The sequence below is a fragment of the Ceratosolen solmsi genome, unplaced genomic scaffold (assembly GCF_000503995.2).
Source record: "Ceratosolen solmsi marchali unplaced genomic scaffold, CerSol_1.0 scaffold10, whole genome shotgun sequence".
In the NCBI taxonomy this organism is placed as follows: domain Eukaryota; kingdom Metazoa; phylum Arthropoda; class Insecta; order Hymenoptera; family Agaonidae; genus Ceratosolen; species Ceratosolen solmsi.
In genome coordinates, this window is record NW_011948412.1 from 19697297 (window position 1) to 19829947 (window position 132651).

The following is a 132651-nucleotide window of genomic DNA, read 5'->3' on the forward strand; positions in this document are numbered from 1 at the left end:
GGATGATAATTAAATTTTTATTATATTTTTAAAAATTTTAATTTAATTTTCAGAACCATTATTATATGTGAAAATCTGTATCATTATACTTAAGTTTTACTTATAAATATTTATTAAATAAATATCAATAATTATACGCTATATAACTTATTTAAGTAAAAAAATTTCATTTTTATTTTTTTTAAATATCTAAATAGGTATTCTATTATTTTAAACAAAGTAAAAAGTTTAAAAATTCAATTATAATTTTTAATCAAATAAAAACGCTTACACTAATAATATTTTTCAAGTAATGATTTGATCATAAGGATAAATACTTTATATATGTTTTGTGTATTTGTCGTATTTAAGTATAAACTCTCTTTATATATTCTTTGACTGCAGAATGAGCAAAACCGAGAAATATTAGAAGAGAAATTTATATATTTAGTTTCTTGTGACTTAATTGCAAGGTATTTTTAATTAGGATTTAATTTATCGTGTTTTGGTAAATTGTGTAGTACTACTAAATTAAAAGAATAATTATTTTCTTGTGCAAACTCAATGGCAACAAATGAATTGATTCAGTCAAAATTGTGAAATAAATTTTATACATTATTTCTTAAAAATAAATTGTATTTTATGCAAATAAAATTATTCATTTGAAAAAAAAAATGTATTTTTAATTATTATCCTAATTGATATTTGTACAAGAATAATGCTTTTATTTTCAATAAAATAATTTATATTTACTTTTGTCATTTAAAATATAACTGGAAGAAAATTGTATAGCTGATTTGGGTTTCAGATTAGGAAATATCACTGCATCTACGGTGATCCAACTATTGTCTTTACAGGAAACACAAAGAGTCTTATTGTTTTTATTAAACATTATGATTCCTAGAAAATTAAAATTTAAAAGATATAAATTCTGTGCACTTTTTTATGCATTTATAATATGAAAAAGTTATAATTCTTCACCTGGCACTTTTTCTTTTATGTATTTTGTATAATTTATAGATATGCTCTCAGGAACTGTTTTAACATTTAAAAGTTTGACAACTGTATTATTAAAATAAGTTCTTAGTGGTTCAATTCCATTAAGCCCTCGTTGCAAATCATATACATTTTTAGCAGTCATTGTATTCCATTTTATAAATGATATATCTTTGGTTACTTTCGGTGCTAAGTAAAATAAATGATTTATTAATTATTAATGCATAAATTAATTAAAATCTTTTTACCATACGTTACTCCTTCTTCTGTTTGAGATTTTGCTGTAGTTAATATATCAGGTAATTGAGTAATTGTTTTAATTAATAGATCTGCACCTATACGAGCTAATTTTTTCTCCAATTCAATACGAGTTTCCTCTGGATGAATTTCAATTTTCTCTTGAATAATTATTGCGCCAACATCGAATCTTAATAAATACGAAATCCTTTACCAATTAGTTTATCAAAATTTATAAAATATTATCAATAATTACTTCTTTGGTAATATTTTTAAAATAGAAATCCCAGTTTCTGTGTCTCCATTTATTAAAGCATATGTTACTGGAGCAGCACCTCGCCATTTGGGTAATATGCTTCCATGTACATTGATTATGCCTCTACAATGTTAAACAAATAGATATATTTAAATTTTGCTTTGTTGTAGCAAAATTAAAAATTATTTTTTGTTTATTACTGATGAATGCTGTATTATTAGATTGTTAATTGCGATGAAATAGATAATTTTAATACTATTATTAATAGTTCTATTGACAACTGTAATTTTACAATTTTATATTAAATAAAATTAATTTAATTCATTGACAGATCTATAATCCTCGCTTAAAAGATGGGTATATACAGATATTACAAATATTCATAGATAAGTTCATCGAGCAACACAATTAAAAATTTTGTTGTTTAAAATTTAGCACATAATTTTATTAGATTTTTTCTAATTTTGATTTTATCTAATTAATCTAATTTTTCTAATTCTAATATAGATTAACTAAAAAAAATTATTTTGTAATATACTTTATTATAACAACATAATAATTATTAAATCAAATATCATTAAATACCAAGAAATTGATAAATCTTACAATGGAAATAATTTGATGATTCTTGATGGAATTAAATAACCAAATGAAGCAACAACACCAATATCAAAAACTTTTTCTTTTATATCCGATGGCCATGAATGTAACTTAATATTGTATTTTTTAGCATATTTTGCTACAGGAGTTTCTTTGTTTGAGCTAACAACTTCCAAACATTGAAGTAACCCTCTTTCTCTACTATATAATAAGGAAAATTAATAGATATTTATTGCCATTATATCATGTTAAAGAAAGTAAAACTTATTTATGTACAAATATTAGTATCGCTATTACTACTATTAACTATCTCATGTTTTAAACAAAAGTAGATGCAAATATAATGAAACAAAAATATTCACTTTAAAAATGCTCTTTTGAACATTTGGAGAAGCAATAAGTATTCAAATTTAATATTATTTATTTATTATTATTTACTCACTAGGCAATATTCAATGCATTGATATTTTCTAATGAAAATGCATCATTACCAAAAAATAAAACCTTCCATGGTCCATTGTTGGAAGTCGAGTATTTCAAATGTTTTCTTTTAGGGGAAGTAATTTGATTGTTCTCTAAATATCCAAATAATATTTTGTGTCGTGTTACACTTGAAGATACACATTTTAAGTTGCTGTAGCTTATCAATTTGCATTTCAACATATCACGGGTATTCTTTAGTTGTGTTAACCTATGCGATATAAGTTTTATACGAAAATGAAAGGAGGAAGTCGACTATTTATAATAAAATATATTATTTATAGTAATGTATATATACACAGAGGCAAGGCTCTGTCAATGTTTACAAAATTCTGAGTTTAATATATTTCCATGTAGCAAAATATGAAATACAAATTGTAAATTCCAAGGTTTTTGGATTCCTAATTTCATTTCCAAATTTCCAATTCTCATAGTGGTTCAGCTTAATTCTGAATTTCATTTTCATACGTATTACTTCGTAGTAATCAATAACTAGGATGAGAAACTTTAAGAAAATTTAAGATGAATTATTTACTTTAGTGACTTGTTTTTTCAATAAATAAAAACAATTCAAATTGTACTAGTTTTATGAATAATAATCATTTAAAAATATTTTTTAACGGAGTTCATTAGATTTTAAGTCCGCCATTAAATAATATATTTAACATGATTTTATTTAATAATTTTAAAATGAAAATAAATTTTACATTGATACAAGGAACGTTTTTTGAATTATGAGAGTTTATTCAATAATCATAGAGAACAGGGATAAAGCTTGTTCGTCCGATTAAAATTTTAAATTCTTCATAAATGACTTTTAATTAATTGTTAACTTTATATTGCATACGATTGATCGATGGACTGATTTTAATGATAATTTGTTTTTTAATGAAAATGCATTATATTGTATATGATTATTTATGACTACATCTATTGTATTGAACTCCAGTAACATAAGAAATATTATTTTTAATTTTTATGAAAAAGGAAAAACTTATTTTTTCAATAGCTATTTTTAATATTATTTGCATTATTCATATTTAAAGAGAAATATCTAATTTTAAATATATCTACACATTTTCATAGAATAAGAAATAATAATAAATAAAAGGTAGATTGGGTTAATTAATAAATGAACAATTGTTACTTTTTTTATTAATAGGAAATAATGTTTATTATACAGTGTACATATTTATTAACTTCATTTATTTTATTTCTGTTATAAATTTTATATTAATAATTATATTATGCCTTGCCGAGCGACGAATGCCTTGATCAGTGTGCGCTTAGACTATAACAATCTCCGTAAAAAGTATAGAAACTTCAGATTTATCTTTATTAATTTTTTTCATTTTAGATTTTTTAATCCTTCTTAATCGGATCGACCTCGTTGCGAGCCCGTCACCAAAGTATCGCCAAAATATGTCGCGCTGAAAACGGCATATGATCGTTCGGCATACAAATAATAGTACTGTTAAAGTTAAAGTAATTGGCGGTTTATTCATTATCTGTTTTTCTTTTGTATATCCTGTTCTCTCTGTGTCTCTCTTTCATCTCTCTCTCATCTCTCCCATCTGTTTCACATGTACTCTTTCACTCTGTTTCACTCTTCTGTACTTCTCTTTTGTTTTTATCTTTCTCGTAATCTTTCCGATCATTCCATTTTAATTTCTCTTTCTCTTACACGAAATCCGTTTCTCAAAAAATACATTACCCAAGAGTTAGTATTGATGATCATTATTTATATAATATGCTATATAATACAAATAATGTCGTTTATCGTAATATAATTATGATTATTTTTGCTTGCTTGAATTTTTTTTCATTAGTGATAAATTATTCAAACATTTTTACTTTAAAGGATCTTGTTCGCAAATAAGATTAAAATGTATGCATGTGAATTGCTTGCATTAATTGTATAGTTTATATACGAGTTCGAAGTAGCACAAGCTGTATGTGAGGAGGATTTATCTTTTATTCTTATAAATTTTATTCATCAAGAAACCAGAAGAATAGTTGCTGGTTACAAAAAACTTGACCTATTTATCCGGTTTAATGATATAATATGAAGAATTAGTTTATTTCTGTTTTACTTTTTACAAGCGCATGCATTAAAGTTTCGTCCGATCGTTCTCAAGTTGAACAGATACTTTTCTTTTCTAATTATCGCCATTTTGGATGTTTCATTTTAAAGGAACCTACGTTACGATGTATGAAATGAACTACCGTAAAATGATCAAAACATAAAGTTTCAGTTTGTCATCATACTGCCATTCTTTATTTTTTCAAATCTTGAAACTTTTGTTTTTGTCCATTCCATGCATATTTTGAAAATTACAGATTTCATAATTTGTTACGCTTTCTCTCTTTTACACTTACTTTCCTTCATTGTTTCATATGCTTCTTTAATTCATATCTCTTTCTCTCTCTATCTATCTCTCTTTTCTCACTTTTCCCGTCATAGGTCATAGCGACATTTAGTCAATTTGCACCTTTCATCCACAGGACTATTAAATTGCATCGATACAATAATTTAATTTCGTTTAATTCTTGGTTGAATGTATAATAATCTAGTCTGCTAACGTAAGTTATCTCAGAGTAGATTTCCTCGTTTTCATTTATCATTCTTTTTATTTTTCTTATAATGTTTACCTTTGTGTAATATGTAGAATATGAAACGTCATTGCTGCCCCTCGTTTAGCTTAGTCGATAATAACCGTAAATATAAATAGTATTTTTTATTTTTTCTTATTTATTATTAATTCATTATAATCATCATAATAAAAATCATGTTTAATAATTATTAGCAATGATAAGAATAATTGCAATAATAATAATACATAATTATTAATAATAATAATGAAGATGATTATGACGACGACGCCGACAACGACGACGACGACGATGATGAAAATGATGATGGTAATTGTCGTTTCAATAACTTTTATGTGTATATATGGTTGCCATAACTTCTTTTTTGTTTTTATACTATAATAGTATGCTCATCGTTGAAAAAAGGTCTCGTTGATAACATTTTTTCTTTTTAATGTTTCACATTATTTGGAAATTTGATTCTTCTCCCAGTGAATCAAAGTTTTTTTCTTCAGACGTTATTTCTTAATTTGTTTTTATCGTAGAATTGATTATTTATGTAAAACAATCACTCTCACACGAGACCATTTTTCTAACGATTTATATCAGCATCAATTGTCTAAGTATCTTTTTATGAAAAATAATGATAAATATAATGGCATGGTTTACGCTCGCTTTCTAATCTATTCGTTTTTTTTTCATTATTTTCTTTAATAATTTCGCTCTCATTAAGTTTTTTTCACAACTTTTTCTTGGCGACACGGCGAATCGCTCACATAAAATTTATTATTATATTTATTAATGAAACAAGCAAACTGTTTAGAATTTATAAGATCACTGCCATCGTAAGAGGAATTTTATCGATATTAAATAAAGTTCGTCGACTGAAAAATAAATAATAGAAGTTTTTTACATTAAAATCGCATAATCAAATATTTATTAACAAAATAAATCAATTACATAACATATTTTTTATTTCTCACAAGATGCGGAGAAAAAAAGTAGTTTTTATTGAATCGGCAATTTCTTTTATTTGTAGACTCGAAGCACATATTAAGGGCATCGATAAAATCATTGTCAATTTAACAAAAATTTTAGTAAACGTAAAAGTAAATGATTTCGCGTGTTAATCTAACAATAATGATTCAACAATTGTTATGTATATTTCTTTCGTTGGCGTTGACAAATAAGTCACTTTTATCATTAAAAATTAAATTTTGTTCTTTTGAACTAACAAATTTTTTTGAACATACGACTTTTCGATATAATTCAGTAGTCTTTTGATAAAATACAAAATGCCAATTTTAAACATTATAAAAATCAAAAGAAAAGAAATGATGAAACGTAGATAGCTTTATACTGCTTAGAATAAATGAAAGTTCTGAAACAACGCAATCGAAGGCTTTCGACACTCTTGCACTACTTAAATACATTTGCAGTGTAATGTATACTAATAATAATAGTAATAGAAAAAAAACGCCTCGCATGTGACTCGCTTTTCTGTGTGCGCCATTCCTATGTATTATATCGCCACACACTGATATGCTAAGATCTCAACCTCATTTTTCCTCCGTCAACTTTTTCTTTCTAATTTTGCACATCGAAGGATGAACTGTTTCTAACTCAATCGAAGCTAAACTAAATTAGATATTTAGGTTTGGATTAGATTTTTGACTAGAATGTCTTAGGTTTTATAATACATCATAGTACACGCAATTTTTATTGGAACCTGAATAATAATTGTTCAAAATGATATTTTCATTCTTAGTAAAGCCATTATTTAAATATAGAATAAAAATACATTTCATTAATATTCTTATAATTGTTTGCATGGTAACGTTGTTTCTCGTATTGTCAATATGAGTAAAATTATCAAAAAATAAACAGTTAACCTCATCCATCGATGGCTGAAAATGCAACGTTCACTTTCAATGCACGAGATTTTCATTATCACTTGGCGAAACAGTCTACCCTAAAAACGCATTTCAATATTCGCTTCCTAAGTATCTCACGCCTTACTTTTTTAGCCTAATGTTATTCATATAATTTTTTTATTTCTGGTATGCATAATATAATATATATTTTTATATTACCTCATAGTAAGATATAATTTTAAATAATTAATCAATGAATTTCCTTACGCCCATCGCTTACCATCTTTATCGTTATTAAAGATTAATACTGTTGTACTTATAATAAATAAGTGTATATATAATATATAATTTTTTTCTGTTCAAATGAGTTTACTTTTATTAATTTATATTTTGTTTCAATTCACAATCATCGCCTTTGCCCGGTATTTTTCGTATCATTGTTATCTAACGATTTCTTTATACCTGACAATTTTATTTTCTTTTTACTATCTTTGATTTTTTTATACCTCCATAACCATCACTTAAAATCGCTTTATATACGAATTATAATAATCCGAATTTTTATCACGATTATTACTTTTCCTTTTTGCCATTACATATTCATTTTTCTACTATGTTCAGTGAATGCTTCTTTTTGAGTGCACTCGATTTGACAGTTGCCCAAACACAAGCTTAACCATTTGAAAAACGAATACGCAATTATTCTTTTTTATATTCCACTATTTGTTACTGTAGTTATATTCGAAATAAACAATCTATAATCTAAAACTTTACGTGTAAGATTATTTAATGAATGCTTATAAAATTACAAGTAGGGTACTTAAAAAATAAGCTAATCGCATAAAGAATTAATAATTTATCCGGCAATGGAATTATTATTATGAGTGACTACTTGCAGTTACTTAAGTATGATTATTTTCATAAATAATAATTGATGAATGACAAATAAAAAAATAATTAGAAAGAATATTGCACAGTAAAAGTTGTCTTTAGAACTGATATAATAATAATAAAAATTAATAATAATTAATAATAATTAATAATGATAATAATAATAATAATAATAATAACAATAACAACAACAACAACAACAATAAGCAAAGATGTACACGAGTAATCGGCAAAACGTTGCTGATTAGTCGACGATGTTATTGATACATACAGTAATGTAGCGAAATAAATGAATAAAAAAACAGGCATTGCAACATCGTCCCACACACGGTGTGAGTGTTTCTTTACGATTAGTTTGTTTAATTGTTTTCTCTATTCTCACACTTAATATAATATTGTTTCCCTTAAATAAGACGTTTCTATTATGCTTGAGCCGACATATGCACATATTTCCTCGATTCCCGGATTGAAACTGAGGTTATTTAATTCTTTTATTTCATCACTCACTCGATTAGGTGGAAGAGGTCATATTAGAACAATAGTTTAGTGTGTTATCTTTAAAATTATCTTAAATGCTTGTTTATCAATTAAATATACTATGCTAATGATTGGCTATACAAGTATAGTAAATTATAAAATTTAACAGAAAATATAAAAAAAAAAAAAAAAAAAAAAAAAAAAAAAAAAATTATAATCGTCAATTCTCATAGCATTTTAAAAAACTATTATATTCAATGAAATTATTCCATTATTTGTTCACCTCATCTTTCCTCTCCGGAATCTGAATGTAAGTTTTCATTCAACTATCCTCTTGTACAAACCGGAAGTCGAAAATGAAACTGCGCCTCACATCAGTGTTTGATTATACTACGCAACATTTGTGACCCCGAGCGTTTCAATCAAATGAAATAGAAAGAAGAGTAAAAGACGCCCAAGGCCGTGAGTTTAAAAATTTATTGTATGTCACGTCCGAAATCAACAATAAATCTGATTTCATCATCATGATTAAAATCTATTTTTCGCTCTCTTTCAATCTCTTTTTCTCTCTACCTTTCTTGCTCATTTCCTTCCTCTTTCTTACAAAGGCTCTAGAGGATCATCATTTCTTTCATTTTTCAACTTCCCACATTTTACTCGCGCCTACTAAAATGCGCCTTTTTAAAAGTTATTATATATATATATATATATATATATATATATATATATATTATTTATATGTATATATTTATATATATGTAAAAATATACAGGTTAGATTATAGTCGTACGGTCAGTTTTTCCCTTCTTAAATTTGCGCAGTCCCATAACGGATGATTCTCACACGAGCCGATTACATTTCATCATTAGAATGATAATAATAGTACTTCTTTTTTCTGTTTTATTTGAACAAATTCACTAGATACGCATGTCACGAACGACTTCTGCGCGCGCGAAATTGAGTGTCAAAAACATATCGACGTTAAATATTGAAATATTTAAAATTATTATGAGACGCAAATACTCGCAGCTTAACCTTTTCATCAGTCGTACAAATTTTTATATTTTTCATTGTTACTTCTAAAAGTCACCTTGAAATTATTATTTGAAACTGAATGTCGAATCGAGTTTAAAGAGTTGAATTCAATTGGTAAAGCGATTTGACAAGAAAATTTACTTGCATAGTGAAATATCGTTAATAAGTTATGCAGTTTTGCATAATTCATTAGCTGAGCGATTGATATTTCAGTTTAAATTATAATAGCTAAAATATATTAGTTGTGCAAATATATATTTGTAATTATATCGATTTTATTTAGATAAATAATTGTTTAGTATGTAAAATGACATATCATATGTATGATTAATATCCATTATTAAAATTGTCACAATTGCACGTAAGATAAAATAATTTCCAAACTGTTTAATAATATGAAAAAGATAAAAATTATTTAACAAGCATTGAAAAAGTTTCATTCTTACATCTGTCAATTCGTTCTATTAAGAATCGAGTGTTTTTTCCATTAGTAGTTTAGTAATTGACGATAAGACTTTTACAAAATCATTAGTTTCCTTTCGCAGTCAAAAAATGATCGCTTAATGCATACAAAAGTAATCGATAACTTGCTTTATTCTATAATCTATTTGTTTGTCAAAAAAAAAAAAAAAAAAAAAAATACCTCTATTTGTGGATGTGCTTGCTTACATAGAAAAAATATTTAAAAATATTGATTTAATTGTCATCTCGCTTTCTTTTGTCCCCGTTGAATTTTGTCTAATGTATCGTTGAAGAAACTTTGTCCTCCGATCATCAACGTAAGTTAATGCAGTCCTTCTTATACAGTGAACGTTGACAAAACAGATAAACGAATTAGAGCGTATAAAAAACAGTCGTAAATGTTGAAATGCCACTCGACAGCATCTTTAGATTTAATTTTAAGTACATCGCACATGTAATGAAACCGTTTATCGTTTCTTTTTAAATTCGTTTACTCGTAGAATGCATATAGTGTCTCGGAAATTTTCACAAAGCGACTAAGCCAGCATTAAAAGTCAACATTAATTAACAATAATCATAATTATGTAATTTTCAATGAATCGCGATCGTAATAAGCATTTAATCTCTTGAAAATTTAATAATTAACTTTCAAACGATGATCTTTTCTGAAATCTCGGTGCACAGGTGTTGCGGACGCATCGTTGCATGTAATCCGGAAGAGCCACTTGTTAACCAACTGTTGCGCTCGGCCGCAAACCCGCTTATAAACTATACCATCTGTCCCTCTCGAAAAAGAAGTATTCGTTGACTGCCTCGGCTTAATTACATTTGAGAACTCAATTTAGACCTTTTGCTTTTATGTGAATCTATCAAGAGATTAATCATTTTGGCTTAAGCTCACGATTAGATGGCCTATGATTGAAATTAATGACGAATTTGTTGACTAACGAAAGGCTTTTATTGAATTCAGACTTTGTGGAAACTGCTTGGCTCGTGAAAGGTAAGCTTGATGAGCTTTTGATAATCATAATTCAGCGAGCCTCTGAATGCTCATCACGATTATGATTTATATTTATCCATACATAATTCTACACTTACATTTTTTGTTTCCTTAATTTTTCTTAATTATCTCGGCCAAGCCACCATCGTATCCTTATTTAAATTTATAATTAATTTTAGAGTTCACTTTCAATTCATTATTTTATTATAATCATCGATCTTACGTACTAATTTTTCAATTAAGTTTATAAATTTCTTTGGCGAATAATTATTTAAAATATGTTTTGTTTATTATATTTTTTCTCGTTTTAGCAGTCCAGCCTAATCGATATATCGTATGTGTTTATTTATATATTTATATTATTTATAATACATAATTATCGTTAATTGTTTATCATTATCTTTAGCATTATTTAATATTGTTAATATTACATTACTAATATTTTATTCTATCCACATTCATTATTATAATCGTTATGAATTTTAATGTATATGCACGATATTTCCTCTCATTTTACGAATACACGGACATCTTCAATCGGTCGATCGTTATGTATTAATAACCGTAATTGCCTTTTGTTTATTCCGTTTATCGTTCGAACATACATCATGTACATTAGCCTGCGAGCATTTTATGTACATGTGCATGTGTGCATATGTAAGCTTCGCGCACACAGGGTCTTTTACTTTTTTCGATACAATGTAACTATTTTTACATTTTATCGAATCTCGTACAACCATATTGAAGTCGTTCGAGTCGTGTAATTCCTTGTAGCATCGCTTGTCTATAATTCCCAAATTAGCTCTTGCCAGTTTCTGTTAGAATTGTTGTAATTACGCTCTTACAGGTGGCTCGCTATACAAAACTATGCTATGTGAAATTTACTCTTTTTGTAATATATGCTTGAAATTTTAGTTTTTTTTTTAAAATTTTTTTTATTTATTTTACTTTGTTACAGTTTCGACTCAATTTTCACTTTTATAGCATTATAAAAGTGAATTTTTTCGCCGCTTTGCTATGTATTTTATCCATTGGAAATGATGAATTTCGCGGTATCTCGAATGTGTATCTTTTAATGGAGGCTGTCAAAGTAACAAGACATTGTAGTTATAACAAAGTTATTCACGAATTATATACAGATCTTTCATCGATAATTTTCATTAGAATTTTGTAATTTACTTTGTAAATAAATACATTATTGATATAATTTTTCTTCTTCTTTACAATCATGTATATTTGCTTAGTCAATAGACATGAAAAATTCTTCCGAAATACGAGACTCAAGGACGAAAAGAATCTGCTTCAGCTTTATTTTACGCAAATTTTTAATATTCTCGAATACCGAATGCCAACTATAATACGGCGATTGCAACTGTTTACTCACTCAATTTTTATATATTTTATATATTAGCTACGCGATTTAGATTGACACTTTAAAAGAGCGTAAATTCATGACGCCTGCAGAGTATTAAATTTTATTTTCCTTGAGGTGGCCCCCCTACGATTATAGAAACGCGTCGTTTAAGAATGTGAGTCACCTGATTTTCACGGTCCATTTTTTTCAGTTTAGGTAATTCGGGTAAAGTATCTAGATAGTTCAGATTTTTTTTCTTACTACCTTGTACATTTGGTTTCTTGTTTTTCTGCTCTATTAAAAGGTCTAGTTGGTCGTTTTTATACAATTAATATCGGAATATAATTGTTAAAATTTCACTTTTAAACTCCAGTTTAAACTGTGTACGTTATTTTGTTCCTTTAATCTTTCACCAATCTCGGATCTTTTATTTCATCTTTCTTATTTGACATTCTAGCGCCATTTAGATTATAACACTTTTTTTAATACACCGTATTTAAATGTGTCATAATTGAGTTTTGATTTCCTTGGTTAAAGGAATGTGCTCGGAAGACTTTCATAAAAAGTCTTCGAGGAAGGAAGTTGTTTCGGAGGTATAGAATCGCTACCGTACTTAGTTGATTCTATGATTAAACCAGACTCTTAGATGTAAATAGATTTCATGAATAATGTCTTTGAGTTGATCTCTCACTTCAACATTAAAGTTCATCTTGAAATAAGATTTTAAATCGCAGAGTGAAAGTTTTATAAAATATGTTAACTTTATAAAATCTTTGACTTTGAGATTAAATTTATAAGCCCATCTTTAATGGTAAAGTTGATTTTATGTTCTCTTATAAATATCTTCAAGCATCCTGCGTCATCTACATAATTCGAGTATATTAAATTGCAGTCCTTCCTCCTTGTAAGAGAAAACTATATACGTGATTAGTGTGATGAAAAAACGAGTATCAGAAAAGTTGTAGAAATAAGATAATTCAGCAGCGTAAATACAGAGGCAATAGCAAAGCGTCATCGAGAAAGTCAAAATTGGTCCCGGATATTGATCGCATGAATGGCCGGGTAAGTGAAAAAGAATAAGCATTAAGTTCGGAATGAAGTCACTTTAAGCCAATAAATACCGAACTGTAGTTTTCAAAGCTCAAGAGATATGTAATTTCCTTTATCGTTAGTGAGTTAGAGGAATCGCTTCTATGCGTGCCATTTAAATATTCAGTCGGATAATTTTAGATTAATCGAAGATCAGCCACGAGAGAGTAATTAAAGATTTTCGATAATACTTTATGAGTGATATAGGATTTTATCATATTAGCATATGAGAAGAACAGTTTTCGTTTAAGATTTTAATTATATATTGGTTACATTTATGTGTATATTCGCGCATTATAGCATTAGTCATTGAATTTCCTTGGCTTTTGTTCGGCTTTCTAATTTAGTCAATTACTTGCGATTTTTCCTTTTGCAATGAAAAGTATATGTAAGATCAATAGCTTATATGAAGTTTCTGACGTTGTATTAAGCGATATTATTAAGGTATTTTACTTTATTGTATATATACATTTTTTAATACCTTATACAATTATGTTCTGAAAATACTTTTCGCTTTTTCAATTTAAAATATCTTATAAATAAAACTTTACTAGTTAAAGTATTTAGTTTTCTTCTTTTTTTTTTCAAATACATAGTTAATTATTCTTATCGGCTGTATTCGAAGGATGAAGTTGCTATTACAAATAATAGAATATTAATTAATATGCAAACTTAACTTGCGTTTAGTAATGTAAAGCGAAGAAAATTTTCAGCACAGGTCGAAATTCTAGTGAGAAATGAGAATTCGAGATCGATCGAAAGCTGTGTAACATTGATATTTGGCATATTTAATGATCCTTCGATTTAATTTTATGCAATTCTTTATAGATAAGAAGGTACCATGGTTTATTTCTTACGCTATTTCTTTGGTACACAATGACTTCTAAGAGCAATACATGTTTATTTTTTTCTGATTCTAGACAAATAAAACGGCTTCATTTTATTCCTAACAATTCCCTAATTACATAGCACGAATTAGTTTTGAAAGCATCGACAAAAATATTTCAGAGAATTTCATTCAGACGAAATTCGCTTTTTAACTCTTCCTTAAAGTAAGTGCATCGGCAGCTTAATCGATGATCAGTAAAATGATGCAGACGTTCTTTAACATTCTTTTATAGAATAAAGCCTTTTATAGAAAAAGAAGAAGACGATAGTTTTTCTTCCGTTCCTCGTTTTCTCATTTTTCGTCATTATTCTTTCACCTCTTTAATCACTCCCTTTCTCTATTTGTTTTATATTATGTAGTATGCAAATAATTGCAAAAAAAACATACCCTGTTTCCTAGAATTATCGAAGCTCATCGATACGTGATGATGTGCCGTGAGTTTTTTGATTTATTTTAAAATTCATTTTTTCTTCAATACTTTTCCGATGCTACTAGTTGTTTTTTTATCCAGTTTGCTAAAATGCTATCATATTACAATTATCTTATGAATTTGTATATTTTAGTACAAATTTGCAAACTGGTGCGGTGTATCCTTTGAACTTTTATGAAGAAATTTGAATAATTAGTCTAGCAGATTTGTCTGTTTTTTCTTTCGCGATTTTATTAAGTATATATGCGAATTGCATGTATTTATGTAAATTCAATGGCATTATTCACGCATTTATTTTTATTTTCAATTTTATCCACCGTAGACTGTTTCCACCTAATCACTTGTTCTAAGAAAAGCACATATTATCGTTAGTGGGATATAATTTTAGCGAAGTATATTATTTGATTAATACAGTCAAGTATAGGAATTAGGATTTCATTACATCATTTTCTATTGTCATTAGTTTTAATGTTACATTTTGAGCAAATTCTCTATTTGCAGTTTAAGTTATTATTGAATCTAAACTACATTCAAAACTAAATCCACTTATCAATTAATACTTGACTTTTATTGTTTTTTCTTTAAAGTATTCTTCGACAACTAATTGTACTTTTCCGTTTTATGCACCATGTACAGTATTATTCAAATTTCGATAATTATTCGGATCTAATGCTGTTGACACTAAATGGAAACATACAATATTCACGCATGTATTTAAGTATTTTCAAATTATGCACACGTATTCAAGTAAAATAGAAAATTTTAAATACAGTACTCTAAACAGCAATTAAAAGAATGATAAATAACATTTATCACGCGTAATGTCTCCTTTGTCCACTTTCGGTTGAGTCGTATTATTTTAAAGTAGTTGTCTTGTAGAAAGTAAAATGTGTCGATACGTTTATGACAATTTTGAGTTGAATTTCTATTGATAGATGTAAAGTACATTATAACGAAGTCCTTTTCATCTATTTTCACATTTCTGGTTATTTTTATTTCTTCGTTTGACTTGGGATTATTTTTATTTTTTGCGAACATCCAAAATGAGACTGTACAGTATTTTTTTATATATCTTATTATTGGATTTATGGAAAAATGTATGTATGCGACTGTGCAACGATTATGGTATTTAAAAAAAAATGTATGTATTTATTTGTTTTTATAAAAGCTTAATCGATCACACACACATACTTCATTTTCTACTTGTTGTAGTTACAGAAAAATACTGTAAACTTAAAAGTCTCACTTTCGATATTAATTTTCTTTTGTATTTACAATGTTTTTCTATAAATAATTGTGATCTTGAATATAATTATTATATTTGTGAATGTCGAACCTAAGTTTTATAAAAACAAATATATATTTGGAATTATTTTTCAGTTTGGTAAAAATAGTCTAGTGTGGATATCATATGAGAATACGTGTCATGTACAAGCATAATTATGCGATAATGTAATTATGTTTATAATTTTACGATGTTCTTAAGATTAGAGCTTACGATACCAGAATACAGAACACAGATGTACATTTACGGCATCAACTTCATGCGTGTCATCGTGTCATGTAAAAATAAATTTAAAGCTGATTCTCGACAAATATTTCTTTTTTGTTTTGTTTCGTTAAATTAGTTTTTGCCTTTTCTCTCTCTTGATCATTATTTTTATTTATCGCCTTAAAGCGCTTACATTACTTTTTTATTCCCTTAAGTCGATTTACTTGTATTTACGTTTGTCTCTTCTTATCCCTTTCACTCTTTCTCAGTCGCTCTTCTTCACTCTCGCGTAACTACATTATCGTTTCACCAAGGATGCACGCTAATCGATTGTAGCAAAAACTTTTTTGAATAAAATAGTCTTTTTGTTTACGTTAATCTTTTCTCTCTTTATTAATCCATTCTACTCACACTGTCGGCTACTTTGTATAATGTATTATAATATTTACTTTTTTTTTTATTATTATATTTAAGTGTGGTTTGTGGTATGCATTTTCTTTTTCTACTTCATCATCTTCTTGGATTAAACACTAATTAGGTATTATGTATATTACGTATATACATATGTATTTAAAATGTAAGTTATTCATTAATTTTTCTTTCATTTTATGTATTTATTTTAAAAAGCTTAATCTGTAATGATATTATTGATCAGTGCTCGAGATACTTTTCTCGAACATCATCAGTGTGATGTGTTGTGATGTATCTGTCGCATTAGCCTTACCGTGGGGAAATTGAATGTCAAATTTAAATTTGATTTTTGGAATATTCAACATCTTCAATATCGAAAAACCAATCAATACCAATTATTATCTGCAGATTAATTAATATTGATTCGATTTTTAATAATTGCTGCATTAAATCTCATATATTTCCATTATTTCCACACGGCACAGTCAAGTCCATTAACAATTGATTTTCATTTCCAGAATTATGTTTTTTTTTCTATATATCTTATACTATTTTACTTTTGCAGGAGCGCGTGGACGTGTCTAGTTTAATTCCTGCCCTGGATTTTTGAAAAGCGACGGAGAAATCACTAACGCGAGTTTTAGAAAGATTATCTAAATGAATAATTATTTTTAAGATTTCATCGATTATCTCTGCCTTAAACGAGTTTGTTTCTGTGATTGGTAGCTGAACTAAATAAGAATATACACCGAGTGACCACTAATCTATTAAATTGCGCTTACAAATAATGAAATATCTTTTTACCTCATTATTTAATCACTGATAAAGTACTTTTAATAAAAGATAATATCTGATTTTTAATATTCGATATTTTTAATTACTATTTAAAATTTTAATTTTCAACTGTCATAAAATAAAATATTCTATTCATAGGTTTGTTACATTTTGGCTATTGCAAAGCCACTTATTCCTATCATTGATACAATTATCAAAGCATTAAGCTCCACTAAATTGCATTTTCAATAAAAGCAAAATTTAATTTCGCATTATAATTCAATTTTTGTAAAAGAGGTAAAAAAATCACTGATTTTGTCAAAGCAATTCAATATTAAGTTTTTTGACTGGTTCGCTTTATTTGAAATTTTTTTCTAATTATAAGTTTTCAGCATATATTGCACTTAAATTTGTCTTTAAACATGTCTCAATAAGTATTATAAATAATTTCAAAAATTCTTTATAAATTTCATACAAGTTATTTGGAAATTTAGTAGATACATTGATTAAATTTAAATAAAACGTCGGCATCTGATTTGTTGGTGAATTTTTCATATATTGCACTGGAGTCGTAGGACCACAATTTTAATTCTTGATTAACTATTCATCGTGGAAATAACATTTTTAGATCTTTTAAATATAACTATAATATCTTTTAGGAAAATACTACTGATTTGTAAAAAATGTTTACAAAATGTAAAAGTTTGAATATCATTCATATTTAATTTTATTTAACCGATCAAAATTTTGTTGGGCGAAACTAAATTTTGCCATAACGTGTAACGAAGTATGTTGTTCTTTATTCCAAATTTCATTTATAGTCTTTTATATAATTTTTCTGTACTGAACAAAAGTCATATTTATTTTGATATTATCTATATGTATAAATTAATTTAATCGTATATTAATAAATAAATAAATAAATAAATAAATAAATTAATTAATATATATACATATATATTTATATTTATTAATTATAAATATAGTATATAATTAGCATAATTATTTTTTATGTTATAAGAAATAAACTCTCGGTCAAAAAACCTTGTTAGATTAATAATAAAATAATACCAAACTTAGTATATCAGTTTGGTTTATTTATTAATTTAGTTTTTCCCAGTTAAAAACTTTGTTAATGGATAATATTTAATTATACATTCTCTTATCAGTAGTATTTTTCTTTAAGAATAAAAATTACCCCCATAATGACTTTCATTGTCCTCATTCATAATTTTTCTAATTATATGATTTTAACATGTTGCTTTCTAAGAAGTTCATCGCTTAGCGTGTTTTAATTATCTAAAAATCATAAGATTACATGCAATTTATATATTAACTATATAATGCAATACCATATTGTATTTATGTATTAAATTTCTTTAAAATTTTTGTTCGAATTCTTTTATTTTTACAACTTATGTTCTTATATTTTTATCGAATTGTTATTTCGTCATATTCGTTTAATTTGTGTTTATGACTATAAAGCCGTAAGTGCAGATCAATATTAACATAAGTTTGAATTATTTAATCGTAAATTTCTTGAATTAAATTAAGCTACTTGTTTTCTTTAATAGTTTTTTAAATCTATTCTTTCTTCATTCCATGCCAGAAGATTTAAAATTAAATGAAAAATCAAATTTTGTTTTGAGTTATAGTAGTAATCAATGATTTATTCTATTCATTTTCAACTTTTACCATTAAATAGATATTTCTTAATAGAATAAGATATATTTAAGCGTCATAAGTTATTTAAAATTAATTTGAATTTAATTAAATTTGTGATCATTGGCACGTATTTTTGAAGGATCGAAATTTATTATTAAAAATATAAAATTTAATTCAATTGAAAATTCCTGGAAATAAGATTCCATAATGAAAACGATTAGTCACTCTTAATGCTGCTAGAAGGAAGGAAAATGCTTGGCGTACTAGAATTTATTTAAATTTACCTAAAGCCATGGAGAGAAAATTTCATTTCAAAATCTTAAGTATACAATTAACATAGGTTTGCTAAACTTCTGCATCTGTCATCAGTACAATGATTACCAAAAGAAAATATGATTTTTCCACTTACTTTCATTGCTTATTTTTTCAAGCATTGTTCTGTTTTCCATACATTCAAATTATTATCGATTCCCTGTCGTCATTCGCACAACGTTCGATTGAAACGTCCTATTAAAAAAATTAATATCGCGCGTCGCGTTCGCGCTCTCCTACTATATATAGTGTACAATATGTATATGGATAACGTAATCTGTATTATTTATGATTTATTACCTTTTAAACATTATACCTTTGAATCGCAATTCACGGTAGTCGTTCGTGAAATTCGGGTTCGCTCGATAATTATGTTTGCACGTTCGAATCAACGTTTTCTATTTTATTAGCTATTTTTCTTTTGAATAATTACTGTGAAAAAAAAATATCGTTTCGATTCGACAAGTTGTATTAATAATATAGATACTGTATCTATCGAGAACTATTTCTTTTTTTTTGTTTTTTTTGTGAAAATAAATATTATCGATAAATTTTAGAGTAATTGTAGACACTGACTAGAAAAATAAGTTTTTTTACAATATCTTTTTAAATTACAATTTTTCATCACTGCATATAATTTATGCCTGCTGTAAGATTATTTCGTTTATTTCAATTAAAAAAAAAAAAAAAAAAAAAAAAACAATTATGAAATTTATTTAGATTCTTGGAATGGTCTTTTTAAATTTCTCTAAAAAAGATATCAGCTTAAAAGTATAAAAGTATATAAAATGGTCAAATTTATTTGTTTTATTCATTTCTCGTTAAATAGGCGAATCTAAACGATATTATTCATCACAAATTGAATATAAATAATATTGCACAAAAAAACGTGCTTGGGATTCTCAATTTTGTACTCTAAATAATTGCGATCAAAACAATTTAACAAGCAAAATATCACCTCTTTAGCCATTGTACCTGATTCCGTATCATCATTCATGCTCTATTTTTTGCTTTCCACTTTCACCAAGTATTAAATTTAGTAATGTGAATTGAGCTAAAACTATAATAATTTACTAAGTCGCTAGTTATCTTCAGAATCAATGTATTATTATTATTTTTATATATTCATAATAAATATATATATATATATTTATAATATATGTCTTTCAATAATAATAATAATAATAATAATAATAATAATAATAATAATAATACTAATGATAATGATAATAATGATAATGATAATAATAATAATAATAATAATAATAATAATAATAGTAATATTAGTAATTGGTACTTTGGTTGATTCTTCGCATTTATACCATTCTCTATTATTCTTGTGTAACTTTTTAGCTAAAATTTACGATTATATAATGTGTTTTTCTTCGTGACTATTTTTATTTGTATTCTCGAAGAAACATGAAGTGCGTATGATCTTTACTCGCACACTTTGAACCACTTCGCTTCCTACCGTAAATCTAACATTGTTTTGTCTTTTTCGTCATCGAGCGGTACGTGTCACAGCATTCGTATGTCAAAAATGATTTTTCTCTATTTATCTATAATTTTTTTCCCGTTTGATGCGTATTTACCGATTGCATCTGTCTGTACGTGCATTATCGCCTCTTACGTGTTTCACAGATTATAATAAACTAATGTACTTAGAAGCTTGAGTCAGCCGTTCTTTTTATAAATTGAAATTAATTTTTTTTTTATTTTCATTTCTAGTCTCGAATCCAAGTAAGATTTATGGAGGTAATGAGCTAAGTATTTCTAGTTGATGTTAGTGCGCTCACATTTTGTACCAGAATTTTTTTTTATATAAAATTTTAATATTGATTTGATACTTTGAGCTGCTGACTCAATCAATTTATATATTCATATAATGTATGGAAATACAACTTGGAGACCCAAAAACAGCTTTACTTTCTATTGTTGCAATTATAATATTAAAAAATCTCATTCATATCACATATAATCAAGTGGTTTTAGAATATCCATAACCTTATATTTAGCGCAGGCAAGTGCCACAGATAGTAATTCCGCGAATAACAGTGCCCATTTATAGAAAAATTCTCGATTATAGTACAAAACTCTAGTAAAGGGCTAAATTTTATTCGCAGGTGCCAGGGAGCTTGATCAATTAGATTATAATATATTTGACAGTATGGCACCCGCTGTGACGATAAGGTTATGTTTACACTGATAACCTCTCTGTTATATACCTCTAATATTGAAGTACTGTTTCTTTGTTATAATTTTACATAATTTTTTTCTTTAAATCACAGCCTATTTGGCATTCCGAAGATCAGCATACAGTTTAAAGGAAAAATTCAGAACGAGCGTTGTTTGAATTCTTTCTTCGCCGATTCGCCGATCATGGTGAATAGTTGAGTAATCACGCACATTCACGACAGACAGATGTGATTCGTTTATAAATTAAACGGAAATACACGACACGGATTCACTGATGACATATCGAATGTTTTACGTACTCGCTCGGTGCGATAAATCGTACTGTTTTAAATAAACACATCACCTTTATTTAACTATGTATACTATATAGTGTATTCTCAGCTAATCGATAGTGAGAAAATTTAGTTGTCACGAGTGATCTTTACAAGGACTAGAATCTTAATGAACGCCAGATTTTCCACGAAAGAAGATTCCATAGCGGTTCTTCCTTCAATTCATCGTGGCATTATAAATCATATAGTATTTCCATTTTTTATCGTGGCTTTCCGCAATGTACGTATATTATCTAGAAGTGTGGATCGGATCGAAATAATTACCCCACAACATTAATTAATCATCACATGGGAGCTCTACGATTTTCTCTATTTTCTTTATAATTCCGTCTTGATTTATACCTAACCGATTAATGTGACTAGAATTAGCATAAGTGTTTTATCGGTATATACTCGTTTTTTATTTTCCCGTTTATTCAATGCTATTTGTTACTATGTATATGCTTAGTAATAATGTCACTGTTCCATGCATTTAGTGACTAGATAATAAGACGATGCAACTCAAAATCAATTATCAATGAATCAAATGAACATTGTCCCACATACAAATGTGCTTACGAGTATTACGTAGATTTAGATCTTCCATAATAGTCAGACGCAAATGTTTAGATTTTATTTTGTGTTGTATTATTACTCGTAATCGGACTTGACGTGGATTCTACAATTCGTCCCGTTGCCGCTAGATATCGTAGAGATTGTTCACTTAATTCATAGTCGCGTGACTCATTAAAGACAAAACGTTCGTGTAATGCAATCGTCACCGATTATTACATCGATTTCGGTCCAGTCTCGTTCTATATAACCTGTTCTCTTCATAGGACTTATACCTTAATAAGAACTTCCGAACGGGGCATTTCTTTTATTTTTTTGTCTTGTTTATATATTTATATATTCCGCCGTGTGTACATTTATGTATGTGCATGCAACGGCATACTTTCCTTAAAATATATCCGTACTGCTAAGCGAGAATCTCATTAACAGTTCAGACGGGAGACATAAGTTCTTCCTTCTTTTTTGCACATTATTTATTTATTATTATTAAGTATTTTGACTAGAGGTACTTCGAACGTAAAGAGCAGTATGTATTTTTTTTTAGTTCTGCAAACCTTTCGATCCTTCTTGTATCTCTTACTTAATTTTCATTATATAGTCGTTTAGTTTTATACTTGCTATTTGTTTTTTTCTTGCTCAATTTTAAAGAAATTCTTTGCTCTTTCATCATTGATGCAGTAGTTATGAGGTGTCCTATCACAGTTGTCCTCATTCTAGTAACAGTTCCTTCTTCTTGTTACTATGACCTCTATATTTTTAATCTTCTTTTAATCCTATAAAATTAACTAACTAGTATACTAGATATTTACGGTTGAAAGCGTTGTAGCAGTGGTTCAAACTCTTCATTCTTATGTCCGAGTATCCAGTGAACTCATATTTTCGTGCGATATCTGCAAAATTGCATATTTTTCATTTTATTAATATTGTTTTACTTGCGCTTTTATAATTTACATAATTATCCAATTTATATTTAAAGAAAATAATTTACTTATCACTCTAGATTTCTAGACTGCAATTTAATTTTTTCAATCTTTTAAATCAGACAAAATTCGTTTTCAATAAATGAAACAGCAGTTTAACGGTTATATTGGTAAATGGCAAGTTAAACATACTTTATAGGTTATAACATATGGCATGACCCGGCAAGCTTGTCTTGGCTCGGACGTGGGTTAGTACGGCCTGCTGGCATCCTTGGGCCTCTTTAGTTGAACTTTTAACCGTTTCATTCCTATTTGGAAGCCGTTCATCGCCTGGATAGCCGATTGTGCGCATGCCTGATTGTCGAAGGATACGAAACCTGAAACATAAGGTTTTCATCAGCATCGCCAAGTTATCAATCTGTCATTTGTCGTATTTTGGCTAATGTTAATCTTGCTAATAAGAAAGCTTTAAAGGCCTTCCATTATCTTTCCATTTGCTTTATTATGCACCTAATACTAAACTTACTTAGTAACGACAGAAGTTTTTAAAGCCATTGAAAGAATTAGACCTGAGTATAACGTAATTATAAAAGTAGTTGATCAATGAAGAAATTGTTCGCTCGAGACCTATATAACTAGTATCCTTATTACTTTCATGAAGAGTCGTTAGATATTTATCAAATTTCGTCACTTGATTATTTACCCAATATAGATATTTTCTCAAACATAAATCGGATATTTTTAGATGTGTACTTTTAAGAAAAACATCATTAAATTAATAAAGAAATTATATTATACTTTACTTTTTCACTTTTTTAGCCCTGTATACTGTCTATTATTCTGAATAATTTTCACTTTTCTATTACAACTCTAATACGGAATAGTTATTAAAAAATACGTATAATAAAATTAATAATTTATTTTTATTAATGGTATTAATATATTATATAAGAACACAATATTTGTTTTTTTATCATAAATTATAAATCATTTTATTTTATATCCCCGAATTTGTATATCTTCGAGTTTAAATACAAGAACTAAATTTCATTCACTTAGATATTTAATCAAGACTTCAAATTAATTTTTGATCCGTTATTAAACTTTAAGTGGATTGTGAATTTATTCCGATAGATAAATCATTGCTTAATTAATTATTTATTCTTCAGTTGATATATATAAAGAAGTAAATATTTAAAGCATGAATTTAAATAAAAAATCGATATCAACATAAACTATAAAACATATAGTTTCTCAAATGTAGTTTATCATGAAAATTGGAACCTATCAGATATTATACACGATTTCCTTACCTATTATCTACGCAGACGTTTTCATGCATCGAGTGACCAAAGAGGTTCAACCGTTGTTAACAACCTAAACGTGCAAAAAATAATGCTCCTAAATGAAAATCATCAGCGACTTACTGAGAATATTCGATCGCCTAGTAAAAAGTTTTAATAAACGTTTTTCATGAAAGTTCCGTCACGCGTAAGGTTTAGCGGTAACAAAGCACCTGATTGGCGGAAGTCGGAAAAAAGCCATCTCCGACCAAAGCCAATTTCCGCCGTTATTCTGAACTGGAATCCAATTTCAGTTCTGTTAACATGACGGCCGACTGCTAAAAGTCGCACAAAGATTATCGACTATCTTTCTTTATCTGCTCCTCCTTTAGCGGTCCTTTCGGCAATACAAGTTTGTTTCCCCTACCGACTTTTGCCAATTGCGGGCTATTTTCCCTACTTGAGTTTAAAAAATTATGAAAGAAAGGATTACCTGTACAGTTTTTCAGAGAAAAAGGATGATTATTATCGATGGGAATTTTAAAAGTGAACTTTGCTCGAAGCTTCCTTGAAAGATATTCTTCGGATTTAAAAGGGATAATTAAGATAGAATTTCAATAATCTTTTATCACATTTTCTATAACTTAAGAGATTCCTGAGAATAATACTTTATACGTTAAAAATACTGTAATTACTCGTTGGTAAATGGCTATATCGTACAAGTTTACTTTCAAGTATTTTACTTTCAATTGAGCTTATTGCGCTCATTGATCAATAATTTCCCATTCGGCCCAAAGATTTACTTCAACTTAAATATTTATTTATGATGTCTTTAAATGAAGTAATACAATTTATTTTATATAAATATTTATATTTAAGGAAACACTAATAACATATTGAAATAAAATTGTAAAATATTCTTTGACTGTGCAGGATTTAGTAAAAGTATTAAATTTAAATTAAATTTCTTCGACAGACTAAAAATTTATTAAAGTAGATTTTTAAATTATATACCTTTACATAATAAGTCAGAAGGATTAGTTATTCTAATTTTTATGAAAATTTATTTCTGCTTATTATTTTTCTTCTTCGGTATATAAAGTTTTATTAAAACTTTTTAATATTATTTTATGAATTCTCAATAATGAAATTAAAGAAAAAGAAATTGAAATTAATATTGAAGCGTCTTTGAAGTATAAAATAAAATATAATAGTGCTTGATTTGTATGTAATCTTAAACCGATAAATTGTTTTCTAATACTTGCGTAAATCAAACAATACCCAGACAGACAGACAGACAGACAGACAGACATACAGACAGACAGACACACACACACGGGTAGACAGACAGACACACAGGTTGACAGACAGACACACAGATACACAGGTTGACAGACAGACACACAGACAGACAGGCAGACAGACATACATACATACGGATAAATAGATAGATAGATAGATAGATAGAGAGAGAGAGAGAGAGAGAGAGAGAGAGAGAGAGAGAAAACAGAGGAGGTTTTAACAAGAGAGAGAGAGAAATCAGAGGTGGTTTTATCAACAAATTTAGATGTAACGAGCGAATGATTACAACGAGTTCTGAATAATTTACGACACCTAGGTAGCTTATAATTCTACATTGTTAAAAATGTGAAAAAATCTAAGGATATCAGCGCAGGCGCATTAACCATTTTTCTTTATATATCTTATAAAATACCTTACGATCCCTTGGCATTAGGGCTTCTAGCATGTGGCGTATTTTGAATCGTGTGATCACATAATGGGATTTTTGTAGTGGGATAGGCGATTTTTTCTTATTTTTCTCGCACGTACGTTAAAGAAGAAGGCCACATTTACCTCAGCTCTTAATCTTTGGACAATCGTGTGGGGAGATAAACTTCGGGGAGACCGAATTATGCATTTTCACCTCAGGGGCTGTTATCAAAAATACTTGCCGTAGGTTTTTCTGTATTCGGAGATAGAGCGATTTTCCTTCCAGTGAGCGAGTGTCAAACGTGTTATAGGCAAAAGTTGTTTTAAGTCAAAAATAATAAGCGCAAATAAAATTAGTTATAAGAGTGCGTAAATGGCTCCGAGTTCAAAACATTATTACATAGTCGACATCCTACTTTAAAGCAATTTTATTCTAATTTATTTTCCTAATACTTTACAACTTTAACAAATATTATAGTATATAATATAAGATTCACCTATATATAATATATTTATTGAATAGTTAAGGCATCGGAAATATTTGTTTAATGAACATTAATATATAATTACAAAATCAAAAAATTAATGACAATTCATAATATTATAGTGATATCTATATGAAAAAAAAACTGTCTATTCAACTTAAAAAATTGGAAATGATAAGTTTATAAGAACAACACTAGAATAGAAATGATTTTAGATCTAAAACTACACAAAAATAGAAATCATTTACTAGAAATTATTATTCATAATTAATAATTATTCATTTAAGCAAATTAAATTAACTTGGTTATTTTATTTCTTAAAGTATTTTATTCAAATAAATACATGGATTGAATTAGTCTACGTATAGTTTTTACCTTATTATTGATTTTTGATGTATAATCAATAAGCGAAACAACAAGACTAAAAAGCAAAATATTTTACCACCTTGAATTGTAAAACAGACAACACCAATGTACATTTAATACAAATTATATTTAACAATTAATAATCACGTTATATTGCGGCTGTAAAAATAGCAAGTAAGAGAAAAAATTATAAAAAGGCCGTGAAATTAAAACACAAATAAAATTCGTTTTTCATATCATGAATCTCATAGATAATTGCACAAACGATACTTTTTTCCCTTGGTGAAATACCACTTCGAACACATGCGAGAAAACAAATAAAAAAAAAGAAAGAGAGGAAGAAAAAAAGAAAAAAGCAAATACACGTACGATTTGATTTTTACGTACGGCGATTGATAAGCCGCATTAATATCGGCGGACTTGGATCTAATCCAGAAATGTCTGTTCTGTACACTAATAAATTTTCATTCAACTTGCAACTATTCTTTTTACGCGAGCCCCTTCCACGACGCCTACGTGCCTTTTGAGATTTATTTTACAATTGTGGATCAGTGCGAGGCAGAAAATGAAATCTTCTACTTGTAATTACCAACGGACACCACCGCAGATGATATTAATTAAAACGCGTTTTTTTTGTTTATATCTCGTCCCTTGCACTCTCTTCTTTTATTCGTTCGTATTCTTTCTTCGTTCGTGCACCTATGAGGGGCTTCTCCGAGTTATCCTTTTTCAGGCTTTGAGCTTTAGTAGAGTTTTCCTTTTTTATCTTTCGTTTGTCTTTGGCTTCATCTTTCGATTAATTGGAACGTGAAAGCTCGTAAGTTAAATTCTGAGAATGTATCTGGATTAGTGTTTTAAAAGAGGATTACATCTTTTTGAAAATGTCACTCGTAATATATGTTCCATTTCATAACTATTTTTCTGACGAAACAAAAAATTTAATGTGATATTAAAAGTTAACACCATATGATTTGAAATATTTGAATAAATATTTTTTTTATAATAAAATGTGATGCTTGCCACTACAACGGTCCTCCAATGAGGAGACTAAATAAAACATTTGTCTATTATAAATAAAAAATTTTTGCCTAAACATTCCTTATTACCAGTAGTCATTCACGACTTTAACATAATCACATTTATTTAATAATAAATTTCGCAACAGTAACACATCTATACGGTACTAACTATTATTGCTTTTACAATTATCAACTATTTAAAATTGCATCTACACAATAAATGAAAATATAAATAAATTAAGGAAATAAATTAGTTTGAAAAATAATGCCACGATTCTGATGACGGTATTGAAATTTTGTTAAATATTATAATAATTACTTAAGAATGCTTTTTATGTATTTCAAATTGATTAAAATATTGAAATTAAACTGCTGAATATTGCATTATCGTAATGTAATAACAAGTATATTACAATATAATCGCTAACGCTAAAATCGCTAATAATTCTATGGATGAAATTTAAAATTGTCATTAAATCCTTTATCATTATTATTATTTTTTGAACTTTGAAATTTGCATATAATCGTTATATTATTTTGATTTTAAAATATGAAAATTTTATAATTATTTAGAAAAAAAAATCAACACTATTTTTTTTTTCACATTGATTTCTTTGTTAATTTAACCATATTATGTAACGGAAATTAAAAAAAAAGTGATGCAATGCCATAATATAAGTTGATTAATATTGAAGAAGAGAACATTGATAGAGCTCGCATAGTAAGCTAATCATCGTGAAATATCGTAAGACTTTGTTTATATAATTCTCACCTCCAATGATTAGCTAGTTTTGAGATAAAGGTAATAAACATCCATCACTTTATAAACGCTGCACAACAAAAAAGCTTCACGAAATATTTCGGACGAATAGAACACCTTAGATATATCCTGCTACATGGGATAATCACAGCAAAGGCTCATGGAACGTAGTTCGATGGGATCGAGGTCCTGTCGGTCTTGTTTACGACAAGCACTTACGAGTACTTACCAAAGCACTTGCTCTGATTGGTGGCGCGGTCAATGAAGACCTTGGAGGAGATGACGTTCCCAAAGGGGATGAACATCTGCATGAGCTCGGAATCCCCGAACTCCTGGGGCAGGTGGTAGATAAAGAGGTTGCAGCCTTCGGGTCCTGATATAGAGCATCCTATCATATAAATCAGAGCACATCTAAACATCTAAACTTGAAGTATAATACTCAAGTTATAGAATGTTGTTTGCATTTCGTTCGTTGTGATTTTGATTTCGACTTTAAATCTTGCGATATGCCTTGCGTTCGCTAATTCTGAACGACTTGTTCCTGGCAACGCGACTTTTCATTTATTTATGCCGAGAGCCGAAAAGAGAATGATCAATGATATGAACAATGAATGTGAGAGTGAGCGAACCGCGTGATTCTCGTCGTTATTACTTTTGTTTTACCAATGACCTAAATGACTGATTGTTGAATAATGAGAGCATGAATATTTTAGGAAGCCGATCACATGTATGCATGCATTTTTCTTTCTTTTTTTTTATGAATTGGATTTTTATGAATTTTATGTAATGAATTTCACTCAAATATCATGTATTATGCTTTTAGTATTAATATCCGAAGAATTATTGTTTCAAAAAAACTATTGCATCATTTATTGGAAAACGTAACGAATAATAGATTTCAATTATATACAATATTCATAGGCATATTTACTTAATGAATTACACAGTTTTATGAAAAACCGATAAAGTGTAAAACTATATTAAAACGATATTTAAAAAAGTTTATTCTTTTTTAAAAGACAAATTTTTTCTAATTTATGTATTAATTTTTATTTATTTTACTTTCAAATAATTAAAGACATTATTTTATTAAATATTAATAAAAAATAAAAAGAATAAAAAAAAACTGTAATACATGAAAACACACATTTTAAGACTTTTAAATAGTAGCACACATTATATAATTTTTAAAGTATTAAAAAAAAAAAATCTATAAATTCTTTTAAATAAGAGTATTTTTGCAGAAATAAAAAAAATATTTTTTTTATAAAATTAGTATAAAATTCTCAAAAATCTTTATATGTTCATTTAATTTTTCTTTAACTATAGTACGATCATTCAGAGCGTCACGACGATTCGTTATAAACTCTCAATTCAAAAAAATTAACGTTGAGTATTTATACTTTCAATGTTTTACACACAATTGCTCGCACATGCGCACACACTAACACTCGCTCACATATCCTGGCATTCACACACACAACACCAGGTGTCACAAAATACGACAATGAGGGAATGGTTAGATAATGGATGAAGTATGATTGTATAATGGCAGTGAATAAATGATAAATGTTAAAATAGATGATTTTGTCGCATATAAATACAATATAAACATGTTATGAGGCATAATAGTGTAATAATAATTGAAAAATCATGAGTTACCCTCATATATAAATTATGGGTGTTAGATTAGATAATTATTTTTGATACTTTAAATTTCATTTTAATTATTTCATTTTCTTGAAACATTAATTAAAAAACTTTTCCGAATCTCCGTGTCTTTTGTAAATTATTTAAACAGCTTTTCAAATACTATAAGAAAATATTTAAACAAAGTAAACATGTATGTAAACATATATAACTTGATGTAATACATTTGATCGTATATGCTTTTACTCTACTTACACTAAAAACTAAATTAATACATTTAAGCTATGAAATAAAAAATTGTCGTATGAGAAAATTATAAACGTATATTTTTTTATTAAAATCATATATCATATATCATATAACATTTTATTTTCTAGTTTCAAGAAAAAGAAATTTATTTATAGCACGTAATACATTGCATATATAAAATGAATTTGAAGCTATTGAATGTAGATATTGAAATAAATTTAATGTACCTTCGATGTTGAAGATTAACTATTTTTTTTATCAGGCGAATAAATTTCTCGTTGAAAGAATGTAAATTCGTTTGATTATATAACTTACTAAATTCGCAATATATAAATTCCTTCAGATAATTAAGAAATTTTATTTTATGGATATACTTTCGTTAGTTTTGAATGTATGACATTAACTTGTAACATCAATTTTCATTTAATAAAATATATCAAGCTTTTTTCAATATTCTTGAAATAGTATTTGAAATAGTATTGAATTTCTTAGATTTTATTTAAAATCTTTATTATCCAGCTTATATAGCTTCAATCGATTATGTAACTCAAGTTCTGAAGAAAAGACTAGCTTCAAGTAAATTTCTAATATAAAAGAACGAGGAATAAAACATAATAAAAACAAATTTTTTCTTTTCTATATCAATGTTGTAAAAACGTGCCTATATATATATGGAGAAATACACACTAAATTAATATCACAGACGGAATACATATGAAGAAAACGAAGAGCATAAAAGTATGGTCTGAGTCAGTGACAGAATAGAGCGTGTTGCGATATTTTAAATTAAAGAGGGAAAATGAGAAAAAAGCAAGAAACATTCTTAATATTTAATTCCTGTTTCCTAATATTTTGTCAAAATACAACAATTAAAAGTATAATGTAAGCAATGCATTAGGTTTTCTTCGAAAATAATCAATCAAAGACCATTTTACTTATTTATATATACGACTTATTATATCGACAATATTTATCACTATATGTTCGTTGATATATAATTTTGAATATATATTGAATTGTCTGAATTTGGACAGAAATACTAAACAGCTACAACATCGAATGCAACGGTAATACTAAAACAATACTAAAATTACAACGATTCAATTGAATGTGAAATAATTTAATACATATAAATAGAAACATTGATGAATATTGAATATTAAACATGAAATTATTATTACAGTACAATTTTTTAAGAAAATTTAACAGAAAATTAAAATTCTAAGGCAATAATAGTCAACGTATAATATTAATATTTACTAAAGACATTAAGCAAACAAAATGAAATATTACCATGATATTTAATATATTGGACTACAATATTTAATAATTTTGTAGAGAATTATTAGTATTGTTATAATACGATATTATGCATGATTCATCTATTTCCAAAATCAGTAGAAATTACGTAGGCTTATGCATACACGAGATACACGTTATGGTGTTTTACATTGTCACTCGCATATTATAAACTTTTTTTCTGGTAAAACAGATAAAAATTGTAATGCTTATTTAATAACGGTTGAAGTTATAATTTAAATGGTTTCTTTTATCGATGATTTTAGAAGTTTTAATAAAATCTTATAAATACCGACAACTTTATGAATGATTAATATAGCATTTATAATTTACTATATGAAAATATTATGCAATTATAATAGTATCTATTGTTGGTTTATTTTATGGAAAAATTTTTAATACTCTCAATAATCAAATTATTTACACCCAATTTGATTTATTTATGCTAAACTATTAATTTTATATTTGCTGTATTTAAACATTATCAATAAAGAAATTTTTATGAAGATTTAAAAATTTTTATTACAAAAAAAAGGAATATTATATATTTCGATACTGCATTTTTATATGTAACCTATTTATACATATTATTCCCTTCAAGAATATTTTAATAATAAATAATATTTAAATCTTGATTATAATTTTTCGAAAAAATTCAATTTTGAAAGTAGCTTAATATTTTTATTTTGAATAATAGATATTTTTATAATAATTTCTATTATTTTATAGCTGTAAATGGGCTTTAATATAGAAATTGGATCGTGTGTATATCATATAAATAAATGATGGAAAAAGCACTTAATTTACTTAAATTAAAGAAATATAAAAATGCAATAAAGTAATTACATATTTTAAGAGTTCTTGAACTTTTGAATAATTTTCGTTTAAGATATATTTATTAAATATAAAGCCTATAATATTTTTTATGAAATGAAAGATATAATATAATAACAAATAATGTTAAAATTTAAACATCTATATACATACGTATATATATATATATATATATATATATATATAATATATGACCATTATTAAATTTTAATAATTATTAGTTTCAATATTTATTCGTTAAATTAAAGCATTCACCTACTATACATTTAGTATTATATACCAAATAATATTATACAACAAAAACAATATATTTTAAGTTAATAATAATGAGTTTATGTAAAAAATATAAATATTTAAATATTTCAATTTTGTTTAATTCTCATATCGAATAATCAAAATAGTTGAGTAGAAGTTAATGAATCTATGTAATAACAGTCGAAGAAATTATGTATTAATCAAAAAGGCAAATAAATGATAGAAAGAAGTCTTATTTAAATAAGGAATACAAAATATAGAATGATGATAAACACAGAGATGAGAATAAGATAAACGTTGTGCAATATTAATAGAAGATAAGTGAACAGTGGTTGATGAAAAAAAGAAAAGATCTTGTATAAAGAGGAAGAAAGTAAACTTTTCCTTTACCTTCTCGTGATGCCAGGGAACACAACATAAGGGTCGCTCGTAGTGGCAAAGTAATTAAAACTTTCGTTTTATTTGTTTTATTTCATTGTAAGGCATCGTATATTCTAATAATGGTGAGCTGTTAATTGCAATTAGGTGCGCTCGCACTCTTGCTTTCGCGGCCTTTTACTTTTTCAATTAGAAGCCCCAGTCTTTGAAATTGTGAAATCACCGCGTCTATTTGCGACCTTAAAGAGTCTCGACTTTTTTTTCTTCATCCTCATTCTTTATATCGAAGTCGTTGTGTATTTTTTTAATTGTAGCGTTTAATATAGATTAGTTCTGAACCTTTTTGTAATTTTTCTCAGCTTTGGCTGAACTGTTTCCGATTTTTTTTTTATTTAATTATTATATTAAATATCATAAGTGAAACGTGTAATTTATTGTTAAATAGTGACATTCTTTGGTATTTGAATCTACGTTTTATTTAAAATTATAATTGATGAAATTTTTCAAACGGTTAATTGTAACAGATATATGTCTTTAAATTTTACTATTATAAGAATAACAAATGAGGCTATTATAATGGATAATATTATGGAAAAGGAAATACAAAATTTCCTATTGTTGATTAAACGAGTGAGAATATATCAAATATATAATAATATATCAGATAATGTAAAGCTCGCGACAGATTAATTTTAACACTTGTTGAAAAGTCGTAATATTTTACAAGTTTAAAAAAGCATTTAAAAAGTAAAGAGAAACTTTGATTTTTATGAGTTAAGTTAGTCTTTAAACTATGTTTCAAGTTCATTCAAACAATCATTTTATCAAACAACTGTTTGAGGCAAATACTAAAAATTTCAAAGAAATGCTTAATTTATAAATTGTTACGTTAGTTCCAGAAGAGCAGAGTGGTTATCTCGTTATGCATAATGAAAGCAAAAATTAAATCAATTCATTCCAATATTAGGTTGAATTTTTTTTCTTCATAATTCAGGAGGCTATACTGAACAGTATCGAAAATGGAAAAATTTAATATATTAATTTAATTTGCTAACACAACATAGAGATAATTTATAATTTTGCAATATTTCTGTTGAATTGAAATGAATTGAATCAATATTTTATTAGTGCTGATTTTAATCACGGATACCAAATCTAAGTTTCATTAGTTGGAAAAAAAGATTCGTAAGTACTGTTGTAATAATCATGTCAAACAATTAAAATTTCGAAGTAGCAATAGAATCGTATTTTCATATAATTGTAGAGTAGAAATTTAGTGATTGTCATGCAGAAGTTGACAGCTAGAATTGTGAAGAGGAAATGAGCAGAGGAGATACATCATATTTACACTAAACTTAGGAATTTATTTTTTTTGTTCTTGTACAATGAAGAAAGTAAAAATCAAATGTAACTCTTTTTCGGATAAATTGCGATATATATTATATAAGCTAAGATTGCAAGATGTTTCTAGAAGTATGACATTCAAAGGAAGAATAGGTTTCGTAGAGAAATGTTTAAGTCACTTAAATACAGATATATATATATATATATATATATATATATAATCGTTTTATGAGTTTAATAGTAATGTATATTACATAGGAACTCATTCCTTATAAATTTGCATGAAAATGTATCGTCTATATACTGAGTTATCTATGAGCGTGAATAAGAGGATCGACATAAAAATCCTCACTTTTTCTTTTATAGTCTCTTAATTATGCAGCAACATCTATCTCTCTCAATCTTTTCCTTTCAGATTGATAAGTTCTTTAATTCACCGCTATTTGAGAGAATGATTGCATAAGAGTGGTACCAAAAATCCCTTCGTTATAACATTTAAACAATCTATTTATGAATAATTTATAATAGGAAAAATCAGTAAAGAATTAATAGATAAACGCTGACATCAGAGATAAATTTGACGAAATAATCTTCAAGGAATTTATTTAAAATTACATTCTTTAGTATTGTTAAGATCTTCTTTGGCCGAGTACTTTCTTTTAAAAGATTTTCGCTAGTTCTCATAGTCGATAATAATGTTCTTGAAAATGAGAACTAATAAGCTGCTCCCTTAATTTAAAAATAATATGCTTCTCTATCGATGATTTTGAGAAAGGAAGTGGAATACCATATCCCTAAGCTATTTTGCACTCAATATTAAAGAAGACCATTTAATGTTCACACCTCTAAATTTATATATTGTTGATCTTTTATCAATATAATTGTCATTCAATACATATTTCAATAGCTCAAATCATTTTTTTCTTAAAATATTTCACAGAATTTTACAAATTTTTATCAAATAGTAACTACTAAATATTACAAATTAGCATATAAATTATAATAATTTGTATATTTATTGAAAAATTTTTAAAACATATTTATGAAGTCTCAAGGATATTTTTCAATAAATATTATCGAATGTGCGTGAACAACGATACGCATAAAAAATATATCTCACTTATGTAGTTAGGTATACATTTAATATTTATTATGGATTATAGGATGAAAGTATCTTGATCATTTCATATTATTACTAAAGGAGAATATAATAAAACTAATTTTAATCCGACCCTTTCGATTAATTAATTTAATTTATAAACATTTTTCAAATAAAACTCAATATTGCATTAATATAAGATAACATTTATATTGTCATGAAAGTACCGAGATTTTAATCATAGAAACCCAAATTTATAGAAAATTAAAATGAATATTATATCCCTCCCCCGCCCGCGCGTACACCCGCACACACGCGCGCGCGTATATATATTTTAATACAAATAAAAAAAAACATTGTAATTTTATGTGACAATAAGCACATATAGTTCACTTCTAAAGCCAAATGGGACAGGATGACTGGATGTATATAATATGATTTATAATGATAAAAAAATTTTAAAAAATACCACATCAAGAACAACAATAAAAATACAAACGATATAAATGGAGATGTAGCTATATATAGAGATATGAGGTGCAGTGATCGATTTAACAAAGAACAATGAATATAGACACGTATAATATAATGATATATAACTAGTTAACAGTATTCGTATATACATTACATATGTACACATAGAGATATCCGGTTACATATGTATGAATATGCGATGGATTCAGATGTGTTCGTATGTACTTACCCTCCCTCTGTTGTGGTGCGACTGTTGTCATCGGCTGGGGAATGGCTTGAGGAAACTGGCCGTAGACGGCAGGATACGCTGTGGCAATAACAAGTTGACAAGATACATCATTGGTCTGTCCGTTACATTAAGTCCGGCGTCAATCAATGTCTTTCTTTTATTATTGTGCGTGCGCGATTAATAGATTGGAGTCTTACACAGGCCAAGGAGGCAAGGAGCATTTTCCAGTGTGATAGTATCAAACCGTTTTATTGTAATAATATTTATTGCTAAATTTAAACTAAATATTTAATGCTATGTATAAATTAAAAATTTATTGCTCACGAAACTATTAATACATTTTACAAACGTATTCCAACCTAAATCGCTTATTATATTCTATTTAAAAGAATTCTTTGATAGAATTTAATAGAATAATAGAATTGAATCAAATTCATCGAGAAGATCGTGGCTATTTTCTTCAGTATTGCTGGTATAAATGCATTCATGTACGTATAAATTCCATATATTAAAGAATTTATTTTTCATCAAATTTATATAATTTTTGCTTTTGTGTTAACTCGTATAAAGTTTCGATTAAGTAAGCGTTTCATATTTGTTATAGTCTATAAGCACAAGGTAGAAGTACAATGAATATATTCTCTTCAGCTTTTTCTATTTTAAAATATTACGAACCTCAATTGTTACTCTGCATTACATATGTTTAATTTAATTTGTATTATATCCAAGATAGATAACATAAATATATAAAACGTTTATCTGTGCTTTATTATCAATAGTCCATAAAATCTTACCAAACTTTACACTCAAGAACACTTAATTGCACTTCAGTAATAATATCTATGCAAATTTTGATTTTAGATAAAAGAGATGGACTATTAGCGATATTTAAAAGTACTTTTAATATTCTACTAGGAGATCTATACATTTGAAATTTTGCATTTAATGATAAATTTCTTGTACAGCTAACATCTAAGTTTAAGTGTTATTTTAATGGATTATGAAGTTTTGTATTATTGAATTTACTTTAGATAATTTTTTTTATTACATTAGTATTGTATTAATTTTGCTTATGATAAAAATGTTATTATTTAAAATAATGTAATTTACAAATAGCCGTAATTATTCAAAATTCATTCATTATAAATAATGATCAATGTTTCTAGTCTTTCAATTCAATTAAATATGAATTCAATTCAGTCCATAATTATCAAAAATTTACTATTTATACAAAATAATTAATGATTTGATTCTTTTAATTAAAGGTAAATTTGAAGGTAAATTGATTGTTAAACTGGTTATTTATATTTATCACGTATTAATTTTAGTACATTATCTAGTAGAAGTACTAATTGACGCTATAAATTTTCCATTTTGTAATAATCTGTTAGTATATATAACTAATTATTATGCTCATACATTTATTTTATTTATTGATAAAGGTATTAAATTAAAAAAATTTTTCTTGTCAGGTCTCACTCAATATTTGCTGATAAAGTGAAGTTTTATAGAAAAATAGAAAAATATAAATTGATATAAAATTTCGTTGTTTTTTTTTTTAAATTAAGTGTAATGAATTGCAGGGAAGCATTTTAATAAAGTTTTCAAGGGTTCATCAAGAAGTTAAACTACTATAGCAGTACTAATTCTCACTTCAAAATATTCACTAGAAAAGCATAATTGATTAAAATGTGTAAAATATTTAATTAAATTAAAAAAAGTAAACGTTTAAAAAAAATTTGTGTACTTTCAATTATTGTTATTTAATGTAGATATTATATTACTCATAGAACGTAGTTTTTTAGTTGTGTGTAAAATTATTAAAAATTAGCTTGTGGTTTGATTTTTTTCGAAATAACTTTTTCAATATTCTATAATAATAGATGAATTAATGTCACTTAATCATGGATTATAGAGTAACTAATTATTGATAAAATTATACAAAGAATTTGTATTATCCTAATTCATAATTATATTGAAAATGTTGATAATAGTTCTGTAATACAGTTACAATTCCTCGCTTAAACATTAAACTTAATAAAATATATATTTTAAACACCGTGTAAACCGTGTAAAATGGTATCGTGTAATATTAAAACTCAAAAAGCAATATGAAACTATTGGACAGAAATCCCGTTATTATAAACGGATCCATCGTTGTCGCATCTTTTTTCTCCCTTTATCGTATGTTGTTTATCGTTACACAAATTACATTTGCATATCAGAGTTGCCCTTTGATTTTTGCAGCCGGTCATATACGAACAGAGGATATCCAATATCAGTTCAGTCAAATGCGCGCCAGATACCATTAGAACAAGATACCAGTCATTATCGGTTTCGACACCGCGACTCGTGTGTCATACATAAACGCATGCAGAAAATTTACGAAACTAGACCCTCCATGCTTATTGATCAATATTTAACGAATACCTTTCCTTTACTTTTCTCATTAATTAATGATTTCGGTATTTGTTTTATCGAGATTTCCAACCAGTGATTTGGTTAATTACATTAACAAGGAGGCGTAAAAGATAATCATAATCACATAATATCTACGTTACTGATACGTAGTGTCTATATTACCGGTGAAAAAGCTTTTTGTAAAAGATAGATGTCATTGCGAATATGAGATAAGTACTTCTTTTTTCATTCTTAACGATTATTTATGATAAATATCTATATTTTTATCGAAAATACATATATTTTTTGTAAAACATTAGAAAATTAAAATTCATACGTATATGTATATATATATATATATATATATATTTTTTCTCATGTAAATGTATAGTTAAATGATAGTATCGTCTATGTAGATAAATTACATATATATATATATATATATCGATATTGCCTGCTGAATGCTGAAATGCTAAAATTTTTAAATAAAATATTTTAAAATAAAATGTATAATCACTAAAATAAAAGTTCATCTCTTTATACATATATAAATATTTAAAAATACTTTCTCTACAAAGTATTAAAATGAATAATTATTCTATAAAACCTTTTAGATTTTAAACACGTAATGATAAATCATCCTTAAAATAAAAGCGAAATTTTATTGCGTGTTGTAACTTTATATCATATTTATTCGGATTCATATTAAAATAGATAATATATTGTGAATAAATGTTTGCTAATTATAAGTACTGCGATAATTTTTATTCTTATTATGCAAACAGTCATTTTAGAATCAAGAGTTCGATAATACTTAATAATTGAATATACTTGATAATTGATAATACTTAATAAAATAATTGAAAAATATATGAAAATATTATTAATTATTGTATGCAAACAAGAGTATAATGTTCAAATAATCCGAAGATACTGTAAAAGTAGAATTTTTAAAGTTTTTGCACAATTTAATATTGTTTTTGTATTACATTTTTTTTCTTTAACTGAATAAAAATTATATATTTTTTAAACAATATGCAGATAATATACATTTACTAAAAGGTATAGCAGGAGGGATCGATTGATACGCATATCCGTTTGTATTCCATCGATTGAAGCACAATTTTGTCTCTCATATTTGCAATTTACAATCTCTATACATTTTTCCCAATTCGGTTTATCTAAAAATTAATTATTGTGAGGGTAAATAGCACTTTAATATATTTCAATCGACTTTGCACAAATATGTTTTTTTTTTTTTAATTTTTTGATGTTACGAAAATTCGATACACGAGTGAAAGAATATTTTTTAGGGTTCTTTCATCTAGATTATTATTTTAAAATTCAGCACAATTGAACCCTAAAACGTGTGTGCGTGCATTTGACCTCGTTCGTGTGTATTATATGTTGTTCTATGGTATAGTAATGAGTTTTTGATAACGAATACACGATATTTTCTGTAATAAAATGGTTGAAAAGAAATATTCTATATATATTTTATTTTCACTGATCATTGCAATAATAATTGATTGTATATTACTTTGTTTGTAAAACTTTAATATCAATAATTATATAAGTAACATAGTCTTTAACACACACACACACGTATATAAATATATATATTTAAAAATTGTATATATGTAGCAATAATAATTTATCTATTTATTTTATAATTTCAAATTAAATTTATTTTCACTTAAAAACATTTTCAGATTTTTCTATATTTATAATATTTTTTTTTATATACGTTATATATATATATATATGTATAGTATAGTCCAAAAAATAATGCCAAATATTTATCTCTAAACTCTTATGTTTAGCTTCATATAGATAATTATATATTTAAAGTTGGATAGTTAAATAAATAACATAGGATATAAAAAGAAAAAAAATCATAACCCAACATAATAAATGTAATATATCTGACTTGATTGAATTACATTGAAATAAAAAAAAAAATTACTAACAAATTCTCCAAAAGTAAAATATTTGAGAATTTTCTTTATAAAAACAACACATAATAATATAACTTATTTTTAGAGGTATAAGTTTTTTCATTAAAAATATTTGATTATTTATTACTATTTTATAAGTGTGTTGTGCGATAAATAGTGGAATAAAACTTTTATTCATTTTTAAACACATGTACATGACGATGAAATAGAAAAATTATATATTTTTCTCTCTTTTGTTAAAGTATTATATAGATATTAGAGAAAACAAACTAGGTAAATAAATGAAACGTGGTTAGCTTTTCCCGCAAAATCATATCAAGTTATACTCTGATACGTAAAAAGTACACAGACAGGCACACGCGCGTATAACTGCAAGTTTACTATATATGAGTATTATATGAAATAAGCCAGACGATCCGCTCGAAAAATTTATAATTTTTCCATGAAAAATATTTTTTCTTTTGATTATATTTTTTCATCCCTACGTTAGCCAAAGTAGTTTCTTTATAAAATTTGCGTTAAAAAGTGCGCTTCTATTTAATGAATTGTAATTGAATTAATTTGTTGTATTTAATTACATTATAATTCTAAACACAAACACACACATATATATATACACACAAATGTAGCTTTGCTTTCAGAGAAGAGAATTGGAATCTATCTATATAAAATTTATCGAATAGTATTATCTGCAGGCAAGTGAAATGAAAAAGCAATGATAAATATTGTCATTAAGAGGAAATATACGTTTATAAAGGGAGATATATTTCTTATTTGGAATTCATTAGTTTTTTTATACCAAGTAATACGAATAGTGATGGAATTTAAGATATTTACGTAACTATATTATTATCAGCAAATATGCAGAGTTACGTGATGTTACACAAGAGATTATGTAAGTAAATGGAAACAAAATATTTGAACACAATATAATCGAAATGACGCGATGATTTATTTCAAAGTTTAATCCTACAGAAAGTACTCCTAAAAGTAATTTTAAAATATAGTAAGAGTAGAAGTGAACGACTTTAAAGAATTAACGTTGTTCATAGTTTTGTACGTCCCCGAGCTAATAACGCACAAATTCAATAACAATGAAATATAAATATTCCAAATAATTCGATCAAATTAATCCGAACCCATAGAGTAGTACTATGGCTAATAATAATCGGCCAAGTAAATTTTCAAGAATTTCTAAGAATTTAAGATTCGCGTGAAGGTAGAGAAGATCCGTGGGTTCCGTCCTAACTGAATTCTAGCATTCTTTAGGCTGTTTTCGGAATAGAGAATCGCACAATAACAAAAAGATAAGACAGCGTCTAGTGCCGGATGCAACGTTTCCGCGTGCTCGAAGCTACTTTTCGTAGAAGAAAAGTCGTCTGGAAGACTTACCAACGCCGTGGTACGCCTGCATCCCCGGATACGCTGCGGCGTGCTGGAGTGCCGCCTCCCCGTTGGGCAGACCTTGCGCTGGAATAGATAGATGAAGGGCATCTACACTTCAATAAGTTCAGCTCTTATCGTCCGGACGCGACTTAACCTAGAGTCCTCGCCGCCGTGCGTGACTTTCCCTCTCTTTTTCACGCGGGCTCAGCGGTCAATAGCCGAATACTAGTAGACTATTAATTTCCCGATTTTAAACTCGAATCAATCTATAGAGATTTTATCGATTAGATCGTCAGCCCACGTTGAATGGTTAAGGGTCCATCGTGCCGGCGGCAAGGGGTTGGAGGTCTGGGGTCCATCATACTCACGTCCTGTGTAGGTCTGGGGTATGCCGTTGGTATAGACGCCAGGATCGGAGCCGGCCGGCTGTCCGTTCGGTGTCTGAGCGGCCATGTTGAAGTTAGGCATCGTCGGGGAGGGCAGCGAGGGTAGGGTCCCATTCACTGGTTGGCCTGTGCCGGTACCTACGACCAAGCCTGGTTAAAGTGGACACACCGGTTACCCAAGTTAATCATGGTTTCTTTTCGCTCGCGCTCCCTGTGTATTTCTCATCGGCGTTCGTGCGAAGTTTTCGTGAATTTGTTCAATCGGGAGTATCGAGAGTGGAAAAGCGCGGCTTTTCTATAGAATTTACGAAATTTCTGATCGCGCTTTACCGAAAATTTCAACTTTAGTAAAAGATCGATTACACGAGGGGAGCGCATTCGTTATTCGTTTTGCATCACAGTTATGCGGTTTCATGAAAACCGTAAGCGAACGTACGAGCTTACAAATATATTTAAATATTTAAACTCAACTTAACACTTTGTATATCACATACCTTTCGCTCCGCCAATGTAATTCTCAAAATAAACACGCAGTACAAGCAATCAATGTTTATTTAATATTCCAATGTTATGGCGCGTCGTCTTATTTAAGTAACATCAGTTTAAATTACCATTAAAATGCCTTTGCTAAAGCATTAATAGAGTAAAAGCGATTCGAAAAACATTATTCGTAAAATTCGTAAATTAACAACACACAACATGTAAGTATGTCGATATGAATTTATCATAATATATTGTATAAGTGGCACCTTCTATACATAGCGGACATTGCAATGAGAATTCCTCCGTATGTCTATTCTAACTTGCGTATTATTTAAGCATTAAGATCGATAAATTGTGATTCATGACGATCTATGCATATTTTAATGGACAACTCGCCGACAATGCTCGAGTTCTCGAATTTTCGTGTACCAACAAATCAATTTCAACCTTTGACAGTGATGGTTTATAACTTTCTACATCATTAGTACCGTCGCGAAAAGCGTTCGTTACGTTGTTCGGCTTCGTTTGTACGTATATTCGTTTTTTTTCGTTTTTTATTTTGTTGTTGTTTTTGCATTAATCAAGCACTTATGACCGAAATGAATTCGCTTATATACGATATCGCATAAACAATGCTACTGCTCCCATAATGTATTTTTTCTTTTTTCGTTATCCCTCTCTTTTGTTTTATCATCGAAGTAGATATTTATCATGGGTATCGTAAATTAATCGTGCCCCAGCCATTAAACACAGCGAGAGCCTCGTTTCTTCGGTAATTTCACAGGCGTGCCACTTGTGCAAACGCAACTGTATGAAGAAATGATGGAGTAAAGAGTCGGTGCTCATCGGATATGTACCAGAGGTGGGCGGCACGACGGTGTTAGGCATGCCGTTGAGGGCGTGGGGAAGTTGTCCAGCAGCGAGGGCCGCCATCGGACCGATGTACGTTCCCTGCGCCGTCGCGGCTGCCATCAGCGCTGCTTGCTGCTACAAGTTTAAAAAAAAATTACAAGCTCTTATTTGTTAAAGTCTTCCTCTTTATTCATGCCGGTCCACCCAAACACTGACTTTACCACTTCCTTGACGCACGCTATTGTTATTTGGTGGTTTGGTGACCGAGGGTCGAGGTACCTGGGTGAATTACCTTCGAGGAGCTTTTAAGTATTTCAAAACAACATTAACTTTTAAGAAAAGCTTTAATCGACAGAGCTTCTGCTCTCTACTGATTATTATCACTGAGCACAATGGTAATGGAGTAATAAATAAATGTTTGATGCGCGCCTTTCTGGTCAATTATTATTAAAAAGAAACTTTATGAGTGAAATTTCTTTTGTTGAATATAAAACGGTATGTTTAAGGATCCGTACGTTAGAAAGTAAATTATTATTCACATTATTATACGATACAACAAAAGGAGAGTAAATGAGAAGGCGATGAAGGAAAAATCTGGAAAGTTACGAGCTTATGGGTTAAAGTTGTCGTGGGTGGTGCGGCGGTAGGAGAAGGACGGCTGGCTACGTACCTGGGCATAAGCGCCGTAAGGACCGAATTGGTTGAAGACGAAAGGGTTAATAAGGCTCATGTTCCCGGCCATTTGCTGCATGCGTCTTAACTGTCTCTCTTTTTCAGTGTCCGCGAATTTTACTACTACGCTGGATGACGCACCCTGTAAAGAGAAAGCACACGTGATTGAACTCGTATGTTTTTAATGTGAGTGATGGTTGTGTCTGTGAGCTGTGACGGAATGAGAAAAATATTTTCAATAAATTCAATTGAATATGATCATTAATGTATGAAAGACGTTTGTGTGGTTGTACCAACATTTGATTATGTATTTGTTTTTATATTTCTTTAAATAAATATAACGATGTATACTCAACGACCCCGTGGAGAGGAAACTTTAATGCAATTTAAATGATGCTCGAATTGTCAATAATCAACAAAGAATGTAAGCATTATTTTCCGTTTATTCAATCGTACAACGCTAATGCACATGTACTGTGTGATATTTGATATTTGACCATAAAAAGTACTCAGCTTATATTGCATAAATGATTAAAAATTTTTAAATAAAAAACCAAAGAACTAATGTTATTGATTATATCATTAATAATAAGAATTATAATAGAAATTTGAAAACATGAGAGATTATCAATATTTCTGAAAATTAACTTAGGTTGGATAGTTTCTTGCACGTCGGATTACAGGCTTTTAATCGATCAGTAATCTGCATTCTTTATTATAAAATAAACAGTTTTTCAATGTAAAATGAAGGATTAGCAGGCAATTCGAGTCCGATCGATCCTTTTCTGCTTCGCTCGAGTCGACTCCATTTTTAAGACAAAATTTATGGTGAGCATCGTAATCGAGTACGCCTCTGGAGCAAATGGCTCAGTCCAATGGTTCTCCCTTTGGAACATAGCAGAATATTCAGGGCGTGAGCCTCTCACCGGTTTCTAAAATATAAATGACAGCCGCGCCTATGCACGTGGCAACAGGTGGTCAGTCTGCCCACGCGTCGTAAGCTCACCTTTTCGCGACAACGCGAGGTGATATATTACACTTGCGCCATCAATGCAAATGCCGAGCGTGCTTGAGTTCATAACGAGTCTAATGTTATGTTGCTCTGAAAAGCTACGGGAGAGAGAGAGAGAGAGAGAGAGAGAGAGAGAGAGAGAGAGAGAGAGATGGATTTTCAGCAAGGTGAATTTTTCGGCAACATTAAATATTTTTACCAATGCAAAAACATTTGTTCCATTGGAATGAATGAGATCTTTTAATACTACAATCATGCTTTCCGTTATTTATTTTATGTTAATTGTTCGATTAAGCGTATGGAGTATTTACCCCTATGAATAATCGCCACTTTAAAGTTAATAAATACCGTTTGTGAAAATAAAAGTATTCAATAATTTGTATTTGATAATTTTCATTTCATTATTGATATTTCATATTCAAGGACAATTGTTCATTTTCATTAATATTCAACTATTTGCCATGCTCAAATTGAAAAATCAATCACGATGAGCATACATTTTATGCTTTTTACAATTTCTTATAAGTAAATTATAGTATATATAAGTAAAAAGAGTATTCTAGAATTTTACAGGATTAATATTACGGAAAAGTTTTTTAACTTAGTACTTTTCCATTTCTACTTTTGCTTACTAACAAAGTAATATTAATCACCATATTATGGGCTTATATTGAATTATTAAAAATTAAATTTTTTGAAGAACTATGTAAGCTTTTAGTTTTATTAAAATTATTACATAGTCGTTGGCAGCTATATTGATAGGTTTTTTTTTTTTTTAATATGAAATTGCACGTATAAATACATAAAAATATATACTGGAATTCGAATGTATGATGTTTTGATTTACATAGGTAGCGAACCAATAAATGTCGTGAACTTAAGCATATCTCTGCGTAAACGTATACTTTACAATTAGGAAATTTGTTCTACAGTTGAATTTGGCGGCCTATGGAGCTTCAGCTCATCGGATTAAGTTCCACGAAGCTACAACTATGAACATCTATTGCTCTTTTTCGTCTTTTTGATCGGATGCTGGGTAACATACGTCATATGTACCATACGCCCAATTGGAATGATCCAATCGGAAATTCGAGCTTTTGATGCATCCGTGTCGGAGTGCGTGCGAGGGATATTGATTTCTGAGTCTCGCATTGAATTCGAGATGCTTGCCATTTTAACAGAGGGGCGAAAAGACTGTTTTAGTTGTCCTTTTTTACTTTTACTTTGAAATACATACTGTACGAGACGCGACATGAGAATTCTTTTTATATGTCCGCCTGATACATTGATTAAAGAATATGAATGCACAGATTTTTTTATAATCTATTGCTGTTTCATGTGGTTTTCAAATTAGATAGCTTTGGATGAAAAACTGTTGGCTGGATATGGTTGAAAAATTATTTATATCCTAATTAATATTTTGAAATAATCAGATTTTCATTATATTTAATTTTGCCCAATAACGTTACTAGCGAATCGTTTTTATTACATTTTCAATGTAATTCATAATTTATACGAGAATTAATCAATAGTTTTTCCATTGTATTCTAAGTATTTATTTTATTTATTTATTTATTTCAATAATATATATATTTTCCCCTGACTCGTGTTACTACAGTATTACGGTTATCAATGTTTTTACCAAATACTCATTAAATTCATCATAAATTGCTTGTAACTTTTTTTCATACACCGATAGATCATTATTTAAAAATTTAATATAACCATATCTGTATTTAGGTAACGAACGAGATAGAGATAGAGATAGAGATAGATAGAGATAGAGAGAGAGAGAGAGAGAGAAAGCGAGAGATAGTAGTAGTAGTAGTAGAGTGGGATAGCGCGAGTAGGATTGGGCGAACGTGCGAGCGTCAGGGAAAGAGTGTCAGTAGAAAGATAGATACAGAGAGAGCGAGAGAGAGAGAGAGAGAGGGAGAGAGAGAGAGAGAGAGAGTGGTAATGAAAAATATCGTTATACTGAAGGGAATATTGTTTGATTTACTTCATTTCTCAATCCTACATAGATATTTCTTCTACTCAAATTTCTAGTTAGATTTTTGCAATAAGTGGTATGATGCGTGAGCGTGCGGATAATGCATCAATTAAAGGAGATCGTTCTATGACGTACACGATGAGAGTCCCGCCAATTTACATTGAAATTTGTGAGATGACAGGCAATCGGAAGATAAAGAGAAGAGAGAAACGAAGGGAGTGTAGTTGCGTCATCACCAATGCTATTGCGCTGCTTTGGAAGCCTCATTCTTGTCGGATTACGGGTTATTAGTTTCTAACCCTAGTTCCGGCGTTTCGGTAAAGTACAATGTGCAAAGGGTTTCAAAGAGAAGGTACAACGTAACGCAAATCTTCCATTGTGTCGATCTATTTTTGTGAACAACCTTATTACGCTGCAGACAAGCACTGTATTCGCAAATTAATTAAGATCTACTTTAAGGTGCAATAGCTTCTCGAATTGGGATATTCGAGTTTAAGTGATTATGTGCAATTATCTTCACTATCGAGCCATACTCTCGATTAAGTGAGGTTGAATCTATAGTCCGTGAGGATTGCTCAACTATTATATTCATCAAGCATTTATTCTATTGCTGCTTATAATAATTTATGTCCAATTTTCTTCATTTTTTTATTCCAAAGTAAACGTATGACCAAATTTTAAATTTATCATTTATAATTGCATTTATATCGAATATTTACTTATTGAAGTGTATTTCATGAGTTACATTAATCATTCGGTAATAACATGAAATAATATGAGTTTAATCATTAATATAATTTACATTTACATTTACTTAATGAATTATCATTTGTATACTCTATCGTAAAGTTTAGAGATTTTTTTTAATACAACGATAAAAATATAATTCTTTGAATTTGAATTAGATTAAATAAATAAATAAATGGAAATAAATATAATTTATTTTGAATTGAATATGAATGAACGCAACTCAATTAAAATAAAATATAAGAACTATTTCATTTGTTATTTATTTATCATGAATTTGAAGAAATATTAAGAAATGCATAATGACATACGATGTAATTCGTAGTCCTGCAAGTAAAATGCTTATCTCAATTAAAAATGAAGTTCGATAGATTATAATAGATTAATATTAAGAGACTCAACAGGTCGTTTTTATAATGTTTATTTTAGTAAGAATTAAACGAAGTGCAGAATTAAAAGTAATTGTTCGAAGTAATTATTGATTTCATTACTACAAAAAATAATCTTCCGAATAAATTGGAAATCGATAGTAGACTATTATACTATTCTCCTATTCTATTTCACTCTTCCCAGATACAAAGAACTATGAAATACTGTAATGGTCAACGGTTACTGATTTATTTTCATAGGTATTATCTTATATCGAGACATCATTACTCGACCAGTGTAGTCCTCACTTTTTTTTATGGAGTTTTACGAGGTGGAAGTTAATATCGTTTATTTAGTTACCTTAAGCTACGTTCACATTACCCTTTGCTACTCAGCTTCCACCATGAAACGGCGACTCACGTCTACTTTATATTCCACTTCCAGGAAAATATATTTCATCCAGAGTTGCGTTACATAGTTGTCGAGGAGTAGCCTGAGAGTTGATGCGCATAAGAACATAGAAGAGGTGAATAAAAACAATAACCCGACACCTCGTTTTTTCTGCACGAGTACTTTAGTATTATGCAGGAACCCAAGCTGTACGATAATCACGCGGATGAATCTGAAATAAAGCTAGATAGCGGGATAATAAAAGTTTTAGATGTTTTTATAAAAGCCCATGGTGTCACCGCTATGCGGGATCATAAAAATATTCGTCGTTTACGCATTGCATTAAAAAATTCGATGTAGAGGTACGGAAAATGGTGTTTACAGAATTTTTTTTTTTTTTTTTTTTGTATCGTCGGTCACAAATAGGAAGAGTTTTTGTGATACAAGCTGTGAATGTTTGACCAAATGAAGTTTTTAACTAGTCTTTCGTGTAGAAAAAATATATAGATTTGATTTTATATCGATAATAGCTTTCATAGAATTATATTCTTTTATTTAAAATATGGAGAAATTTAAATATTATAATTTGTAAATTATTGGTAGTAGCAGTAATATGCTTTTATCCATACGAATATTTTATACAGATTTTTTGTAGATTAGATTTGTTAAAATTTCATTTTTATTATTTCAGAGCGATGTACATTAAATGTCAGAATTTAAATATAATTCGTAGAAAACTTTTATTATATTATTATATTATTGTAATAAAGCAATCATTCATTGATATTAGCTGGTAGGAAAGTAATTTCATAATTAATATTTTACAAAAACTTCATTAATAATATTATTTAAAAAAAATTGTTTAAATATTGAATTTAAGTTAAAAATACTCCATTTTAACAAATAACAATCAATCGACAAAAGTTTTTGATTATAAATTAATTTTAAGATGAAAAATTTAAATATCATAGTTAAACATAATAAACGGATAAATTATTTTTCTTATATTAAATTGTGAGGATAATTGTGATGTCGTTCATATAAATTATCTTTAAAAGCAAAGTAAATCACACATCAATCAGTTGATTCTTCATTACCAAATCATCACGTACATATGCCCGTTTAAATTAGATCCATTGATGCATAACATCAACTATAATAAGAGATGCAGAACCGCAAACGGAAATAAATTGTTATAGTTTCTGCTAGTAATTCCAATTCGTGTACTACAGAATTAGTTTAATTGCTTTAAATATTTATCTTAACTGTCATTAATGTAGCAAATGTTACGCAATATTCAAATTAAATGTACAAAATATATAATATTCTGCAATATCTAGTTATCTGTTATAATTTTATAATACTAATACTAATACTTATAATAATAATAATAATAATGATAATAATACTATTGTGATGATAATAATAAATGTTAATTTAATTGAAATAATACATAGTAATTTAATATTTGTAAAATTATAAAATTTTTCTATATAAAAATAAGTTTTGGCAAATAATGTTTCATTTATTAGGTATAAGGTGTTATTAAAAATAATGAAGTATTAAATACAAAAGTTTAAAAGAATTATGCGATGCACGATAAACAAATTCTTGACTTATATTAAGTCACCATAATATAAATAGAAGTTCATATTTCAGAATTTTACTATTTACTAATTCATGAGGATTATATGATTTGCTTCATCAAAATACATTTTGAATATTTCATTTTTTAATTATCATTGCTTTTACGTATTTCTGTTTTTAACTTCAGTAATCTTTGATTCGACTTTATGGTTTTTAAAATATTTATTTGATTGTAAATGGCATTCTTGTAAAGTTTGAAATATATAAAAAATATAAATATATTTATAAAAAATGTAAAATAATATAAATGCTAAATGTTGTAAAAAATTTATTATAAGCTAAATTATTATTATAGTAATGGCAATATAAGAAATTCAATTATTAATGGATTATTAATATTATTATTTTTTTTTTTATTAAAAATAAGAATATTTCAAATGAGTTTCACATATTTAACATAACACTCTCATTAATATAAATGTAACATAATACGTTTGATCTTTTAACTTTACAAGTGAATTGATTTTTTACCTCAAATCATCAATTTTTATATTAAATATTGAATTCAGTAATATTGAATTCATTATTATAAAAAGTAAATATCATAGTCGTTAAATGCGTAAATATTCAATATTATAATTTTAAAGTATAATTTTAATGTTCATGGTTGTTTTATCATAGCAACGACAAATTTAATGAACCGTTTTTTTTTGTGAATTTATTATCGTATAATTTTCAAATCATTCTTGTTTTAAACTTATAAGTATTATATATATTACTTTATCAATCCTTTAATAATTAATATTCACTGTTTCGGATACTATGAAAACTGGAATAATGGAATATAAAAGGTAAGTGCAATTGGGGTTATGGTAGATCTTGTTTTTCCAGTGATGCATTGATCTATTGAAATTGCCACTGGTCCAGCTGAGGAGAATTGGCAAGTGTGATGGCCCACCTAACGAAACTTCCTCCAATCAGTAGATAATTGCTTCATTCCACCGATGGGCACTAACGCCTTCCCCCCTTTCGTGACATTGTTGATACACGGGAGTTTATAGGTTAGTGTACTCGAAATTCCTAGGCAGTGTGTTTCATTCAAGGCGATGTAATAAATCATGTTACTTCATTCTGAATATTTGAATTGAACGAAGAGTATAGCATTTGTAATTGTAATATTGCTTATGAATGCCTAGGAATTTATAATAACATAAAATATTATACAGTATGGTTGTGCAATAGTAATTGATATTCTTGTGATAGGTAAATCTCGTTAAGATTTGAGAAAAAGAGTATTGGAGTTATGATGGATGGATATAAATTCTAAGGTATCGATAAATTTATTTATTTTTTGTATTATGTATAGTTTTAGCAATTTATTATATCTTCAATTATTAATTTCTTTCATTTAAATAAAATAATCTAACCTGCTTGAGAAATTTGATGTTAAAAAAAGAATTTTATGTTAATTGCAATGAATTATATATATATACATTAATAATTAATAATATGATTTTTTACTATCCGTACATTGCTTTTAGATTAATATGAGATGTAGAATATAAATATATAGAAATATATTAATAAGAAGTAGAACATTTAATGTACTGTATTAAATTTTTCAATACTTTGAGTAAATTTCTTACGTTGAATGTAGAAATGTACTAGAGAAAAATATGACAATATTATTAATTTTTGTGGTATTAATGTGGTCTAATAAATACAATATATTGAATTTTCATTAAAGGAAAATTGGAAATTCAGACTACAATTATTCATCAAAATTGATACATTGGGATTCGGAAATATAATAGCTACTAACTGATAAAATAAATTGGAATGCAGCATAATATTGGGAGGGAAAACAAAAGTGTCGGAGCAAGGGAACAAGAGAAAGAATGATTCGTTTTGCAGATATTTGTATATTGATTGGCCGAGGATATCTGTATCTATCAAAGCCTTGCTCGCTCGTTCACCGATTTCTCAAAGACCTATAGGACGGATCGGTAAACAAGTAACAGTTGTGCGGCAGATAAAAGCTCATGCAATTACAGTACAAGCCCAGTTGCCTCCCCCTTTCTCTGGGGAGAGGAAATTACTCAGGGAATGTCTTTAATTAAATGTTAGGAGCAGTTTCCGAGTCTCCATTAATGCAAGGACAATTTCCTTTCCATCCACTTTGGGTTTAAGAAGAGACAAAGGGGCCATCCCAAGGCTACACAGGAAGCTGAGCTTTAAAAGCGCATTCCTCCGCCGTTCTTCACCCTTCCTTTCTTTTAAATCTTCCACCGTCTGCGCTCTCCTCATCTTCCATGGTCTCCGGCTCTCGTATAACGTAGTTTAAAACTTTAAAGGTGAGTAATCGCTCGTGTCACTGCTCGATCAAAGCGGCAACGGCGACGGCGGCAGCTATGAAATCGCAAAGGGATCGCATTCCGACTGCCCTGAAACTTTCTCCATTTTGAGTTAAAAGACTTGCAGCTTTGGTTTCCTCCTTTCACTCCTTGGTACCACTTCTGCTCAATCGTCATCAACAACTACACACATTACCTTTTACTTTTACGAATTGGATAATGAGAAAAAGCGGAAGAAACTATTTATACTGTTGAGGGGCTGTTAGATGGGAGCGCCGCTTTTTACTTTCTGTTCTTTTATCCGTTCGATATTTATTCTGAATAATACTTTGCGCACGTTTAGTTCCACAGTAATTTTTTAACCTCTTAACGATCGGTTTTGTAAGTACTATTTATGCTTATTTCAATTGATTGTTGTCGCCGTTTTTGTCAATATTGCCGTACTTTTACATACGAATGAAAGTACCTAATGTTGAATTGAGATAAGTTATGTGAACGACATAACTCTTTGAAAATTCTTAAAAATTAAGTCGTTATATCATCGCTTGTATTCCCATAAAATTAATATACCGCCTTTTCAATTTTATAAAACTTCTAGTCTCATAAATTTATTATGCTAGTTTTCATGTCGATGTAGCTGTGGCTTTTATTCAGCGCACTTAAAATAAAATGTTCTTCAAAACCATCAATGAGAGTGTTCAATAATTTCGAATTATATACCGATATTTTTCACGCCGATTTGGCAAAGCTCAGCTTCCAAAATCAATTGATAAAAGTAATGCGAAACATTCTTGTTCTCGTATTCCACGGCAAAGTTTAGTTGTATCGTCAAGTTTTATCACGTACACTTGGATATTCCGCGTGCGGAAGATCTCGTTTATAAGTAGATAACTCGTGGATGGAAACGCGGGAAAGTAGAAAGGGGGCACAAATCGTGCTTTCGCGAGGAGTGACAAGAAACGTCACATGCTTTGGAAGTCTGAAGCGGGGTTGGAGGTGTGTAAGAGGAGACCTTCGCATACCATTCTTGACACATAGTGCGTTGTACATGTCGGAGAGAAGGTGAAATATTGGCTGGAGCGAAAGAAACGAGTGCGTATCATCCAATCCACGAACAAACGGAGTTGGAGAAGAAACGCCGTTGGATAGATGAAAGAGAAAATTGGATGACGCAACTAAACTTTTCAACTGTCACGTGACTCGCGATTTTCTCTCTTTTTCGATTCTATCCTGTATCCTGCTACCCCTTTTTCGGGCGCCACGAGACTGAAAATGTAATTAACGAATGTGTACAGACAGATTTTGTGAAGCACCTCGTACACGGATGCATACGGTACAATATTTTGACGGATGTTTAAAAGCTCATAATGATATTTGGAATTTCAATGATTTATAATTAATATTGCAAGTTTTTTTATTTTATTTTATTATTTTTTAAAATTAATTTCATGTTTTATCGAAATGTTCTTAATTAAACAAATTTTTTCCTAGTTAATTTATAATGAAGTATAAACGAGTAGAGTAAATTTTAAACAGGGAATTCAGTGTGATGTTTTATATATGAATTTAGATAAAAGTACTATTCGTTTATTTGCGTGTTTATTTCATTATTGCTATATTTTATATTTTCTATATAAGAAAATCGATAAAATACTAGAAAGGTATTAGTTTCCCTATAGATAACAACAGTTTCTCCAAATTCTAATAATTTAAAAAATTCGAGTGAAACAATCACTATAAATAGCGTTCTTATGAATTTCAGAAAATATTAAATATATAATTAGTTGGAGTATATTATTGCGTATATCTGTAAGATCTAAGCAATAGGACAGGTGGCCATTTTAGGGATCGTTTGACATGTGATATTTTAATAAATAGTTTATAGCGAATGCTTCAATTTTCCATTGAACAAGATTTATAATATCGACACGTACAATGCGAATGTAATAAAAAGAATTTGTTAAGAATTTTTGATATTATGACATATTTACATTCTATCTCTTTATTTTTATTTTCAATTTATTATTATTATTATTATTCTTATTATTGCATTTATATAACGCTCATTATTTTTATATTAAAGTATATTATTATCATTAACTTTTTTTATAAAATTATTAAATTATTAAATTAAAAATTATAACTAGCGATTCTTAAGATTTTAAACAACTTACAATATTATATTCTTAATTATTTGTACTTGAATTTTTTTCGGAATGAGAGCCATTTTTGGAATGGAAAAATAACAATAAGAATAGCTTCCCATCTTTTCTTTAAGTCTTGGTAAAAGTTCATAACCTGATTGAATATACATTCCCTGGTCCTATCGGTAATTATATAATTGCATGTAAGATAAAATTATATAAAATACAACATTTTCAGAATAGGAAAATGTGAGATTTTTAATTTCCTCTTTCATATTAATTAACGTTATCTCACATACATTTCATTTTCGAAAGTGTTATTATTCATTAGCATTAGCACAAAAGTGAGAAACGGTATAGCTAGAAGAAAAAAAGAATACAAACAGATCCAATCACAACCTTCATTGTCATTCCCGGCTGGCCTCCTACCGTCAATCATCCGAGCGCAGGTGAAATCTCGTTATCTTACGCTCCTTGTCCCCGGAAATTGTGTTGATAATGTTACAAGAGAGGGGGCAGAGCGGCCTTTATCCATAGTAGCTTATATCAGCTTGCGAATCGATATCTCATTTCTTAGGCAAGCCGATGCGTATCTCATCATGTAACGGGATTCGACGTGAGTCTCTGTCGAAGAATCAACTGCACGTCATCCATGAGTATAATGCCAAAGTGAAAATTAAGCCTAAGGTGCTGTAGAGGAAGTGCCGGCGTCATGGATTTATACGTGAAATATGACATATTTGATTGGCCGATTTTATTTATACAAACTCGATAGGCTAAGATTATTTATATAAACTTTAGACTGATTTTCGTCTACGCTATTCCAATTTCGCAGTACTAATGGTTCATGGCTATATAGGGGTACAAGGCGAATATTTCAAGCAATTATTAATGAACATAGAGTTGTGGCTGCGTATGCGTGTACGTATTATGTCGATTTTATCCACTTGAATATTGAAATACTTATGTTCGTTTATATTTCATTAGTAATAATGTTATATGATTTTGCAATTGTTACAACTTTTTTTTATGTCAAACATATTAGAATGGTGCAGGTCGAAAAACATAAACAACGAGGAGTCATTTATAAAATTGATCTAGAGTAAATTCATCGATGCTCTTTTAAAAAATGATGAGAAATTAAAGAAGTAACGATGAAAATTCTATTACACACCAATTTTTTCCTTGCTATTTTTATAAAGAGACGAGAATAAAAGAGTGAAATGCGAGAGAAAATACGCGAGCTTATATTTACGCCTATAGGAAAGTATGTTTCGAGTGAAGCTCTCGAGAGTCTGGCAGTACTATGCAGATTTCTGTTTGAACTGGTATTATTGGTAATTTCGTCATCCGAGGATCGAACGTTGCATGTCCAATGCACAGTACAAACTCTCGTGCGTACATCTACGAAGAAAAGCTCACGAATACACGTGCAGGCTGCTCAAGAAAAAGAATGAGCGCATTTCGAGCGCACGTCTTTGGCGCATTTCGTAAATAAATCAAATTACGACGCCATAAGATACTTATTTAACTAATCTTTCTAAATCATTAATATTAGCTCGATTATGCAGCAGCTAAAAAGGAAAGAACGACGCTTCTCCGTCGGATTTCTGAAAATTCAATTTCCAGCAGCACTAGTGACAATAAATAAAAAATATTCCGCGGCAGTAGTGCATTACTCTTGCACAAGCGCACGACTAGAATGTAATAAGTCCGCTGGGTCGCGCTAAAAACTCCCTCCGTATGATACGTGGCTCACTCTCCGGACGCGCAGGCACACACTCGCCCTCTTCCTCAGAGTCGCGGGTCGGAAAAAGTCGCGGAGCCCCTTGGCGCGTGTGAAATTTATCCCCTTGTGAGTCATCGTCCCTCCTCGAGTGGTGCGCAGGTTGCGCTTTTCCGGGCACCTTTTCTGTTGATTTTTCGACAGGGGCTTGGTTAATACGTCAGCGACGACGTTGTTTTAGCGCTGATCTGCTCTCTTGCGCCAAGCGCTCACCGAGTGGATTATTTTTACGAACTTCTCTACGAATAACAATCCATTCTAACTGAGATGAGTATGTGCTATCTCGCAGCTGCTCTCTTTCTTTAAAGCGTACTCTTTGGGTGATACGGATATTTACGGGGAGTAATTTTAAGCATTGCGTCCTTGCAATTTTTCATTGAATGCAAGCAAATATTTCGTATGTCCAGCCTCTTTAAATCAACATTTAATCGCAGAAGGATTTTTTTCTCTTATGGCTGGAGCTTGCACAACACTCACATTATTATCATTTTTTATCCTTAGAATAAGAATTTCTGGTTCAACAGTGATTGTATTGCAATCATAGTTAGGCATTTACAACGATATACATTGGAATATTCAAAGTTTTCATGATTTTCGATAAAATGTATTTTTGGCCATTTTTGGATTTAGTCAAAACCAATCCATCTTTTTATTATTTATTCAAATTTAATATCACAGGGCTCATTAGCTTATTCATAACTATTTCATTATTAAATAATATTAATGTATGAGTCTTGAAATTTTAAGTATAAAACACATGTTGTTTATGGCATACGAAATGTATATATAAATTTGATTGGAAAATGATTCTGTTGTCTTCGTTCATATTACGAACGAGAATTAAGTATTAAGAGTGGAAACGTTACAATTTTCGATAACCACTTACCGGCATAGTTTGGCTACCGTGCAGAGAATTGATCGCTCCTTGTGCTTCTTGGTGCGTTGAGAATTTAATAAATGCGCAACCTGCGAACATAAGCAAAAATATATTATTGTTAAATTTTGAATTAATAATAAGTTTCTTAGCGATTACGAAGTTAAAAATCTTTATTTATTAGGTTAGCCAATTTCATCCATTCCATTTATATATATTGCTTCATTTAATATATAATTTGAACGTTATTAATATTACCGTTCTTTCGCTATTTTAAGTGTTTAAAATTTCTGATTTAAATATAAATTCTCTTTATGTTGCCAATAATATACATTGAGACATGTATCGACAGTACTTTTATTATTGAAAAAACATTTTTCATCATTATGTAAGCAATTTTTTTTTGCGAATGATGAAAACTTATTGAAGGTTTTGTTTCTCCAAGGAAAATATTCACCTTCCAATATTTGATAAAAAATTTTCATTTGATGATATGAAATATAAATGCACGATGTAAGATTGTAGTAAAAATAACTTTACATGCGATGGTTGCAAATTTCTTTAAAATTCTTTTAGAACACTTAAACTTTTGGCCACATTGGCTTACATATTTTCCTTATGCGGACATATTATATAAAAGCATTTATATAAAAAAACAACAAAGATGCATATCGAACTTTGACAATATATTACATACTTTTCACTGCTGTTCAATTTACCAAATCAAGAACTACTCCTTCTTTTTTATCAACACATTACTTCCAAACTGATGAATAAGAATATAAAGTAACATCCCAAAAGGCGAAACCAATGTTTAGTTAATGATTAAAATTAGCACGATGAAAATAGCCGATAGTAAGAATAAAATAGGACATTGGACATGTAATTTTAAAACCAAATGAAATAACCAAAATTACGCACAAAATAATTCCCTTAAAAATTGCTAATAATGCAAAGGAAACAAGAAAACAGACTATTTTTACATGGGTTGAGGAAACGCCAAATGGTGCTATAGCGTTGGAGGCAATCGTCCTGGGATCTGCTCGCCTTTCGCCCGAATTCCCCTTGAGTCCATCATCTCCCGTTGCCATGCGATGCATTTAGACATCATCTATTTTTCACGGGGCGTTTGTTCGCACTTTCCACCCTGTGTCCGCACTGGCATACACCACTGCACAGCGTGTGTTTCATGGAGTTAAATGTATCTTAAGATAAGAATCGCTGATGCCTCCTATCGAAATTGCCGGGCTTACACTTTGTGCTGGGAGATTATGTATTATTACATATTCGTAATGGGAATAGACAGTTAAGGATAATTAGATTTTGATTTTAAATTTTATTAAAGTATTTTTTTTATTTTGTATGTGTATATATCAAATATCATTTTATGCGTAAGTAAGAAGCGATTTAAAACATGGCGCTTTCGAAGGCTTATCTAAGCATTATTAAAGAATTCGTTAATTATATAGACTGTTTGCCTTTAAATTTTGTTTCTGCTTTTTCATTTGGATAATTTGTCTTCTATTATATACTTGATGTTTCACGAAGTATTCTATATTTTGATGATGAGGTAAGTATCGTCCTCTAGCATTACATTTGTAGAGCAGCACAATACATTTTTTTTCCCCCAGGCCCATATTTTTTCTTGTGGTAAACGCATAGGCATTTATATCGGTCGCTTTATAATTTCCTTTCTATTGTTCAAAATTACGAATACGAATTTTATTTAAATTATTTATAATTGATTCTATTATAAAGCTATTACATGTCAGTTAGTACATAATTATCTGAGAAATCTATAAAACCGACTTCTTATCGTAATACGGGACGATTTGGATACAGGCGTCGACCCGAAGCTTGCTTAAATCCGCAGATTTTGAGGTAACAAGAAGGCTCAAAAGCTTTCTTGAAACATTAATTTATTATTATACAAAACAATATATTATACATACTTAAATTTATAGCTTTATCTATGCATTTCACATATGCGTGCGCGCGCGCGCATGAATTTTCGAATTGTCATATTTGTACGGGTGATGTGGGCGAATAATAAATTTTATTCGTGGTTTTAGAATTTACTTACCGGCTTACTTTACTAAAAATTTATTTAAATCCTCGTTTACATATGTAAATATTTCATTTCATATTATTCAATGATTCTATGTAAATTTATTTTATTGCTCATGTTTGTTATAATTTAATAAATTATTTAAAATATTTTGCTAATCAAAATTTCTAAAATTTATATACACATACTTTGTTCAGGTCTTTTAAATAATATTTCACATTTAATTTCGTAATAAATTATAAAAAATTCAACGAATAGCAAAATAATTCCATATATACTCGGTAAAATAATAAACTTTATTATTATAGCTGGAATAACTGTATATTTTATTTTTGATGAAATTCCAGTCTATGCATACATATTCTATTAAAAGCATTATGTATTTTAGTAAATTTTCGCATGCTTAACATTAAAAGTTGTTCTATTTAAATCATTTTCAATTATTTGCTCTACTAACTTTCGTGTCAAAAACTACTGCTTGATATGAATCCATGTGCTCACATAATAAATAAAATAACATTTTAATGCTGCAGATTTTAATTACAGAAGTATTCGCAAATGCGTAGTTCATTGTTTTCGAACGATATTCTTATAAGTATTCTTTCAGTGCGTATAACTCAAATTTTCTTTCTGGAATAATTTCTATTAAACTGCCGTAAAATTTCGCTCGCTGAAAGAACAAAGTGTTTTCGTGGTCGCTGTACCGAACTCAATTTGACGATAAGAGTTTCAATATTTTACGAAGGAGGCCCGATATTTTTTCCATCCAGTAGCTCTTTTTATATTTTAAAATAAATCCTCGACCCTCGAGCAGTTGCTGCATCACCGTAAGCGCCACACGAAGATGAGGCGTTGGTACGCGGGTGCGCGCTAATCAATACCCGGAGCTTTAAAAAACTACGGGCGAGAGGAACGTTAAGCAGATGGTGGCAATTGTAAAAGTGCGAGGAGGTCTCTGGATTCAGATGATCGTAAATCTTCGTTTGCCGTTATTGGTTGGAATGTATTGTTTTTCACCCTCTTGCGTTGTTAAGATCGAAGCTCCTTGGAGCTATGATTTATTGTTTTCGTTGGGATTTTCGGATATCTGTTACGCTAATGGCCGTAGTAAGGCAATGTCGAGATGACATATGAGCGACTCTTACTTATTTACGGCAAGAATAGTAAATTGTTAAAGCGAAAATGTGACTAATATTCTTATGTTAAAGGATTATCAGCAATCATAATCGCTTGTGAACCGTGATGTGAACTTGCGAAAAACCGTGTCATATATGGCTTGATAAATTATTTATATTTTTATATACTATATAGGTCTTATTATTATACTATATAGGTATTTTGGTATAGGTATTCTGTTTTTTTTATTTATTATTATTTTGAACATGAATTAAAATTTTTTATTTCATCTATCGATTATAACTAATTATATTTTGATTTCAAGAAGAAATAATATAAAAAATTATAATTAGTCGTTAAATTTACAATCCAAAGAATGCAATTTCTTAAAATTACTCGTTCAATATTCGCCATGAACGATTAATAATTGATCACGAAAAACTTTATTTTGATTAGGTAAATTACAAAATTCATTCATTATGATTATTTGTTCATTGACATTAAAATACACCGAAAGTTTCAATTAGACGATTCCTTAGCAAAAAAAAAAAGAATCGATATATCGAGTGCAGCCCCTTTGTATCTAATATCAAAAGAAACAATAGAAAAAACTCCGTTATTATCTGGGAATCAGTTAGTTGTTCACTTTCTGTAATAAATGTTAACTTACACATACATGCAAAGCGACGAGTGGTGTCCAATGGTTGTACATCTTTAAATCAGTTACTTCTCAAATTGCCCATGGAGCAGACCTCATGATCAATTTCAAATGAAATTTTCTTTGATATAGTTTCCCCTTACAAACGTATTTCATCGCTTTTTATTCTCTTGTATAATCTTTTTTTTTATTTTTTTTTTGTTTTTTAATTGTAGAGTTTGAAGAGAAAAGCGCAGGCGCTCGAGAGTTCGTTTGCTATCGACTTTGGCTTCCGGAATTCACGAGAGAGTAAAAAGGGATCGTTCCATCAGCGTTTGGCTCAATTAAAAATCTTTTGTTTCTAATAAATATTTAATTAAAAAATTTATTTTATTATTTTGGAATTTAAGCTTTTGATCTCTGCTCTTTCGATTCACAGGCTTTTCAAGTAAAGAATGAACAGGCTAAGTAATGTTCTGATTTTTAATGTTCGATAATAAACAAACTTTTCTTTTGCTATTGGATATACATTCGATATATTAACGCAATGGAAAATGCAGAGAAAAAAGAGGAAAAAATTGTTTTCACAATTTAAAAATAAAAATATTCACTCTAACAACATTAATATATAACTTCTTGGATAAAAAATACAAAACTTTTAAATCGAATTTTATCGAAGGGTTAAAGTACGGGCTAAGTTTCGAGAGTTTAAAAAGCCTTCTTTCGATTGAATCTGTGAAGAAAGTAATTTATGTAAATTATTTCTTAAAAAGGCAATTAGAAAGTTCGTAATTCCTTTAAATTGATCTGTTCTGAAGTGACCCCTTCTCTTTCTGCATTTACCATAGAAATTAGACTGATATACATTGCAAAGTCGACAGTAAGTGGTCAGATGCGCGGTTAAGTGAAAAAACGTGTCTTTGTTGTTAGCGTCAATTTCATTCATGAAAGAGTGAGAAAGAGAGAAAAAGGGAGAGGAAAAGCTTGTTTGCACTTTCTTAGCATAAGTAAGTCATTTTTCTTGATGATAAAAGAGAAGAACTGAAATCGAATTCACTTCTCAAATGTAATGCTCTATATAAATCATGAATTAATGATGAAGATTCGTTTTTTATTAAAGAATAAATTTTATACGATTTCTTAATGTTTATTAGAGAATAAAAATCGCATCTAATTTTCATTATTAAAATAAATGGAAATTAACTATCAATTAATTTCAAATAATTTAGAAGCAAACTTATTAAGGTGTAGATTAACTAAGTGTAGTGTATAATTCTAATAATAAAAAGAATAAAAAATAAAAAAGCATAAAAAATAAATAGTTATAAAAATTCATAATGTTACAGCCTAATAATTTTTTTTTCTTTATTTTTATTAAATTAGTCGAATAATATATGTATTTTTACTTTAATTTTTAAATAAAATAATAGGAATCATAAAATAAATGACAACATAATTCATAAATTCTTTAGATTAATTTTCTCTAATTATAGCTCCTTGTGTAAATATACATACGAGTGATAAAAGATTTCAAATAAATGGAAAATGACAAAACATCCCTTTTAAGTAAGACCCTAATACACTAGCCTGTGAAAATGCATTAACATCTTCGTAGAACGAAAAATTACATAATTACATTATGTGCTCAAAGTGTTCGTGCCAGAGAAAACTTTTCTAAGAAACAATGCTTCTCGTCTTCTGTTTAATTACTAAAAAGAGAAAACAGGTTCAGAGAGGAGTAATACACAGAGAACGGCACCGTATAAAATTAAAGGACGGTTCGTTCGAAGTATACAACCCCCGAAAGTTCAGCGTTTCAAGTAGGAGAAACTATGTTTATCCGCTGAACAGCAGAAAAAGAAAGCAATCGGATGGGAATAAGAGGCAGAGCAAGATGTAGATAAAGACGCTGTGAGCACGATAAAGTAAAAGAAAGATGGATATAATGACGGAGAGAGGACCAGGAAGCAAAAGAGAGAAAGTGTATGTGTGTGTGTATGTGTGCGCGCGCGTGTAAGAGAGAGAGAGAGAGAGAAAGAGAGAGAGAGAGAGAGAGAGAGAGAGAAACGAGCTGAACAAAGGACAGAACGAGGAATGGAGGAGGAGGAGCAGTAGGAGGAACAACAAACACAGTGTGGAACTCCATTTCGTGTCGAGTGGCTCTGAAGTCTCTCGTTTCTTCACGTCATTCGCGGCGTATCGTCGATCGATATAAAGTCTCCGCGAGACTTTCTATTCGTATATTTGATTGCTCGGCAAACATGTCCAAGTTTATCGGGCGATTCTCCGAGTGGGCGTGCGCGTGTGTACACAGAAGCAATGACAACGATTCTACTCCTCTGGTAGTGAACGCTGTCGCCTTTTTTTACTCGTCGAACTGAAAATGTTGGCTTGAAATTTCTCAAAGTTTTTAAATGCTCAAAAGCTCACGTAGCGTTTTCAATATTTTATAAAGACAAATTTTGATAGTTTTTCGTGGTACTCGTGTAATGTGGCCTTATTGGGTGAGTGGCTATCGTAATTTGTAGTTGAAAGTGCCCGTTTGAAAGTGCATTAGTCGAAATGTATTTATTCAAAATTTTATCATTTAACGCGCAACGTGAACCTTAATATAGAAATTTATTAAATAATAATATTAATAATATTAAATAAATACTGCCAAAAAAAAATTTTTATTATATGCTTAGAATGTGGTAATTTGGTGTGTAGATTTTAGATGTAGAAATGTTTAGCGAGGATACATAATATAACAATCAACGCTCCAATAAATCGAGCAGCTCACACTTGAATGTTAAATTTATGTATGAGTAAAACAAGAAAAAATAAGCTATAGCTATAACTTTGCTAGGAATCATCCGATTTTTAAGCAAAAATTCTCCTATACATATGAAAGTGTGAGCGGTACACGTTTGCGATGGAGTTCATCAACCAAAAAAGTTGTACAAAGTATATAACAGAGTAAGTAAATAACTAACACAGTGGTTTAATAAGTTTTGCTTGTTTTTAGTAAGCTTGTCTTTAACAAAAAAAGATCAGTAGTAAGTTATAAATCTGTCGATCTACGATATTAATAAAATCGCTTTGTTATTCAAAGAAAAGTTTTCTTATTTTCTTTCCGACTTTACAAAGGAAAATAATAATGTAAATTTATAATTTAAAAAACCAACAGTTCCATTTAGTAGACCGTACGAAATTACAAACATAAACGTGAATGGATTAATAAATACATTAATAATAAAGGGAATAATTATTTATTTAAAAAATTAATATTACTTATAATTCCTAAGCGTTAAACAGTCAAATAGTTTATGTAGATTTATACTTTTATTTTAAAGTGAATTGCGATATTTTGACAATAAGATTCGGTAGCATCTCTATATAATTTATTACATTTATAATTAAACAATTGGTATGTCGTAAAAAATAGTTTGAAAATCGTTATATTAGATTTTGAGTGCATTCAGAAATAAATTAGGCGATAAAAGATAATAGTTACCATTTGTATGAAAATCCTTTCTCACATAAGACTCCGTACATTACATTGATATGAAAAATGAAAAAAAAGCTCCAGAAAAATGCTCATTCATATGGCACATCTGAAAACGGCAGTGTAATTTTAAACGAATGGACAGAAGTAAAAAAGGAGAGGGAGCGAGAAAAAGCAATGAAAAAAGAAGAATGAATTCAAAAGTTAAATCTCGCGGAATTATTACATTAATAAACATAAAAGCAGTACTTAAGAGTCTTTTCAATTTCCAGAGCGAAGAAAGATAGACAGAGAGACGCGAGGAGGCTAAAGCTCCGCTAGATTATTGAATTCCGCCCGAATGCAGGGTAATAAAAAGGGTGGGTGTAGTAAAAGGCGAGCAAAGACAAGAATCAGAAGAGAGAACAAGAAGGGAGTAGGGGAAAAATCATCAAAAGGCGGATTCCGGGAGAAATAAACGCCGCCGCTGTCGTTGCTGACATTGAAACGCGTATGAAGATTGTTACAATTGGTCGCATCCACGTGCATGCGAGCATGATATAAAAGAAATATGTTATTTAACTCTATGAGAGAACATAGGGCAAAGATGTTCGATGAGAAAATTGATGGATAAAGGATGGGAAAAAGTATTGGGTGTAGAGAAGAGATGCACGTTGACAGGCATCAATTAATCAATAGCATAGAGTATAAAATATCGATCAAAAAGCATAGAATATCGATAGAAGCAGAATCAATGGAATATACCTACGGTGTTTTGAATAACAATATAGTGTTTAAAAGTAACAGAGTCTTTTTTTAACAAAAATAGATCCATGGAAATCTTTCATCTTATGTAAAAATTTAACAATGTATTTGTCAATGAATTTCCGATTGGCTAAGAACTCAAATGATTTACATATGATTGCTCCTACAAGTATGTTTGCCGTAAGCACTTGACGTAATTATAATTTTTATCGAAAATTGCCTTCAATTGTTTAAATGCATATATTTGAAATCATAGAATAATGCATTGCATTCCATTAATTGAGAAATTCCTCAATTGATGACGGTATAATTATCGGTTATGGCATTTCGTGGAATTAACAATTAGATAAAATATAAAGGTTTATTCAAATATACATACATACTAAAATGAACGAATACAAATTACTATTAATCATCGAAGAAGCACACACACACACACACACACACATATATATATATATCATTCAGGCTAATCTATCATAGTAATGGACAATAATATTTGATCGTTGAAGGATCAATCAAACAATGTTCTCTGTTTATATATCATGATATTATGCACAGTAGCTAATCTTGAAAGCTCCCATTGACTGCTCTGTCATCTAAAACAAAGGCAATATAATCGAAAACATATTGAGTTTCTATTACGTCGGATAAGGGAAATACGTAGCAAGTGAAAAAACACAAGACGCTGCGCTACATGTCTGCATTTGTACGGGTGGATCTTGTTTTGTCAAGTAGCGTAATTGAATCGGTAATAATTCGGAGTTATGCCTTATAATTAATTACTCGGATATGCAATGTAATGTATTTTTTTTGACAATAGAACGATCAAAATTATTGGTTGTAACGATCGATGTTTGTACGATCAGTTTATTTAACATTACAAGTTGTTTATCAATTGTATTTGAACTATTTACTTGTAGATTTTTTTATTTTATTAATATGGAGAATAGCTTTAAATTTGTTGTTTTTATTTTCATTCATCAAGCAAATTTATTTGTATTCCCCCTCCGTCTGTCCCATCATATAGATGATTTGGTGTACTTTCTACGATTATTTAACAATGTAATCGAAAGAGATTAAAACTTGCTATCAATTTGTAAAGACGTAAATTAACGCGAAAATGTGAAAGCACACGAATACATTTATTAAAGTGAATTATTGAAAAATTCCAACAAATAAATTTTTAATAGTAATATCGTCAATGCGTTTAATTAAAGGTAAATTTAGTTTCCCTTCGTATTTTAATTAAAAAATAATGACGAGCCTCAATCCGAAAGACACTTGTTATACATAGAAATAATATGCGTGACAGACAATTAAATAAAGGGCTTTTAAGCTTACACGATGTATTCCTTCAATGTTTTAAAAAGTATCAATATTTTTTTTAACCGTACGATTATTTAGGTTAATTGGTATTTATAAGAACAAGGCGACAATGTGAAATTTGTTTAAATCGACTCTTTCTCTCTCTCTCTCTCTCTCTCTCTCTCTCTCTCTCTCTTTCTCTCTGGGGATGAACGACACTTTTTTGATATGGTAAATTTCTGTCGATCCACATCTATGGGAAAAAAATTCGGCTTCTCGACTACGAGCTTTTCCATTTCGGCGTTACCCCTCGTACATATATCCCCGTAATGCAGAAAGGATTAAAAACGCTGACAAAGTTACGAAACATCAGCGCTCACGAGCTCAGCCCATTTCCTCCTCCTCCTCTTCTTCTTCCTGCTCCTCCATCATCGTTTTCCCCTCATTTTTACGAGCTCGCATAGATGGGCCCGCAGCCGTGAGCGAGACCGAGTAGATGTGTTACGTTTACGAGAGAACGTGTACGACTCGACGATGGAAAAAGGAAAAATAATATAAAGAGGAACAGGCACCCAGTCGCTGAAGTTCAAAAAAATGTGACGGAGGTAAAACGGTCGGCTACATTCGGAATAAGAGATTCGCTTGGCTGCAGACGAAGCGACAGAGTGGGAAGAAAAAATGGATCTGTCCGACAAAAGGGGATAGGGAAAAGCGACAGAGAGGAGAATGACGAAGCGTCGCGTAAACTTATGTCTTTGATCCGCCATGGCACCTGCTTCTATCTCTCGGCAGTGGTTAAACCACAATTCATAACCGTATGAAAAATGAAGGAACTTGATGTCGTTTTGTATTGCCGTGACCTGCTTTTTAAATAGGCTTGTTTCCTCTCTGCAATACCCTATCGGACCTCGGAGGCGAGAGGAGGCGAGAATTTTTTACGAGGCGCGTATCTTTTATGCATAAGCTGAAATGGCGCGAGAGCCTCTTCATTTCCTGATTGGGAAATACAAGACTTTAGCGGTGATTGCTTGTGTGTCGTGGTTATCCAGCGACGAACGTATTTTGAATAAAATTCCTGGATTATAAACGTTAATCCATAACACGTGAAATTTATATTTGGTTTATAATAGTAATACTTTCACTGATTAATAAATCGCTCCATTTTCTATCAAGCAACCTAGCTAGCTATCATCATCGTCATTGTCATCGTCCTCATTATAATTTTAATTAGGCCAATTAATGTGACATTTATTAAATGTATCGTATTTATCTAATATAGAAATTAGTATTGAATTAATATAGAAATAATTGGTGTCTATTTATTAGACAATTCTGGAACAATGAGTGAATTTAATTTTGATAGAGCAAAAATATTATCGAATAAAATGGAAATTCAAATTACAATATTTGATATTACCTTTTTTTCAATAATTTTATTAGTTTTTAGAATAAGTTAATTATTAATAAACATGCCATCTTAATAATGTATAATAAATGCATTAAGAGTTTTTTAATTCATTAATGACTAGAAAAATTTTTTAAGGAAAATTAAGAAAAGATGCCGTGTCATGTTCAAAAAATCTATTCTAGACAATTCTAAATTTACTGTTCCTTAAACATATTTGCTCGTCTTTATTAACTAAAAGCTTATTCTGTGGGTAGTCCCGCCATTGTGGCTAAAATCTTTATGATAAAAGAATACTAAAAGGAGGTGAAAACTCGATGATTTTCAATATAATTTGTACATGAGTAAATCTCGATTTGTTCTATTCCTTGAAAATAGTAACCTAAAAGATTAATTGCAATAGAATATCGAGTCTAATGTGGTTTCTGCCTTTTTATTTTTATTTTATTTTTTCTTTTATACTTTTTCATTCCTATCTTTCAAGCTTTTAACATTTTGAACTTTTTCAATAAGATACGTATAATTCTACATACTTTCCTCTCAGTGGTTGTAAAAGATAATTCTCTCATTTTTCTTACACAATCTTTTTGCTCTTTCATAAAATATTAGTCTATATTGTTCTGAATGCATAAAAATCATTGAATATTAGTTCCAAAAATATATAATTTTTTTATTTAGAATCTTATTCTCTCAGAATAAAATATCATTTACATATATTAAACAGTATTAAAATCTTTTGAATTTTGTCATTTTTTTTATACGATATAAATCTTCTATTATTTTTTTTTATTTTTTATTTCTTTTTTAGGAATTTTACATTCATTGTTTCATTACATTAATTTTGAAATTAAAATTACAACGACAATTAATAATGCTTTAACATAACGTTAATTTGTCCTTACAATTTTTTTTTCATACTTGCCTAATTAGGCATAGTGCAGTAGTAAATCCGAATCCCCGAGTTAATTATGAAAATATTCCGACTAAATTTTTATTCGTAAACTATTAGTCATGAATAGTTTTAAATTATAACAAATGGAAAAGCTAGTATTTGTAGAAAGTAATAAACGGGGGTAGTAGAATGTCAGTAAATGTAAATTCTCGAGGTGAAATTAAAAAAACTTTTTTACATGAACATAAATCTGAAAGTAGCTCATCGTACACATTGATATACGTATATAAAGATGCGTCCAATGTTTTTGCGTGTCCAGTGGCGCCGAGTAGATTATTATCGCGAAACATACTTCTTGCATCCATCTAATCACCCAACTAGTCCTTGGTGTTTCTATTACTTTCTTACTACCTTCCTTATTAAAAGTTTCACGATTAAAGTGTTGCTTCGCTTATCACAGAGGTGAGTGATATTCAAATTGCCCGCAATCACTCGAATATTTACCATAGGAAGCGCTCGTGAGCAAAAGAGATTATTGCAAGTAAATCTTAGAATCACCGTTATTTTGCATGTGTTCAACAAATATCCATTACAATGTTGTAATCATATGCGGCGCAGGGGTAACGGTGTAGGAGTATATTTAGATGTAAAGGAAAAGTCATTAATGCTTTGATTACGTTAATATTTACACTGCTTTTATATCCATGTATTATATTCTAATCAATAAAATAAAACTATGAAAATAGTAAACTTATACGCAATGATTATTGAAGTGCATCAGAATTTGACGCATATTCAAGTCTTATACTCGGTATCTATAAAGTAAAATTAAAAAATTCTGGTTTTTTTATTATATATAGGTTCGTATTATGGAATTTTTCGGATATATATGATACATAAAATATAATAACCAACATTTCAAGTTGAAACTACTTTCCGCAGCTTGAGCTACATTTGGCAATCCAGTGACTCATATCCAGATTATTCAGAAAACATAAATTTGAGCTATCTGATGAGCCTCACGTGATTCCCAACAATTTCAACATCTCAGTTCCCGCTTAACGGTAGCAAATTACGATTTCGTAGTGGAAAAGAGCTTAGGTAAGTGAGAGAGAGAGAGAGAGAGAGAGAGATGTGGGGATCAGATCAGTCTTGGGGTCTGCGAACGGCGAATTCATCTAGATTACGTGTAGGCGCAATGCGTATTTGCTCGGCATTAAATTACACAGGGTACGACGGTTTACTTTCATCACATTAAATATTGATCATCAGGGGCGTCTGTGTATCCCGAATGCGCTTTATTTATGCAACGGCACATTGTTGCTTTTCATCTCTTTCTCTCTCTCTCTCTCTCTTTCTTTCCACTGTCTGTCTTCTCACACTATTGCATATCCAGTACACTTTATTTCTTTACATATTACCATTGTTGCTCATGAGAGTCTTGAATAAATATCTTGGTTATTGGATTTATAACTCAAGTGTGAGATATATATATATATATTTTGCTTCTGTCCACGTGGCACATGAAAAGCTGTTCTTTTTTCATCGAATTGTGAGCCCTGGTACTTCCAAGAGTAAGTTTTTATACTAAATGAGATAAATTTTATTTAAAAAATACATACGATTCATAATGACGATAATTATTGTTAAAAATCATATTCTACAACTTTATGTATTATAAGTATTATTTCTCCAATTATAATTCTATAAATTGTATCATTAAAGAATTTATTAAATAAATTTCACACATGTTTTTAATTCCACCATTGAGTCTATTTATTTATTAGATTTAGTTTAATAAAAATATTTAAATAAATATTAATAGTGTATGCATAATAGATTTTATATTATATTTATATTTATAGTTATATTTTGCAAAACATAAAAACGGTCTTATTTTTCAAAACGAAATTTTTTTATGTTTTTACTTTTTTTAAACGATAATTTTACCACTGTTTATTCGATTTTATTATATTTGTTAATAATGTATCGCGAGCCTTGCATTCTAACGATTAAAATTATTTTGTTTAATTTTATTCATTAAATTTGAAGTTTTTATACGATGAAGCAATATTATTTAATAAATACGATTTTATAAATAATATTTTCTTTTATAGTACTTGTTAAGCAAACGGCAATAAATTCAGTGAATTTCTAACAATTTCCTTATTTTCCTGAAACGCAGGAAAAGGAAATTACGTCTTCCCAAGTAAACATTTCTTATCGCAGCGGATCAATAAATCCGATATCGGCAACAATTTATTGGTGGCTTCCCTTTAAAAACATAAGCTTATTTTTACGAAGAGCTAAATTGTTGAGATCCACGGAAATTGAAAAAAATCCGAATTGACAAAATCTAAATTCCCTTGGGGATACGTCTCGGAAAATCGGATTCAGGCAACGGAAAGTCGTTTTTGTAATCTATTCCTAAAAGAATGACCCAATGCAAAAGTATTAGAGAAAGGGCGACTAATACAGAATAGAAGTAATTCACAAATCTAAGGAGTATTTATGGTACATGGATTTCGATAATTTTTGTCCTAATGATATCGGTCTACGTAGTAACCACTTTGTCTATTTTTTCTTCATAACATTATTTCATTTAGAAGCATGCATATACTCATAATCCAGTGACATTACAGTCCAGATTTTTCTTAGTAGAGTATATAATATTTTCAATTAATATTTACCATGAATTACAATTGGCAAATTTACCGCGGTAGACAATACTTACAATTACTGAGAAATATTTATAGAATAATTATGAAATTCTATTGAAGGGATTTAATAAATATGATGATTCTAATTTCCAAGTTATTTTTTCTTCATCCTCCATTATCTTGAATATTTTTAGAGTGAAAGTAATTCTGAAAATGAAACGTGATATATTGTAGCGATAATATTATGGCATCTGAAATAAAAACTTTCTAAGTGATTGCAGTTCACGATTTTTTGTATTTGAAAATGGACTTGCTTGAAGCAATTACATAAGGTATACGAAGAGTGTACGTATTAAATTTAAAAATATTTCCGAAAATATGAAAAAAAATGTTTAACATTATAGGATGAAATTTTATAATAGTATTCGACAATGAGTAATATTTTATATGTTTCTCTATAGTACTTAATATATTCGAAAAATTCTATCTTAAATATTAAGACAAAGCATATAAGTAATTTAAAACATTCAATACGTGCATACATAGTTTTTTAATTTTTAATATTCTGTATACATGTTGCTAAAATAGAAATAAATTATTTATATATTATATACTTGGTTTTGATTATAATGATAATATTTATCAAAGAGATAAAATAACATTTACTATTATGAATTTAAAAATTAGTAGAATAAATTTAAGCGTTACATACAAAAACTTCGTAAATCTTACACACAATGTTCAAGAATTAATTTAAAATAATAATAATAATTTTAAATATGTAAAGTATAAAAAAATATTATGCTAACATTAAATCAACACAGAACTTTAATCACCAAGAAAATTATTTCTCAGAGGTCTGCATAGAATACAAACGCAAACATTTCGCGCCATTAACGACGATAAACATGGTTCTGACCCTTTGTAGCAGGTTGGTGCTAATAGACGAAGAAAGGAAAAGGAAATGGAGAGTGAAGGAAGAAGGAAAAGATGAAGATTAGGATGACGGGGAATAAGAGGCAAGTTTCCGCTGAAATATAGATACGGGACGCGGCAACTCTCGGAAGGAAACCAAAGTAAAAGTAGCGATTCCAAGTGAGAAGACCAGAAAAATGTTGGACTGCACGACAGTCGGGAAATCCGCGGACTAATTAAATGAAGAAGGCGACAAGGAGCCAAAAGTTGTATCATCTACAGTAAGCTCTTTTTGTCACCGAGTAAGAAGATGGGGACTCGTTTATTTAATTAAATTTTGAGGCCTCGAACCGACTTAGCATTCCTCGTTGCATTCGTCATTGTTCGTAATTATAACGCGACTCCTACGGTCGACATTTTGTTACCCTTTACCCTGAAAAATAGTGGACGGAACGAAAATAATCTCATTTCCATTGAATTATAGTTGTAAAAATATATAGTTAATATAAAGTTAGAAGTTTATAAAGGTTGATAAGGTTTTTCGTATATTTATATTTATATTATATATATAAATATATATATATTTATATTTTTCAATATATTTGAATGAAGTTTCGCGAAAGGTGCCGTAGTGCTTTAACCTCATTTTTTATAATGTACAGTGATATATTTCAAAAGAATTTTACAAAATAAATAAAATATTATTTAACAATTATTTGATATAATTATTTGATAACATACGAAAGCGTGAAGATTAATTTATAAATTTTAAATGTTGGTGTGTATTTTCTAATTTTATATCTTAAGTTTTTGTGTTATGCATACATGCATAGACACATATAAATATTTACTTACATGTGCATATGTGTTCATTCAAATATTCATTCAAAACTCATTATTCATTAAAAACTTTATACAGATATTGCCCATCAGATTTAACGTGCATCTATAAATATAAGGATTATTGAACAAGAAAATATATAATGCTTCCTATAGATGCAATATATTTCTGGAGAGTTCATTCTTTATTGCGTTATAAGTTAATATAAGCTGGAAAATATATAGGGGATCAAGTATTCGAGTTTAAGTGTTCATAATATGTTAATATCATTATATCTTAAGTGCATAATGTCGTGATATATTTTAAATATTATAAACGTTTTGGATTATCATGTTAAAAAGTATGATGAACCAATTTTTTACCTATTAGAGTCACAATCGAATAAAATTTGAATGTGATTTTAGGCTTTATTTAAGAATATTCATAATGGAAATGAAAACACTTGTGATAAAATAAAATAATTTACATATCATATTATGAAAAATTTATTTATTAAAATCATAATATTTATTATTTGAAGTAAAGAAGTATTTATTACATGCTACATCCAATCAGTGAATATAATAAATTGTAAGGTCATATTACAGCAGAAAGTAAATTCAATACAATACATTTTCAGCAGGTTGCGAAAATATTATTGCAAGTAAGAAATTCTTGTCTATGAATACAACTGGATTTATAAAAGGGAAATTTTATTTGTTTATAGTGGTAAAGCCTTATATTCCTACAGGTACTATTTTGATAAATACATGTTTTTGCATATAGCAAACGATAAATCTTCTATCATTTTATAGCGTTCATTATTATTGCAACTACGGTTCATTTATTTTTTACTTTAAAAAAAGAAAATTAAAAAATGCATATTTAGTATATTTATCGAACTCGTATTTCATAAATAACGTTAAACACAGTTTGCGTATAAGAATGAAAATCATCGGTGCATTAAAATTGTTCATTTTTGTGAAATAATACCGAATGTACTCCGTTAAGAAAACTTTTAAAGGAGAATATTAATTTTAAGCTCGAGAACTGTTTCAAATTTTTTATTTCAACGAGAATTTTAGCTTATTTCATTTAACAAGCAGTTTGCTAATTTATACTTTGATCTTCCGGGCTATTTACATTTTTCCTCGCAACGCTCATCTGCCGCAATTACGCGTACTCTTGATGACCAAAAACTTAACTACATCCCTGCGCTTACCATACATATCTTTTCTCTTAATATTTTCTTGCGACTCTCCTTAATTAACTGTTGCAAGCAATAAATTTCTTCATCGAAAATATTAAATTACATTTCAACGAGGCTTTTGCTCTTTGATTTGGAATTAATTAGAAACATCGAGTATATATCATCGGTAAATAAAAAGCTTATTTTTATTAACATTCCGGACGCGAGGTTGCACATTTTTTTATTTTCAAAATTGTGATCGAATTATAGGGATATCGATTACTGCGATACGAGGACAAAATTATGTCAATGTGTTACCGTATGATTTGAAAGCAATTTAAATTTCTGCAATTTCATTGACGACTCCTGAAATTGTTTAACACAAACGTCATGTAGGCATTTTAATTCATAGTATAGCAGTAACAAAATTAGAGGGACGTCTCGTTTTAGTTGAAATCACGAATGAAATATCGCGGTTTTCGTCCCTGAGCATTGCTTTTCGCATTGCTCCAAGATTGCAGTTCATTTTAAGTGCCGGACAAACATTTCGGAATTAAGTGGAACAACCGGCTGTAGCAACTGCCGGGCGTATTTTTTCCTAAGAACGAGCTTTGGCGAATCAATATTTGAGAGAGCAAAGCTTTCAGCGCCGATCGAATGTCCCACGAAATTTCGAGTCTGCCTCGTTACTTCGCCCGAGAAAGAAAAGTTTGGGCTAGCAAGACTAAGTATATTGCTGAATGCGTTGACTAACCGAGCGAGCACCGAAAAATAATAGTCGGTTAAATTATTATATATTGCCTACAATATGGAATTTCGAAATTGATGAAATTCTCGAGTCGAAAAACATTATGATAAGATTTATCAAACTTTCATTTCAAGCATTGCGTTTTCTTACTACATCACGTCGATCAGATTTATAAAAAATAGGTCATTGTGAATTACAATATGTGTAGCGAGAGTAGGGCTATGTTTTGATATCAGCGAGAATACATTCGTATTAACAGCTTGTAACAACTATTGAATAAATCAAATTTTGATCGAACGAATAAGAAATTAGTTAGTACTTTGAGATAAATATGAATGTGTGTACGTAGTTGCAAGTTGTGTTATATATCTTCCTCGTTATCATGTCTTATAAAGTAGCATTTTAAATTTCAATATTTCCTAAACTATTCTTTCCGATGAGTATTCTTTAATGTTGTAAAATTAAGAAAAAGCTTAACGCACATAGGCAGATGTACGATCGAAGCCCTTCTGTTTGTTCTTTCTCGTAGGAAGCCATTGTCTCGTCCATGTATCATATATGCCGACCGTACAGAAGATACATAAGGTTTGTTCTTCCCTCGGCCGATATCATCATTCGAATCTCGAAAGAATTTTTTCCGTTCAAGCTGCAGACCCCAGTTGTTTCTGTTTAACATCTGACCTCGGGAATCTCCCTTTTACGAAATATAGTTTCTCATCAAGCCCCCCGAGCAAGCGAACCCACTTTTTCTTTTCCGACCCTTCGATCCCAGTTGAACGACACCAAAGGGGATAGAACCTGGGTGTTCCACCCTAAATGGCAACTCTCCAAGTGTGCTAGCAAGCGAGGAGGTGGGGAGCAAGTAGTGAAGGGTGGAAGTGGACATGGCACACAATACGCGCAAACACTTTGCATTCGTAAACATGCGTAAATGGAGTTGGGCTGCATGGTTTTCGCACCTAACCAGCGATTTTCGCTACTAGCTTTTAAGTTCTATCATAGGTTGGCTGGATATTGCATGTGTCCGATGGTGGGCGGAAATCAACTGGATCAACGGAAGTACCTGCTGCTGTTAATGTCTCATGTGGAATTTTTATTTAATATTTACAATTAAATTTATTGACTTTTTTTTGATAATTTAAAAGTAAATTTATTGAAATTGGTATAAGCGATGGTCTCACTTACAGTATTCTTCTGATTCTTTATATGGTTCCCGATGGTTAGTATTTAAATATTAAAATTCAACCTTGTCATTTAAATTGAGAAACAATTTTTCATTATGTGACGAAGAAATTAATGAATATTAATTGCATGCTATATTTTCTATATGATACGGTAATTCATTCCTTGTAATATAACGTTTGTAACAAAATTTAATCTAACGTTTCTATATTAGCGGCTGAAAATTGTCGAAAATTCAGTAAAATGTTTAATTTGAACGATTATGATTAAATATTTCTTAATACGCTTGAATAATGAATAACTATTTATTCATAAAGAAATATTATTATTAAATAAAAATTATTGAAAAATTGCATTGAAATTTTATGATTATGTACTTTTCACTACATTAAGTTTAATCTATTTTTAATAATGGGAATCTTAATTTTTTTAAAAATTGTTTCCTTTATTTATATTACATTAATTTTATAAGAATTTAAGAGCTCTTTGCTGCAATATCTACTATTAACAAATAAATAACAAGTGTATATTAATCCAGTAATTTATTGCAATAATGCAGCAATTTATTTAATAAAATAGTTATTTCATTTATTACTATTTTAAATTTCATTTATTATTATATCCGTAAAAATATTCTTAGAATGTCATTATTTCATCAGAAAATTATAAAAATTCAATACAATAGGTTATAATTAATTCGGTTTTTATTTATTCTTTCCTACTTTCTAGTTAATACTGGCTTTTTCAAATTTAGTTTATCTAATTTATGAATACATTTCACATGTCCACGGGACCGAAATGGAAACGTAAGGACAATTAATTCGCCGACTTAACATTTTTTTTCAATACACGCGAATTCATTCCAATTGAAAGGCATATGCGCACATTTGTGAACAAAACAACATCCGAGGATGGAATTGTCGGAAAAGACAGGAGCGATTATGTAACACATGAAAGTTTCAACTCATTTGAAATGAAATGCAACGAAAAGACACATTCTCTAAGCCTTTCAAATTACAAGCGCTAATTACATATTCTGACAAGAAGGCCGAAAGAAGCAAACGGAGCTTTAAACGTTTGCGCTCAACCGAACAAACGTGCATAATTTCGAGCTGAGTCGAGTTGCGCAGCATCAAAGGAAGACATATCTTGCCTGCTCTTTTTCATTTTATTACAGAACACGTATGTAAGCATTGTTTCGACTCAACCATCCCTCCCGCCTCTCGTTCTGCCGACAATAGCATTACACTATTCTTGCCATCGCAGTGTCTGTTCGGTTAAACTTTGCGACCCACGTGCATAAGAATTTATAACAAAAGTTTGATGCGTCCTACTCTTTCATTTTCCTTTGCATGTTCAAGATTCCGTTCTTATCTAATTTCCAAAGATCTATTGTGCTCGGTAAGGATGAATGTTATTTACAAAAGAATTGAAGTTGAGTTTTTTAAATTATTTAAAATGCTTAAAGACGGTTAATTTCATGATTAATCGGTTAATTTAACGAATTACCTTTAAATAGCATGAATGTCCTTTAAAAAGTTTAGTAAATTCAATTTATATTTGATCTTTCGGCCGTGCACACAATTATATATACAAATCGAGGTGTTTCATTTATGCAATAATAATTTATGTCGCTATTTTATTATTGTATTGTAATTAGATATTAACAAATAGAAAAAGGAAAATGGAAATGGTCCAAGGTTTTGAAAACGCGGTTAGATTTTTTTTTAATTATGCAACTATGAGAAAGAACATTAGAAAAAAATCGATTAAGTTATTTCGAATAAAAAATTTATAAATATATTCAGATTATTTTCTTGCAAATTACGGTCATACACTTTGATTTATCTATTTTACACCAACAATTTCAACTTCATGTCATTAAATTATCTATTTTTTTTATAAACATAAGTACTAAGTGATGTCATAAAAATTCAGGATCACTTAAATTGCACGTATAATTGTTTTTTGTGCATCGTACAATAAATCCTTTTCATTGATTGTTGATCAGTTTACTCGTGAATATAGTACGACAAACAATTTACTCGGTAAAGAATAATATTCTACTATATTCTTGAATATTGAGTTAGTATGAAATGGATCTCCTGTGATTTATGTTAATTTAATTAAGTTTTTTCGCTAATACACGATCAAAGTTGTTTGGTAAGGAAACAAAGTATTCAAATTTCTAATTATAGTAATTGATTACTTTTCAATTATATTATACAAACATAATGAAAATTATTCTATTTTAATTTATTTATCTATACTTAGTGTATTTATAAGTCTTCACTTTTGTTTAAATAAAATGCAACAAGTTTTAGATGCCAGTATTATTATTAAACTTGAAACATTACTTAAATTCGGGTATTTAGTTACATGAATTCGTCACGTGTAGTGTGTAGTGTAGATATTTCTCTATAGTTCTCTTTTATCTTATAGATGATCTGTGAGTAATTTATAAATTCAATTTTACATAAAGGCAAAATATCTTGAATATTTTCTCAAAAGTAAATAAAATAAATTTTTCTCTAGTCTATATGAATTCAATATTCTATAAAAATAGGCGACTTATCAAAATTAATAAACGTTATTTTATGAAATGAAATGGTTTTATACATAAATTAGAAAAAGCATTATAGTTATTTGCAAAGACGATGTGTATTATCTCATAGCAAATCATTATAGAAAATCTTATCAAATATGAAATTTAATTACGAAAAAAGTAAAACAAACTCACTTACTACTTTACTCTCTCTCTCTCTCTCTCTCGCTCTCTCTCATGAGTGAGTGAGTGATGCAGATAAAAGTGCGTGAACACATATTCAAAGTACGCAAAGTCACTGGCACTTTATTAAAACCATCAGCGGTCTCCTATAGGCGAAGCGCGAAACGACAACCTCAATTTCCATCAACGTCACGTGCATACAGTTATTCTTTTTACTCGTGAAGAAAGAAAGATAATAAAGAAATTCTGGATGTATAAAGAATGAGTTGGAGCCTGAGAGAGACAAAAAGATGAAGGAGAAAAGTGCGACGCAATCTGCAAAAATAATAAAACCATATCGTCCCATCTAAATGTAAACAAAAATTAGCTATTTTTCCAACAAAGATGTTACAATGCACGTAATTAATTATATCGCATATAATGCTTAAAGATACCCAAAGTTTCCATTATTTATCACAGACAAATTTTTCGTGAATCTTATTACAATCGGAAGATATATTATCAATAAATGATATATTAACGTTATTCAATGCTCGCTCTTACATTTTAACATAAATATATACATTTTTTATAAGATACATAAAGCTTTAATCTCAATTTAGTAACACTAATTTATCATATGCTGGTAAGCTGCGAGCAACTTTAATTAAAAAAAATTGAACTACAAAAAACTAAAAATATTTTAAATTACTTAAAAATATACTTTACATTTTCATAAGCCGCTATACAATTGAGTTTTTCAACTTTTTTTAGCAAGTTTGAAATTTGTATTTAAAATACTTTTCCAATTATTTTTGAAATTTGTTCTCTTATTGAAGAATTAACAGTAATTATGTATAATAATACGCTTTATATGCAATTAAAAAATAAACATTAATTGAATGAATACGAACAAATATCTAAAATTATGGTTATTCATATGAAAAGCATTGAAATCTTTAATTGCAAAACAAGTACGTGTATATATTCGTGAAATATGCAGGAAAAATAAAGTAACTGATGAGTGCTTCTAAGCATTAAGGAAAAAAGTTTTAACGAGGTTTTGAAATAACTGAAAAATTTTCAATGACATTCTTCTATTCTTTAGTTTAAGCAGAATAAAAATTAAATAAAAATGACCAACATTGTATTTAACTATGGATTTCTTAATTATTTTCAAAATAAATATTAAATCAAAATAGTTATATGCACTAATCTAATTCGTAAAAGTAATTCCAATGAAAAGATGTTCAAAGATTTGTATACATCATATAAAGTATCGCGTATCACTTTAAACTTATACATATAACCTTAAAAGTATATGGAATTTTGTTTAACTTCTTTAAAAATAATTCTGATTTCATAAGAAATGAAAGTTTCAGAGTCTCGGTTTGACTTTCTCCTTTAATATAAAATCTTGGATTTACGAGCTTTGCCTTTAATGTTAGAATTAAGAAACGTAGAAATTTTTTCATAAGGAAAATGTGCTCTTGCAATAGAGGTTCTTAATCTCAAATAACGTGACAAAAAATTAGTTAGTACAAGGCAGCTCCTAAAAAGTTACGGCCCAGTGAATTAATTAAAACTTTAAAAGTGCAAATGAAATTAGAATATCACGAGAATTTTCTCACATTGAGATTATCTAGTAAGCAGCGACAGCACTCGATAAAGAACAGAAGCTTTCAAACGAAGCTTTGCTAGCATAAAAGCTCTGCTAAAACGCACCCAAGCTAACGCCTCGGACTCTGTCTCTTGATAATAACCCAAGGTCCGAGTCAGTAGTGGGTGACGGCAGTAACAATGAGACAGGGAAAGGGAGAGAGAGGGAGGAGGGAAAGGGAGAGGGAGAGAGAATTCACAGTCCTTATTGATTCGTCGAGACTCGCGCACAAAAGAACAATGGAATGTCCGTTTCACCCTGGACTCTGAAAGGGTTTGCGTTAGCGCCTTTACGTGTGTATCCTGTGGAGTGTATCGATGCCGGGAAATCATTGTACAGCTTCGTGCTGCTAAAATCTGCTATGAGAATTATTAGAATAAAAGAATCGGAGATATAAACAGGAAAGGAGAGGATACTTATATCGAGATTCATTGAGTATTGGTCAAATGGATTTTGTATTACAAATCGTATTAAATAAGATTAGTTATTTTTATACTTGTCTTATTAATTATATTCGATGTATTCGTTTATTAATCTGCATAGCTTATTATTATTAAATTGACTACTAATCGAGTATTCAAAATAAAGAAAAAAGTATTCCGATTTTTCATTATCAAAGGAATAATTAGTTCTATTTTCATGATATTTAAAAAATTAACAAGCTTTTAAACTTTTAATATTTTATATATATATATGTGTGTGTGTGTGTGTGTGTGTGTGTGTGTGTGTGTGTGTGTTTATATGTGTGTACATATGTTGACTGAAGTGAAATGGTAAAAGATAATAATTACATTTTTATTTTTCTTATTAGAAATTTAATGCCCAAGAAAAGTATGTATGAATCTGAAATATAATTACATTTAAAGGTAAAATAAATAAAAATTTGAATGTAATATTTATGAATACAATACAATATTCCAATTTATAGCTCTATTTTCAATTTTATAAATTATTTTGTAAGATAATCCGAAATTTACAACTCTGAAAGCTTTTATTCTTATTGTAGAACATTTTATTCATAGTATTTATTCTTATATATGTAGAATAAAAGTTTAATTTTTATTTTGTAATACTGTTCATGCTTTTTTGTGATTAAGTTTTTATTAAATATTTATTATATATTATTACTGTGCCTATATTATAATAGAACGTGTTCGCCGCAATTAATATAACACATGTATTTGAATAAAGATTAATTTTATTTTTAAAATGTATTTTTACCGTTTTAGTGAAGTATTTATAAGGCGTTGCATAAAATGAGCATTATAAAATTTTCATAAATACACTCAAGTTTTAATCTAAATATCAATCATTTTTATTGTTTTCTTTCACGGTATGCCAATGTTTTGTCATTTTCATATTCTTTTTGTAATTGTGCTGTATTCATATGTTATAAAGTAAAATTTTGGTATATATTTTTCTTATTAAATTCTCCGTTATGTTTGTCTATCATATATTGATTCGAAGATAATGAATACGAAATGGAATTTAATATGAGTATGTAAAGCAGAGGACAACAAAATTTTATAAAAAAAATAATGCGCTCTAATCAATGATCGCCATAGAAGTGTATGAAGAATTTAGATGAAAAGGAATAGGAAGGCAAACAGCTATCAGTGGCGTCTCTCGAGGTCTTACTTCTGCTTATGACTGGGAAAAAAGACACGAGCCGCCATATCTTTTTCCCCTTTCGTATATTAGAGGGCAATGACATGAGAGAGAAAATGCTTGGAGCTATTTTTCCTCTACCCTCTGTGTTATACTTTCCTTATTTGGGAGATCATATTCTGGAATAATATTCTTCATAAATAATTTTTGTTATTTAAGTAAAGAACATTCCATTGTTTCGGAGCTTTTATACGTTACTGTGAACATTGTATAATGCTGCTCATCTATTCTCGCACTTATGTTGATAAAACTAGAGTTGGCTGAGGTGACTTGAATTATGTACATTATAAATATCGTAGTAAAGTTATGTTGATTTATGCTAGTAGGTTACTTCAGATGTATCTTATGATTCAAAGCGGATTCAATTATTTACCGAGAGCACATTGGGTATGAAAATTGAACGATGAAGAAATTTATTAATTAAAAAATGAATGCTTCTTACTATTTTTAAATGTAAAACTGATTTTGTTTATCAGTTGATTTATTAAACTCAAGAGTAACAATAAATGAACGTTTCTATGAGTTATAAAATTCAATATGTGAGCATTTATTATAATTATAAGTAGATGCTTCTTTATTGTGAGAAATAATTTATTATATTTTGGATTATTATAATATGATGTTATTTCTAAGTGTATTTTAAGAAAGAAAGCTTTAATCAACAGCAATCACCTAAAAAAACTGTTGAATAATTTTAATACAATTTCCAAAAGATACTCTTCTTCATCTTGATACATACTACGGTAATTATAGATACGAATCACGTGTTTGGGATTATATGTTTCTTGGTCAAAAACTTCATTTTTATTTAAGAATCTTATCAATGATCGGTAACTCTATTTCCTATAGCACAAATCACAAAATTGAAAAATACGGTGTTTGTTTTTATTTTGATTGTTCGCGAGGATGCTTAAAGTAAGCCAATCAACCAATTTCGCGTGCAGTTCGGTATTAAAAAAATTAAAGCGATGAAATAGTTTCCTGCAGTTTTTTGAGTATTGTAGCTATTACATCATACTTACTGCATTTTAAGAAGCAGAAAGAGATTTAGTCAGTAATGATATTTGCTAGTTACATTATATTGTGTACAATAATAATTGTAATGCTTTAGGTAAATTTGTAAAGATGAAAAAGTCATTTTAACTTGCTTGCATGATAAACAGTATTTAGATTCAGCGAAACTATTTTATGAAATATAGAATTTTTAACTATTAGAGCGTAAATGTTAAACCCATCAATGTAACTAACCCTTTATAATTTCATGTTGGATACTGGATATTTAGTTAATCGTCATATTATTATAAATTTGCATTACACATTTACTATAAAAAGTTCAACAATTTAGCAAGTCACAAAATAATAATATCACAGTTTATTTAAAATAATTTAATATCTAAGTTGACAATTAAAGTCGCAGAAGTGCAATAAAGCAGCTTTTATAATATCGTGAAAATAAAATAGTTTCCTAATTATAAACGTAAAGAGTTTTGGAATAAATTTTCTTATCAATTTTGTAAGAATCGCCTCGTCGCTATGCTGGGAGACTGAATATCATAGTAACGCTAACTATTGAATTTAATAAGAATCGTTCGATCAGCGGTAAAACAAAAAATTAAATTTGACAAACTAAATAAATTTCCAAGCTTTAATCTGAATTGACGCGAAAGTAAATATAAGATGGGATTGTGTGCATCATTTGTGAAGCCCATGCGCAAAACCTCGCGCGCCCGGCCATCGTAAAAAGAATTATTAATAGAACATTACGTTTCTACTATCTTTCGGTAAATCATACATTGTAATAGCCCATATAAGCGGCCGTGCGAGCATTCACTCATAATCTAAACGATAACTGTAACTATGGCATGCTAGTATTCAAAACGATAATTTTATGCTCAATGGTGAGCGTAAAGCTCGGGAAAAAGCTCAGCAGCACTTCCTTTGTCGGTGATACGCTTTGATAAATATTCAAAAGCATCATCGAAATTTGTATGCACACTTTTTCTGAGCACACGGGCGCTGCGTACTCGGCATAAAGTTGTGCCTGCATTTTCTATAGTGATTCCTTGCGATTCCGCTGTTAGCTTAACATTAAAAAAGAGCATAAGTTCTATTTTCTTCTAAGCTGCTTAATTCTGTCTTCTTTTTATTGATTTATTTCTTTAATAAAAATTTACGAAATATTATATCGATGAGAGCTGTATAATGATGCATATCTGCACTTACCGTTTATCTTTTAGTTTATCGTTTATGTATATAAAGATCTAATAGACATGTAGTGGTACTACAATATGCAAAAGATTTCAAATAACATGCGCGCATTTACTGCAATGATTTCATTAGACCGGCATTCGGCAAACGTATATCGTGAAAACTTCTTTGATAAGGAAAAGGGCAAATTCAGTAATTTCGTCTGATTAAGCCACAAAGAAGAGGTAAAAATGAAAAACGTAATTTCCGACTTGCCTGCGAGGGAAAAAATTAAGGGGTGCGTGCTTTTTGCAGACCAGACTAATAGAATAACTGCGCAATCACCGCGTCCAGTTTTCACGTTACGTATTGCTTCTTTATTCCTTTTTGTATTCTTTATAATTCATTTTCTCTCTCTCTCTCTCTCTCTCTCTCTCTCTATATATATATATAGTTTTTTTAATCGGCTACTAGGCTGCTAGTAATAATTTATTCATGCAAAGACATTTCTTTTCACTGAAATTCAATATTTGAATAGTCTCATATTTCTTTTAAAAAATTTTAATAATTGTTTTTAATAAGTTTTAATAAGATTTCTCAAAGCTTTACAATAAATGAAGTTCGTTCTATTTTTAAGTTACTTATATACACTCACTCACTCACTCACTCACACTCACACACACACACACACACACACACACACATATTACCTTTTATGGTTCGAGATACTGGAGTTTTACGTAAAATTGATGAGTATTATTGATTAATAATGTAAAACCAAAAATTATCGCTAATTAAAGTTCCTTATATAAATAATATTAGATGCATCGAACGTAATAATTCGATATAAAATTTAATAATCTAGCACGAACAGGTTCCGTTGTATTTCAAGCACTACGATAATCGAAATCTCATAAGCGTATTACGAATAGCCAATTTTAATTGCAATTCTAATTAATGTTTGCAGTTAATGAACAAAAATTGCGTGTTGTATTTCAAAGTAGGAAAACGTTCATGCATACCTTATTATCTTTAATCGAGGTATTGGATTTTAAAAGCGAATTCCCGCACGCCGATGAGAAATAATTCAACGTCACTTAACCGCGGTGTTATTCTTTCAACATAATCGAAGTTTATCAGAAGTGTACGAAAATGAGTAACACGGAAGTGTCGGTAAGTCAGTTGTCGAGATAACCGTACAAAACACCCTCGGTGAGTTCCTCTCGAACGTCCAAGAAACCGCAGAAGCTGAAAAAACCACAGTACGCACTCAGCCCCAGTAGCATTTTTTTGCCCTTGGCGCGTCAGTTCCAGAGAAAGCCATTGCAATTGTAGCGGCGCTTCGCAGAAAGCTCGTAATTAAAGCGGACGCCGCCGCGGCCCGAAAGGCCAGCTGGTGGAGGGGAAGGACGCGAGAGCCCAGGCGGACTGGAGGAGGGAGGGAGAGGCGAGCGTTCGTCGATTTCACCGGGGCGCACTAATGTCGAAGGGGTGCTACGACCCCTCGTCTGTACGCCAGGGAGGGTTGGTGGGGCCAGTGCTACAGGGACCCTTGCTCGAGGGTGCATCGACTGTACAGTCAAGGAGGTAAGTTCTGGAGGACGCTGGAGTTGGCGGTGATGATGATGACGACGACGATGATGATAAACGACCGTGATATTAGCGTTCTTTTTTTTCTTTTTGGACGTGGAATGGCAAATAATGAGCAATCGATGTATCAAGTCAACGCGTGGTTATGTTCGTTTTTTATCTTTTTATGCAAAGTTATATCAAAATCCAAGCCGAAGACTTTCTTTCTCGTGGCAGCTAGTATAGTAGTTATAAGAAAATTGGTATATTTATATTCGATATCTGATTGTCAAATTAATAAAGGAACGACTGTCTAATCTGTTTATGAATATAAGTCATATTTAACACATGTACGCGCGTAAATCGATAAAAAGTATATAGGATGATTTTAAATTTTCACCAATATTCTGTTCTATTCTGCTTTTGTTGAATAAATTCCAAAAACTTGATTTTGTTTGAACAGTGGTGAAGTATTCGCTACTCCCATTCCAACCAAAAGATAACCACTACCTGAATAACCGAAAATATGAGATTTTCTTCTATCATACTGTACGGCCAAATACACCCTTAGCTCTAGAATAGCATTAGCGGGCAGTTGGAAAGAGTAGGATGGTCGTGGCAATAAAGAGAGATAGAGTAGCTAGCCCCTTTGGCTAGAGCAAGCGCTAGGGGGCATTCGAGTGCAAATGCTAAAACCGACCCATTGCACATGCCTAAAAGTTACGTCGCCACATATGCGTGCGTTCACTTTTTCCTTTATTCTTTACTTTTCCAGCCGCGCCTACCTACTTTCTCCTTTTTATGCACGTGCTTTTTTTTCATTAAATTGCAGGCGCGAGTGTCGATTACGCGGGCTATAAAAGCATGCGCTACTTAACTCGAAAGTGGGCAATCCGCGAGAAAACAATCCGTTACCTTCGCTCGGCGATGCTCAATCCTCCCCCCTTCAACTTCCTACGTGTTTGTTCAATTGTATCGAGGCCGAGATTTCGTAAAGGCGTTATTCACGAGGAGTCGTAATGCCCGTCGTTAACAAAAGAGCCATTTCCGATCGGCAGTTTTATTGGGAACGAGTTTGTTATGCTTTACCAAGTCGAATAAGAGGCGCCATTGATGAAAAATAAAATGGTAAATAGATTATTGCCGATTTTAGCTGTAGATGCGTGATCGCGCATTTTGATTTAAATATTAAATACCTTTATAGCCAATCAATGGACGAAAATATTATACTTCCGGGATAAGAATTTTATTTTTAGCGAGTAATTTTCTTGGAGCTGTAAAAGCCGAGGGTATTCCAAGAAAACACGCGCCCCCAAGGTTTTATGAAAAGTCGAAGTTGGACAACTTCGAGCGCGTTGCCGTTTCTTAAACGAGCTGCGAAGTAATTTAAGTAACGTGACAATCTGAGCCGAGAATACGTATCCAAGAGAAGTGATGTGAAAATATTGTTGGAGGGGAGAGATCGGGTATGTACACCATACAGCACAATCAACTAATAAAGTTCTATGTTGTATGTCGTATACAACTTATACCTACTACCATGCAACATCCATTCGGCGCTCATATAAATATTCAGAGATAAACTAACGATTAACATTAAAGAGCTAATAAAAACGAGATGTGCTGACGCGTGCGTTTTAGTTTAAATAATCTAAAGAGTCGATCGAAATTGCCGTGAGGAACGCTATACGCTTACAGGGTAGAGACAGATAGATTATCGAGCCCATTTGGCAAATGATGCCAAACAAGCTTACAAGCAGCATTTACGGCGATTTTGATGAATCCTTTCACTACCATCCTCCCATTCTTGCACACTGTAATCCAATTAGTCGTGTCCTACAGAGGGCATTTCGTTAATTCCCGGTCTGTATTTGATCATGCGCGCGCTCTTTACTATCCCAAGTCGAGCTATCGATAAAACGTGTATTCCGCTCCTTTATTCTTCTTTTGCTTCTGCTATTAAATTTTTTAAGCGAGCGGCGATTCGAGAGTTGGAAAATAGTGTCTCGTTGGCACGGAGCGTTTTCTAGTTTTGGTGCGATATCATCAACTTGGAATGCGAGCTCCGCGGCGCGTTGAAGTCACTGGACTGCCGAATTAATAATCGCTCCTCTCCCTCTCGATAATTGGCTTTTACATTTTCGACATTAATTTTAATTTCACATTATTCGTTATTTTGCCTTAGTTATGAAGCTTCAACGCGACTTGTTGATACGATAAATTAATTGTTACTTAGTCTTTTATTTTTTGATAAAGTACGTGTAAGTGCATTGTTTATAATACGAACTGAGGTATTATGTAAAGAAGGCAAATAAAATTTTATTCATTTGTATTCAATGCTGGCACAGTTCACAATTATAAAAAAAAATTATTAAAAAATTATTAAAAAAATAGTTTCTCCTACTTGTATTTTGTCTTTACAAATCTAATAATTATACTACATGAAGTTTAAAATAGAGTTTATTTTATTTGCACATATTAAATTTAAATGTTTATTAAAAGTATAGTATAGAGATCAATCGATTAATTATAATAACAAGAATTCGGCAATAAGTAATGGAACTTGTAGTTTCAATAGTCATAGCAATTTATTAGTAGTAAGTAATAAAATTCAGGGAAATTCAAAATATTATAACGTCAGATTTATCAAGACGAAGAATTTTTCATGCCTGAAGTTATTGTTTCATCAATAATAATAATTATTACGTAAGTTATTAATCGAATGGATCAAATTATGATTCACAAACATATTATTTAGTATTATAAGTAATAAATGTTATTCGCGCGATTCATGTGAAATATCGTATAAAAATACGAATAATATTATAATTGTTGCTATATGCAATTAATAAATAAAATACAAGATATTTTTGTTATAATAATGCATAAGGTATAAAGTAATTTAATGCAAAATTAATTACACACTGAGATAAAGTAATTGCATTTTTACTGTAGTTTTATTCATAATAAAAAAATTTATATTTTTAAATAGAATGTTATAATATTACAAGAGATAGTGACAATTTTGTTTTTTTAATATTTTTTTTTGTTTTTTTTTGGATCAATAATAAATTTTGGCAATTAAGGATAAGTTGAATTTTATTAGGCCTTCTTCATTGTTGGAGACTGCTATAGAAATTATATAACACAGTCATTTCGACGATTTATGAAATCCCTGAAACAATCAAATAATTATATGAAAATATTTAAAAGCTCAGGCCAGTGTGAATTTTGCGTTACACATTTATACTATAAAGTCTTGGCAGTGAATCGCTTTAACATTGTTTACTCTAGCGCATACCCTCATCGGTCCCACTCCTCCTTTTTGTCTTCCAAATCGGATCGGTTCGCTTTTGTCACTGAGTGCGGTCGAACGAAAGAGAGCGAGGAGTTTGAGGATGAACATAATGATGGAGGAGGGCAACGGAGGTAAGAGGTTTAAAAAGTGAACACACGCGCATCACTTCACGGCATAATATTGTTACAGCTCGTGCGCGAAAGCGGACATTACGTAATAAACATCGTGCAAGGTTCAGCGCGCATTTCTTCTTTTATAGTTTGGTATTCTATTATAAAAGCTATGGCGGAGAGAGGGAATGGCGCAGTCTCGTTTCACGTGGTGCTACGTGCGTGCGTATAAAATGTCTCCGGATTATTACGAGTTGGTTGTGTTGGCGCCGATGACCGACGCTAGATGGCGCGCCCGCGAAAGCGCCCTGGGATGGATTATTAAACGGGAGTGCGCGGCTGTGCTAATGCGCGCATTCATAATGGCTACGTCGTAAACCGAGGCTTCCGGCATGGGGATCGGTGAAACTTAAGGATCCCCTTACGGGGGCTTTCGCGTGTGTTTCGGAGGCAACGTTTTACGTCTCTTCATCGGGATACGACGCGTCGTGCTGTTTTACGTCTTAAGAGCTACAGCAAGTCGTTCGATTGTTGATGCTATGCAAGGATGTGTAATGGCTGTAGTCTCGAAATATGATGTTGTATGTCGAATTGTATATAAACTGTGCGAGGGATACGGTTGATGCGCTTCTTTGATGGAATATTTTCGAAAATTATAGGCGAATTTTGACATTTTGCAATGTACGTTTATAGCTTCATGCTCAGTATCCGGACTTTAATAATTTAATTGCTGTGTTAATGGCGCTAAATAGTATTAAATTGGTAAATATTTGAAAGTTAAATATTGAATCGGTTTATCTAATGTGCATACAACGTCTCCATACATTTATATACATAGATAATAGAGAATATATATATAATATTATAATGTTGAATAATGAAATGTAAAATAATGAAAATGTAAACAATTAATATAATTATTATGTAATATAACAATACAATTCGTCAAAATAAAATTAAATACTTTCCTTCGCTACACAATCGCTATAAAATCCGTTTTCAATACGCAAACGCGCGTGTAAATTGTGATGTGCTGACAGCAATATCATTGGTACTGTAGACAGGTCAATGCCGTAGGTAAAAAAAAGAAAAAAACAAAAAAAAAGAAAAACACGGAATTGAAGGTAGGGAAAAATTTGTTAATATCCAGAGCTTTGTTTAATAAACAAAATTCGTCGGCCGTGTTTTGAGTCACAAAGTTTTAAGCTTCGTAGTAATTGTCGGCGGGAGTACATTTCGACTCCCGACGCTGAATAGCGTCCCGAATAAAGGAAGACAGGATGCGCCGTCGATTATATTGGCATCACATTATACACAAGCGCAGGCACGTGCGCATAAATATATAGAGAGTCAGTGGAGAAGAGGATGATTGGACATGCTCGTAATTACGGCATCTCGTCATTGTGCAGTCTCGTATCGATCGTCGCCTGTGACGCGCTGCACAAAGTTAGCTTGCGATTCTCTTCCCTCGTCTCCGTGTTCACACGCTAGCGTAAGCTTTGATTTGCTTGAGCTATTTCGCGTTGAAATACAAAATGTTGTGTACGGGCGAAAATAATGATGTGCACTAATTAAAAGTGAAATGGATTTTTGCGAACGGAGAAGCGGGTGGACTGAGAATTATCGGACAAGCACCGATTGTGGGCAATAATGTAACGTTTTTGTAGCACGTCAATTTATAATTGTTGCATTGCGTTTTTATAAACGGTCAATATTTGCTTTCTGAAAATTAATCATCCGTAGCTATGTCTAGCGCTTATTTACTTATTTTCTAAATGAGATATCTTCATTAGTTTCATCTAAAATATCCCGTTAATTATTATTAATGTTTTAATTAGAGTTAGAGGTATATATTTGGCTGTTTCGGTGTAAAAGAGAGCTAAAATTCTCGTGTCTTTTGAAGAAAAAAGAAAACCAATTCAAGAACAACATTCTATTAAGAAAGTAAATTAAAAATATACTTTTCAACACGCGTATATACTGCAATTGGCGTGTTTTTGAGCAGGAGACGGATAGCAGAGATTTTAGTCGATTGGTAAAGTTGCCCTTGTCTTTTTACTGAGCTACGGCCAGTCGATAGAAGATATGAAGAAGTCGATGAGATATAAAGAATAATTTTTTACATACAAAGAACTTATCTTTATATCCGGGTATGCTCGTGTGCATATACAAAATTCGTAATGCACGCGAATGTAAAGGTTTATGGTGAATTTGCAGAATTTATAGGTAAGGATGGGCACCAAAGCCATCGATGGCGAGAGCTTCAAAGGTAATAGTATCCTCTATGGAGCAACACCGGTACTCGATAAAATTCGCCGAGTGGCCACTGGGAATATATTCACGTTTAGACGTCGAAGGAGGTCGCAAGGTCTTCCAGTTAGTTGAGGGATCCTTTCGATAAGACGAGTGAAAGGAAAGACCCGCCAGACAGTAATCGTATTAATATAAAAACACTAAATCTCACGAGTACAATAGCGGCTTACCGTTCTTTTTCTGTTGTCCTCCACATCCTCTTTCCTCGAAGATCAGCGCGAAGTGTTCGAACAATGGCCGTCATAAAGACGCCGAGCTTTTTTTTCTTCTTACTGAAATGAAGCATTACGCAAGTTTGCCTCTAGACTTTTATTAGATACTTAGTACTCTGTATTCCATAGATATGGAAAGTCTTGTGAGTTTAAATAATGCAATATTACTTTTTCGCGAGAGAGACAAAAAAATAAGCCACATATGTTAAATATTCAATGGGATATTAGCGGAAATTGTACGATTTGGTTAGTACAAAATGTAATTATAACGTGTATCCAGGACGTGAATCGACGAAGCTTATCTGCCATTGAAATTAATAAATCCAGTTATTCGTAAGGTTTCTTTAATTTTATTGCTACAATGCCACATACTTTTCAAAATTGATTTTTTTTTTTTTATTCTTTCATATAGCGCTATGAAGCGATAAAAGTGTCGCGTCATGTAATACATAGTTAATAAAGGAAATATACAGACATTGCATTCTTTTTTTCTTTTTCTTCAATTATTATATCATTTATTCGGTTGCATGAATTAACGAATTGCATTGAACATTTTAAAGCTAGAATAAAAAAACGAATACTTTGCATATATAAAGTGATTAAAATAAAAAAGACAACAATGTTTGGAGTACTCTTAATGGATAATCTTAAATGATATGAATCAAATAACTAAAAGCATTCACGTTTAGACGCTAAGCTTCGTAAGTGCATTTGCTATACCTTATTGCGACAATTTTTAACGACTTTTTTTTCTTAAAAGTTTTAACAAGTAAGAACTGTACGCACAATTATTTTATTCTACAAGAATATCGTCTGCTATTGAAAATCAGAGTATCGAAACGACTGGGCACACACCCTTTCACCAATGTTTAGAAGTGAGAGTAGGACTACGGTCTGGCGACCCTTTACGTATATATCGATCGGAGTTACAAATGGAAAGAAAAAGATAGGGGAGGTAACAAGTCCACTCATCGCTCATTCATATATGTGCATGCATACGCATTCATCCGACGCATATACACAAGCAATGAGCTATTCAAGTACCATTAGAAAATTTTTGACACTATGACATATACCTAATAAATGCTGGCTGTATTTTAAAAAAGATTAGTAGTATAGTTGTAGTACCACTTAAAAATTCGAAAGTGATGTATTTTGGTGATTATTGAAGATTGAAGAGTCTGTGTGATAATGATAAGTAATCGAGAGGAAGAGAAGGAGGAGATGGAGAAGTAAAAGGATAAGGAAAAAGTGAAGGAGGAGATGGAGTGAAGTAGAGCATAATATAATGAAACGTGAACAATAAAGATAATAAAACAGAGAAAAAAGAAAGTGATGGAGAGAAGGAGGGGATTATTGGTAGGGTGTATAGAGACAGTTCGGACATGGAATAGTCGCACGGTTGTTGTCTTGTCATGCGTAAATATTCTCTAGATAAAGCTTGGGTTGCTGTTGTTTTTAGGGGAGCGACACACCTACGAGCGTAATACCAAAGCTGTTTAAAAAATTACGTTTTATTTCCTCGAACGATGTTTTCTTCGGTCATGTTTAATGTTGCATGAAACGCTCGTTGATAATCTAGTGCGAGTACAATTACCGATATTCGGACATTGATTACTGCTGTAATACTATACGAATGATGAAAGCTGTATTTATAAAATCCGACATTTTTCATTAATTCATTAGCCTAGCCTTTAGTCTACAATTTAAGTATATTTGATTAGAAGTAATTATATTATGGAATGAATTCTTAAGGTGCTTTTCAGTCACTGTTCTAATGCATTGGAGAGATTGTCAATAGTTAATTAATACTTTTAAAAAAGTTGACTAGTATTGAAATTATTTATAGACTGTGCGTCATGAATTGAAAGTGTATTGTGCGTCATTAAATATGTTTGACAAAATACTTTCAAGTTTCAAACTTGTAATTATAATTCTAGATAAACGATAAGTAGAGGTAATGTGCAAATGAATAATTAAAATCAATTTAAAAGAATAGCAAGGTAATGTGAAACTAGATAAGCAAGTAAATAAAAGGCGCGCAAGCTTTTTATTTGTTTTCATAGGCGTTATATGATTGCCCGCACATATAGTTTTTTAACTGTACGAATGACATTGGTTGAATTAATTGAGGACGATCAACCTGCGTTCATCGACCATCATAAAACGTCTATCTGGCGCTGGAAAATTATAGATTCGTTATATATCACGAATACGTCACTGTTTTATGGCGTCTGTTTCCAGAATACTATTCACTCGATACTCCACTATCCGTTTGACTAGTGGACGAGGCTATGGATTATTTTGAATTTAGTGATTGTATTTTATTCAATTTAATTATTTGAAATCAAATTAATATAGCGTGATGTTTAAGTATTGTTTAGTTAATAGCAATATAGTATAATTCGTCGTGTGTTTCCTTTCAAATCATAATAATCTAAACTAAGAAGCTTTAAACAATTTTGAAAATTTCCACCTAATTATGTAACTTAGTTAACAATGTAATTTCCGTATAATATTATGACCGCATAATAATGTTTCTTTGTAACTTAATTTTATTACTTATATCTCATGCTTATTTTAACTGTATTTTACTATGATAGTAAAATTTGTTGACAAATTACTTTCCGGATTTTTTTTTTTTTTTCATTGCACACTTGCGTAACGTGAAAAAGTTAAATTGCCAAAAGTAATTGATTCGTATCGAGAATGGATTCTTTAAAAGTGAAAAGTTCGCAATATTGGCACAAGGTCTAAAGTAGAAAAACGAAACTTCTTGGGTGCAACCATCAACTTCCCGTTTAATCAGAATATTTCACTAGGCGACTTCCAGCCCCTCTTGAAGACGATTACTGGCCGTCAGCTTCATTCGCGGGTTTAAATTTACCCCATCAACCGTCAATTGTGCGTCATTTTAAAGTACGCACGATAAAGAATTTTCGCTCCCTCTCGCTCTCATCTTTTGAGTTGGTTCGCAATTTCAATTTCTGCGCAAAAGCTGACGCGAAAATACCGAATGAAGCGTTACGCTTGTGAATGTTAATAGGTACTCCAGCGTGAAACTCATTACCGGCTTGCCTGCTTTTCTTTTCGTTTAGCGTTCGCCTCGAGTCGACTTTGCCAACAATCCTGCAATTTGCTCTGAGAATATGTTTGTCGGGCATACCCTTTCATCTGTTATTTTCGTTTGACTTTAGGTGATTATTTGTGAGCGTTTTTGCACTATTTGAGTTTTAAGCACTAGCGAATGACGTATTTGATGTTAGTTTCCCCCTTCGCCGCTCGTCTAACGTAATGTATTATTAAAATATTGCTATGATAAATATTATCTTATTTTTAATGATGGATTATAGAATTATAGAATTCAAAATAGAGAATATTATTATAAATAATATAGTAATGTAAATCTACTAGTGTAGTATAATTTTTGTTCGAAGATTTGTGCTAAAAAGTTTTTCGTTTTTACAATGTAATTTTTTTATCGTTTTTCTTTTTTTTGAACGTTTTCATTTTAAATTAAAATTAATTTATCGTGTAAATAAATTTAACGTATGTTTAATGGTATATTTAGTTTATCTCAATGATCCTTTAAATGACGTACCGTGTATTTTATAAATATATTTACTTAAGTTTATTATTTTCTGTATTAAGATAATAACATACGGTTTTTCTCTAATGAAATTATATATAGTGTTGTGTATGTTTTTTTGGCATTAACATTATCTTTATATATCATTTTCTAAGTCCATTTTATACGTTTCTAAAAATTGACCTTATTTTAAAAGTGAACATTTGTTAAAATAAATACTTGAAATCTCGCGGGATTCATTAAGTTCTTTGAATAGGAAAACTCTTTATTCTTAAATGATATACAGGCTTTAGCTTTATAATTTTATAAAAACTTTCGAGTTTAAAATCAAGAGTTAGTATAGGATGTATGTGAGCGCGTAGGCATGGGAGTGTTTGCGTGAAAAAGAATTATCAAAGAGTGAGAGTTGAAAGAAAAATAATACGCATGAAGAGAAGACTGATTACGAGTTATTTTCAAGATGACCGTTGCTCATTCAATGTGCCATAGGCTCAATTATAAATAGCGGAAAAGTAACAGAACGACAGAAACAAGTAAACAGGTCAACTATTTAGATTTACAAATGTATTTGTTTGGTTGTGCTTATTCGAAAATAGTTTATGTTTCACAGTATATAATAATATTGAAGTTCGTGCAATATATCATATAAATAATATCATTGCACGTTACAAATACATTTATAGAATACGAATAATATAAAAATGCTAATAATTTTGAGTTTAGAGTAAGTTGAAACTCTTTTATAATAAATGCTATTGAAAAGAGATCTCAACTATGATATCCATTTGATATATTAGAAAAATTAAGAAGAAAATATTTTAATAATATAAGATAACTAAATAAAAATTCTGTTATAAAATTTGTTCAATAATATTTAGCAATATACAGTATAACAAATCTGTGGATAAATATAATAATCAAATTCAATTAATCATGACATTAAATATATATATTTAATCAAGATTTTTTATTTAGCAAAAGATCGATATGGGAGCTTTGTTATATATAGTTATTGTTGGATGTTTTTCCCTATAAAGATATGCTACATATATTTCTAATACTAAATATAGCAACAATTTTTTATAGGAAACGTAAAATACATTTAGAATTCAAAATTTTTCAAAGGTGTAACCTCTTATTTCTAGTGAATTACGTTTAGGGCAAAAGGATGAAGAATATGAAAGGAGAATATAAGAAAGAGATAAAGAGATTGAGTAGACAATATGTTGCATAGCAACATTATTACTATTTAATGCGCTGGTTTGTTGCAACTGGTCTAACTTGCACGTAAATGCTGCATTTATTGTTGCTACGTGTAAACAATTCATTATTTAGCTTACAGGCATTCACTAAATAAATTTACAATAATTAATGCAAATATAAATATCATGAAATTACTCAAATAGTAATAAATAATCATAATAAAAATCGATAGTATATTGATTATAAAAAATTTTGTTTTTAGGCTCATTATTTAAATGATTTTGAAAGATTTTTGCTAGTCAAACTTATAATTATATTGAAAGAAAAATATCTGCACTATCTCTAAGGAATAAGAAATGGCTAAAAAAATTTGAAATTATAAAGTAAGAACTGTGTTATTAGATGCATAGGATTTAAAGTGAATTTGCTAAATTTGAATTATTACTAATAAATTACTCTAGTATGGAACCAATGTAATTGTAATAGAAACATTTCACTTGATATTTAGAGATTTTCAAGTTTTGTCTAAACATATATGCACTAAAAAAAGAAATTAATTTTTAAACAATCAACGATAAACAAATATTACATTTTACCGCAGTGTATTAGTCATACACTAACTATTTAAATTTGAATGTAATCATCAAATTTATATAAAAATGAATTATTTTTCAAAATACCTTTTGCTGTTTTGTAATTATTTGGATAACAGCACTCACATGCATAAAAAACTAGACTTTAGAAAATAAAAATTAGAAATAAAACTGTATAATTATTGGCTTTATTACTTTTGAAAGTATGTCACATATGACTAAATGAGATTTAATTTACAAACTCCCGCTTTTAATATAAAATTAGAAAGAAAAGAGTCACACAATTTCGAAAAATCTCGATTAATTGTGCATGTCAGAGTAGCAAAGTTCATAAAAGTCCAGCGCTGTTATATAACGACAAGCGACTAATTTGTTGGTCGTACGAAACTTTCAATAACGAAGTTGAACAGAACAAAGTGCATATTGCCGAAACGCTGTTATTAAATTAACGGTGCACATCAAGATCGAATAATTAATGCTGATGACGTTGGACCCTCTACTCCACTCTTCGTCATAATAAAATACGTGTGAGTAAGCTTGTAGATTTATGCTATTATTGATTTCGCCAAATTTGATATTATTGAGACGGTCAATTTATACATATATATAGGAACTCTGGCGATCAATTATCTTAATGTTGCGAGTAAAGTTTATAAATCGTATACGTGCATTGGAAGAACTTAATACCTACATGCGTAAACGTAGTATCGATAGAGGTACGCTTCCCTTAGTATAATAATATCGAAAATAAATTGCATAATTAATGAGTTTTGTGCTTTTACAGGACTCAGATTATTGTATCTGTATAATATAATAATAGTATAAAACAAAGCTTTTACGTGTATTATGTATATAACGCATGTATTAAACATTTTATCGATTTTAAAGTATATAAGAAATTTTATTTCATAATATATTGTATATTTTTAGAAAATGTCTATTTAGTGAGTATAAAGTAATAATATAATTTTCTCTATTATGTACTCAAGTGGTTCTTTATAAATTCTTATACATTAGAATTTTAGTATGTAATTATGTTATGATTATAATTTTTTTTATTCGAGAATAACCTGAAATACAATAATGAATCATGATAAATAATCCACAGCAATAATGTTAAAAATTTTAAATATATGAAGCAACAATGAAATAATATATTTATATATTTATTGGTGGCCAGACACATAATAAGGTGAAACTTAAGGTGTAACGCGTTCAATTTTCTGAAGCAGTCGATACAGACACTCATTGACGTCATAAAAACGCCTACAAAAAAGCGAACAATTGAGAATTGGAATAACGATGTGCCCTCTATTATTCTGGTGACAGTCTTGTGCAATGAATTCACACTGATCAAATTTATCCAATTATTTTTTATTTGTAAAATAATAGAAGATAGCTGAATATTTTGTTCGTCTGAGTACTCGCTTTTGTTTTTTGATCTGATGTATTTATTGTGTCGATGGGAGATAAATTTTCAGTATAAAATTATTATTTAATATATGCGAGGGAAATTTTTTTAGGCTAATAGTAAATACTGCAGGACTATGTTTGTGTAATGTTGTAGAATATCGAATTGCGGCTGTTTTATATTTGTATTGCAATTTAGTCTATATTATTGGCTTCACCTATTAGCGTAGAAATAGCAAATTTCGCAAATAATGAAGATAAAACTTCTTCAATCACATATTATTTGTAAATAAAGTTTTTTGTACCTTTCTCTTTCATTTTTTATATTCCCTACTCTCTTTTCATTAAATATATATCAACGAAAGTGTTGTCTTTTATCTGTTATCTGTATATACACGCGAGTGCTTATGATAGCTAATACAATGGTTTATAATGATTGAAATGAGAATTGACACGTGAAATAGCCATGAATTACGTTGATTATCTCGAAATGAGGCGATTATTATTATTCTGATTTTTATAAAATCAAGAGAAAGAACATTTTGGCTATTTAGCACCGAAAGAGTAAAGTTGAGAGATACATTATAACAATTTAGATATAGTAATCAAAATTTCGAATTGGGCATTAGAACTCAAGCACAGTACATACGTTCTATCATGAATTCTCATGCGTACGTATACAGGACGAGTAGTTACGAAGTTTCATAACAAGCTAATCCGCCACGTAATGGAGAGATCAGCGTCGAAGGTTTATATTCCTCATTCCCTTCGCGCAGATATTATTTTGGTCTATGTTATACGTAAGTACTGAGATTAAAGTCCATCGGTTGGTAAATTTATAGGAGAAATCGTGACGCGATTCGACGCTCAATCAGCTCGTAGGCCATCTTTTTAATAAAGCTACTGTGGCCCACGGAGCCGTGGGTCTTTTACCTTATTTTTTGCAGTTGGCGGGGAGGGGCGTATACCCGTTGATAATCTACGCGCGCCTTCGTCGTTCGGAAACTTGCAAGCAAGTTCGCGAAGATCTCAAAGGAGCTACATGCGTTGAAAATGAAGCAGCTCGAATCGTTGGTCCGTAAGTCTCGTTTCGTATCATCGACAGCCATATTGCTTGCACTTATATTACGCATCTTAGAAAGAACAATTCATTAATACATTTATTGGCATATAAAACCATAACAGTCGAGAGACGAGACGAACGATAAACTGCGATGTGTGCATAGTGAAGATAGGGGCTAAGTACGTAGTTGTCGAACGTACTATTATCGAAAAGTAATTTTGAGGCAAACGGATCTGGAATGCTTAATCGTTAGTTAAAAACCTATCGTTATCCATAATACCTTTAGACATCATCGGCTGCCAAAGTCAGTACCAAAGTTCTCCAATGCAGTCTGCTGCTAGTCAAGTCCCACAAAGTGTCTTAAAGCGGGGGAGAGAAAAACCGGTGGTTTTGTCCGCTCGACAACGCGGCTTCGGCTCGATTTAGCAAATCCGGGGCTGGAAAATCGTTGGGCCGCTGACCGCCAAAAATTGGCGCGCCCGCAACGTTGCGTCTCTTTGGTCGAAGTACTCGCGAATGGAGATAGCGGGGGCAGAGTGGAGGTGGCAGAGTAGGCGCTCTCTTGGCTCAAAGCCAGGCCAAAGAGAGAACGAGGACACGCCCGCGGAGGCTCGGTGCGCCTGCTCTGAAGAGGCCGTTCCAATGGTCGCCGGCCTCTCTGTACTATATAACGTTGATGTTGCGTAGGTTGGATGACCGAAACGAAGCGATTGATGTTTAAAGCGATTTTTTAATGGAAGAGCTAATCAATTGGGCCGTGCATAAAAGATTATGGGCGACGCTTAAGAGTCCTACTTCGTCTGTCATTTATGGTATTTCCGTGCAAATTCTAGATTTTCACGATCAAACCGACGTTGAATATTACATTCGTATGATGGATTGTCTGTCCTGAATTTCTTTCATTACAATCATTACAATCATAACAAATTCTTTTTAAATTCTTTAGTGCTTCCAAATGCCTTTGCGGAGCCTATATGAAAACTTATAAAATATTATACCTGATTTGCTTGAATAATATGAACAATAAAAGGACTTTTGTATTGTCGTTATTATTATCATCGTTACTATGATCATCATAATCATCATTATTAATATTATTATTATTATTTTCATCATATTTAGTATTACTGTTATTATTATTTTAATATTTTTTTATAATATGCTGTACGAAATTGTGTAGAACAGAGTTTTTCCTTTTATTGTAGGATACGAAATAAATTATGTTCATACATACGATATGTAATATCATTAGTAGTAATAGGAGAAACATTTCCACACGTCTTCGTAAAAAACTTTGCTCTCTCGGAAAAATGAATTAAACAGAGTAGTCGAGACATTTGCGTTTCATCCTAGAGCGATGATTAAATAGATTTTTTAGGATCACACGATTGGATTTTCACAGAGGCTGAAAATCCATTCACAATTAGAAGCCAAGAAAATCAAGATCTTGAGATATCGGGAGGCACTCGCTAGTAATGTATTAAGAGCAATTTCGTCGAAGGCGCATTATTTCTGTTTTAATTAAAAAATGGATTTTACGCGGATAGGTGAGGTGCCAGATATACAAGACCGTTTACCACGAAAACGAGCCTTCAGATTCATGCATTCAAAGTATATTTTTTATATACAAATATTTTGGTTGCTTGCAGCCAGACACAACGTTTAATACATAGACATGATTGTACACAATTTTATCTGATTTTTAATTTTTCATTTCAGTTGTTCAGTTGTTTCGGTTGTTCCATTCGCGTTGTTTTCAAACAAAAATTTAATTCAAACAAATTTTTTTTTATATAATTATACATATTTGCAACATGTATTTAAAATTTGCGATTGATATTTTACGATATTTTAAGCATATTAGCATTTAAACTTATCGTTTATATCACATTATGTCATATATGTCACTAGGGTGTCCATATTTATAAATAAATATTTATATGAAATAAGTATTATCTAAATGATTTTATGATAAAGTAATATTATAATATTAAATACTTCAAATATAAGCGCGTGTTATCAAAAATTTGTTATAAAAAAGCAGACTTAGGTATGTGCTTCTTTCGACTGCATATTTTCACGAATATACTCAAAAAATTTGTTCGATACATTGAGGTAAATACACCTTTCGTGTAATTTTTTTTTTATTAAGTTGAGCTATGGCGATTTTACTTCATTTCCGAATAAAAATATTTGAATTCTCCATCGTACGGGTGAAAATATTGCACTGTTAGACGCCTTGCGGCGAGTATCAGTACGTAACGTTAATTTCTTTTTCACGTTATTACTAAAAATGTCTCAAATTTCAATTTTAACATTCTCTCGACATGTTTACCTGCTATGCTTTTTTACATATTTTTTTCAATTCCATCATATTTTACATCTGTCATATTAATAGTGAATTCAAGACAACATATTTTCTATTTTAATAATATATTTTGTAAAGATTTTATTCTTATTATTATCGTTCAAATTTTACTTAAAAAATATTACAGCATAGTAAGTTGAAAATTTATTATTGACATTTCAAGATAAGAAACGAGTACATATTAAAATTGGACCATTATGATACCTTTATTGTTTTTAAATATTACTAATTAATAACCAGATTTCTCTTACATGACATTTAACATAAATTAATGCATTAATTAAAGGTCCCAACTGAACGTTACATTTAAAGTAAAGTAACATCTTATAATAAAATATTTGTTATCATATCAAATAGATTACATTTTTGTCCAGCCGCCCTAACAAATTCAAACATACCTAACAACAAATTGAATAAAAAACGTTCCCTTTCGTATTCGTACGTTTTCCTCGTCGTCTCGTCGAATCTCTCGTACTTTATTAGTTTGTTGAGTATTAATTTTATACTTAATTGTTTTCCATTACACCGATTTGTTATTTATAAATTCATAGAAATTGTATAAGTGTTGTTTTTGTTGTTATTATTATTATTAATATTATTATTTACAACGATATTATTATGTCTGATTGATATATGAAATATTTGAGAGCTAGTAGGCTACTATATATTCTCAACTCATAATAATTATTACTTTACGTAACTACAGGAGGTAAATAAATTTGTCTTTTTATATACTAAAGCTACAAGTTACGAAGTACGTAAATAGGTTTTCTGCCACGCATCGTCATATTTCGTGCTTTTCCCTGCGGACTACTTTATACTAGTAAATAATATATAATAATAACAGTGGTTTAATAATAAATTTCGTTAATAATTGATTAAGGTTCAGTATCTACATGAAACTTCATATATCTCAACAGTAAGTGTGTGTGTCAATCATTAATAGTGTCAATAATAATTGAATCGTTATAGAGTCATCAGTGTTTCCTTCGATTTAATTTACTAATACAGCCGTAGCCGTGCTCATTTGAAATATCAATGACAAATTGTACAATGTATATTAATAAGTAATTGCAAAAGGATTTAAAACCGCGTTAGTTTGCAGTCAATTATTACATAAGGAATAGTATAATTATACTAAATTTGTTTTTACTCATGATAAGATTTTGCATGATATCTGAAAAATATCTTTCACAACATAGTGTGTTTAAAATTTATTAATATATAATAATTTAATAAAACTCAATACCATCTATTGAGTCACATAAATTTTTGAATGACTTAAAAATTATAATTTAAAAGCATACTCAGAATCTATGTTTACAAATTTGAAGTTTTATTGCTATAATATAATCAGTTCACTTATTATAATAAAGCAATGTTTGGTACAAAATATTCAAAATATTCCAATTCTAATATCTAGTGTAAATTTATTTGTAAGTTAATTATTAATTCAGTCGCTAACTATAATATTGACAAATGTTTCTGACATAAATCAAAAATTCTAGAAAAAATAACGTTGAAAAACTTACCTCTGCTAGTTCCGTCGGGACCTCGAAGAATGGTGCACTCTTCTATTGTGCCAAAAGCATTGAATAACTGACGTACATCGTCTTCAGTTTGTTGCTTGCTGAGCATTCCCACGAACAGCTTTCTGTCTGCTCCCGTACGTGCGTTTACGTGGCGACGGGATAGAGAGAGAGAAAAAAAGAGAAAAAAGAACGGGCTATTAGTCAAGACCATCGTCCCGCTGCTATTCAAGTACAGCGTTTAATGATAAATATATCAAAATAGTGAGTAAAAAAATTACGAAACAAAGAGACGTAAAACTAAAGGGAATGAAGAAGAACAAAAATAATAATAATTGGCGGCTAACACCGAGAACGACAAAGTTATACGGTTACACCATAGCATCCACCATCCTATGAGGTTATGAAGGAGGGTTGAAAATAAATGGAAAATAAAAAATTGAAGAAACCAAAGGAAACTTGTGAGGACACATTATCGTACATAGGCACGCTTTATGCGTGACATGTGCACGAGATTGAAACACTTGTATAGATACATACACATGCACATACATATATGCATGTATTTATACACACGCAAATTCTCGCATAATACATACACACATATGCGTATATATACGTATATATACATATATATATACATATGTGTGTGTGTGTGTGCGTGTGCGCGCGTGTATTTATGTGCGTGTGCATGTTTATATGTGTATACACGTATATTTACATACGAGTAAGTCAAATAAGTACATCTAACACCATATGGGACTGCGTATATGTTTGGAAAGACAAGAATAATGGCAGCAGTAATAATTTCAAATATAAATATATAAATTGTAAAAAAAGAAAATAAAAGACGAAATTAGGTTTTAGGCAATAAAAGGGAATTGTAACAGTATCAGGGGAGTGATAATTAACTTAAATTATAGTAAGTATTGCACGAACAATTATGAATATTCAAGCAGTCAATCAATCAATGACAACCTACGGCCTAAGCCATAACCTGGAGAAAAATAATAATGTGAATAAGTGTGAGGACGCGTGTACCGAGCGGAATGATAAGCGACTTATTACTAAATATACCAAGTTCACGCTGCTTCATATGAATCGATCAATATTTTTCATGTATTTTCACAACTATACTAATTTATTATAAATTTTTTTTACAATATTTAAAGTAATTTTTAAGTTACATTGTTTCTCTGACTCAATTGCATAATACGAGTCGAAATAAATATATACTGTATGTATTATAGAAATATTAACGCTCATTTAATTAGACAGCTGATTCTAATAATAAAATCGTAGCAATAAAAATGTATTGAATTCAATACTGGCAATTGTATAATATGATAGCAGTGAGAACTTGGGCAGTGCTGAAAGGAGATAGTTCTTGGGGTTATCACACGCAAGTTAATAAGTCACAACAATGCTTATCAAAATTGTTACTGCACTGCAGTTATTTCTAATATATGAGTTTTTATTGAAAAACCATGAGGACGATTGAATATTTTTAATGCGTTCGCCTCAACGGTTTTTCCATCCGTGTAACATGGAAAGAATGACAGATATATTGAATCTAAATTGAATCTAAATAGATGCGTTTAGTAGTAATTACATTCAGATAGCACTAGACTCTTTTAATGAGTTTATAATAAATAAACATGTTTAAATCGAAGTTTTAATTATCGAAAAGAAGAGAATCAAGTTTAAATATTTTTCGACTCTTTCTTTGTTAACGGTTTTTTCAATTCTTTGTGATCTCGCTAAATTTGTAGAGGTCTGATTAGGTTTCTGCTTTTTAAAAATTTTTTTTTAATAATTAATAATTTTTTACTTAAGTTCAATTGATAATGACATGGTCATTTTTAATTTTCATTATTTTATTTATCGTATGCCTAAGATAATTTTGTTAGATCAAGCGAGAGCTTTTTAGAAATATCTGCACTGGATTTTCATATTATAGATTAATAATAATAATAATAATAATAATAATAATAATAATAATAATAATAACAACAAACATAATAGTAAATAAATAAAAATGAATAAAAAGAAATTGAACTAAATGTAGATAATGCTATTACAACTATGCGTTTTGATTAATTTTTTACGTCGATATAAGGCCAGTATACTTATGTATATGATGTGAATATATGTAATAAGATGCGACTACGACAGTAAATGTGTGAAATATGTCCTTCTGTCTGTCTGTCTCTCTCTCTCTCTCTCTCTCTCTCTCTCTCTCTCTCTCTCTCTCTCTCTCTCTCTCTCTCTCTCTCTCTCTCTCTCTCTCTCTCTCTCTCTCTCTCTCTCTCTCTCTCTCTCTCTCTCTCTCTCTCTCTGTGTGTGTGTGTGTGTGTGTGTGCGCGAGTGTGAGTGAGTGACTGTGCACGCGGCGCGCGCGTGTTTGTGTATGTTTATATGTGCATGTTCGTTTGCGTGTGTGTGGGCATTTGTAATAGGATATCATTATACTCGATAGGGGATATTAAAATTGTAGAGATAAAAACAGTCACGATTCTAGGTACAGTTGAGGTAGTATATAAAACAATAATAATAATAATAATAATAAAAACCACGTTATAATTAGAATAAAAGATAGATATTTACAAAGGTGATATTTATATATATATATAAAAACATCGACAACGAACGAGACAATACATCCAACGAGCGAGCCACTATATGGTCACAGCTGTATAAGATAGAGCGGAAATGGTTATTGAAAAGGGATTTGGATTAGGGATTTTGGTATACAATGTATTGTTGCTGATTAGTGATAAACGGAATGTACGGAGGAGCTTTTTACCATAGAAATAAGTTTTATTTTATATGAGTGGATAAACGGAATTGTAATGTTAATGCAATTATTCTGCATTTTTAATTTTCTTATGAATATATCTTTCACGTAAATTAATTAAAAAGAAAAAAGAATGACTTTATACTGATAATATGAGGCGTGTCTTGATTAGATTTGACAATGAAAAACAGAAAAACTTGCTATAATTAATTATATATTATAATCGAATATAAAAAGATTTAAGATACAAATGGTTAATCAGAAATGCCAAATGCTTACTGTAACTTGGAAGATTATTAATTATGAATTTTGAACGCTAATGAACAGTACATCAAAATGCTAATGTAAGTATGTACTCTAATGGTAATGCGCAATAAAAGAAAAAAACAAAGAAAGTTCATATAATACAATTAAACTTAGACTTAACTTTTAGTTAAGTATGTTTGAAAGTTTAAGTCAAAAATGCAAATAATAGGATGGATTAATGAGGGGCGGGACACTCCTGGACTTTCATGTTTACTTGATTCTGTTTGTTGGTTTTTGTCTTTTTATCGAGAATTAGCGAGCAGCAACAAGGGAAAACATTTGCTAGCGAAACATGTGTGTAAGGGCCAAATAGAATCAGCAGTGAAGTAGTAGCGTGACGAGGGAGAGAGACGTTGGAGAAAAGAGTCGCTCGATATCCTTTTCCCTCTCGTTCCTTCTCTCAGCGCTTGCATCATTCGGCAAACCTCCCGTTAATAAAATCACTCTCGTGGCGTCTCGTGTCGACTAATGGGGTCTTTTTTTCGTAAAGACGGCTGCGGGAGAGAGAGAGAGGAGAGGAGAACAAGGCGTTTATTTTGTTTTTCGTTTGTTCTGTACGTTAACTCTCTCCCTTTATGGATAGTACATAGGAAGCTCTAGCTATCTCCTGGAAGTCGAAGTTACCTTCGCAGCAGCCGCCACCGGTGCCTCCTACTTCCAGAAGATGGCACTGGCGCTCCCGTCGTCCATCATGCACTCTGCAATACAGAACAGAAAAAACAAAGAGAATGTAGGCGTGGCTTCCTTTCTTTTCATTTCAACTAAAAAGAAACAGAACGTCCTTTTTTATTTTTGTCTTTTTAAGGTTCATTTTAGGTTTATTTTATTTTATTATATTTATTTTTTTGTTGTATATAAAAGTCAGAGGTTTATATATATATATGATCATCACTCTTCGGGCTACGATGTGGTCTTATTTTGTTGAGAGCTAGTCCCTCGAGAGTATTATGCTTAATATGTTTAAAGACTTTTCGTGTGTAACCCTCGTTACGTTACGTGTGCCTCGATAAGAAATGAAAGGCTCTTGTTTGCCTGCCTCTGTCATATATGGTAAAAATGGGATAATAAATTGATGAGGCTCGGCAGTGCAGGATATTTCTAATTATTTTTGTCCATCAGATTAATTTCGTTAGTTACTGTATGCGCGTTCGGGAGGTAGAATTAGGCTTATAGATTTTCAAATGTTATTCTTTTCGATTACTACGTTTTCTCCGCCCGTTATTTCGAATTTGATTAATTTCTTACACAATTTTTTAATGTCTTCTCTCACTCTCCCTCACATTAAATTTCTTTTTTAATTTTCATTAATTAAAAGTAGTTAATTAAATGAGTTTGCAAAAAAATTTTTTTTATTTTTATATTTTTGATTTTAACGCCGTTTTATTATTCATAGATAGTCGGAAGCAACATAATATGGTAAAGTAAAGTATTTCGTTAATGTATGATTTGTAGATTGAGAAGAAATCAATACATTATGCGCCACGTTAATCGAAGCTCTAATTTTTGCGTTCAAAATCTTACTTTGTATACTAGTACCGTACATACATTCGATCAGTCTTAATTAATTGTTCTCTTAAATCAACAATAAAGAATATTATATACAGCAAGTCAAATTCACAACCTAATGTAGTCAGAGTCACGTTAGAAAGTCCACATTATAGAAATAAAAGATAACTAAGTTTCTCACGGCATAATTAAGATCCCATTAAAACTAAGCGCCGAAATCCCTTGAGCATCCCGAAATTTCATTTCGATAAATCCACGCTCCGGACTCACACATTTGAGCCCAGTGTCCCCTTTACGCTGAGTTAATTAAAGAACAGGAGTTGCTGGCAGGTCGGAAGAGAATGGAATGTTAGGCAGTCGATGGAGTGTGCGGTGCATGGTGAGGCTGGAGGTCGAGGGTGGCAGAAAGAAAATCTCAGCAGAAGGAAAGTTGGATGGTAATTAAAAAGCTTGTCAACATTGTTCGCTTGGCGTCGGCTCGATGACATTGCGGTGCACTAAAGTTAAAAACCTCGTGAATCGTTGGGACGCTGCGAGGACGCCGGAGTACTACAACTTATTCTTGCCGCCAGGTGGCCGTAAATGCTCCCTCGACTCCCGGGCTCATTTAAGGATTTGTCTCGGGAAATTAGATTCTCGCCCAACCTGTGACCTACGTTCCTTCCCCCCTGCCATCTTCCATGAACCCCGCTTCTTTCCGACTCTTGCTTTAGTTTTAGTATTTACTCTTACAAGTACAAGTACAAGTACACGTAATATTAAATCATTGAATATGAGTTTACTTTGGTCACAGCAACTGTTTTAGTTCGGATTTTAAATACGTTTTTTTTTTTAATAATGGAAACTGCGTACATTAAGGATACATTTATATAATCATTTGAGATGTCGAGTAAGAATACAGATCCCAATAATCTAAGATTTTGAAGGCTCGAAGGATAACAGTTGCTTGCTAAACAAACATTTAGGAATAGTTAAGTAGCGATAGTTTCTTTACGCATTCACTTTTAGTTTATTCAACGGTCTTTTTATCCTTATTATTGACAGTCTGTTTATTTGGAATTAAATTGACACATCATGAGAAATTCATAAAATCGTAAATGTTTTTTTGTAAATTTTCATTTTGTAAATGACGTAATGTATTTCTAGTCAAATAGTACATCTGCAAGTGACGCAGTGAAGTTCTATGAAAATATAAGCATTTTCATTTTTCTTCGCATTTGAAGTATTAAATTATATAAGTAAAAACAATGTTAAGATAATCGTGTCATCTTCGATGAGAAAATGATGTATATGCTTATATTACGTTCTCTTTTTTTTTAATTAAAGGAAAGTCTATTTTTTTTACTATGCAATCTATAAAATAAATTATTTGTAAATAATTTTTAAAGTGTTTTAATTAAAGAGTTCATTTATTATTTATTATGTCACTTTAAAAAGCCAATAGGGAAAATTTCAGAGAAAATACAATATTACATTAAAGCAGAAACAAATTGCTAAATTTGACATACATTTTACGATCTGTATCATAGATTTATCTGAAGAGATAAACAATAAAAGATCTGTTCAGGCATTAATATAGCTTGATATGACTCTGACTTTTCTATCTTTCTATTTCCCTCATCCTTTTAGCTATCTTTACTTTTCATAAAGGTTTTCCATTACTTTGCACGCGGACTTACTCATCCTCTCTGTCTCTCTCTCTCTCTCTCTCTCTCTCTCTCTCTATATATATATATATATATATATATCTATCTCTCTCTATATATATATTGTTTACTTTTTTTTTTAGAGAAATTGGACCTTTGTCGCTCGAAGAGTGTTAACGTGCCTTTTAGGGCCTATCGTCTCGAAGAAAGAATTTACCCTCGGGAAATTATGTGCTCCGGAGAGGTAAAAGTTTTTTCCCTACTTTTTTTTCCTAGTGTCCAGTAAAACCCGTCAAAGGCAAAGAAAAAGAAAAAGCGACAACGACGCTATGGGATTTGATTTTGAGGCGTGCCGTCATCGCAATGTGTACCGGCGTCTAAATAGATCGAGTTTTCGAGACAGGCAAAATGGCTTATTCACTTTGATGTTACTTACTTTGTGTTTGTTATAATCTTTATTTAGCCACTATACGATAGATGTAGGTAATTTATGATGATATCCTTAGTCAAAGTAAGTATTGCTTACATATCGTAATTTACGAAATACACTAAATCATTTTTTAATTTTTTAGCAGACTATATAATAAAATTATTCTACGTTTGTTTTAACAAGTAGTTTATTAATTGAATTAGTTACTTAAAATAAAACGAATACTGTAATCTCAGTTCTATATATCTGTGATTCATCGATAGTAAAACTAATATGTATTATATATATCTGTATTATATTACGTATATCTGTCCTACATTCAATGTAGAATTTTATGTAGATAATAAAGCAGTTATATAAAAAAGTTAAAATAAAATAATTTTTTTTAATGATCAAATTTAAATAATTATTTATAATATATTAATGACTAGATAAAATAGAATCTTTTACAAACATATTTAATGATAAAGAGAATTTTATCTTAATTGGCATCGAAGGATAGAATAATTTTTAATTTTTTTAAGCTAAGAATGCTGTTATTTGATAGTTGATATTGCTTTTACAAAGACATCTCATCGTTAAAGATAATAAATAGAAATATTAAAATGATTTTCTAGTAGATTTAAATTAATTACAATGAGGTAAAGTATGGAAAGATCAATAACGCTGTACATTATATAATATGAGTATGTAGTATTAATGTAATAATAATCTTTTGTTATTAATGCTATTTCTAAATAATGAGCAAGGTAATTTGTTAACATATTGTATACAAAGTCATAGTAATACTCAAATTTTTATGTTAATATTTATTTGTCTAGTATTTTTAAAAAAAATATATTAGGATTCTTAATTTTCAAGATTAATATTAGTAATCATGTAATTTCCCACGTCTTCTATAAAAGTGTTAAATTAAAAAACTTGCTCCGACTAATATAAATAAGCTTTATCATTTCAAACCACATTAATTATAAAAAAATAGAAAATTATTTTAATTTAATGAAAAGAATGTAATAGATTCGTAAAGATGTACTTTTTTTTACTAAATAAAATTTGTTGGAATGTTTCATGAGATCGGTATGTTCAAATATAGCATAGCACAACGTGATAATATATTGAAATTACCGTTTTTCTCTCTCTTCTTGTTTTTAATTAATTAGAACTTTCATACATTATTTCAAATAAAGTGAAATTTTTTCTGAACAAGCCTATTTATCGATTGTAAAAAAATCTATAGTTTCATTAGTAGTAATTTTGTATTTTATTTATCTAGCTTTTTACTTAGCTTATGTCTTTTACTGTTAGATACTAAGACATTCTGAAATAACATATTGGCTTTCAAGGCATTTGAAATTTTCACTCATAGTCTTATTAATTGAACATTCACTTCTATTCCATTATTTTTATTTTAAAGATTTATAAATCACCAAAACTAAGCTAAATCATATATTAGAGTATATTAAATTATTCATTGCTATTATGAAAGAAATACAAGAATATCGAAAAAAGAATGAACGTTATTTCCAAAGGATCATCCCTAGATAATCTGTAAGTAAAAAATCCAATATAATTTTCGTTTTATATCCAAAAGAAATAGCATTACATTTGGGTTTATTCTAATTCAAACTATTGTTTATATAGTCGGATTATAGATATCGATTATGGAAAATGAGATTCAATGATTTTAGTTGAAACTTTGATGTCGACGCAATCGACAAAAGACGCTATCCTGTCATTTGGGGATACGAATTCGACGTTTAGGCAAGTGTCTTTATCTCCTTTGACACGAGAGCCATGAAAAGTAAAGAGAGAAATAACGGAAGGGACAGAAAGAGAAGAAGAAAATACTTACTGGGCGACTGGTTGATAGGAAGGGCGAGGGGGTGCAGAGGATCGAAACTTATTTACTTGCTCAACTAGCTTGGGCACACAGCTTTCAGTAACCTTATCCAGTCAAAACCGCTAACACAAGAGTTTGTTCAACATTGCTTTTCAAATCTGTATGTACGATTCTGGCGGGTTGCGCGTTAATGTTCACATGAGATAAATTAATGGATGAAGAGAAACGTAGAGAGAAAGTGAAAAGGAAAGGCAAAGCGCGCGTGCACGCGATAGAGAGAGAGAGAGAGAGAGAGAGAGTGAGAGTGATAATATCATGAAAGTGAGTAAGAGAGTGCAATGAAAGAGGAGGGTAAACAGAAAATATTTCTCGTGTTTGTTTAAAATAATTCTTCTTTCTGGCTGTACCCAATAGCGTTAAAATTCATTTGAATCTTCTGAATAAATAAGTAGATTGCGGGGAAGAAAGAGATGGAAGATAGACAGAGAATATTTTTAGAAATTTTTATGGAATTTTTCGGGATCACAATATTCATTAATTTTATATGTATTATTGCAGAAAAAGTTTTCATTGTTCTTATAGAAGTTTTTGTAGGATTTTCAAGAAAATATTAGTAAAATATACAATCTTGATGTTCGTGTTTTTAAAAAAAGTAATAAAATTTATGGAAAATTTAGAAGAAGAAATCACGACGTTGATCAGTTGTCTAATTAAGAAATATTATTTCACATCTATTGGCCGGCTTCGGTGCAATTATAAGTTTAAAATCTATTTTGTTTGACTGCAGTTAACATACAAGTTAAAAGGAAAAAAATAGAACAAAAATGTCCGTCCATTCTATTTGAAAAGTCTGACTGACTTTTAGAAGCAACACTCGAAGCTCTTACTTAATAACTCTGAAACTTCATAAACCTAGTATATCTAAGTATTGATTATTTTAGATTATAGCCAAGAGTCTCCTCGCACCCACGACTTTTTCTTCAATGTGGGATTAAAGTCTCGGAATATCTCTTATCATCCCTCGATAAAGCACAGAGAGTGGATCATAGCCCTAGGCAATTAATCGGAGGATTTACCGCTGAAAAAAATTTATGATTAAAAAGCTTCGTGAGATTCACGACACCATTACCGAGGACATTCGTGCTCAAGTATCTTCATGCAGGTGGAACACCAGAGAACGTTATTCTCGAAGGACTGCAAGATCCTTGGCTAACGTCTTGCAATTAAAATTTGATCTGTCCTTTGTACCACTAATAGGACATTACCTGTGCGCGAAGAGTCGCGCGGGAAAAACGGAGAACGGCGCTCGGATCTATAAACGATGTAATTAAGTTTTCTCGGCTAAAGGCCAGTCATTAACGTAGAAAAAGCACGGCTGCAATTCACACGAACAATGAAACTCTCTCGTCTTGACTGCAAGCGTCTTTGCCTTGCCTCCCTTCCCACCTTTTATGTCAGCTCTGAAAGACGTTCAGGGTCGTGTAGTTGAAAGGTGGGTCTATCGTTTCTTTTGCGCTCAAAGTTCTTTCAGCAATTTAACACTGACAGAGTGGCTCGATGCTGTATTAACTGTCATATTCATGTTATCGTCTAAAAGAACGAATGACGTTGAAGAATGAATTTGGTATTGGCTTCGTTACTTGAATTTTCGAGTTTTGATAATTCATTGAACTTCCGATAATAGCGGTAGCAAGTTAATTTAACTCGATTCATTAGGCTTAGACATGATCGATTTTATGTATTATATACGATTGTCCAATGAATTTTCAGTGTACATCAAATGGAGAGATAGAGGAATGAAGAAAGACAGCAGATAGATAGATAGATAGATAGATAGATAGATATATGAAGTTGAAGAGAGAGAGAGAGAGAGAGAGAACGAGAGAGGGTGAATGAAAAGTAAAGGATTGCCTACATTTTGCATTGTCAGTGAGTGCAGCTTGAAGTTTGAGTCAGGTCAAAGTATCAGACCCAATGTAGTATACAACTATGTCGCTGAAATTCGAAGACAGTTCCGTCTGATCGAACCCTCGCTCTTTTACCCGCTTACCACAAACCCGAACGCATCATTTACATGGGCGCCTATCCACGCACACGTATGGGCGCTCGCGTGCACGCACGCTGACACACCAATATGCATATGTATATGAAGAAGTGTAAGGGCTACAGTCGAGTTGCACAGATCACTCAGCCTGCTTTCGCGTCAAGGCGAGGCTTTGTGGACCGGAGATTACAATGGCATCTCCTTCAGATTAGCATATGAATTACGGTTCTCGCTCGCTTGCTCGCTCGTCCTGCTCCTCCTGAACCAACTTGCCCCCTTTTACCCTCCGTTGCTACACGATATCAGCTAGGCTTTGGCCCTCGAACGGGAGTAAGTGCCATCTGCCGAGGTCGATTTCTCAAGAACGAGGAAGAGTTATGCGGGCACGACTGCGCGCATCCACCCTGATTCCATCCTGGAAGATGATCCAGGATTTGATTAGGGAAACGGTGTAATAACCCGCGAAGCTTCTCGCATGCGGGTACGCGATGAACGAGCAAGAAGAAAATACCCAGTCTTTGGTTCCACATATTATACGACGGCTTTTTTTAATTTTTATTTCGAGCATGACAGTACTGCATGGCATGTTCGGGAGCTCCATTGTCTTATCATCCGATTACTTGGTAGACATTGTCGAATTTCCGATTATTCACATAATGTTAAATAGTTGGAGATGAACGAATATATGCTAAAGGAATATTGAAAGACGAGGCTTTGAGAGGGACGCGTGGCTAGTATGATTTAAATATGCAGCCTTCTATTACCGACAAAATAATAAAAATCGTAAATTTTCTTATTTTTTACATTGCATGCGTATACGTATCCACCCATACCCGCACACCCCTGCTGTAAACTATAATTTTGTGTTTTCTCATATTATACTTTAATAACAAACTTTAACAATAACTCTGTTTAATGATTATATTTTTTTGGATGGAAGCTAATGAAATGTATCGATAATTATATTATGAACGCGTTGATAATTGATGAAATTGTGTCAAAAACTGGCATTGATTAATGTATGTTGTGATGTATTTTTGCTACTTTCTCAAGCTGATAATAAGAAAAATGGGCAAAACTGACCTAAAAGTTAAAATGAAGAAATGACAATTACCAATAATTTTTGGATTTATAATTTTGTTCTCTTACTGTTATATTAGCAATTTCATAAATTATTATATATTTCTGTTATATTTATACCTATTTTTATATAAGATTTTTAAATAATCATAAAGCGAATGCACTTATCAATGATCAAATAAGTAATATTATGCTAATAAGTTAATCAGCGTGTTCCCTTATTTTTAATCTTTGGAATCATGAAAATATATCGAGTTCATATTAGACAAAATTTTTAATTGAAAATTAATTGAGATAGATATAACGAACAGATTTATAAAATAAAATTTCAATTTATTATGAACGTTATTGATCCTAATTTTTATTATTTCGTTTATTCTATGTACTATGAAGTGATATGTATAAGCCACATTTATTTAAAATTTTATTCGAGAAAATTAATCGGGATCGATGTTTATGTATAATATAGATGGGAGAATTCAAATTATTTTTCAAATTGGCTGAAAAGTGCATCCGCTCCTTTCTATCATTTTATACTCTTGTATGTTGAACATGTTGTAGTATTCCTTAAATTGTACAGCCCTGAAAGAAAACTGCATGTAAATATATGAATATGAAAAGAGCACATGAGTCACGATCGTTTAGTTGATTTTACCCTTATCTATTTTTTGGCCGATTTCCAACAGATAAAATCAGAAACTATTTTGTACAGATATAAAATGAAAAGAGAGGAAACATGTAAGCCGAGCTTCCTTTACTTTAGGTCAAATGACTTGTATTTCTTGATTTTGATAATTTACAAATGCGGTAGTATTGATAAATCAATAAGAATGAAAAAGTAATTGCATTTATATTTATATATATATAAATTTCTATTAATACATTTCATAAATTTCTATAAATTTATATACGTTATATAGTAATTTGTATACGTTTATAACAATTTTCATATATAATTATTTCTTTTTGATAATTTCAATTTGATGATAATTTTAATGATAATTTATGGATAATACGTTTTATCAGAATGGAAGTATTTAATTCATCAATTTTATATTTCTTTATTAAAGTTAGAACTTAAATAAGGACTAATAATCTCTAAGATAGACAAAGATCTACGGTAAGCATATTAAACAATGTTGTACTTTTCATAAACATTCTACCGAATGAATTATAATAAGCGAGAAATATGTACACGTAATGTCATATTATATAAAATGAATAAATATTTGCTTGTTAAATTAAATGATGAAATTTTGATAAAAATTTATAATCTACATTTTATAATGTTTATAATCTACACGCACGCTTGTAACAGCGTAGGAAGCTTAATTCCGCAAAATTACTTATCAAATATTTTCAAACAATTTAAGCAAAACTTAATTTCACTATTTCACTAATCAATTTTATAAAGTTTTCGTGCTATTATTAAAATCGTTTCGAAATTGGAATAGTTGGCGCATAAACGATCGTGTCTGGTCATTACACGTAAACTCCATCTGAAAGTAAACTTTGTTAAGCGCTTGTGACAAAATGAACAGTTTCAGTCATATTGGAGTCCCTTCTACGCTAATTATCGGATCGATCGCTTGTTCTCACCTCCGCGGTTTTCACTGTCCGCCGGTTTGACTTGAATAGGACGGTTCATCTGAAACAAAAGACAGAAATACGACGTTAGCTTAATTATGTATTTAAGTGCTTTGATGTTGTTTGAACATTATTTCAAATTTATTTACGTTTGAATATTAATTATATCTCATAGTTTTAATCCATATTTTAATTGTAATTTTAATTTTTTTTTTTTTAAAGAAAAAGTGTTATTGTTACGTATACTAATATAACAAATAATTAATCCATAGTGAAAAATACCTCTCTGTAAACTTGTAATTATCCGCCTAAGTGTTTACGAGCTACGAAAGTGTCAACGAAATATAACGATTAAACTGTATTGAAATTTCTTTTTGAAATTCCTTTTTATGATATTCTATACTTATATACGTCTGTCTGCTTGTGTGTTTGTGTGTAAGCGCTTGCGTGGGCGTGTATGAAAAGTTTTCTTTGCTGGGTAGAAAGAAAATTCCAGCGGAATGTCAAAATGAAAATCACCCGAGAATATATACAAGAGTGTGTTTCTTATTTTTCCGTTTTGGAAGCGATGAGGAAGCAAAAGTAACTTCAGCAGCTACCCCTTGACTTGAAAATCCTCCTAAGGAAATTTCGAATGAATTCACATCCCTTTTTCGTGGCTTAGTCGGTACTTGGTCATTTTCCGATGGGACATTACTATTCGTTTTGAGACATGTATCGTCAATGGATTTTCATTGCTTTTTCCACTACGAAGATGAATGATTCATAATGCGATGCACGATGCCAAGGGTCAACCTTGCCAGTTATATATTATTCGACCTACATGTGTGCATTAAAATGTTATGTCTATTTTTTATTGAAATATCAAGTAGATTGGCTCTTTTCCGTTTCAACTCCTTTCTTTTTGCATCTCACGTAAGTAATCATATATATAGCTTATCGACGGCTCTAAAAACGTTGGGCCAGTAGACATGGAACGACAATTTATAATTATAATTGTATTTACAAAGTTGTGTAAATTTTATTATTTTGTAGTTAGAGAGTTTTGTATTAATAGAGTTTCCTATTAATATTTTGTCGTAAGTAAATCTTAACATTATTATTTATTATGAAGTTTGTGTGTAAATATATTTAGATTTAGCTAACTAAGAGGTAGTAAGAAACATTGATTTAAGCAGTAAATATTTTAAAACTTTTAAGAAAAATTCTATAATTTCTAATTAATGGATTTTATCTATTTATTCAGCAACACGAAATAAATGTGGCATTTTAGAGTAGTTAAATATTAGTAGAAAATTAGAACGTTCAATTTAGAGTTCAATTATCAATGAGTTATGAAGTTATATGTGTCCATCTTCCTGCCCTTCCACAAATTTCCAACAGCTACAAGACAAAGAATAAGATATCTATTTCTCATCCAGGCACTTGTTTTAACCATCTTGGAAAATTTGAGGCGGAATCATGAATTAGTTATTCCGGTCATTACCTTGGCTCTAGGTACAAGCAGCAGAGGGTAAGTTACTTAATAAGCGTTGCTCCGTTCGTTCGTCCAGGAAATTAAACCTCCAGCCGCAGGCATTAGCACATTAGACGTTTGTTGTTGGCTTAGGTTGTCATGGGGAAGCCGTGGTGTAGATACTGATATCGAGATACTCCGTTTCGCCCTCCGTTTTTTTTCTCTTTTTTTATATATATATATTTTTCCCTTTTTTGGACTCCCATCGTGTATGCAAGTATTCCTTGTGTTATCGGAGTCATGATTTTTTTTTTATTTTTGTTTGTATTTAATTTTACGGCAGGTCGGTTATGTGTACCCTTCGGTGCACATTCGTTATCGCCGGTACTTTCTCTTTAATTTACATGTCTTGTGTGAGCAAGCAAGTTTCGAAGATATTTCTTTGATAAATAATAATCCATTGAGATTTCTTAAAGCGATTAGCATCGATCATTTTTACTGCATATAATTAAAAATATTAGCATTTAAAAGAGTAAATTAGGTAATTTTCAGTTCTAAATCGTGTTCCAGAACTTTTCATAACGAACATCTAAACTATAATACAATATATTTGTTAGATAATTTTACATAATGTAACAAACAAAGAAATATCGCGTTTAAAATCAAACAATTGCAGCTGGTAATAGAGTTACGGTTGCTCTTTTAATTCGAATTATCACTAAATATCGGCAGAAATATTAAGTCGATCTATTGCTTGGCCAAAAGTAAGGAAACATTCACTAATACTGCATTCATTTTATAATCTCCATACAATGCAGTATGATTTGCAATTGCATACTAACCAATATTGTGTCCTTATATTTTATCATACTCTTGCTTACACATAAAATAAAAAGAAAGCAACAAAAATCGTAATCAAATTTCGCGCCTTCATTTTAAGCGTAATACTTTCGCATACGCTTGGGTGTCGTTGTGTAAATGTCAGTTGCAGTGCTGCGGGATGACGCATGTTACAGTCGATCGTTCGATACGCAACTTAACCACAGTGCTTAACTATTAAAATAAAAACAAATCATCGAAGCGCGTGTATATGTTGCACTTGTGAATCCGTGACGCCGCGAGGGTTTTCATGGTATAGTTAAAAGCGCGGACCTAATATCCGATGATGCGACGAAAACGTCTTTCGAGTGACAGGCGAATACATTTTTGTCGAAAAATTGATGAAAGCATTGAGCTTGACGTTGGCTGTCGTAGCTTACGAACTTTATATGAGAGAGAACAGTGAAATTCACTGTCAGCGTAATTCTTCGATATTTTAGGCAGTTGATGCATAGAAATGTAATTAATTGTAAAAGGTACTCAACAATTGACACGGGGAAAAATTTTAGTTAAAATTTTTAATTAATTCTATTCTATTAGATAATCAAATTTTCCCGATTAAAAACAAATATCTAATGCAGTAATAATAATAATAATAATAATAATAATAATAATAATAATAATAATAATAATAATAATAATAATAATAATAATAATAATAATAATAATAATAATGAAATAACATACTCTGCACATTTATTTTTATTTTTTTTAACATTAATTTTATTTTATACGTAATGGTCGTGCACATGAGAAATCGTAATATTCATTGAGCAATATATGTACAGTTCAGTTATATATATATATATATATATATATATATATTAAAAGTAACTTTAGTATATATATTATATTGAATGTGACTGGATATATAGCAGAATGATAGTTAAAAAATAAAATTTATGTACAATTTCTACATTCTACTATATATACGTAGGCGATCACGTGCGATTAGAACCTCGGGATTCGGATCGATCGAATTGACAACGACGACGACGGCGCTACAACGTTAAGACGGATAGCAATAAGCAAATGTATTTGGTCGAACCGCACCCCACGAGCAATTAATTACGCTCGATTATCTACGCGTGGGTTTATGAGGCTCGCGAACTAAGACGATAAATAAATGTTTATGAGGGTGGGAGAGAGAGAGAGAGAGAGAGAGAGAGAGAGAGAGAGAGAGAGAGAGAGAGAGGGAATGAGTGAGTGAAGGGGGGGGGAAGAGTGATATTATAGGGGTGCTATAGCACATGTGTATTTGGATCGTAGGATAATCTTACAATTTTCCGTATTTTTTTAATCGATCAATGCTGTCGGTCTTGGCTTGATCCTCGATAAGAATGTTTTAGTGCTTGAAAGTGTGTCGCATTAGGCCATTGTTTTCCAATGTGTACGCAGTCTCATTATACTTCGATCGGCAAGTTAGTAATTTTAGATAATGCTTGTATTTAATTATCTCGGGTGTATGCCTAACGTTCTTAGAAAATAAAATTGATAAAACTGGCCTTTTATTAAACTTGGTTAAACTAGTTAGTTGAGTGATGTGGGAGTGAGGATTATAAATTGTAACTGTTCGTTCTTGAGATGCGATTACAAGTAATAGGAATTTTCCACTTGAATAAATCTTATTTAGAATCTTGATATATTTTAAGCTCGATATTATTGATTATATATTAAGCATGTTTTTTTGCAATAGTTTAATCAAATATTTCATCATTATATTTTTCTGTTTTAATAAATTAGAGTTTCTTGTCGATTACAGTTTAGAAAATGAATATCGTTTTCTCGAAGATACATTTTAAAAAATAGATAATTTTTGAAAGTTACATCTTTAATATTTGCAGAATATTATTAAAGTAGAAAATTTATTACCTTTCAAATATAATTTTATTTAAAAATCAGACGAAGGACTGGATAATTTAACTTTAGCTTTTTCTAAAAACTCTAATAATCATAATAATGTCATTATTGATAAAGAATTGAAAATTCTTTTCTTTATGGCAGTCATTACATTCATTACATAAGAATTTCTGTTTCACAATATACTTGAATGCTACTCAATTCCTGATTTTCACACCATAAGAAATTGCAGATCAACATATTTGAAAATGAAATGATGAAAAACGTAGGGATTTCTCAGATATGACGATTGTAAAAGCCTCAAAAAACTCAATTGCCAGCCTTAAAAAAATGTTAAAAAGCATACGCATTCCTTGTGGAACTAAGTGTTCCGCCTTTTGACGTTCTGCACAAGGGATCGAAGAAAAGCACGCGCAATGCAATTGTGCTTTTTTGATATTTGACATACTATGGATTCCGTAGTGTATCGAACGTATACGGCCGTGACGTTTTCACGTGAAAACGTGAATATTTGAGGTAACGATAAAGAAATCGTGTAATTTAAGTATTCATTTATCCTCTGTGTAAATTCTAAAAGCAACGCATTGCTTTTCAGGAATGTATATTATGTAAAATAAAATATTTAAGTTCTGTAATTTTCGAGAGAACGAGATTTTCTATCTCATGTATAAATACTGCGGTCCATTAATTTTATTAATTTAGAATAGTTGAAATGGTTTAATATCGTTGTTCATCAACCTATTGTGATATATTTAGAAAATTGAAAGAATTCTACTTAAATCATGTAAAAGAAATTAAATAAAACTTGTTAAAAAATTGAGAATCTCTAAAATATTATTACATACAATTTATTATTATTAAAAAAATCTTTCCTTTTTTTTAATACCATTCACTCTAATATAAATCAATTATTAAGTAAATATAAAAAAGTTTTTTAATATTATTAAATTTATGCCTTGTCCTTGTATTTATATCTTGTCAATTAACTAAAATATTATAAATAGTTATTCATGTCTTTTATTATCTATTTATTGATAAAAATTTACACCATAGTGTAATATATAAAGTGATTTGAAGATTTAAAAATTGTAAGTCTTTATTTAAGCAAATATTTGTGTAACGAACGCATAGTGCTTAATAGAAGGATGAATAGAAAAAAAGAAGGCAGATTGAAATAGCTTTGGCAGTGAAGGGAAATAAAGAAAAGATATCATAGGTCGGTTGTTAGTTGTTATATCATTGCACATGTATTTTTTCATTTATACATGCATATATAAATCTAAGCTTATGACTGGGTGATGGTCACAACTGTGAATTGAATGGCCAGCGACGGCGTCGCCTAGGAAATTGAATGAGCTATCATATTCCGTAAGACCTGTAGTAAACGACCTTGTGTTTGATCTGCTAGATCGTGTCGTGAAATTTGTTGTTAAAGATAAGGGTAGGGTCATTTTGCAAGAATATTTCACATATTGCGATTCATTTGGATTAGCACTCATATTGAAGCGATAAAATTTTGTATACATAACTGCTTCAATAAATACCTTTAATGATGTTTGTTTAATATTTAAATAATTGTTGGAGTTAGAATAGATATTCTCGCAAATAAGCAATTAATTTTTATAAAACGAATAGTAACGCGTAATTTTCGAAAGCTTGTATTGGTCCTCGTGTATGGGAAGTATAAATTAGAGATATTTAATTTAAATACAAAGTACTTTAGCATGATACTACCTTCATTAGTTAATTATGCCTAACCAAATTCTTATTTATTTCCTTGTCTAAGTCGAGCGTTGAAATATTACCACTGAGAAATTGATATTTTCAGACGTTATTAAAAGTATAGCATATCAAAACTAATGTCGTTAAAAGAATTTCTAAATTAAATCTGAATAATGTATGATAATTATTTGGCCAATAAACAACGGTTAACAATACATTAAAATAACAATAAATCTATCATAGGTTTGAATGTGTAATTTTTTTGTTAATAATACTTTTTGTTAAATATAATTATTAATATTATTAATAAGTTATATAATTATACACTATAAACAATATAACGATATATATATAAGATTTTTCAACAATGAATTTATGTCAAATAAAACAAGGAATTTAATGTTTTTAAATTGAATTATGAGTTATTAAAATTTTAATTTTAAATTCGTATTTTATTAAACATCAGAAATGCCATTTGTTATTATTGTTCATTCAAGTTATGTACATAAAAGCAGGAAAAAGTAAAAATGGTGAAAAAAGCAAAGGAAGGGCGTGAACGGCTACGCAACCTCAAATATTCGACTATACGTCACAAGTGCAAGAGAGAAATCTATAGATCCATTTGATCGCCGTTACTGCCATAGCAAATTTACGAGTAGCAATGTGTAACGTGTAGCCAGAGTTATTATTGAGATATCAAGAGAGATGGAAAAGTTGGGCAGAATGGAGAAATACTTTTTGAGTGGGTAAATCGACTTTGTTTTCGTTTTATTTTGGAAATGAGTTGTGGTGTATTTGAGTTTGTTTGTAATACTAAAGTAAAATTATACGGTTCAGGAAATCGCGGTATTTTCCGACTAAATTTTTAATTAAATAATAAAAAACTGGAGGTTTATATTATGTTTATAAGTAATTTAAGAGCCTTCTCATAAATTTAAATGGATTTAGAAACTTGCTGAGAAAAATAAACTTTCGTTCAATATTCATTCACGTTAATCGAAAAATTTCACATTTTATATTAAAATATTTGTAGTCTGGATTTAAGAATTAGTTTAGAAAAGGACTCCGTTTTTACATAAAATTTATAAAACTAATCATTTATTTAAAATTTTTATCCTGTAAATTTAAATCATTTTATCCTATATTGTCTGCAAGAACTAAATTTATTACTGTAATTCATATATATCATAAATTAAAAATATCTTTTCAAAATATCTATCAATCTAAAAATTGAGAAAACGAAAAATCTTCAAGAGTGCAATCGGAAAACAAAATCAGATATTGTGGTATAAATTTATTATCGATTAAACATTCATACATTAGTATTTTACAAAATATATATTCATTTTTTTTCATTATTTTATTTTTTATTTATTTATTTATTATTATTCATTCATTTTTTAAATTAATTATTCAATTAATTATTCAGTTATTATTTATCAGAGAATTTAATGTTAGAAAAGATATAGGAAACACAAATAAATTGTTAATTACTGTAGACAAATAAATTAAAATAGAAATGAATAAAGTAATACTGTATATGTTATGAATAGTAAAAATTCAATCAAATATTAGATTTAATGTTGAACAAATTTTTTTTATATCATTCGCTCTAGCGCATGAAATGTAATCTGTGATAAATTTTGAAACTATAATTTCCAGTATTTTCAAATTTCCTGATGGTTGGTAATTTGATATTTTTAATTCAATGTTCGACTTTTTATAAATTTTTTGTAATATAAGTCTATAAGTATTCATATAAAATTAAAAATTCATATAATATAAGTCATAATGAGAATAGATTTCTTTCATATCAATTGTATTCTTATAAAGGGAAATAAAAATTGTGACTTTATGCTTTATAAAATTGTATACATAAACGTTACAATAAATATTATCAGTTAAAATTGATTCCATCTAACTCATGTTGATTTAAATACTATTTTTCGATTGACAAATTATTTTTCTTTTAATTAATACGCTTTTGCATATAAAGCTAGTGGCGATGCGTTCATTAATCGAGTCGAATGGTTACTTGACATCGCGTGCCGCGAAACATTACTACATTGTTCAACACATTAGTCGAACGATGAAATGGTAGTTTTTTATTCCTCCACACAAATAAAGTAATTAAAAAATAGCACTGTCAAGAATAGTTCCATGGATGCGCAACAGCCTTCATTGCTGATAACGATGAGTATTTTTGAATTCATTCCATTTTGTTGAATCTAAGACTACATATTTACGGCTAATATTAACGGCACTAATATGATTATCATTTTTATAAGATTCATTATACGAATAATTTATACATTTTTCAAGATTACTAAAATAAATAATAATTAAAATTAATAAGATTTGAAATATAGCGAAAACTAATTTACTTCTAATAAGTAACGTACGATCTTCGTTGATTGAAATCATAATATATATTATTAGTTATGTAGTACATATTCTACGCGTGCTAACACATATGCTCGAATGAGTTATGAAATTATGGATTAACAAATAAGATTTATTCGAAACATTTGAAGCCTATATATATATATATATATATATATATATATATATAAGGATACACACACAATATATTGTAAGTTATATAAGAAATAATAATGTGTTTATCCGATTAAAGCTTGAAATATAATATCAAATGTAATATTTTAATTCATCTTGAATATTTTATTCGACTGAAATATTATAATATATAAAATACTCTAATATATAATATTATATATATAAAATACTCAAAGGATGATGTTATAATTAAATAAATTCATTTAACTATAAAAAGTTCAATCTCTGTCTAATTTCATAACACCCTCTTGCATATGAAGGCTAACTAATTTGAATCAAATTTCAGAGCCACTCCTTTTCAAATTACAAAAGTTGGAGATATGTATTTGTGTCATATGTTAATCGAAATATATTATAACGTTCCCTGCATTGCGTGCATGTACTTCTTATTATCGTCAATTCCTTTTTTTAATACAATCTATCGCGTACATATTGTTTTCAAATATAAATTATATTTAATGATTAAATAACGATTAAAATATCTACGTTAATAAAAATCATCAAAATTTTTAAAATACTCCCACTAATATTCAAATATATATGTATTACAATAAATTTAATATTATATAGTACTAAGAATAAGAAAAAATGGTTTCAGTTTATTTTTCAATTTATTTGAAAATATCCATATTATCTTAATGTTATATTGAAATATGTTATATGAATATGATCTATAAAGTAATATAAATATAACGAATCGTTAATTATTGTTAATTATTAAAAGAATAAAATGTTCAGTTTATTATTTATACTTAATAATTTGTTTGATATTTAAATAAAAATTATGCATTTATTATACTTGAAATAAAAATGTATAAATTATGAAAAAAAAGTATCTTAATACGATAATTTAAGCCTCTATGCTTATAAGTATATACAATAGATATTCTATAAAATCGAAATTTCATATATTAATAATAATTCATTAATAATTTATATAGTCATAGTTAAACCAATGTTGGTAAATCGTAAATATAATTACTATATATAGACTTATGTGTGTAGATATACATTCTTGGCCGAGATAGTAAGGAATATGTCAGGAAGGGTGATTTTCGACGGTCAGTTTACAATTCAATGCCAATAAAATAAAATGGCAAGTGAAACAAAGAGTAGAAGTACAATAAAGAGAAGGAGTAGCCTTCGTACTATCCCTCTCGATCCAGATATCAGACTTATTCGTTTTTTCTGGTCGTCATTAAGGTTTGCCGACTAACCTTGCAAAATAACACGCGCGCATTTCTCGCTAAACAGCTGTTTCATTTTATGTTTCCTTTCGATGTCAATCGCATTACCGTCAGTTTTAATACTTTTTATCTTCATTTCTCCTTCATTTCTCCTTCATGTCTCCTTCATTTCTCCTTCATTTCTCCTTCATTTCTCCTTCATTTCTCCTTCATTTCTCCTTCATTTCTCCTTCATTTCTTCTTCATAAATCTTATTTATAACGCTTACGATTCAACTGATATAAACTCAAAATTGTTTAGTAATTTTTATTATTATTATTTAACGTAGGATCATTACCTTGTTGGAATTAAAAACAGCTTGAAACTATTTTCAAGAATAAATTTCTGAGATTGTAGTAAATCAAAGCTCTTGAAAGTTATCAGAATAAATGTTTATATCTAACACATTACAAATATATCAGTTTATTTTTTGATATATTTATTTTAATTATTTTTACGTGTAACACAATGTTATTTTAAAATATCAAAATATTATAATAATCTATCAGAATTGATTTATTAATTTGAAATATTTCCTTTTTAAATTTGCAACATTTAGAAATATTACTGTTATTTTTACGTATTATTGAATATAGTACAATTTTTAATAAAATAATTTTATGTTTATTCTTGTGATTTACATTCGAATATAATTTTTAGCATAATGATACAATACATTTACGTTTACTTTATTTAGTTATATTGTATTCGAAAATAGCTTAGAATAATTGTTAACTTTAATTAATCGTGAAATACAGAAAAGTAAATATAAACGGACACGCTTTGTTGTCTGATTGGAAGAGAATAGAGTGAAGTTTATTTATTCATCTCTGAAAATTTCATCCGAGAAAGGGAATCCGAGAAAGGGTCCTTATGCTTTATATTACTCAAAAGGTGTATCGAAGTTATCTTAGTCTACTCGAGTTTAACCACGTTCATGTGTTGGATTGTTCACTTGCGTGTTCACCTTATCGAAATATATTCTTTTCATACTAATTTTTCTCTTCGTTTTCTTACTCTCTCGACTCCCTCATTATTATCTCTTAGAAATAACAAAAGCGTTGAATAGATAGCTATGGATTATATAGTTGTCGGTTTACGGATCTCAAGAATTTTGTTCGATGATATAATCGAGTACTGCCTATTTCAAGCCTTTCCACATCTTTTTTATGACTCGACCACATGTTACTCCTTCGACGAAACAGGCGACGAGATTCGATAAAGAAGCTTCTTGCGTATCGTACCTATGGTTTTCTTCGTACAACACTAAGAGCGAAACATCACACAATATCCAAATACTCCTATACGTATTTATGAGTGTAAGATATATCACTTGATGAGGGCATCGACTATTTTACAATTTCTGTGAATGCTATTCTTTTTGTTTTTGAAAAAACATTATGTTACGTTTATTATATGTTTAAACTAATAATTAAAAGGTTAATATAAAATACAATACAATTTTAATTAATATTAGCGACTAATATACCGATAATTTCGAATTGAAAAGATGAAAGAACTTCTCAGTTGAAATGTATTGTATAAATTTTACTTAAACATATGTACTTCTTATATATACTTCTACTATATATAAACTATATACTTCTAAAATAATTTATTAATAAAATATTATATCATTAAAATAATGAAAAAAGATCATTATCGATTATAATATTATTCAGATGAATAATTTTTCTTAGCAATAAAATATTAATTTACTATTAGCATATTCAAATTATCAAATTAAATTTCAAATTATATATTAAATATAAATATAAATTATATATATTATATAAATAATAAAAACTTTTCACCTGTTGCTTTATATTTTTATTCATTAATTTATTTTAAAAACAAAAACACTTGTGAATTAAGTTACATTGTTATTTTAATAACGATACTGAAAGGGATTAAAAGATTATTAAATTACAGATATAATTTATATTAAACACTGTTTCGAATAAAAAAATATATATATACATATAAATGTATATAAGTAACTAGTTATAACATAATTTCCAGTTATTTGGATTTACTTTTGTGATATGAAGGTATTTTTAGAGAAATAAAATTTTTGACAACCATAGAGATAATATTATAATTTATAATCTTTTAACCCATAATATACACAAATCATGAATAAAAAAATATTCTATTATGTTAATTATAAACACGTAACGATAGTCCTATCAGGTTACGTATGAATAACTTGATATCATAGTTAAATTTATTATAACTACAAAATCTACTAACTTTTTCGAAATTAATTCACTTTTACGTAATTAGAATTATGTGTTTTTTTCATAAGCATATGATAACTAATAATTCTAATTAGGAATAATATGTTATTTTACTGAATGATAATATAATAACAGATTATATAATATACAAAGTTATAATTTCATTCACTTGCTGGAATTGAAGAAGCTTTAATAAATATGTTTACCTAATGTTTGTACTTTATTTTATTGCACAATTTATAAAGTCGTCATTTTTCTTTGACTAGAATAGCTGAAATTAAATACGCACAGCTCTCACTGTCTCTTTTTGGGTGTTTTCCGCCCTTCTGAATCATCGTTCAGGACATGTGCGCACGCGCGAGGGTCATTCGCGTGAAATGCGTGCGGCGATAAAATGGAATAATTTAAATAACAAATCATACTCATGGAGTTGGGAAAGGAAAGAGAGAGAGAGAGAGAGAGAGAGAGAGAAAGAGAGAGAGGGAGAGAGAAAGAGAGAGAGAGAGAAATGTTCATTCAAAGATTCTGCGTCATGAGCGTCTTTTTTTCTGGTGTCTCGCGTATTAGCGCGTAGGAAGAATACGTGACGTGAGCACCGAATTAAGGACACCAGAATGAGAGAAGAGAGGGAGTTTAGGAGAATTGGTTCAAAACGCCCAAGGTTTTCAGTATCCTTTATCTTTCTGTGTCAATTATTTTTCTAAATTTTTTTCTGACTAAGTATTAACGAAATTTTTGGATTATGATATTCAAATGCAGAGTTTCACCATTTCATTATTCATACTTTTTAAAAGTTTTAATATGTAGTGTTATTGAAGACGTTGGTAAACAAATAATTATGCTTTCAATTACTTCAATATCAATTATTTTTTATCGATTCCTATTAGTTTTATTGATTATTTATTTATGAAAATTTTAATTACATGTGTAAGAGAGAATTATTTGATCCAGATTTTAGTTATTATGAACTAATTGATAGTAGCCAAATTCATTAAAAATATTAATTATTAGAGAATTCTAATTAAATTTTTTTTAATTTATTTCCTATATAGTTGTATATAAATTGCAGAAACATTAAACAAAATTTTAGTACGTTTTCTGTACTATTTTGAAAACAACATATATAATAAAGTTAATAATGGATTGTTATAGAATTGGTATTCTTATATATTTTTTTATGTACTATTTAGATAGAATTTTTAATTGTAATAATGAGAATAAGCAAAAAATTTTTCATTTACACTTAAAATTTTATCTCATTATGCACGTAGATTCGAGAAAATATCCTTTTGAATATTCGATATACATTAAATAGTTTTTATTAATCTTTATTAGATAATTTTTAGAATAAATAATTCAATAAAAATAATATAAAAATATGTTTATTTAAAATAAGCAGAAATTAATCTATGAACTATATGCTAAATCTGAATAAAAAATAATTATTTTCTTTTTTATAATAAATTTTGAAATCTATCGTTGATAATATGCATCTGCGCTGACGAACATGAAGCGAACAATGTTAATTATTTAATTATAGAGACTATTCTTGATTTCACTTCATTTATCGGTAAATCTTTCTCCGTCTATTTATTTTGCGATTATTCAGTTAATCTAGCTTAATCAGCATTTTTTCAGAACACCAATAGTTATAAAATAGTATAAGTAGTTGAGCCATTCATTAAATCTATGTTATTTCTTTTTTTTCATTTATAGGAAATGCCTTATGCGACCGTAAATGGTAAAAAATATAGATTATTCATTAATTACAAAGAAAACGTTTAAACCTTAAAGCCGGTACGCTAGCAACTTTTAAGCTATAATCACGTTATTATGTACGCATGTATTATATAGCTATCGAACAATATTCGTAAATCAAAAATAACGTATGAAACTTAAACATCAGGTCTTATATCGGTACGAGGCATTTACTGCTTAAACTGAAAATAAAATGTAAATAAACAAACAGAGCTGGCAAACATTCCGCAATCATCCTAGCATCATGTATGCATGGTCGCGTTCATAAGCAGAATCCTAACCTAACGCGGGCGGTATGAAATTTTGAGCGGCGGCAACTCACCATTGGAAAGTCGTTCCGACGCGACGATACCACCTCTACGATATGCACCATTGGTGAGACAAGTGTCGTTCACGGTGGAGTCTCGTCTCTCCTCACACAGCGGACCGCGAGTCCCGACACAAAACACTCTTCCACTTTCGGCTGTCGGCTCTTTCGAACTCGGCGCGTTCGCGCGCGCACTCGATTGCCGCAAGTATAAAGAGGCGAGAATGGGAAAACACCGGGCGGTGCTTGACCAACGATAAAACTGCGAGGGAGAGGAGCGCGAGAGCGAGAGTCCCGTCGCTGAGTTTGATTAAAGTAGCCCGACACGCAGCTCGTCCACGACTGATTCGCCCAGGCCTACACGCACCCTCCGGCTTTCCCCTTGCGCTTCACGCCACCCCCCACCCGCCCCCGACGGCCCGTCGTCCACCCCCGTTTCCTTCTTCCGCGCACCCCACCCCTCGGGCTCACGCACCGGTGGGGGTCGGAGGGTGGCCTTCGTCTCTTGGTTATCCCCAGCGCGAATGTGCGTCGGCCACATACACTACACATACACAACTCCCCCCACCTCAACCCATCGTTGCCGCGATCCCTCTTTACCCCCTCCCCCCCCCCCCC

The 132651-nt window shown here is 29.9% G+C and overlaps 2 protein-coding genes across 2 annotated transcripts; both read right to left on the reverse strand.

Moving 5' to 3' along the window:
• Positions 1-1158: 1158 nt before the first annotated feature.
• LOC105361755 (methionyl-tRNA formyltransferase, mitochondrial) lies at positions 1159-2862 on the reverse strand. Its single transcript, XM_011499014.1, has 4 exons — positions 2511-2862; positions 2075-2269; positions 1469-1591; positions 1159-1402 (listed from the first exon to the last, which is right to left on the reverse strand). The coding sequence occupies exons 1-4, from the start codon at positions 2729-2731 to the stop codon at positions 1186-1188; spliced, it is 756 nt and encodes a 251-aa protein (XP_011497316.1). The 5' UTR covers positions 2732-2862; the 3' UTR covers positions 1159-1185.
• A 20154-nt stretch (positions 2863-23016) lies between these two features.
• Positions 23017-118069, reverse strand: bru3 (CUGBP Elav-like family member bruno 3). Its single transcript, XM_011499027.1, has 11 exons — positions 118021-118069; positions 104776-104901; positions 58135-58214; positions 44865-45008; positions 44200-44329; positions 42842-43009; positions 42480-42581; positions 36730-36807; positions 29148-29306; positions 23488-23672; positions 23017-23265 (listed from the first exon to the last, which is right to left on the reverse strand). Exons 1-10 carry the CDS (start codon positions 118067-118069, stop codon positions 23545-23547), a joined length of 1164 nt encoding a protein of 387 aa, XP_011497329.1. The 3' UTR covers positions 23017-23265; positions 23488-23544.
• Between the last annotated feature and the right edge of the window lie 14582 nt (positions 118070-132651).

What these genes read in the sequence shown, in the direction of transcription:
- LOC105361755 (XM_011499014.1), bottom strand. Translation starts at nt 2,731, where the DNA reads ATGTTGAAATGCAAATTGATAAGCTACAGCAACTTAAAATGTGTATCT. An exon ending in AATGCATTGAATATTGCCTA is followed by an intron (nt 2,270 to 2,510) that starts GTGAGTAAATAA and finishes CTTATTATATAG; the next exon opens with TAGAGAAAGAGGGTTACTTC. An exon ending in TTAAAAATATTACCAAAGAA is followed by an intron (nt 1,403 to 1,468) that starts GTAATTATTGAT and finishes GTATTTATTAAG; the next exon opens with ATTCGATGTTGGCGCAATAA.
- bru3 (XM_011499027.1), bottom strand. Translation starts at nt 118,069, where the DNA reads ATGAACCGTCCTATTCAAGTCAAACCGGCGGACAGTGAAAACCGCGGA. An exon ending in ACGGTAGCCAAACTATGCCG is followed by an intron (nt 45,009 to 58,134) that starts GTAAGTGGTTAT and finishes TTCTCTTTACAG; the next exon opens with GGTGCGTCATCCAGCGTAGT. An exon ending in GCAGGCGTACCACGGCGTTG is followed by an intron (nt 36,808 to 42,479) that starts GTAAGTCTTCCA and finishes TTATTGCCACAG; the next exon opens with CGTATCCTGCCGTCTACGGC.